Here is a 144,179-nt window from a genome sequence, read left to right on the forward strand (position 1 = left end):
ATCGATGTGTTCAAATTTGATGCAGTGGCTGATCAATGAAAACCAGTAATGATTTATTAGAATACAATGATCATTAACTATAATATAAATATCAATACAAATCGTTGAAGTTATAGTATAAGTAAGCTTGTAAGTATGTAGGCTTACTTAAGTAAGTATGTATCTAACACAACCCACAAATTATACATGGATGACGACTTTAAAATAACAACGGTTAATATACATACATAAGGATATTTATTTACACACACTTTATATAACGATTTTTTTCCGTTCGATCAAACTTCGATTGATCTTTATGGTTTTGTCGGTATATATATAAACAATCAATGCCGATTTACATAACACATACTCGTATTGTATCAATAGTACGCGATTTTAATTCGCTTCGATGAATTTACGGTGGCTAACGTTATTAACACTTAACAGCGTTAACAAATCGATTTCGAAATATTTTTGAAACAAGCGTTCTAAACCTGCGGGTGGGCAGCAATAAAATGGCGACAACTGACAAGTAGCGATTTGCACACAAATTCTTGCCAATAACGCACGCGATACGCTCACCGCAATTATATTATTATACGGTGTGCAAACATCATATTTATAAATTTCGTGCACAGACGTCCGTATATCGGTTTCGAAAAAATATAAAATATTTACTACGTGCAGTGCTGTGGTGTAGAATAGTCTAGAGAATATTAATCGTATTTACACGTATGATATTATTATTATTATATATTATATAATGGTCTACAGCGATGGCTGTTGAAGAGTTTTTTAATCGAACGGTATGGTTGAATTATACTGAACGCACTAGAGTGGCAAGGGCTAGTAGCTCGAACAGGATTTTTTTTTTGTACATTTTTTAGAGGTCGTACCGTACGAGGCGATAAAACGTGCGTGTCAATAATATTTATTAAATTTGTTATTGGACGCGTATAATATAATATTATAACGAGTACACCCATGCAGTGCTATATTCGTACACATATAGAAACAATATGGAACATATCCACTGTAAAAAGATTGTTATCATTACGATAGTATGTATTATTGTCTATAATTTCTCATATTTGGTCATTATTTTATTTTTCCTGATAAATAATTTACATGCGCCGCACCGCAGTCACGGTAGACGATTTGCGTTTTTTTTTTCAAACAAAATTATAAAACTAAGTGGATAAAAATTATCCAAGATTAAAAAAATATAATATATATATATATATTATATTATTATTATATTATAATACGACAAAAAAAACCAATTAAAAAAAAATATAATACTTGAGAAGTATTGTCGAATGTTTACAATATATTTTAATTTTATAGAAAATGAATTGAATAATTTTTATTTTTTATATATACTTTATTATTGGAATTTGATTATCATTTTTTATTTAATGCGTTATAAATATTAATAGTTAATGAATTTATCATAACTGTTTTTAATTTATAAAAATATTGCTACTATATTATAACACTATGATCAATTTCTATCAGCTGGTTTTTTTTATCTGTTTTATATTTTGAAATTAAAATATTATATATTTCGTCAATTGCCATTTATTTTAGTTTGTATGGTTCCACAGAGATTGTTATTATAAAACATTATAATATGCGATACCACCATTTGCCCACACTATAGATACAATTCTGAATAACAATTTAAACATTTTAACAAATCGAAAAAACCTATAGATGCGAAGCTACCCTTGGATAGTAATTTACAATTAGAAATTCTAACTTATTAGTATACTAAACTCGAAACGAAAATCGGGAACAAAGACTCGAAAAAAAATAAAAACATATAGGTACCTATATACCTATATATTATGTGTATATTCAAATTCGTCTACGGCGAGTATAATTCAGAAAGTGACGGCGATCGTTTTTTTATTTTTTATATACAATTTAGTAGATCCCATAAATAACAAACAACGTCGTGCCGGTTTGCGGATTCCACGAAATCACCGTGAACAGCGCTACGTATCCAAATTATGTATGCATGTGAGATATACACCATTGGTGTCGAAAATCTTCGATAACAGAAAATATATTTATATTGACTGAAAGTCTGGCTCCGGAGTTCACCTCGGATCACAATATCTCACATTATAACACTTGTAATAACTTCGTCGAACGTACCTCCCTATATTGTATTCGTGTTTGTACACATTTTTATAATCAACGTTCTTAAACGAATTATTGATAATACCGTATACCGGTTAGTAGCCGATACCAATATACCGAAAATATACCATCCTGCAGCAATATCCATGTTGTAGGTTACGACTGTGTTCAATACGTGTCCCATAAGAGTATCAAATTAATACTTCCTTGTCGAATCAGTTTCTATTTGTTGATTATTCGAGAAGACGATGGACCTCCACTGATTATGCTCATGGTGGAGGCCCATGAGTTCATAATTCGAAATATTGCTGTGTGTAAAATATGCTAAGATATATTAAGTTGTATAATGTAGTATCATTCGAAGTATACACTATAGACAACGATACACATGATACGATGATAACGTTTATCCTAATAATAATAACAATTAATATAAATAGATAAATATTTATTTTTCTTATGTGTGTTTAAAACCGTGCAGTTAAGTAGTACACTATTTAACTGTACAAAACTAGTATAAATGCTAAAACCCAGATCTAATCAATGTTAAAAGTATTGGAATAATTTTAAACGATTGTATACGTTAATATTTTATTCTAGCTCAAATAAAATTATAAGATTTAACTATAATATTTAGCGTAGGTACCTAATATGTATAAAATTTTAGACCAAAGTATGTTCCATGCATTGTCAGCATTTTAGTAGGTATATTTATGTTTCTTTAGTATTATTATAATTGTGTATAATATATTATTTAAACGAGATTTATGCAGTAATCTAACAGTTCTATCATTAATTTATATTGTACAAGGCAATATCGATTTAATGGTACATTATAAATATATATGTATAATATAAAAGGTAATTGACCAAGTATGCTTATCGCCATTTTTTCTCTATGATAATGAATTTATTCAAAGTCTGAGTTTTATAATTCTCAAATGTGCATAAGACCATATTTTAAAATTATTGAAATATTTTGTATTACTTACAAGGGGATGTCCTGTGGAAATACAAACTTCTGTTTTTCAAATGTAAATTCCTCCTGTTTCATCAATAAAATTGAGTTAAAACCAGAGGTGCGGTGATTTCTTTTAACTTTCGTGCGAGTGATATAAAATAGTTAATGATCACGATAACGATGACGTGGAAAATGATATGATACAATACTTTATCAGCTCGACTGCAGTTCGGTATTCCTAATTATTGGTTACTAAATACGTCTACCTATATATATTATACATATACTTACCTCTACGGCGTGGTTACGGACTGATAATTTCGGTATTTTGTGCTGACACAATTTTGCGTGTCGCAACAGTATATAATGTTTAGTTCTGTTTTGTAAACCGTAGGTACTCCGGCCGCCAAGTGCACATTATACATATTATATTAAATAGATACATATCACAAAAAAACTATATAACGCGTATTTGGACCAATCGCATATCACGTTTTTAAAAATGATTTCGTTATGGTTTGTGACTTTGTGGAATAACGCTTGGATATAACTTGTATACAAAACGAACCGTTTGAATTTGTATACAGTATATACACATTTTCTTTGAAAAAATTAATCTGTACTTTAGTGACAAATTTAAAAACGAAGAACGTCTTACAAGGATTTACGTGTTAATAAGTTTGTAATATTAATTATATTTTTAACATAAAATTATATATTTTTTGTTTTAGATATTTAGTGACACTCTACTAATAATTTTTAATTTTACAATCGGATGAATCAGTGGCTTAATGAATACGGGGGGGGGGAGAACGTTCGGAACTTTATTTTATTATTTTATTAATATTGTATAGCAGCAATCCCAAACTTTTTTAGTTTACGCCACCCTAAAAATATAAAAATTAAATTCGCCGAATAAATAAATAACAAATTTATAGTATTTAAATATACAAATATTTTTATTGTTATGACAAAATAACACGGCTCGCGCCTCACAGTTTGGGAACCGTTGTTTTATAGTATTTATAACTTAAGGGTTTTTTGAGGGGAATTGATAAAGTTTAAAAATGTCTATTAAAAAAAGTGTTATTTCTCCTTCACACCAAGAAAAATTCATAATTACGTCACTGTGAAGAAGTGAATGCTTTTTAATAAATGTTGACAATTAAATACATATAACATAGATACATTTTTTTTTCAATACAAGTCTAATCATTTTAATGGATCGATATAATTAAGTTATTTATAAATTGAAGTTCAAAAGTTGTAGTATGATTCCACTGCGTTTAATATAGACAGTCAATGTTTGATGTCCGTGGATTTTTTATTTTTTCAATGTTCTTGATAATAACGTCATATAATACTGTATTGAAAAAATATATTTCGCGCAAGATTAAGGAAACGTCCAAATGTTGTTTTTCGTCGAATTCTTCAATTGCAACCCGATAGTCTTCTATAAATGGATACTTCACTACCTTAGAAATAAGTTTTCCACGATACGCACAATAACGTGACCATTTGTCCAAATAAGTTTTTGATGCTGAGTCTATGTTACGTATCAATTTAAGAACTGTGTTTTGAATGGATACTCCGAAATTGTTGCCGTCTTCAATTTTTGGTATTAATAATGTTATCCACAATCTTAAAATACTGTTATCTTCAATTAATTGTGAGATATTAGATTTAATAATTTTAAATAATTCAGTTGAATTTTTATTGGATGGTATGATCATTTGTCCTGGAACAATATTATGTGGAGTTTCTCCTTCGGCATAATTTTTAACATTATTTTCTAGTTTAGTAATTGTGGTGACATCGAATTTACATTCTTTGTAGTTTATCGGAATACAAAACTCAGGCTTGTTAAGTAACTCATATAAATGTACTAATCGTTCGGGAATTTTTTGAAAAATAATACGTTCTGCGTCAATTTTATTTGCTTCGTAAAATTCTTTAGTCTTCGAAATAGCTTCAGTTTGGTCCATGGTTTTCCTTGAGTGAATTGTGTACAGATGAATATGGGATAGAAACGAGTCGAATATAGTATTCTAAAAAGTAATAAAATACTGTATAGTAGATCAAATAAATAACATTTTATAAAATAAAACCAATCACCATAAGAAACGGGATAGTATTAAATATTATTCAACAAATATTTTTTTTTATATTTAACAATAACAATTTAAACTCTGAATGACAAAATTAATAATGACGAGGAGTAAATAATATCCTAACTCCTCATAAGTGTTGGATCAACTGCTGTATTTATTTAAAGTTATACAGTAAATTTAAATTCCTACGAGAAGTAGGTTGGCACCTATATACTTATTGAAAGTTTTTAATTTGAATGAATATTTTTATAAATTTCACTATAGGTATATAAAAAAAATTAATTCAAATCTAAAATAAATCAGTATGACAACAAATAGTGAAAATCATTATTTTCAATAATAATAATAATATGTTTAATACTATTATCCGTTTATATTCATTATATTATAATGATTTAAAAAATACGAAAACTGACTTAAAAATTTAGCAGAACTAGTTGGAGCACTGGAATAGATTATTTTCTTCGTATAAGTATCTAGTTTAAATATAGAATACTTTATTAGTACACTGCTATACGGTAATTGTATATTCAGATATGTATTCTATACGTACGGATCTCATGTATATAATGTATATTATTTTCATTATATTGTATAGACAGGTGGCTGAGTATTGACATGATGTATGCATACTAATTAAGTTCCATAAATGAACGAGAAAAAAATTATAATATACCTACTAATCGGGACACGGTAAAAACAAAAAACGTATGAATAGGTATAATGATAATTATTGAGCCTATTATAGAAAAATGAAAAATAAGGAGTTTACTAATAATAAATTGCTCTTAAAACATTTGATGTCAAGTGCATTCGGTTATTTTTTAGGTGACTAGACTACCATTAGCTGTTGGAAATTTAAATTTAAATATTATTATGTAAAAATAATAATTATATAATATTTAGTACATATAACGATATAACCCTAGTTATTTTACTTAGATAAAATAAAAACATACAATAATGAACACGTATTATAAAATATAATAAAAATAAATGATAATATTATTGTCAATGTATACATAAGTATAAAGTAATCCATAATAGTATCAAACAGGTCAACGAACCGATAAGGCACAATAAATATATACAACTATAGCTAGCGCCTAGCGATATTGAAAGCTTCATTTCGTCTATAATCCATGATAAAATCAAATTATAAATCAATGATGATAATAGGCTATATTTATATTACTTGTGTGTGCTTCTTATGATAACGTTTCAAAAAAGTCCCGATACTGTTATATCATAGAATAATAGCTAAAAATCTATCCCTTAACATTTTAGATATGAGTATATATATTTTTTTCGAAAACAAAAATATTTATTCAGCATTTCAGCCAATCAGCAATCAGTAGATCAATAAAGAAAAAAAATAATTTTCTATCATTTCAATATACATATTTAAATATTTTATGGCATAAATAATATTATAATATATAATAAATCAATGTTGATAGAATAAAATTGGACAATAACGTATTTTTCATAGTTAAATGTAAAACTAAAAAATAAACGTTACAATATGATATAATATGATCGAATAATATACTAATTGAGCCTGTAACTGAATTAGCAAAATATAAAATTGATTAACCATATACGTTAGATAACTTTACTGCAGTATGATTATCATTATATCATTTGTATGACTTTTATCTGATAAAAATGGAATATAGTGTTATGTTATAATAACTAATAATATTCTTACTCTATAGGATGGGAATTTCGGATTTTATTTTTAATCATACTAGTAGAAGTTTATATTATAGTCGTTTAGATAATTCTAAGTAAAAATGAGAAGAACATGTTTATTTTAAGTTTTGAAGAATTTGTTTACTATTAAAAATAAAAATAATTAGTACTTATTATAATTTAAATTTAAAGTTTTACTTAGACTCAGTTTGTAAGCAGCTGGCGATATGCATATATCAGTCTTAGCTGATTATAAGTATAATTAATGGTAGTAAACGGTCGGAGTTACAAAACTATTTGTTAAATATTTTTACCTTTCAGGGGTTTTTCTTTGCCATGCAACCATCGTACGTCAATGACTGTCACAGCAGATGTATATATAATATAAAAGTAATATCATGCAGAATTGCATGAGGCATTTTTTTTAAATGTTAAAATGATATAAGAATGTTCCACAATACTGTGGTCCGGTGGAAGTAAACAATTTAAATTTAACAACAGTAAGACAACGATAAAAATTATGACTATGAGAACGGATTCAAAAATCTAGTCAGTACCATAAGGTTTTGTATTCAATAAAAAATAAAAGATAAATCCGGACTTGTATTGTAATATATATCGTAGACGGATCCCAAAATCCATAAATCCAAAATCTCGAATCTGCAGTAGGCTCCTTTACACCTTAATCCGGGAACAGACGTACCTTTTTTAGAATATACGGTGCATTCAGTGCATAATATCATTGTATTCTATAATATTATATTTATTACGTACAACGATTAATTTGAGACGTTATAGGTAACATAATAATTTTATGCGTATATCTACTTTATTATTATGACAAGTACAACGCGTAAAAAGTTGAGTAAATAATCAAAACGATGGTATAAAAAACAGAGTCGTTGTGTAAAAACACGATGATTTACGAAAACCAGACTATGTATGTGATAAGAATGTCGGATTAACAAAATATTAATGCGGGCAACCAAATACCTAATTATTTCAAACCGTTTCGAAGGCGGTGAGAGGGGGTGTGGACGGAATAAAAAAAAAATGCATAACTGCATACGTGTTTTATAATATAACACAATATATTATATTATATATATATATATATATACAATAATATAGTGTATAATACGTAGCAGCAGCAGCATCGTCAGCAGCAGTGTAGTACGTGTATGTATGTACACGAAAAGCGCATATATATGTAAAACAAATGCAGACACGTTTAAAAAACAAAATAAATAAAAATAATACCAGTTTGTTTAAATTAAATGAAACCGTGAGCGCGCGCGCGCACGAGAATGCGCGTATCGATCGAATATAAATTATACCCGATACCGACTATAATACTATATATAATATATAATATTATTATCTTAGGCGCGGACGATTTAGGTCGGATGAATCGGTCTTCTCTATAATATAATATAGTATATTAAATTAAACCTGTGTTCAATTATAAATAAATAAAACATATTATTATTATATTATTTAATCTGCACAATTTATTACTTTTAAACGGGAATACGAAAACAGCTGATATTGGCTTTTGGAAATGTGAAACGTCAACGAAGTATCTTTGTCGTCAAACATACGATTATTATGAAGATGTTAAAAAATATGACAACGCACAACAATATCGAAACTGTGCGTTTCTCAAACGAATCAAAACGGAACAAAAAGTGAATACGATTCGAAATAAGTATTGTTCGCCGTTAAAATAACCACGAAAATAAATAAGGCTATGGGTACTGCGTGATCGCGGATCGTTTACATTCCATTTATTTTCGATTTTATTTAACCGGTTGATCCTATAATAGTATACATAATAAGACATATTTTTCTCACAACCTGTGATAATATTAAAGCAGAATTTGCATGTTAAATATATTGAAAATTCCCAGTCATTATTACTGTGTATACATTATATAATATATGTCTAAAAGTTAAAAAACAAAATAATATAATACTTACAACGATTTATAAGTGAATAAATGTCAAAGTTATTTACCGCTGTAAAATCGTACGATTTTAGAAACGGATTAATCGTTGGTATTTATTTGTTTCAAAAAAAAAAAAAAAAAAAATAGCGAGTGACGCGATAAAGCAAAATCGTAATTAATCAATTAAGTCTTAAGATTATTATCTTATTATCGAGATCGTGTGTACTCACGTCAGAGTCGGCCGCACGCATTTAGAAGTCGTCCGCAATAAATATTGATCGCGGAATCCGGCGAGTCTTGAAGTTCCAGATAACTGCGCGACAGATGACGACGGGACTACAACTGACGGTCGTCGGTTTCCGTCTGGTTTTCACGACAATCGTAAAAGATAATAAACCGGACGTGACAATATCAATTACTGTCGTCAGTTGTAGAGCTATGCTACGACCAATAAACAAAAACGTCGCACATTTTTATCAGCGAGCCGATTGGCCGCCGCGAGGAAAAACTGTCACTGATTTTTCTCAATAGTGTTGACCTGACAATCATATTATACATTACGTCATACTATATTTATACTATTTGAATTACGTAAATATGGAATAATTAAAAAATCAGTGTGATCCAATAAATCGAAAGTATATTATATGAGACTACGTCATCGAGCGGGTCTTAAAATAAACTATATTAATTATAAAAGGAGTTTTTTTTTTAAAAACTGAACATAATGTTCTAAGAAATGCGTGTGTATCTAAAAATCGAAATTCGAATTAATAGCTAACAAGTTTTTATAGCTTATTGGTATTAACCGTTAAATATAAAAGAGAACGTAGTGTAACTGATACAGTGATACATATGAGTTGTCGGCAGTTAATACGTAGGTTAATTTAAATCTATAGATGGTCGATAGTTCTCGTTAGCACCTCGTCAGATTCGTAACGGCGATGAGTGGATATCTGAAACCAAAATGTATGATTAACATTTTTAAGAACGGTTTTGAAATTCTGTAAGTCGAATATTCTACGCTGTTAGAAATAAGTTTTTAGCTTTCCGCCTCTCCAGTCCACTACGTATAATGTACATTAGTCTAATGAATAAAACTCGTAAAAACGTACCTCCTCTCGAGCCGAAAGTACAAATATTTACATTAGCATATATTATTGTAATAATTATATGTGACGTGTAAAAAAGTATTAAAGACAATACGTTGTGATCTATATTTAACGTAAAACCTAACCTATTATTTCAGAACACACTTTTTTGAAAAAAATATACTTTTAATATTTTTTATCGTAGTTATTAAAAAATTTATTTTCATTCTTTTGAAAAAGAACATACAATTTTAATTTTTGAAATAGATGTAGTAACTCGATCTATACAAATCAAACTTTGGACTAGTAGACTTTCATATCATTGTTATAAGTATTTAATATGTTTAGATGAGCGTGTAGTACGCCAATATTTTGTGGGATACGGTGTACCACTCCACCCGCTTATGAAAACCTCAAATACTTAATATTATAACACGCGTTATAAATCATATTAACTAGATTTGTGTACATCGAATATGGAATTTAAAACGCATGTTGACATTTTCATTTAAAAGGGTAAAAATGAAAAAAAAATATTATACTTTATGTTTTTTATAAACATTTTTTTTTTTTTTTAACATAAAATTATGTAAAACATGTATTTTCAAAAACGTAAAATTACACGAGTGTCTTACGTAAAATTGGATCACCCGATATATATTATAATGAATACGCATACGAACGTAATGAAACGCGTATAATATGTAATACAATTATGACCCAATCTAATCAAGTCACGCTTATGAACACGGTGTTTTTCGACATCCCTCCTTCTCGACGGCGGCGGCAGAGTCGACGATATTTTATTTCCGCGCGCGATCGAAAGCCGTTTGACCGCAGTCAAGCTGCATCGCGGACAACCACAATAATATAAAATACGATAAATAATAACGCTCTCCGGGTTTATGGGTGTAATCGTACGATGGGCGTACCTAACTTATAATAATATACTATGTTTTACTAAACGATGTTATTATTGTTGTATAAAGTCGCGGGATGCAGGGGGGGAGTAGAGCCGTTAAGTTTTCTACGATTTCGGTGCAATAAATAACATCAGTTTTTGGTATCCTATGGATAGATTTCAGATTTTAATTGTCGTCGATTCTTCTCCTTCACTGTTTGTTTTCGTTAATATTTTACTTGTTTTTATTTAAATCGTCCTCATTTTAGGACATAACAGAGGACACCGACTAATACATTTTTTAACCGTAGGATACCAACATACTAATATTGCAGGAATCGATATATCCGTCAAGTTAAATGTTTACTGACATATTATGGTAGAACACCAACCAACCGGTATCAACAATTAGGTATAGGAATCTGATAGGTTTTGACGGGAAGTTTTGATCAGATTTTGTTAGTATTTTTGGAAAAAGTTCCAAATTCGAGTGCACTGGCACGCGTTATAGAAGAATCTAAAGAATTCATCCGAGTTATTTATCGAAACTATTCGTCATCGTTCTTTTTAGAATCTACTTAAACACAGAATGAGTGTAACTCGATCGAGATTTATCATGCCAGTCCTATAATTCGATTGTTTATGAAAATTCGATGTAAGCTCCGGGGAGCACGACGTTTCAAACAGACGGTGATAACGTTTTTGGAAACACAAATTACAAGGAATATTTTCTGGACGTCCAACAAAAATGGAACTTAATGTATTAGCCATATTACATATACGCACAGAGAAATAACACCCTATCGGCCGCGTACTTGCGCGGTGTGCAGTAAAGTCGTTTCAGACCGATTATACGGTATGAGAAAAAGGAAATCGAACGACGGCTCGGGCTTCCGGAATAATCCTCGTCCGGTCGGTCCGAAAACAGCAACTGGGCAGAGGATCTCGCTCGTAGCAGTATTTTACGTCTTTTTCTTTCCCCGCTTACTTTCCTACACACCATATATATAATATTTGCGATTCGCGTACACACGACTTATTGCCGCCACTTACGCTATGATACATATACACCGCGATCGTATAATAACGTGACGCCCTCGCGCCGAACCCGATCGGCTGGAAAATCGATTTTCCTCCGCCGTCGCCGTTTGGTTTCTTGTATATAAAATAACCCGTATTAGTCACGTCCGGCGTGGTGTCCGGCGTAAGTATCTATGAGCGCTCGTATATACAGGACGAGTCGTGGTACATAGTTTTTTCACACGCATTTTATGTATATACTTCGAGGTTTAACAATTAGTTTCTTGGAGAAAATTTGAAAAGATATCGTCGAAGTCGTATAAAGAAAATTATAAATGTTTTAAAAAATTGCGATTAATATACATTTATTTATTTATGTAAAAAAATTCGAATTTACGGTGTAGGTACTGTATAATTTAATCAATGCAATTCGTATACGGTTTAAATCATTTAAAATTCTTCTAAAAGTTTCTACACACCAAAAAACGCGAACATTTAAAATTCCTGAACCCTGCTGCAGAGATGAATAAGAAAAATATTTTAGGTGATTCGGTTGGGCTTCTCCACGGTTTGTTTATCCTTTAACCTCCCTAGTCAAATGCATATATCCAACCACGATGAGACGAAAACTGTACTCTACAGTCGCTCTGTATAATACAATATATAGGTATACACTTTTCCAGTTCCGGACACTTCTACACAGCGAAGGGCGTTCGAGCGCGTTATATAATGGTATATAATATGTTTAAGTCGTACTCACATACATATATATTGTACGACACGATCGTAAAAACCATCTGAAATAAATCCCGAGTGTTTGATTTTTTTGGTCCGTTCGTCCCTGCGAGATCCGAGACGCTGTATATACATATACACGTACTGCAAGTGGCGGTAGTAAACGCTCTGGTATGCAGTGGACCCTGCGTTTATTATATATATATAAACGACCCAAACGAGTTTTGGCCGAAAAAGTCGTTTTCCGCGGCGATTATTTCCTTTCCGCGTTCTTCTAGAATAGGATGTGACGTTTATATATATTAAACAATAGCAAGTCGCGCGTGAACTCACGGCTCCATCACGGCAGATTATCTCGATAGAACGCATTATTTACTATAAATATTTTGCGTGCAAGACTGCTACCGTGTGTGTTCGAGTACAGCATGAGGGTTTTGCTCGTGTTTTCAATCCTCGTGAGTTATTGTGATTCAAAGGCTAAGATATTTAAATTATCCACACTGTACACTTACACATCGTGTACAACAATTTTATTGTTTTCATAATTCCTACAGTTCTTGCTAACATTTAAGGTGTAATGTGTTATGGTAATATTTTAAAATTGTAATAATGTTTACTTTTAATAATAATTGTCATCAATTATTATTTATTCAATAGTTATATAGAATATTTATAAATGAAATTGACCGAGTCTTTGGGGAGAGGACTAAAAAACGATCGCGATAAAAAAACAAAAACAATTGTTTTTAAAATTATGGCCAATATTGTTTTTTTTTTAAATTTCGATAAGAAAATGTTTGATATATAGCACGGGCAAACGGTCAGACATGTAAAAGTTGGGTACAAAAGGTAGAATGTGATGTGTGTAATGTTAAGAATCTGTAATTAAATTTCTTCTAAAACATAACCAAGTAAAGCTTAATTTAAAACTACCATCGGTTTTTATTCTTATTATATAGTGATTTCTTAAATAGATGTTGCAGCTATTAGTTGTTATTTAGTATTATTCGACGAAATAATATTATTCTCGTTTTGCTTTAATATATTATAATATTACAATAAAAATATATGTTTCTTGTGTTACAATGGTGAATAAAACAACATGTCAATTTTGTAGTTCGTGAAAGTTTTACTTATCGTTTTCACCGTGATAAACATATAAAAACAAAAGTTTGTTTTCATTATTTGTTTTTTCTCCAAGTTTTATTTGAAATTGTTATGGCAAAAAAAAAATTATAAACTTTTAACTGATAAGTTTAAATATAATTAATTCGAGTTACTTTATCTTTGAAAAACTTTAAAACTTGTGCAACAATGTTTCAACTTAATACAAAAAAAAAAAAAGAATAAATAAATAATAAAAAATATAACAATAATAATAACATATACAACTTTTATTTAACGTATTGAAGTTAGCTTGAATTAAAAATAAAATCAAACATAACTCACAAATAGTGTATAGGTTAGGTTAGCTTTAAACATAATTTTTATTAGATCAAAAGTTAAATGCGCTATAAAATCTTTAAAACAAATATTCTCAAAAAATGCAGATTTAAATGTAATAAAAAAGTTATAAATTTAATTAAAAGTAACAATGCAAAACAAATTTCAAAATTGAATTTGTTGATACATATTTTGAACTTTTTGTCGAGAAAGCTATACGTTTTACAATAAGCTAAAAATATAATAATGCACTTTGCTACAAATCTATAGTCCTTATTATTATTAAAAAATGGCGGAGCTATGGCGTGACGTTAATAAATAATATAAGTATTCATTATTGTGACATCATCTATCTCACCGAAAACGAAAAATGATTTCGCGCGAAAAAGAAAAGCGAAAATCGTGTATGCGTGTGTATGTAGCAAAAACGGCGTGTATTGATCATAAAAAAAAAAAAAACGAGGTTGACAATTTACAACTTTTCGCATACGGAAAAAAGGGAAAAATATTGAAGTTTGTAAGTTATTATAATATTATAATATGTACAAATACTTACGTGTATAGTCGCGATACATGCGATATCATATTATGGCGACCGGTTCTCGTGTTATTGGCGTGCGGAAGACGATGGCAACGGAGGAGACGACCGCGACATAACTATAATATTGAGGTATTACATCCGCGTAAAAATAATAATAGTTATTAAATACTAAAACATTAAAATCATATAAATAGATTAATAAATAAAAACATGATTTAATGCTCTAATTTAAGTTATATATATATATATATATATATATATTATTAAATAATAAATACTATACATACTAATAAAGTATATGAAAAATTATTTCAAAATATAGAAAACCAATTTTTTTGTAAAAATCAAAATAATTAAATAAATGTAAAATAAAAGTTTTATTTGGGTTATACTGTTTTATTATCGATTACGATATAATTATTTTGTGCTCGAAAAGTAATATTTTAAGATATTCAGAAGTAATAAGGGCTTAATTCAAATTCAAACTAACGTCATTAAATAATATTGTGGCCCCCATCAATAGGAACTTAGAATATGATGTTGAGGAATTCTCCCTACATGTAAAAGTATAGGTTAAGTTACCCTACAGATGTCTGGAATACAAGAAGTAGAGAAATTCTAAAAGGAGAGAAACAGAAATATCTGGACACCCCACAAAAATCTTTCAACTCGGCCCCGATCGTCATTTATGCAAAACACTGGATTTCGTGATGCCGTATAAGTAATTACAGTTATAAGGTAGCCGCAGTAGGTACATTTCCAACACCTATAATAACAAAGCTAAAGTTAAAGCTTTCTTTTTTAAAACATAATTACCGACTGGCACGTTTCAAACGAAATGAGTACAATAACTTTTCACATTTTATAACGATGTGACATAAATGAGTATTCGAACCATTAAAACCAAAAAGTATAAGTTTTCTTAAAAGCTATAATTTAAAAGTCATCTCTGGTAAATAAGTAAACAGATGATGTTGTATGCAATAAAAGATTAATTTAATATTTGAAGCGTAAAGTCGGTTAAGGTTTTTCATTTGTAATTCTATTAAACAGTAGTTAACGTTAAACAGAACCCATCGTATTAAGAAACCGCCAAGGATAATTAATACGATATTGTGTACTTGTATATTATAGATATGTATACACCTTTATGTCACTTCCATTGGACACTGATATGCTAAAAAAAGAATGATATACATTTTTTTCAGGAATTATTTTCTATTTACGCTGTCTATGTTTGTACTCGCTGTAATGCTAAATAAATATATTAAGTATAAAATTTAAATTGTGGGTATGTGTTGCAAGTCTGTTTAAATTTTCGCGTTTACCTGGCGGCGAAAATAATGAGAACCCTCATGGCCACCAACCTCTCTGCACACGGTGATGTCGTGGGAAATCTATATATAATATTTATTATTATTTTATAATATTATACAATCCCCGCGTGCACAGAGGAAAAATAATAACGACGGTCTCGCGCGCTTGAGAATATTATTATTATTATTATTAAACGATAATAATAATAATAATAATCATCAACGACGTCATAATCGTAATCGTTAAATCGCGTTTTTAAATGTTTTTTTTTTTTTTTTTTTTTTAATAACAGTTATAATAACGGCAGTGCACGTCGATATCGATTTTAAGGAACACATACACTACGGCGTTGTATTATATACATGGGTATATTGGGTACGTATCGGTGCGGGTTATAATTATAATCGGAAAGGACAGGATAATATCGTGTATGGAGGTATATATTATATTATAATATAATATACTATACGTTATAGGTACCTAAACGCACGGCGTTGTAAACGTTTTTAAACGACGGTGCGACAACGGTGTGGGAGGAGGAAAGTGTTTATATGTGTACAACACGACGACCCCTTCCGCGCGCGAACCGTACAGTCTTCGCCCTTTTTCGTCGGAATATATACACACGCGCGCGCGTTTTACATAATAATAATAACAGCTAGTACACCTATACACACATAATTTCGTTATTAGGTATCGTAAATACATACTTTATAATTATTGAGTACGGCGGGTAGGTATTATGTACATATTATACACACACACACAATACGTACCTATTATGCGTTGCTCTCCGCCGCGGCGTGTACAATATAACAACGATAAAATCAGGAGGACTAATTATTATTAATATGTATACATCATACACACACCACAGTATAATTATATTATTATATGATTAATGCTAGGATTTCGACGCATTTTGCATTTTTGTCACGATGACGTACCGTTCTGCAACACATTTATATTTTATTTTTACCTATTTCCACGAATAATATGACAATTAAATATTTTGTTTTTACATTTTTATTTCGAGTCTAATCACTGCACGACTATAATTTACAAAATCATATACATCTAACAATTTTTTTTTTTTTTTTTTTTAATTCGACACGTGTAAACTCGTATTTTAAAGTTCTTATCAACATTTTTTAGAGCGTTAAAATTTGAGTCCTAATAATAATTTATAACAATATTATGTAAGTGTACCTATTTAAAACGCACGACACGATATTACAGGGGGTATGAATTTAACGATTTCACGAGTACCTATTGATAGATTTCCATTTTAAATTCAAAATTATATGAAAAAAAATTATTTTACATATTTTATACGTTATATTAAATAAATAAATGCGTATAACTGTTTTTCTGTTTTTATATTGCATATTTGGCGAAAAATTGTGGATTTAGTGTTTTTTTTTTATCAATATAATAAAATATTTGAATATGAATAGCTTTTAATTTTTAATTTTTTTTTTATAAAGCTTATCTATTTTGTTTTTTTTTTTCAAATATTCTTCTTTATTTTACATATATTATTTGGTGCCTTTTTAGAAGTCATAAACATAATTTTTAATTTATTTTATTAACTTAATTTTGCATATATATTCGTAGTTTTGGGTATATTTAGTGCATATTTTCTGTCATAATATGCATAATATGCATATTTAATTTCAAAATGTTTGAGCGAGGAAGTAAATGTATATATTGCCTAGTTTTCAATGCGTTAATTTCATGACCTTCGATGTTTAATACTATTTGAATTGTCATTTACCATGACTACGTGTATAGATATTTGATTTTTTTCGCTCAAACCAAGCAATAATATTATAATAAATGATTTGACTTTTAAAATATGATTTTTAGCATTACATTCATGCCATTTTATGTGTTATGATTCAAAATATATGAAAACAATCAGAAATTTAAAAAAAATCAAATTAAAACAAAGAAAGTATAGGCAATTGATATTTGATAATTTATAATGCTTCGCGAAAAAAAATCACTTATCACAGAATAATCTGTTTTGTATAATTATTGAGACATGAGCTGCAGATAAGATCATAGAAAATCCGCGCAAGATGAAAAAGAATGTAATTATTATTATTATGACTAAGACTGGGCGTTTATAAGTTAAATAGCAAATTTATAAGTTGAAACGTTTAATTAGCTTTAATTAAGTCACACAATAACTAGATAGTTATTTTGTTTACATACCTATTAGATACCTACTACCTACCTGGCTACCTATAGTATAAATCCCGACATAAGTCGTAAAAAATAAAACTGAGTGGGAATATCATTGCCAGTAGATCAAATTTGAAATACATATTACATGTAATATTACAATATTAATTATTCTATGGGCGTTATTTCAAAATTAAGCATGTAATTCGAAAAAATTGGTCACCAACCATACAGGTATTTTCAGATTCAAAAACTAGTGATTATAAAACAGTTTCTTATTTAAAAATAATGAAAGCTAGTGTAGGTGCAATAGATGCATACACCTATACATAATACAAAATAATTATCAATATTTTTTTTCAATTAAAAACGATATATAAGTATATAATGGTCAAGACATTATTCTTGTTAAAAAAGCGTCGATCAATTTTAATAACGTTCAGCGAAATAGAGCATCCTGCAGGAATGTAAATGCACACCCTTGAATTTCAAAAATGACGTTCCTACAGAATTATTGATTATTTATATTTTTTTTTTCAAGTATGTGGCTGTAACATTAGTATAAGTTTGTATTACGTACAAGAAGAAACCGGATTTTGCGTTGCATCGGCGGTAGACGGTTTTTTTTTTTAGCCGTCGAAATCGATAGGTGTGTTATTCGTTATATATATAAAAATCCTAACCATTTTCATTAGTCGACCAATACGATTTTTAACTGTTAATTAGCGTGTATTATTAATTTTAGGTATACATACAAAATATACACGTATTGCAATAATATCGGTGGTGATGTAACCCAAATCTTGAAATCTCTAATGAAATTGAGATTTCAACTGATAATAATTAAAGACTTAATAAATACATAACCCATTTAGTAACATATCCGTCAAATAATTTTTAACAAAACTATTAGTTACATGTTAGTTACTACTGAAAAATTAAATTGTAATGGATAATAACATTTATCAATAAAACTTTTCACGATAAAGACATAAAACGAAATAAATACATATTATATCTAACGAATGTCACACCATTGAATCATTAAAATAAATTTATTTACGTTCTGGTCTCTCTTAAACATTTTTATTTAAGTGCGTTCCATCACTTGGTTTTGTCAATATGTTAAACTATGGAAAACAATAAGTATGATTGTTATTATATATTTATATTATACATAATACAAACATACTTACCGAACAGAAAGAAAATTTGGAATATTGACAATTTATTATACATAAAATATGTATATTAGGTGTATTTATAAAGAATAAAAATCGCTTAAAATTCACATTAAAATTTGTTCAAAACCTACTTTATTTATTATATTTTATAAGAAACTGTTAAAAGATTATCAGCTGATAGCTAATGTTCCGATTTAAATGTTGACAAAAGATTTGCATTCATTAACTTGTTTACTTCTATTAAGTTATGTGTAAAAATATTTAACTTAAACAATTTTATATATATGCAAAGTCAAAAAAAACATTTTAAATTTTTTGAATAGTTTCTTTTAAATAATTTTAATTTCTTCGACGCAGCCAATTTGGCGCCGTCGTTTCGTCGCGAGTTATGTTGGCACGGCTTATTATTTAATAATCGTATATTATATTTTCTTAACCATAACCATTATCAACGAAATATCAAATATTTTATACTAAGCAATGAAGATAAATTAATAAGAGATAAAACAGCTGGTCGATGTATAATCAGACAAATTGTCACTAGACCACAAGTTGTTATTTCGTTGTAATTACACAGAACTTAATCATCGATTGCATACAATTTTGAGTGCATATAATAAACATAAATTAAATGATTGTTTAAAGGAGATCATACATATTATTTCATTAAAATAAAATTACAATAATTTATTGTATTTTTAATTAATTTTTTTTTGTTTTATACGAATATAATATTATAGTTAAATATTTTTTTTATAGCATAATTGTCATGCCATAATATAACTATTTCAAAATCATTTAACAATCAAACAATAATTATATTATAAGACAATACTAATAAATTATATTAAAATGTACTATTGTTTATTATTATTATTTATTTATAATATATAAATCTTTTCAGATCCGTAGTTTGTATTAAAAACTAAAAAATTCCACAAAATTCCACGCTCAAAGAACCTCGCGCCAAAACGTCCTATTCCTGATTTAACGAAAAATTAAATAAATATACAAGTATTTAAGGTTGAAAAAGGTAATAGACATAATTTTTGGTGAATTATCCTCATCCTGTAGGGATATAATTATTTGTTATGATTGATTGTATTGTACTATCAACTAAAATGTAGTTTAAAATTCCGAAATATATAGCTGAGGATTTCCTCCTTAAGTGTAGTTTTTAAAATTATGATGCACAGAGGTATCCCACAAACTGTTGGCTCATCTAGATTCTAGTCATCTTAGCTTTAAACACCTATAGCACATAAACTACTATTTCGAAATTGTATTTATACATATTGAAACGCTTAGAATAATTTTCTACTTCAGAATATAAAATTTAAAATGTGTTGTATAAAAAATAGTAAAAACATTATTTTTAGGACATTATTGTTTTTTATTACTTACAATTATGCAAAAAAAATATTTTTTAAAAATCACCACGTATAGCTAGAATCATATTATTATACTATGTAGCTCGCATTTAGGTATACACAATAAAATATACATAGAATTTTTATTAGAAAATTGTTGTTGTTCGCGGACACACACACACACACACAAATAGATTAATATTCGAGTGTATTGGACGTGCACGTTCATGTATGCATAAAATAATATTATTAGCATTCAAACAGTGCACAAGCGTTTCCATAAAAATCCAAGAGCAGTGCGCGCGTCATACGACACTACAACGCATATATCATATTAGATGCATAATATATATACGCGCCCTCATATCTGTGTATACTTAGCGTACTTGAGCGCATGCCAATCGCGGCCAGTACGCCGTTAATCGACGTATATACGATTATAGCTATTACAATATATTATCGTAAATAAATATAATATTACGTGCTTGTATGTGTGAGTGTGTGTGTGTGATATAATGATTTACGGGTTGGGTATGACTAATATTATTGCATTATGGTCGTCGTCGCACACGTTTGCGTACACACACGCCTGAGCTGTAGTACCAGTGTAGTACTGCAACACGGGCATACGTAAAGAAGTATAAAGTCATTCTTAAAAAAGTTGACTATATAATAAGTTAAATACTTAAATATAAAGTTATTTCAAAATATAAATGAATTTGAGTAACAGATTTATAGAAAAATAGAAAGTTTAATTAAACATTTGAAGTTACTATTTTTAAACTACACTTAGGTATCCTCATTATATTGTATTAACTATAAAACAGTTTTGATGTACTCACGTTTGCATGAGAACATCAGTCTTTTTGTTTTTCAAAGTTGTAGTCTTTAATTCTCTCGTTTAGTAGCTGATCTCCAGCACAGTTTACGTGTTAAATGCTCTACTTGACGGAACTGTGGTCTGTGGTAATGTATTTTAGAAACGATTTTTCAAGGCAATGATAGTATGGTAGTTGTTTAATAAATAATTTATTAAATGTGTAAATCATTGTATTGAATCAACTAAACAAAATAAATAAGTTAAATTAAAATTAAGCAAAAGTTACTAACTTTTTAACTCGTTACTACCTGAACTCGAATAAATACGATACCGTTTATGTAGAACACAGTGGTATCTTCGGCTTTGGCGATTATTATAAATAATAATTTTTAGTCCATGTGTCATGACACGGTTGCGTCACAAAGTGCAGCAACATACAATAGGTACCAATAATAACAATATACATTATTTTATTATGATACAGTAATAACGATAATATTATAATGCTGGGTATATTGTTTTACTGTCGTTTGTGCGTGCGGCAAAACGAACATATATAATGTTATATTATGTGAGAGGAATGCGTTTCGGACGATGAAAATTCCGACGGAGTGGCGAAAGACGACTGTTAATTAATTAATATAATATAGGTAGACGCCACGAGAATTCGATTTCGAAAAAAAAAACAATAATAATATTAATATTGTCAATGGATTTTAAGCAGTATACCTATGCATACGGATATATATATATATTATATGTACGTCACAGTCAGCCACAAAGGCGTGCACACATATGTTTCGCAGCACGTTTACGCGGCACTTCACACGCACGCACACTTGTAAAATCCGTTCAGGTCCGTCTAAAGCACATATATACTTATATATATTATAGGTAATATACTTCGTACACTTATCGGGCGGATCTCGCGCGCTTCGTCTTCATCTTTGGAGGTCTGCGCCGCCGCCCGTCTGCAGATCGACCGGCCCGATAATAAACGTATATATAGGTATATAGCTTTATTTTGGCACTGTGTCAATGCGACTTCAGCGTTTATATACGGTACGTATATGTGTAGACATAACCTACGAGTTACGCGCTTATTGTTTTTTCTTATTATTTTTTTACTTACCGCCAAAAACCCTATAGTATAAGCGGCGTCGAGGAGCCGAGTACTGCAGCGTTGTATCTGGTTATCGCGGGCCGAAAGACGCGATATACATTTATTTTTAGGACCTTTTTTTTTTCGTCATTTGCGAAACACGCTTTTTTCCACCAAGTATCTATTTGACACAATACGCAAGTACTGTAGTTGTTTGACGGCGAGCGATTTATTCCGGTAGTACGTCATATTACGTATATCCAGGATTCGAAACCTTAAAATATACTATTTTCTATACGTGCTTTTAGAAACACGATTTAGAAATATTAGAAATATGCGCTAAGAAATGCAACAAAATGCAGTATAAGTTATATATGCTTTTAAAATAATTTAAATATTATATTATTAGTATTACATTTTATTTATTTATTTTTTAAATTAGAGATGGTGCACCTTTTTGTATCCTTGTGTCAAATAAAAGTTGTTGGTTGGTTTTTATTTTCCCTACGTGTCAACTAACTTGATAACATTTTTCTTGTCAAATGTAAAATATTTCCTACAGATGACCTTTAATTTGGATGGTAGCACGGGTCACTCCATTTCACAGATCCACCATCTCTGCAATAGATGTATAGTGTATGCATAAATTAATTTAAAGTTAGAAAATAATTTTTACTTTTAAAACGTTTTATTTTTTTATACTAAAATAAATCGATGCAAACGATTATTCTGTAATAATATATTTATCGACTTTCATGTATTTTCATAAATCTATATAGTTACCTGTCATTGTGTCTTATATGAGTAGGTAACTACACTATACATCGTGACGTTGAATTATTTCTATTAATATAACATTTATTTTAAACCAAATTATTGACCAATGATTATCAAACAATTTTAAAAATAAAATTTCATACTTCAAATGTTTATACTATTATAACAAAACATAGCAGAGTATAATATGTTGAAATGCGCATTTGGCATTAATAATATGATTGGTATGTAAATGCTATAAGTCCAAACCATGGAGATAATGGTGTGGGTTAAGATCATGAACTTAAAATTATATGAAGGTTTTCGAATACTTACCATATTAAGTTTACCGTTTAACTTTTATACAAGTATACAACTCGACCAGCCAAACTTCAATGTTTTAGGACTTAGACGGTCTGATCAGTGGATTTATTATGGTGGTGTGGATTTGAGTGTCGCATTTTCCCTTTGATATTTCTTTTTAAAAAAGACTGGTTAACTACATTTATTTATTAATATTATTGTATACCTATTATAGAATATTTTGTAATTATTTGTTTCTGTTGCATGCCTACATACATTTATTGCATTGAAAAAATATGCCTATAATAAATATAATTTTTTTTTGGGGGGGGGGGGTTATAGGTAAATGTAAAAACATTTAATCACCCCCTCCCCTACAAATATGACCAAATTACGCCACTGATTTTGATAAATATATGTTGTGCTACAGTTAGTGTAAATCGTTTTTAAGTAGGTACTATAGTATTTTGTAAAATACGTCAGTATTTTACCACTTTCCAAAGCTTTTAAACTCAAAATGTATACAAATAATAGTGTTGAAAATAATACCCGTAATAATAAAACACCAGATGGTCAGCAAGTTCACGACAACAGTTTACATTAGGTTTTGGTTTTGTCGTCTGGACTCAAATCTGCAAAATATTGTTATATGTATTCAAACGTAGGTACTAGAGCGAATAAGGTATATAGGTGCAGTATTAAGATATAAAATATGACACCACTCGTTTGTCTAAATCGTTTAATGTTTCTAAAATAATAATAATAATAATAATAATAATAATGATAATAATAATAATAATCTAACTATAAATATCGTATATACAAAGCTTTTCTCGGTTTACATCAAACGGTATACACACATTTATATTTATATACATGTATAAATTTATTTACATCGTAATAATCGTTTAATATATGATATATATTCTGTAAATTATAATTTAATAAATTTTACAAACTATAATAAATTATCTCGTAATATATATTATATATACTATATACAAATCTGAGTTCTAAACATCGTTTTCTGTACAAGTTCACGTTTTCGACTAGCTCATAAATAATATTCATCTATTTGTATTATATATATATATTATATGTATATATATTTTTGTTTTTTATTATTATTATTTTTTATTTTTTTTTTCGTATAAAATATGCGTTTTACATTGATGTAGACGTTGTACGCACGTTTCAAAAAAATAAAAACTGGTTGTTTCGAGTAAACACTACATCGCCGTCGTATAATACGTATAAATGGGCATTATAGGCGAAAAGAGAAATGAACGTTTATATTTCACCTTTGTATATATTATAAATTTTTTTGTGGTTTTTTCAAGTTTTAAAATTAGAAGAAAAAAAAAATTAAGAAACAATACATAATAATATTATATTCTTGTACAAAAATCCGCGACGGTCGTTATATTATCGATATGCGAAACAACAAAACAATATAATATAGGTAATGCATATAATTATAATTAATTTAATAACGTTTGAAGACGTATAAGACTATATAATAATATATACTTATACTTACATACATACATACATACATACATACATTATAATATGTATACTGGCCATCTGTGAACGCGAGATTGCGCACACATGTGTGTGTGTGAGAGAGTGTTCGTATTTTTTCAGCTTCTCTTTTAACGGGAATATTAATAGGAACTATGAGTATATATGTATATTATGTAATAATATGTATATTATATGTTGATAATAATATTGATAGTAGTATTATAATAATAATAATAATAATAATAATAATATGTAGTACTAATGTTTGTCATTCGCCGACCCTGCTGTGGTTAGAATGCCCGGGGAACGGCAAATCCAATAATCACGCGTACTCGGATCTCCAACTAGCCTAGATAAACAAATAGAAAAAAAAACGTCAACAAAAGTCACAGGTATTGAACGAGATGAAAGTAAATTAATATGCAACACTATTTTATCTTCTTCATTATTATTGTAATATAATAGAATATAAAAAATATAATATAAACGTGCATATAAATAATACGATATATTATATATTGTATATATTTTTTATTAACTAGATCCTATAATGTATAGAAACTATATTTTAAATGTCAATGAATCACAGTATGCTCATCCAAATGCATTTAATAGAATTCAAAATTTAAAATTTTTAAGTATACACTTTGAAATAGGTTCTTAATCGGTTTATTTAAAAAAACAAGAATTTTAACAACATTTAATGCATTTCTATAAAGAAAAAACGAGAGCTATAAAAGGCGAACGGATAATTACTTTGTATAGTTACCGATGAAGTATAAGAAATAAAGCAGTCTAATGATTCACATTTTAAAATTGATAGTCATCAGTACATTTTTAACCGTGTTCGAGACCTATCTTAACTATACTGTGGGTACTGTTAATAAGTTTGTAATGTAACTGTTATAATACCTAAACAAATAAAAAACCAGAATTGATCAAAGTTTAATAGTTTATCGCTAAATTATTATGATGATTTAATTTTTTTAAATATTATATTTTTAGAGTGTCGTTATTTCAACCTGCCATCGCTCGACTGCGACGCGACTTTCAAATGAACACATCCAACATTTACCGGTAATTCGAATAGTTTCCATAGTAAATAGTTTAATAATTATAATAATTGTACCGCGACGTGCTTACCATTGCGTTTGACGTCGTGGGCAACCCAAGTCCGGTGAGCGACGCCATGTGGTGATGGTGTGGATGAATGGGTGCGGTGGGTGCAGCCGGCTGCGTAGCCTGGTGATGGTGATGGTGGTACATGGCCGCGGCCGCAGCGGCCGCATGGTGATGGTAATGGCTCATTGCAGCGGGGTGCGGGTGCAGGGCTGCGGACGCCGGATGATGGTAACCGGCGCCGGTGCCATCGCCGCGCATCATTCCTGATAGCGACAGGCAAGCGCCGCCACCTCCACCACCGCCACTGCCGATGCCACCACCAATGCCTCCACCCAAGCCACCGACTATCGAACCCTTCTTCTTCTTTGACTTGGACGACAGTTTCCGGTTCCGTGTCTGTATGCCTTCCTTTTTCATCGTCAACGGCCGGTTAACCTGTAACAGAAAAATTACGATCGTTGATTATCGATGAACGATAAAAATCTTAATCTATTTACACAATAACATATGTTGTTTACGGGTAGGGAGAAAGCTGTTCCTCCGAAAATAAGTAATTATAACATATGTTAAATAAGTTTAACAATATTGGTGTTCAACGAGTCTCTTTTCTCAACGATTTCTTTTTAACGTTAATTTGATGAGATTTCCTGGAATAGTCGGCGAAGGACATTAATAATATGAGAGGATTTGAGAGTTTACTGTGATGTTCATGTAGATGTACACTTGCACGGTTAGAGATATATGTAGTAGGTACATTTAGTATAATTAGTCGTAATAACTAACCTACTGAAACGCTCCTAGTAGACAAATGTTGCAGACAGATAAGCTTACGTCCAAATTAGGAAATGCCATACGTCCAACTAGGAATTATTCTACTGCTTTATACATTATGAGCATTTTATTTTTGAAAATAAATTTGGATTTGAATGTGAACATTTTAAAATTATATTTCTAACAGACAATACGTTCTCAACGGTCCGAATGTATACACCGAATAATGTATACACACATCCAACGGATGATACATTTAAATCCCCTACACCGAACGCGTATTATAAATTTTCAATTTTAGGAAGCGATTTAATGTGCTGCAGTGCTTTCGGGCGAACTGTACTCGACGCTGTCTTTCATCATCGGTCCCACAACAGTGCGCTTAAATCCGGTCGTCGCCGGCCTATAATATACGCACCAGAACGTGAAGGTTATTGTAATACAATAATATGATTATTATATACAACGTCGCGCGTCATACATATGATATCTGCCGAGTCCCTGTGAGTGCGGCTAATTCGCCAAATCCAATATAATAACGGATTCGGTACGCGCCGCCGAACGCTTTGCGCGGCCCCTGCACAATAGTAATCGATTTGCGGAAGAAACGCCGGAATAAAGAGCAGGACGGTCGCATTATCGTGTCAAACGAAATACCGTCGACGACACAATACCTGCGTTTATGTGTATAAAAAAAAGAAACAGTACGGCCTATAATATGTGTAAGCATATAAAGTATCAATCTTCATATTATTATTATTTATATAATATATTATTATTATTATTATTATTGTTGCTGCTTGAGCCCCGGTGGTGTATACACATATTATATCGGTCTTTTGTGCACGCGTATACTGTTTCGTAGCCGCCGATAATAGGTTTTTTATTGTTGCGGCAGCAATGCACATCGTCGTTGGATCAGCTGCCGCCTGCCTAGCCGGTATACGCCCATTCCCATTGATACGCACTTAAAAACGTTGTACCATATAATCCGCTGAGATCGCGAGTGTAATGTTTAAATGTATATAATATTTTCTCGGAGGCACCCTCTCGGAAAACGACCCTCGACACACGATGTACGTATACGCGTGTGTGTAGAGAGGGACTTCCGTTAGCAATTTGGCGACATACATGAACACGTATATATATATATACATATTTATATGTGCATTATACCTACTATACGTATATACCGAATAAGTGTTTGTAAAACATCACGGCAATGTGTGCGTACACACGACACGGATTTCGATAAGAGGGATGGGGTTGGGGTTGAGGTTAGGGGTTGTCTCTCACGTAGACCGCGAAATCCTAGCTATATTATACACCGCAGCATCGGCGCCGAGACATGGTTTGCGGAAAACCGTCTCTAAAAACGATCTACACGCCCCCGCGAAAATCGGCAAAATAAACGCACCGCTACGAATAGATTTATACCCCCGTGGCTTTACCTTTCGGCGCACTATCGTATTATGTATGGGCGCGACGGTGACGATGACGATACGCGATTGCGTAAACGATTGTCGTCGATGGAAACGGTTCTATATAATAATATGTTTCTCTTTTCTTTCTCCCGCGGCCCGCCGGGCACAATGGAAAGCTGTCGGGGTCGACGAAAACGGCGGTCATACACCTCTTGTCTTCGCCGCGTACACGAAGAGCGGATAACGATAATAATAATATGATATTATTATCATCATTATTATATTATTATTTTCGACGAGGTACGATATTGTGGACCGCGCGCGCGAGAGGAGAGAAAAATAACTATATACGCGACCCGGCCGACGCGCACAAGGTGTTGACCCACGGTAGGGGTTTTGGGTGCACTACATAATTTGACTTTTCGTTTACGTTGTATAATAATTAGTCATTAGCGGTTTGCGCACCGACGACCGACGTAGGGGCACCCGCGGAGCGCCATCGCGACCCATTGTCTCGGGTGCGGTTTGTATATAATATTATTGTTGTGCGCGCCTCTCCTCTACGACGGCGGTATCGTTCGTTATTGTTATAATGTATAGCTGGATATTATATTATATTATTACAACGATCTCTCGCTGGCCGTCGTCGATTGACGGAATTGATTTTCTCGCTTAGGCTTGCTTGCGCTACGACACTAGTAGATAATATATAGGTAACATAATATAATATTATCTTATATAATAATATTCGAGGACATTATATAAAATGCGATACAACAAAAATGACGTAAGTACACGACGATCTGCCGAATGAAACGAAATCGAATCGGAACAAGGGGGTCATGGTGTGTCCTTTCCAAAGTTTTTGGCACAAGTTAGATGCCAACCGACGTATTTTGTGCAGGTGTAGGTCATTCGCGATATTTTACTACATTCGAATGTACAATCGTCGGTGTTTTTCTTAACAAATACTATGCGCGATAATTGATCTTTTGATAATTATTGTCGATCTATATAGCGTATATATTTACATAACGCGATACCAGCGTACCTAGGGTATTTTTTTTTTTTATGAATATCGTACACAAGTCCGCGGCGGCGCTAAGACGTTGGCAGCTGGGTAGACGAGTCATCCACAGAAAACGTACCCATGACAAACAACAACGCGCCGTGACGTGGAATAATGAGTATCGATGATATCGTATATTATATTATACACATAGGTAGGCTGCACAGTACTGGCCGTGTGTAATATTATATAATATATAAATCTGAGGAATTCGACTCCGAATATCGTAGCTGCGGTGACCCGTGACGACGAGACGGTTTATTTAACATTGTTTTAACATTAAAACGCCTGTAGACGACGATATTAAATTAATATATTCGAGACCACCCCTCGCACAACGTGTTACATACGTGCATACAAAAACGAAAAAAATCACTAACTGACCGTGAATAATGTTTTATCGGAATAATAATTTAATAATCAACGTCGTCGTCGTCGTCGTCGTCGAGGGACGACATTTTATCGGACGATGACAAACAACGGCGTTTCGGCCGTCGTAACAAGATAATCGAGCATCGTGTTGTATAATATAATATAATAAAAACATGTCGACGGGCGGTCCCGGTGCAGTGTATATATAGGAACCACGTCAAAACCGCATCAGGGCGCGCACTCACTTACACACACACTCTATCAAACGCTATTTAGTATTTATATTCATATAATATAATAATAATATAATCGGTCACCGTTTCAATATAATATTGTGCAACGAGCCTGCATCGTTTATTATATTTCCGATTCGTTCGTTTTCCGAATGCGTGCCGTTTATACCGCTGTCATCTGTGGGTAGCATACTATACCTAACATGTATATCGCGAGTATTTTTTTTCATCAAACGTCTTTCTCTCTACGGTGACAGCGGACGTCCGATTCGAAATTCTATATAGCTACATATACATTTATGACGGTATCGTCGCCGTGGGATATCGTCATCGTACACGCGGAAGACAATAATAATAGTATTAATATACCGAGTGAGTATATAATATACTCTGCAGATTTTGGCAGGAAACACTGCCGCAGTTAGTATAATATTAAAATATAATACAAGGTGTACGTGATGGCTGCGGGTCGGAGGATGTCAAGATATATTCGCACGCACTCGTGACGACAAAGAAAACGACGGCGGTGTTTGTAAATATTTTTCTTTTTATTTTGTAGCGTACTCTTCCCCTCGTAGTTTTTATTTTTTTCAATGTCTCTCATCCGATCCGTCATTGTCTTTGCACCGCGCGATGGCGTCTATTATACACACGCACAAGTGCGCGCTCGAGTTCGCGATACAGGCAATTATTATTATTATACTGTGTGTATGCGGCCGTGTAAACGGGACCACACGGCGAGCTGTTTAAAAACTTTATAGATTATTATAATGTTGAATGAACTACACTGTTTGTTACGCGGCTTGACTGGCGATAGCGATCGACGCGGAGAAAAATAGATAGATAGGTAGTGCGGCGAGTTCGAAAAAAATGCATTATAATAATAAACGATGATTTCAGTCGCGGTGCGAGACTTTTGTGAATATTTTCTCCAATTAGTCCGTCGCCGCGATCCTCGAGCTTGGCGGCGGGAGGGTCGCAGCATCCCCGCGCGTTTAATGCACCGCGTCGTGTCTACTAATTGTGCATGTATAAATATAATAGCTCTCCCCCACACCCGCGCATTAAACGTTATATTATTATTACTATTACTATCACCATCATAGCTTCTTCATCATCGTTTGATTACAATCGTCGAGTCGACTCGCGGTATATATTTTTACACCGAGCGATGATGAAACACGTGCGCATGTGCGTAGTCTTAAATGCACACGCGGTCGATTTAAGACCAGTATATATGTAAAGGGTGAAAAAAAACGCAAAACCGAATGGGTCATTAAACGGTTTAGTTTATAAGTCGGCAGTACACTCGTAGTTATATTTATACCTCTTACGAAGTACGAGATCGCATTATGCGTGTACGCTGTACGCCGAAACGGGTGGCACACTGCCGCCTGCAATATAGTCGGTTGGCAAAGAAGTAAAAGGGAGCGAGACCGGCCCCGGGGGTGTGTATATACATATTATACGCACCTAAATGCGTTTCGGAAGTCGTCGGTGTATAGCGCCAAAAACCCTCTCGGCGTGGTTTGCTGCATGATATTATTATTATTATTATCATCATCATCATCATAATGTGCGCTTACAAACGACGGGGTTGGCGCCGGACGAACGGACGCGACGACAACAACGACAATAACGACGGTTTATATTTAGGTATACCTATATAATACGCACCAGAAAGGGTAGGTTTTGTGAAACGCAAATAAAGGACGCAGAAAACTCGCGAGAATACAATACCAATGTCACGTATATATAGAGCGACGCAGCGTGAAGAAAATATGAAATAAAATAATATACTTTCGAGTATATAAGTATATTAAATTAAGTGTTGAATATCTTTGATTTTTGAATACAGCCTGCAGCAGTTATGTTTACTTAACCTAAAAGTTAATTGTCAACATTTTGATTGGTATAAAAAAAATCTATTAAAGTCCAAAAACACAATGAAACATAAAAATATAATAATACGAGTGCGCTAGGCTATCGTTAAATACCTATATAATGGTAAATGTCTATACATTCGTTTCTCGAGAAAGCTGCGATCCGCCGGCTCTGCAGCTGCAGGTCATGTAATAATAATATATAATGTGCGACGCAGTTTGTTATATACTTTATATACGTACACGAACACGGCACGTCGAGTGCGCATTGTATGTGCCGAGGTGCAGGAAAATAAAATACGTTTTCTGTACTTACGTTGTGTAGTTTGTAGTAGAGACCGCAAGCGTTGCAAACGGGTTCGCCGTTTTGATTTCTTCTCCACAGCGTCGTGGTGGACGTTTTGCAATTCGCACAGCTCGTTCCGGCTCTACGGGCAGCCGACTGCAAGGACTGTAAACCAAAACAAAAAAATCGGATTAGTTATCTTTTACATATAATTTAATAAAGTACTATAATATATTATAAATGTGATAACGAACGTCGGATCGAGAAAAAATAAATAATTATACGCTACGAGATTAGGTAAAATTGTGTACCAAAAATATTATTGAATACTACCTATAATATCGTCTCGTGAGATTAACAATTTTGTAATGTCGATTATCGACGACAATTTCGCCTCGTCAAAAACGTTTTGAATACCTGTACATTATTAAACGAGTGTACGATCCGAGCGACTCAGAAACGTGTGTTGTACACAACACAAAATAATGGCATAGTAATATTATATTATTGTTTGTCGTGTTCGTACATATACACGTTATGGCGCGCGTAATACGCGTGCCCTTCATAAATACTTCACGTGCACAATAGTACCTATATACACAGGTACTTGCAGCAGTTAGTTAACGTGTACATATTGTCGTATACTCGTATACTCATATACATATATATAATATATTATAATACACGCGCCGCCTGGTAGTTATGATAATTAACAAAGGTTGTAAGTCGAAAGATTTCTTCTAGTCCGAACTATTGTATCAATTAGGCCTTGCGCGGTATGTTTGTAGGTATTCGAATTAAAAACATTCCATCGCATTAGCATAATAAAATTCTGTACGCGTTGTAAGCTGTCGTCCGTTCAAAATGTATAACGGCTACTGCGGCAGAGGTCTGAGGGTACATATTATACTGCTGTGCGGCGTGCAGTAGGCACCTACATAATATTATTATACATAGAGGCATGGCTAGTTAATTTAGTACGAACATCTTCAAATATTTTTGTAAACAAAAAAAAACAATTGAATGTTTAATAATTTCCATTTTTTTTTAATATTATATATTACGACATTGCCGCCATAGCCGGATATATTTTAACGTCTGCAGCCGAAAAAAAAATGTGTTGTACAACGAATTCGTGCGTGGTGATAACATTTAGACCCGTTTTTCCGAGACAAACGGGAACAATAATCCCCGCCCTTTTCCTGTAATTACCGTTTTATTTAATTAGTCGTTATATTATGTGTTTCCAGGTGTTTTGACCTCACTACGCGCGTAACGATTGTCTGACAGAAAAAAAGAATGACAAGTAATATATATAAGTATATAATAATTTAATATACCTATAATATATTATTATGACGATATGAAAAATTCAAATATTTAATTCCGTCATCTAAAAGGTAAAACGATTAAAGTATTAAAAATACTAGTGCCTCTAAATAGGTACTTGCATGTATATGGTAAATCGATACCACTATACCTGTATAATATATTCGACGTATATATATATATGCATACGGTTAAAACGTGAAATCGCTAAGTGGTATGAGAAAAAAATCACGTTAAATACCCGATAGGTGTCAAATTTCACAACAAATGTCATTCAAAAATAAATTCGTTTATATAATATACGCACTCGACTACACAGTTTATACATACATTATATATATAATATTTCTCGTTGACCCTAAAAGGTTTTAAGCTATTGAAATATTTTTATAGTGGAGACATATTAGAGTATTATAATAGGTAGGTACCTATATATATTATAAAAGCGTCCATTAAATGCGTCGATTTGGCGTGCACGCATCACGAAACGACGCCACCTTTTATATTACCTACATATAGATACGTTTTATAAGATATAGAGTTTTATTTTTCAACCCTCAACAACCTTATTTCGAATGAACGTCGGAAAATGTCGGAAGGATTGAATAGCGTGTTTTCAGATTTAAACTGTACAATAGCGTTGTTAATAGAAAACATAATAAATTCTGTGCAGAATATTGGCAAACGGAGGCAATACGACCACGATCAGGTAGGTGGATATAATATAATAGTACCTATGTATAATGTAAAAATACATATAATGGACACACACAGAATGATTCTATTGTAACGCGCACGAATCGTGAATCTATGACAACATTTACGGCTTACAATCAATAGAATATGGATGATTTGTAATTCTTTTTGGAAGAACTCGAACAGGACTTATTTTTGTCCTACAGTTATAGCACGTATTCTCGATAACCGTCTCCATTTCTAAATAGGTACCCTTCGGAGTTTGGGATACCATATGGCATATAGTTGCCATTTTCATTCGAATGTTTAGATCACTCTGTATATTGTACAGTTCAGTTTACAAACTATTTTTATTGCCGACAAACAAAGTATCAAAATATATTAGTAAAAAATATAAAAATATACATTTTAATATGTAATATACCGTGGTATAGTGACGTAGTTTTTTTTTCCTTCAAAATAATATAATAAAAGTTTGTCCATTGTTCTAAACTGCAGTAGGTCTCTCTGCCAGCGTACGATAGGTATATACATATACAGATATTATTACGAGACATTAGTCGTTTGGAACGCGCAGAAAAAAAATTCTAAACAAGCCTATTGTTTGACGAAAATCGTTCTTATAATAATAATACTATTATACAACACATTTATGGATTAGGCGCGCGCATATTTCCACGAGGTGAACGGGCGCATAATGATAATGATAATAATAATGATACCAGCTATGGGTATTTCAAATAATCAAACGGTCTCTGTCGTATAGTGTTGTGTAACGATTTTATGATCCGTTTTCGGGTCCGATTCTGCTGTCGCGAGATTGATTTCTCCGGTGTAGGAATTCCACAGGCGCCGCCGCACGCTCGACAACACAATAATATTCCAAAGATACCTCCACCTTCGTATACATAATACTCAACGGCGCATATCATATACCCACGTCTAATGCGACGGCAGCTACTTATACCAAGGTTCGAGTATACTGTACACGAACAGCGTTGGTACGTAGGCATGCATAACCGATCGCGCGCCCGAAACGACTTGTCCGATTGTCAATAATATTATAATAATAATAATATATGTACGTGAACCGGACGTCAAGCAAGCGCGAACCAATAATCGGATTGGTCTTGAACGGTGTGCACCGAAAACAGTCGTCCAAAAGTATGTATTATTATATCTATATTTATATATATATGTTTAGGCAGTGACTATAAATATATATAAATTGTCTATCTTCGGGTACGAGACTTGGTCCAACGAGTCCATTAGAGGCTCCTGAGAGACGTAGGCGTGTGCCCGCTATATACGCATCATACTTATATATTATTTAATATCTATATACAACACAACCCCGCCGCACCGAGAAAAATAATAATATTACACGTCGCGTTTGTACCATCCAATTTGTGACTCGTCATTTTTATATTTATTTTTTTTTTCGTTTTCTTTTATTTTCCCTCCTTTCCTATTATGTACCACGCGCGCAAGATATCCGTAAACGGCACGTCAATATCATAATATCATATAAGGTTCTCGGCGCGCGTGTATAATCCGACACGATAATAATATTGTGTTCGCCGATCCAATCATTTGATAAGTGTGCTGGTATTTTGATAAATGGACACACGAGCGTGCGTGCGTGGTTGCAGAGACGCAGTGGCGGCAGTAGAATAATGTTAATATTAATAATAATAATAATAGGTATATAGGTAATAACAAAAGGTGATATTCAATTTTCGGGATTCGATACGTGCACACAATTGTAGGAGACATATAATATCATAATAATATAATGTATTACATATATATACCTCCACCGGTAACAGCGGTACAATACCGGTATATTTACTATGTTATACGCGTGTACAATATTATAACTAGGTCGTTTTACGACTTACATTGTTACAAGTACATTATATTATATTATTATGATCAGACTTCTGCATCGTGTGACTCAAAATGATGATATATAGATTAATATTAATTATTATATATAAACGGACTCGAGTATCTCGTGTACCGGATAACGGAATATTCTTCGGAAATCATTACGTCTCTCGACGTCGACTATATAATATTATGATATATGATGTAATTACTCGAGTCGCGCGCGCTGCACTAATTACCGTGAGATTTTGTCGTTAATCGCAACTGTGGGGTTATTGTTTTTTATGCATCTGGTTAATCGTCAATGACGTCGAGTCAACGGTAAAAGGTACATAATATACACACAGTACTATATAATATTATAGTATATCACAGCGGGATCGAAAAGCGCGACAATTTCTACATCTATATATAGGTATTATATCATTAAATTTAAAATATTATCAGAACATCGCGGAAGAATTTAAAAATTCTGTTGAATTTGCAGTCCAAGTGTATAATATGACGTACATGTATACGCATATTATATAGATAAATATCCGCACGAGTTATGATCGCCCTGACGGACCCCGAGGACCCGATTGAGCGTGAGAAATTGCTAATAACTCTTATCCAGCCGATTCGGCACCCTCTCGACGGCATAAAAATGAACTCTGATCTACCCTATTATGTAATATATAACAACGCGCGCCACGCATAATAATATATCAAATCGCCGGTGAGGAGGAGGCGGCGACCACGTGACGACCGAATAAACCGATACCCGTGTTACCGCGGTAACCGAGGGCGATCTATAACGACATTGTAATCGTTGCACACACTCACTGCACGTGTAACCTACTCGCGTTTATACGCATAAACTATATTATATTATTATTTTTAATATTATTCTATAAAAGCGCATATTGTAGCGTATTGTAGCGGACTTATATACAGGTACATAATACCGCGGTATATGAGAGTTGTACGGTACGCATAAATATAATATTAAAATACATTATACGCGTATTAAATACATTATAATATGCGCTAAACGGTCGTGCGAGAGTATATACAGAGGTATACCAGCTACGTCGCGAGATATCGGGACCGATAACAATGTATAATTGGTGGAAAAAAAATTAAGTACAAAAAACTTAATGGGCAGGTCTCTTCTCTCCAGTCTGCTATAGGTACATATATATAAACTCGTATTACTTATAATATGTGCTCGCGGTCGTGCGCGCGACGGCTAAATCGAATAATGATGACGATAATAATAATATTATAACAACAACAGCGCAACGATAATAATAATAACCACGTAATGTAAGAAAAACGGCCTAGATCGCTTCGTCATGCACAATCAATTACGCTATTAGACGATCGTGACGGGGGGTGCAAACACACATCAAACAATTCATTAGGGAAAATTTTCAAAACTCCGACCGCACCGTCGCCACAGCCGCAGCCGCACGCCCGACTACAATATATAATATATAATAATACGTCGCGACTCGCGAGACGGAATATTATTACTATTGTATAGGTGCATGATAAACTAAGATGACGACTACGACGACGACGACGGATAATCCGTTCGTAAGTCTATACGGGTGAAAAAAAAATCTTACATATTGTGTAATAATTGCGGGGTACCTATGTGTGTATAATGTATATACGTAAGACACGCGTAATATGTCCACCCACCCCTGTCAGTTTTTATTATTCTATAGCTCGTTCATCTCGGCCGCAGTCCATCCGTAGACCAAAAAAACCTTATTAATAACCCACCTTTTTCGATATAGTATAACTGATATGCACGGTAAACACACACTATTTAGCCCTCGAGACTCTCGATATCGTTTCTCTGCAGCACGCGTATATTTAATATTACTACACAACAATAAGTCAATACTATATTATGTTATCGCCAAGGTCAACGATATAATATACTGTGTGAAAACACACCGGCGGCGGCGCCGTTTGGTGCACTTATATATATAATATTATGATCGAAACGTACGGAACTAGTTTTCGTGTGAACCGTAAAATTCGTATCCATACATAATATTTATATATATATATATATATTCACGGGGTGTTAACGTGATGTAATTAATATATGCTAGCGCGTATACACATTGTAATAATAATATTATATATGGGGAAATATTATATTATTATCGTCCGTGCAGTGTAGTCAGAGATTCGGCCGAGGCGGAGGAGTAGGACGACGAAGACGACGACGACGAGGACGAGCTGCAGTGCAGGAGGAGGGCAAAAACAACTATACATGCGTATGGGTTATTAATCGATTTCGATAAAGCTGGGTGTTACGATTAAAAGTAAGAATAATTAATAGGCTAAAGGTTATAATTAGAGGTATATATTCCCTCGGTTAATATTTACTGTAAGATCGTGACCGAGGGGACTTTGTGCAGCACCACCCACAGCACGCACACATTTAGAGGTATGTATATGCGCGTATATTATACCTATAACATTATTATATTCTAGCGGAGTCTATAAATATAAATATATGTATATATTTTTTATAATATATTATTCGAGAAAGGAATAAAAAAAAAAAAGTAATAATAACAATATACATGAATCCGATATGTACCTATAGCTGCAGATATAGGTACGTGCAATAATGCATCTCATCGATACACCGAACAATAATAATAACTTGTGCTCGAGAAGTTTTGATGATTGCGAAAATATCAAACACATTGTATTTCGTGCAATATCGTACAATTTTTTGATATAGCGGTATAAACTATAAGGTATATATTATAACGTGGCAATAGCAAACTCATTAAGATACAGGTAGATTCTCAAAGTATTCTCATCTCCAAAGTATCCTTTAATAAAGAGTTATTCAAATTTAGTCCAAGTTACGTACAGTATTAAAATGACTCTTGGAAGTTTGGCATTCACCAATTCACCATCAACATAATTTAATTCTAAAATACAGTTGTTAACAATTTCTAAGTGTATAAGTGTATTTAGGTATACATTGTAGTAAAAATTGATTACCAAACGATATACAATAGGTATTAAAAAATCTAAGTATATTTAAATTTGGTCATTAAATCATAAAATCATAATTTGAATTGATTCATTATTGAAGGAAAAATTGAGGGCGAGTATGTTTGGTGAATCACTCTGTATATACACATAATGTCGAGAGATTACCATAATTATTTAAGTAGGTACCTTTATACCTATATAATATATTCGGGCCTGTGCTGTACTATAATATACTATAATATTGTTTAGACGTCGTAATGCGACTGAATTAAAATTTTATGTAAGACATTATCGTTGTTATTATTACTAATATCATCGAACCCCCTCGGGAAACGATGCAAAATATGCATAAAGAATTTTTTAAACGTTTCAATAAATTAACACAAGTCGATTATATTACACGGTGATTATAGATTACCGCAGCAGGCTCAGCGCGTAAACATGATTTTCACCTATATAAACGATGATGGTACATAAGTATTTTACATAATATTGGTATTTTATACATAGGTACATCAACCACGCAGTTTCAGCCATACTGCACAAATATGCACTCACGTCTAATTTCTAATTTTATTTTTTCGGGTTGACTGGAAAATGAATATTAAAAACCGTTAATTGAATTAATTTCGAATAGCCAGTATACAATATTATTTATATTTAATATTTATATGAGATACTAACTTTGACGCGTATCGATTTTTTGTACGAACGATTATTTTTTTTTTTTTTTGAACCGGCCGGCGATGTAAAACATAATATACTTACATTATAATTATGTCGATGTATCTATAATGCATAATACGATAATCACATCACGTGATGAATATTCATGAGACAATATCACCACCGATTTAAAAAAAAAAAATTGTTTAGCTATACGTTTATATAATATTATATAAAATGGACAGACATAATATTAATATCGTACAAAACACGTTTCCGTAGCTATACATGTTCATCGTACCTGTATTCAAACGGAAAATATACGCGTTGTTATATGGTCGCGATTAATATGGAATTTATCATCGTATACCTACAATATTATACATACGCCGTGCACATTATAATAAAATATGCACACTGGCAAATTGTAGCAGTGCTATTGTCGAAACACGAAAATGTCGTGTTTGCGCATATTTTCTCGTGTTACGCACAATAATAATAATAATGATAATAATAACGCCAGGGAAATCGTTCGTGCCCGGTTCGTGCGAAACCGATCGGCCGGCCGCGACAACGATGACGGTCTTATACGAAAAAGACAAAAAAAAAATATACATATACATAAAGTAGGAAGAAAAAAGACAAACGGCTTATCGAACGATGATAATAATATTATAATTTATAATACATTATATTATGTTCTATTGTTGAACAATAAATATTCTCTTATGGTCAATGGCGGCGGCGGAGCGAAATATCGCGAGCGACGGCTGCAGTTGTATAGGTTATAGGTATCTATAATATCATGTATCTATAGTGTCGTGTTGTGTTTTTAATACGCTATTTTACAACACACATACATAATCACAACACACGTGGAAATATAGAAACACGCCGAGTTTTACAGTATCTATGTATAGGGTACAATTGCGCGCGAAGGGGAATGTGAAATTTAAAGGGGGCGGCGTTAGGAAGGGAGAGACCGGTACGGAGCCGGGTCGTTAAATTAGCATACCAAAGTAGCGAATACACACACAAGCAAACACACACTTATATATATAAGCACGATATATCTATATACTAATATACTCTTACTCTCTCTCTCTATCTCCGTCTTTTGATCACACGTGTAGGACGAAGAAACTGAATAAATGTATAGTCTGTGTATAAGGCGCGCTCGTATGTATTATACAACGCGTACGTATCAACTATATATTAGGTATAATATATATCAACAAATTGGCTAAGAATCCGCTTTCTCACTTTTTCACTCTAAATTTGTCGATGCTATTTTTTTTATAAAAACGTGACGTATCACTGTTCAACAACAACGAACATTACTGGTGGAGTGTACTATTTATGACCTACTTAGGATGGCGTTATCACTGCTGGGAGAAAGATGCAATCGAGAATATTATACTATTTTTATGTATTATATTATATATCCTCAAAAGTTCCGATTAGGTTTGTTTTTTTTACCTACGTTCGTGACGAGTGTATTTAAATTGAACCGCCAAGCACTGAGTTAACTATTTTTCCATAGTAGTCTTTTCAAAAATATAATTAAGCCGACTACAAACGCGTAGTGCATACTGCTATATTATTAATTTATGATATACGGTGTGTATCTTGAATCTTCTGCAACTAAATCTAGTGATCGGAAGATGCAGCTATATCGTTTATTCGGTAAATATATTATTATACACTTAGCGTTAGTGGCAGAGTTGGACAAAATGTATAAAGATTATTTTGGTAGTTTTAAAAAGTAAACAATATTTTTCGAGGGGAAAATAATTGTGGATTTCGGACTTATAGCCGCAACGTCGTATATATAAAATGTATGGCTAGAAGGGGTCAGCATTAGAGACATTCGTGGAGCGGTGGCAGTGTGGGAAGAAATCGTGTGGAATTAAGTGGTCCGAAGAAAAATAATGGTTTTTAAACTGAAGGGTCTGGCTGCTGGCTGGCGGCGGCGCTCGGCAAGGATTTTTCTCTGAGCGAGTGGTTTTTCCGACGGCGGCGGCGGTGGTGGTAGGAAAAACCGACAAAGCTGTGGCGGGGCTGGTGGGTACCTACGAGTGAGAGCGAGAGAGTACGCGGGCGGCAAGGGATAGTTTCTGCGATAATAAATCACGAGGGATTCGTAACGTTTAGAGAAGATAACGAAACAAGGGAGCTTTGTCATCGGTGTATATATATATACGATCCGACGGGGGTGTGCGGGTGGCGTATATAATATATAAATAAACGTAGGCGGCGGATAGCAGCAGCAGAGTCGAGTGTATACGGGAGAGAGAGAGAGCGGAGGAGAGAGCAGAGATCGTTTATCAACGCGCGCGCGTCGTTGGCTCGCCCGCTCGGCGCGCCGTAGATGACTCGTCGACGGGGGTGGTGAGCTTGGATCGGGTGAATCGTACGCGCGCGCACGTCCTGCCGCAGCGGTATGAACCGGCGTGACAGAGACCGACGCCAACGCCGCCGATGTCGTCGCGGCCGGCAATTGCGCAGTCGATACTATCGGACGCCGCCGCGCTTCGCGTCCCCCTTTTTCGCACGCACGCACAATAGTCGTCGTCGTCGTCGTCGTCGTCGACGGCGGGTGGGGCGAAATACATTTTTACCGACCCCCTCGTTTCATCCCTTATTTACCGCGCGGCGTGCGGGGCGTCGCGCTCGCGATTCTTATCGGACGGCCCCTCTCCGGGTCGGTCGTCGTTCGGAGCGGTAGTGGTGGCGTAGGGGATGACAGAGGGTTGATATACCCCGCTACCACGGTTATATAATAATAATAATAATAATAATAATGTCCTCTGCATACGTGGGCTTTTTTTTTTTTTTTTTTTAATTCCCATTATTTCCGTGTGCGTTTTTTATTTTTCCCATTCAGGTGCAGTATGATATTATATATATATTTTATTGTACAGTTTTTTTTTTTCAATACCGGCCCGGTGAAAATGGCGCGACGGGGGGGTCTTCGGGCCGGTAGTGTTTGCGAAGGGCGGGCATGGCCAGGTCGACCCCCTCACCTATTCGGAAATCGGATGACGTGAAAAAAAAAACAATCGAATTTTCAACGGTCGACCAACCCGCGACTGACGAATGACGATGATACATTGCGGCACGCGTAGGTACGCGTTATTAAAATATTACATTTATACGATTTAAAAATGGATTCTACGGGTTTTTATTTTTCCCCATTGCGTTGTACCTATACAACACGGTTTGACCGTACGACGCACTGTTTTATACACGAAGCGTATCCCTTGGTAACGGATTTGTTGTGACAATCGAAAAACGTAACATTTCGTATACGAGGATTGTAGATTTATATATTATACACATATTATAATATTATAGCTTCGACGATAAAGGCAACACAAAAGCTCAGCACAAGAACGTAACTTTTTTTTTTGACGGAGGGTGCGCGCCGTATATATTTTGTGATAACTATTTTTTACACGAACGGAACACGATTGACGACTAGAAAACAATACCCAATAACATTATATAATGTTAATATAATAAAATAATGTATGTAAAAAACGAACGTTTGCGAGGCGGCGGCGGCGGCGGCGGCGGCAGAGTTCAATTAGAAGACCGCGGCGGCGGGGTTGTCAACGACCGTTATCGCCGTCGTCGCGCGTCCTCTGCCATTCTGTTGTCGTCGGATCAACCGGGCCCGGTCAATCGGGAGGTCTCCCCGACGACGACGACGACGATACGGCGTGTATTTCACAATCACGCCGCCGCCGACGACTGACTCGCGTGCTTTTTTTTTCTCCATCATTACTTTTGTGTTTCTTTAAATAATAATACGACCGACGACGACGACATTTGCATACTCTTTGCACTATGCGCGCTGCACACCACTCGGTCTTAGGTATATAGGTATATTATTTATATACATATACACACGACCGCGGTAATATACGAAAGCGGCGGGGCGGCGGCGGCGGTTTGACCGACAGCCGGTCGCGGGCGGTACGGCCGCCACTGTTCGCCATGTAAGGATTGACGTGCCGCCTGCACCGGGCGCGTTTTAGCATTATATATATTATTATATTTACGCTCGCACACGGGGGCTTTGCCCTAATTAACTCCCGAGGTCTACATATTATATATATTTTATATACTGCCGCGGCACGACGATCCGCCGCGAGATGGGTATACGACGTATACGTAATCTACATAATATCATCGCGTGTGCGATTATACGCAAATATACAATAGGTATAGGTTTAAGTACATTAGGTGTGTGCGTACCTCGCCCGTACTAAATATGTATATGCAAAAACAAATATATCGTGAGTTGTGACTGATACACCTCGATATGTTAAAACTATACAATATATAAGCACGTGTACTTCAGTTGTTCGTATAGTATACAGAGGGGTAGGTATACAATCCTAATAAGTCGATTGGAATATTAACTAACGATTTAAGTTAAAAAGTTTATAAAAATAACTTTTAAATTTAGTTTTAATTTTTTTTTTTTACTTGTTATTGCCCAAATATTGTTTTAAATGATACGCACAGGTATATTGGTAACAATTGTATAATATCCCACACGGGGGCAGTGTATATTCAATTTCTTCGACCGAGAGTAAAATTAGTGTCATGTACAGTTGTGTGCAAGATGCGCTGCAGAGCCGAAAGAAGTAATTATTCGTGAATCAAACCATCACCCAAGGCCTTATTTATATTATACACATATAGGTGTGATTTCTCTCCATTTTTCGATGCTCAATAGCGTATCATAAAATATTATACGTTGCGGTCGTTGCGATATATTATTATAATTGTTATTATTGTTGTTTAAATTATGCCGCGAACGTCAAAAGTAAAAGCGGACAAAAGAACGCGCCGGGCAGAACGGACGGATCATCGAAATGCACTGGAACGTGCCGGACGAAAATTGTCTGCCACGTCGTGTCCAAATGGCTAGTTGGAATATAAAGTATAATATTATATTATTGTAATTTTAAAGATGGTGAAAATCGCGAAGAAGATTTCGTTGCTCGGCAATCGGAACAAATATAACATAATATATATCACGGTGCGTAATTAAATGCCTATTATCGTCGTCGACCGCGGACACGGCCCAATTGCAGTGTCGTAATCGGCGGTAGTGCGTGCAGTTTATTTGCTCTACAAATAAAAACGAAATAAAATAAAACGGTCCAAGAATGTAGAAATTGAATTGTTTGGACCACTGATTCGGGTGAAATCGGATTATCTCCCCTTTTTGCCCGACCGGCTAGTAATTTTTTCTTCGGCATAAACATTTATACGCTTATATTTTTTAGTGTAACGAAACCATATAACATGATTTGTGTGATGTGTGCAGTATCAGCGTGACTATACAGCGTAAAAAGCATAATATTAATGTGTGTATCGACTGCTGTTGAAAAAGTGTGATAACACTCGATTGGCTCGATTCTTGTGCAGTGGCGGAGAGTGTTCTGTGACATATTATGCATTTTTAAACTTTACAATGCATGATTATTTATCGGGTGTGTGATAGCCTCGTTATAAAATTATAATATTAATCATTAATAAAAAGAATAATTTAGCAAGCATATTCACTATCATGTTTTACTTTAATAATGAATTTATTCATATAGATATACTGAACTTTGAAATTTTTTATTATTTTGTTTATTCTAAAGTTATATTAATCAAGAAATTTGAATACTATTATTTAAAAGAAAAATATAGAGGATGAGCACATGCTTTATGAATCATCATGTATAATCGCTACAGCACACACGCGTTATTAAATGTGATAGTTATGTTTTAATTTGTTGTGCTATACCGTCCTCATAAACTTTATAGTGTGCAATATATCTAAAGAGTTTTCAAAGTTGATATGTACAGACAAGCTGCGAGGAGTTTTAAAATAAGTACTTTGGGGTTTCCTCTCGGACGTAAAATTTGGATATATCTAAACTGGACGAACGCTACAACGACGTTATTATTAATATAAAAAATATCGTTTCGATTATAATAATTTAATGGTATAATACGAATTGACGACTTGTAATGATCTATTTTGGGTCTATTGGACCTATATTATTCTTTAGGATTATAATTCGCGAGGGCGGTAATGTAAATTTTTTTTAATGAAAAGAGATGATATTGTTTGGGCGAGTTGCTGAAGAAATATTTCAACACGTTTGTTGCAGTAACACACGTGCTTGACGAGCGAGGGGTGCAAAAAAAAAAAAAATACCACTATGCTGAACGGCGACGATTATAATGTATTATACCTATTATAATATACGCTTATTTCTACATTCTATATATTATAATATCGTCGTCTGTTGGACACGAGTGCGAAAATAAAATAAGAACGAGGTGCGGCAGTTAAGCCGATGGTAATAATTCATATTTTCGGATACTTTATTTCATGCATAGTACACGACGATGTTATATATAATATATAGGTAGGCACCCGAAAGTGTTGTGCACTGAACGCGCTTTGCTGGCACGCGATATATATTATATACTGCTCAGCTCCGAACACGATGTAAGCGCGCCGTCCGACCGTTATGTATATAAGCACACAAACACACAATTCGTGTAAACGTACGCGTCCTCCGTAAGTCCTGCGCGTGTATGTGTGTATGTATAGCGCAGCGGTGCTCCCATTATATGTAAATTCGGTCGACGGCGGCGGCCGGGGGAAGAGAAGGCGGTATATAGTAGGTCGGTCCCAGTCGCCGCCGCCGTCGGTTTAACCGATATCGCGGCGTATTAGAATATCATATATTATTACGCGTATGGAACACAACAAAATGAATAAAAAAAAAAAATTGTATATAATATTATAATATATGTTATTATAACTATACAAATAATATTATGCGTGTGCGTGCAATGGTGAAAAAAGGCCGACCGAATGTGTCACGGCGAGACAAATTTGTACGACTATTATAATGCGATGATATAAATATAATATATTATATATACCTCGTGCTGCGACTGGCGATCGTACGATAATAATAATAATAATAATAAAAACAAATAATAACGCGTTCGACTTATAGTCGCTACAATGTGTATTTTGTATTATTATATAAAATAGGTTAGGTTTGAAAGATGTTTATAATATTATAATGTATAATATGTGTGAGAAAAATTCTTTCTGTGGCTGATATTTTCGAACGGGGAGAAGAAAAATAATCTTCTTATTTACCTATTTGTACTATTGTATAAGTGTTAAAATTTAAAATCAAACGTAAAATACAATATATAATAATTATAGGCGCACCCAAACTTTTACAAAATATGTCACGCAAGTTTTGATGAAAATCTGATATTAAAATTTCTTTTCCGTTCAAAGAAATTCCCACACGCATATTACAACATATTATAGTATACAAGATACAACACTTCATGCTATACGACTCGTCCAACGATTGGTCTGTGTTGACGAATATAATATAATGATGATACGCGCGTCAAATGATGGTCGCCAGGGGTAACCGAGCGTGGTAACCGGTTGTTGCCGGGGACAAAAACAAACGAAGAGAAATAAAAATGAAAACGTAAACGGGGTTTCGAGCAAAGGGGACGAATTTCGAACATGGCTACTCCCCGCGGGCCCAGCAGCTGTCGCCCCTCGTTTTTCGTACAGCTTTCCCACCAGCGCGCGACCGAATAAAATACATATAGGAAACGTAGTGCTATATACATACATATATATGCAAGGGGACTATATAATACACACGCAAACATATATACAAATATATGTATTATATTATATGATCGCGTATAACGTATATACAGCGTATAAACGGAAAAATCAATATATATTATATATGAATATATAGGCGGTCCCGGTACGACAGTAGCGGCGGTGACGGCTGAATTCGTCGATTTCTATGTACAGAATAGTAGCAACGAATATTACGTTTGCTTTTTTAATTTCCGTGGTTTTATAATTACGTATTCGTGTGTGTGTCCACCCTCCTTGCGATCGTATATTCGCATATAGTTTGATCGATACACACCACACACCGCTTTCGCCTTTGCCACCGTCTCCGATACTGTCAGTAGCGTTTCATCCAATAATATAGTATAGGTAGAGTGCGAATATATAAAAATAATAATTATGTATACGAAATACATTGAAAAATTATACACATCGAATCAAACGCAACTCATTACAAAACACAATATTAATATTTTCTACCATCGGTATAATCGTTCTACAAAAGTACAATCTATACCACATGCAGGTGGTCGAGGGATGAATTTTTCTGGTAACGTTTTTCCCGCTTTTTTTTTTTAAATACGTATGACTGTCAGGTCGTTACTCGTGGGTTATCATGCCATAATACAGCATATAACATTATATATATTTTAAATTATACTTAACAGACGGTTTATTTGAAACTCGCGCGCGGACAATTTATTCATAAATTTTACATAATTTATATGTATATAGAATAATATTATATAATAGGAAATAACATATTGCGCGCGTGTGTGCGTGTGTCGCTCGGGGGGATAGTGGGAGATATATTACAAATTAGGACCTTGTTTTTGTCGTCCGGCACGTGGAACATAAAATATTGTTTGAAGAGAACAAATTTACATTTTTTGCGGACGGGAAAACTGACGTACGCCAGTCAGTTATACAAACACATACACTTATATCATACTATTGTTGTTATTATAAGTAGAGAGTATAATATTAAAAAGTATATTATACTGGAAGAAAAAACGTGTAAAATACGACGGCCTTCGCCAGAGGCACACGTGGATCGGCGGCTGACGGATTCTGGTAAAATGTCGTCACTTGTATCAATCATATAGTAATATGTACATATATAGTAGGTACTAACCATAGACCGGCCCGCACCATGATAATTTAATAAAACACATAATATCGTACCGGGTCGATGATATTCGTGTGTCGTCGTCGCATTCGGTTTTATTTTTTTTTTTTAAATTCCAACGCGATTTCTCGGGGTCGGGGTAAATTTAATGTATTTTATTTTATATTTATATTAAACATATGCACACAGCAGAACAATAATTTCATTGTGCATACACATTACAGACACACACACACATACACACAAAAACGCACGCACTCGCGCGCACATGATGATATACACGCGAGCTCGGGTATATAATATAATATATAACGAGCGCCAAAAGCGAACAATGGTGGCGATATTACTCACCAGACGTCTCTTGGGCTTAATCAGCGGCCGGTTTTGCCCGTTCATTTTATAGTAGAGGCCACACGCATTACACAGGTAGTGTCCGGTGCCGTCTCTCCTCCACAATGGAGTCGACGTGGCTCCGCAGTTCACGCACTCTCGTCCTTCTGCAAACAAACACACAACGCGTACACGCGTATAAGTACAAAAAACTCGTGTACACACACAATATACATAATAATATTATATTAGTGCGTTATATATAGCCAAATGTCCAAAATCAGTTTACAGGTACTACACATACACCATCAATCTATATAGTATAGGCACCTAAATGTCAAGTGGTAGTATATGATAATAAAATATGTTCAGTGCGCACCAGGCTAAGGATTGGTCTCTCGTCCGGACAAGCGAGGTTTTATAATTTTGGTTTTTTTTTTCGTTTTGAAAACGATCGATGACAGAGTAGGAGACCTTCCCCTATCCGGTTGTCACGGAGCGCAGCGTAATATATAGATAATATTTCCCACAACAACATGGTATCGAAGTAATATTGTAATATATTAGTCGGTAATAGTATATTCTCCGATGCTTGATACACGATGGTTTACGTTGTTAAAAAGTTATAAGTTATGTTTTATACTTTTCAGTAAACGATTAGACTATTTTTGTCGTTCTTGTATACCAGATATTAGCATCAGAGATTGACTATACTCCTTAGCGACCTTAGCATCATATTTTATTAACATACATTAAGTAGAATGTATTAGGAAGATTTGACAAATGTACACTAAAATCATAGATGATCTTATAAACATGTCATATTTTCCAAATATATTCTGTATATATCGGCACAGCGTACAAGCAATCGCGGGTCTACATTAGCATATTATTACACGTGTGGTTATGTTATATATGATAGTAATAATTATATTAGGTACAGGGTAGGTATGGTAACGATCTTAACAGATTATAATATTATAATAACATTATTACGTTATTGCGAAGATGCGAAGAGAGTGAGTGATCTATGAGAAGGATCAAGCACTAGGCATGTGACCAAAAGTAAAAATAAGAAATCTTTATTTTTGTTTTTGAAGAATATTTATGAATATTTTTATTATTTTTATTTTTAATTACGTTAGGTATACACGCCAAAGGTGTGGCACGTTCCTATATTATACGGAATAGGAAAATAACCGTTTAACCATACGTCGCGTCAATGATGCATTGGTATAGGTAATATAGGTAAGACGCATATTATTAGCGTTTCGCAGTGTGAAAGTCAAAAAAGAAAAGAAAAATAATTTTGGAAAATAATGATAAAATACAAATATTCAACGACCTCGTCTCGAGCGCATATTTTACAGTAGATACCTATATACAATATACCTAGATAAGTATACACTGCACCGCCGTTATCGTTGTGTTTTAGGTTTAGCTGATGGATGATGACGAAAAATCCCTTTCCTTTACATTATACGTAAGTTATAATACCCACACACACGGACATAAGCTCTCGAGTATATATTTATCGCATTCGATTTCACGTTATAAGTAGGCTGTTTCCATATTACATATATAGGTGCACACCACTGTTGCAGCAGCAGCAGCAGCAGCAGCTCCTTTCCAAATTAATAGCTACAATATAACCCGGCACCCGGCCATTATCTCTTCCCAGCATCACGAACTTCTCGCTATACAGATAGATACTTATATACACCTATAATGTACACACATATTGTGGGTAATTACCCGCGAGAGAGCACATACGCGAGTATTATTCTTTTTTTGTTATTTTTTTTTTTTAACCTACTCGTCGTCCCAGAGAAACAACGCTGCAGTTACCTACCTATAGTATATATTATAATATGTACCCACCATGTGTGGATCTCTCCGCGCAGTCTCATTTCGAACTTTTGCAACTATATATACCTACCTACACGGTAGGTATACTATTATTATTGCGACTACCAAAACACTAATAACAAAAATATATATGTACGCGCATATATATAGGTACAACGACAACGGAGCATGTATATACAATATACATATTATAGGTATATTATATTACCTTCTCTTATATATGTAATATTCATATACACACATTTATATATAGGTACAACAATGTAATAACGTCTAATAACGAAAAAAAAAAAAAAGAAAAAAAATGATAATAATAAAATAAATAATAGGTACAACAACGACAACAACCGCGATGTATACAGTTCGTGATGCGTGGGCACTAGAAACGACCGTTGGTATGTAAATTTCACCGCTAATTAGACTGTACGAGTATAGCGTATCATTACCCGGAATGCCCATTGGAATACGCGCGCGCGCGAGCACAAACACACACACATATGCATATTTTATACACACACGTGTATGTGCGAGTTGCTGCTGGCACGAAAATTATATTGTGCGCCCGTAATACCCACATAAATATATGGGTACACCTACTGCAGTGAGCGAGTGTACGTGTATAATATTAAAGGTATATGTTTACTTTTCACTCAAGAGACTTATTTTATTTTATTTTTTGCGAGGGTCGTCGTTGTTATATTATTAGCTGTCAACTGAGTGTACCGTTTGTGTATATACGCCAGGAGGTTCATTGTTGTGTATACACAATATATATACATACACACGCAGAAAAGATTTTATTTCCAATCTTCTTAAAAGATATTTTATACCCAGATCCGAATACCCTCTTTTAGAATTGATATTTCTCTCTCTCTTTTTCTCTTTCTCTGTATATAATATTATATATATATATACAATAAGTATATTTACGGGCAACTGGTCATTTGGAAAATTGAGTTTTTAACCGATTCGACTGTGTACACGCGTACTCGTATAATATATATATATATAGTAAGCATGTATTTAAGGATCAACCGTCCAAACGAAAAGAAAAAAACCGTTATCGCACCCTTCATGCCATTCAATCATATAAATATAAAGATATACACTGCAGTGGGTGTATGAAATTAGTAGAATAATTCGAGAAAAATGACGACTGACCCAGTTTTTGTTTTTAACAACTCGACTGGGTTTAAGGGACGATAAAAAACAAGTCCAACTGTAAAAAAAAAAAAAAAAGGAAAATGTAATCCGGAGGATCGTAAAACGCAGTTGGTCGTAAAATATGACGTCGATCGCTCCTAAACCCGGTGGCTAGAGACTATGTATACACATATGATATATATATATAGACTATCGAGGGAACGCTTATAATTTTTTTCTGGGAAGAGGTCGTGTGTGAGGGCACAGAGTAGCGATAAAATTGAAACAGTAAAATTCACCCTGGCATAGATACAATGATAAGATATTCATGAAAATAAAAAATGCAATCTCGTCTCGTGAAAACGTGTCACTAAATACATTGCAGCACGTGCGGTTAAACCGCATGCAAAGTGTGTTCCATTTTCGTTTCGTCAACTGTGCCGGGGCGTATGATATCGCACACGATCTGCAACAACGGATATATCTGTGCGCTGAGGATCGATTGAATGACGAAGATTTATTAATACGATCGCAGCGTGCATCAACGCTGTTACGGTCTCTTCTCCGCAGGAAACGGATTGAAGCACGCTTGCGCGTTACGTACTTATACATACTATACTATATTATTATATATACGAGCCACGTATACTCAACTCCGGGCCAAGGACTCATTTCAACCAAAACTCGAGTCGAGGTCGTTTTTGTTGTATTTTTTTCTTTATGCTTTCGCGCGCGAACTTAACCCAATTACATACATATTACCTAAATATACTAAAATAGAGAATATTGTTAAAAGATTTAACCATATAATACAAGCTGCAGGGGATGAGCGCGAAAAGAATATTTATAATAAATATAGGTATACAAATGCGACTTATTATTTAATTAAATATCATCAAGCGAAACACCCCTCAACCAAACGCCATGTTAGTGTATAATATGTTGTTAACTTTTGTAAAATATATACCTACTGCGGTGAGTGAAGAAGAAAGTACCTATACAGGTATCAAAGCGGAAGTATAATAATAATAATGATAATAATGTTTTTAAGTCCACGGGGGTGTTGTCATCGTGCGAGGAAAAATAATATGCGAGTATTATATTGTATCTCTAATCACGAGAGCTATAAAATTATGTTATTTACATCGTATGTTTGTATGTGTGTGTGTGTGTAATGTCGGCAAATCGTTATGCTTCAGTCGGTATATAATATATAATATAAGTAGGTACCATTAACGTGCGGCCCGCGCAGCCAATATGGCGGCCGCTCCGGTGTCGCGTGGAGGTAACTATAATAACGCAAGTCGAAATGAAGAATAAAAAAAACTGCGGTCAGCGTGCGGACATAAATTATGTGTATACTAGTACTTATTTTAAGCATAATATAATACATAATATTCTCCCGTACATATTTCTTAATAACGCGGTGGCGACGGTGGGTATTGTTATTTAAAATAAAATATATTATAATATTTTAAATGACACTAATTTATAGACAAATCGTAAAAACGTTAACGTACCTACATTTTATATGATTGTATATTTTAATAAATATTTAATTGAAATATGTAAAACGTTTCAACAGAAAATGAAAAATATAATAGTTTAATAATACTGCCGCGGTGGTTAAATTTTGCTATATCGGGTCTGGATCTACAAAACGAAATAGCTGAAACATGTCAGTTTTCAAAAAACGCGTTTATCGTTCATAACGACCTCCTCCGTAAAAATAAAAATAATATGTGATATTATAATATGACGACGATGATAGGCCGAACACGGTATACACTGCTGCTGTTGCAAGCAACCTTGACAAATCTATCGAGACGGGTTGATGACATTACGCGAGACTACGCGCACACGTTGTTATATTATTATTATTATTATAACAGAAATATACGTTCAAAAGTTGTTCGATTGCGAGACATATGAGAAGAAAACATATATAGTATAATATTATTATATTATATTCTATGCTCACGTCCGAATATACGTATGGCAGGTTTATATATCATAATATTATACCTAAATGCACGATTAACTAATTTAGAGATTTTAATAGGAGTCGACGCGACCAGAAATCTCCGGATTTTATATTGTGTACCTTTCGTGTGTATTTGTGTGTGTGTGTAGTTGTTAATGTTATAATGTTGTTTGAATTTTTTTAAGTTAACTATATAGTATATATAGTAAAGTAATTATTTAATAGTCATCTGGGCGAGTAATAAAGTCAACTGCATAAATTAAACATCATAATAATAAATCGTAATACCACATGTTATTATACTATACAGATATGTAAACGAGTGTTCACCTACAACTACTAAAGTTTAAAATTGTTAAATTTTGTAGATTATTAAACCGAGCTAAAAAAAATGTATGACATATTATTATAAATTATTGAGTTTATCCTAAGAATATCTTCATTTTCGTTAAATGGTAGAAATGAAGGTGAGGATTTTATTTTGAATTCATTGTGCTTATAGCATGTAGACGAGGACACTAGCTTCATATTATGTACATACAAAATCAAATGAAGTAAAACCGGGGGTTCATCTAATCCGGTAAAGGCAAATTCTTATGATCTTCATGTAAATTGCGTACGAAGGTTTAATGTCATTACAAAATAGACATATAGATACAAAGAATTTATGAAATATGTATTGAACGAAAATTGTATAGGTACTTTGTGTCGACGGAAAAGCAATAAAAAACGATAAACCTGTAATTAATCTCGAACGTACCGCCATAATTTGTGTGACTATGCTTAAACGCGGATATCCATGAACCTATATGTATGTATAATATAAAATGATTTATCGTAAAATTTAGTATATTATAAATATTAAATTTATATAATACGACGACGGAATATATAATAATATATTTATTTTGTTTACGAAAACTGTGCAAAGCAATATGCCGTTGCACCCATAAATTTATTCTTATTTGTCATTGCAGCCCGTGTTTAAAAGCAAAAAACACTAGCGCGGGATCGGATCGACTATTATAAATATATAAGACAAATTTGAAATAAGATAGCTCGTTACGATAACATGCGGTATACAATATAATGTCTTAAAATACGCTGTACTTTAAGCTAAGTATGAATAGAGTTTGAGAGAAGAATTTTCATGCATTTCGCATTATTTATCTTATTTATAAAACCAATAAAGGGATATAATATTATGTAGGTCCCAAAATATTGATTTTTATTTTGCATTTTAATGAAAAAACGTATCATAATGAGAATTCTCAGACCTTATGTACGTGTTTTGGTAAATAAGTTGGCAAGTACATGACATTGTATATATCCTAAACCATATGTAAAATTAGATGTTATTATGTAATATATAAGCGTATTAATCATATATGCAGCTGAAATTACTAGATAGAGAAGCGATAACAGTGTTAGAGGAAGTAGTTTTGTTATATATATATTACGCATTTAGTTATAGCGTATAGATCAGTTTGTTAGTGTATATAAAAAATAAAAAATGCTAAAAATCTAGTGTTATATTATATCATTATTGTTATTATTATATTATTCGATCCACCGGACACAATATTATAAAATAATTAAAGTGTGGTATAGATCGTTATAAAGGCGGTTATTAGTATGCGTATACGTGTCTGGGGCAAAATGGTCTTACCGGCGCTGGTCCTAGACTTATTTCTGGAAGACGAGGACGAGGAGTTTTTCATGGCGTTGGTGCCGGGCGAATGGCATGAGGACGAGGGGTGTTTGGCGGGCGAGAAAACGGCGGGAGCGATGGCCGAATGGTGGTGATGGTGATGGTGATAGGGATAATGGGTGTAGGACGACGAGGACGTCGGGGCAGCGGTGCCGGCGGCCGGTTCGTGTTGACCGCCGCCGCCGCCGCCACCGCCGAGGTGGTGATGATGGTGGTTCAGGTGGTACGCGTTAAACGAGGACGAGGCGGACGTCGAGCTGCCGGGCGACGTGGCGCCGCTCGACGACGAGGTACCTTCGCGCTGTTTGGACGACGAGCCACCGGCCACCAGCATGGACGGCTTCACGTCCTGGACTCCAACGCCTCCACCTCCGCCGCCTCCGCATCCCTGATGGTTGTCCGGGTGCAGGAACACTCCCATCGACGCGATCGAGTAGGCGGTGGCCGCAGCGGCCGCCGCGGCCGCCGCGCTGTTCGAAGACGACGACGACGACGACGAGCTCGTGGCCGTCGTCGTGGCGGTGGTCATCGAGTCGGGCGTGCTGTCCTTGGGCGGTGTCGGCGGAAACGTGAACATCGGATGTCCGCCGCCGACGCCGCCGCCGCCGTTGTTGTTGCCGCCGCCGCCGCCGCCGGAATGTTGCATGTCTTTGGACGAAGAGGCGACAGCCGACGGCGAGTCGTCTTGCACTGTTGGCGACGACGAATACCAACCGCCGCCGGGCGACGACGATTGCATTTTGGTGTCCAACTGGTTGTTACCGTTGTTGTTGTTGTTATTGTTGTTGTTGTTTCCGCCGTTCAGCCAGGCGGCGGCCGGATGAGAAAAGTGTGAAGGCCTACACATGTTTCTCGACGATCCTGCAACAATAAAACGTGACAAATGTATTAAACAGATCGACGTTTACGTTCAAAAATCAAAAAAAAAAAGAAGTTACAGTGTCTTTCTATGCTTAGCTTTTAAATTTAATTTATAATGACCGAATACAACAATCGAATAACCGTGCCATCTTTCGAAGCGCACTCGTACAGACACATATGTCTTGGTAAATATCGTTTATGGATTATTTTTAACCGGCGTTGTGCAAAAAACTTCCTAATATTATATTATGCACTCGTATAATACCGATGCATATAAATGCATATTGTAACAAAATCGCGGCGTAGCGTAATTTATGCGTTTCGCTGGCTCCGGCGCGACACTCAATCGGCACATGCATATTAAATGCATAATATACATTATGTATATACTCAATAGTCTGCATTTAAGTATATATGGGTGCGGGCAGCCTCAGGATCACAGTCTCTCTCACCAACCTAACCTTAACCATACTGCCGTACAGCACTATAGTCACGTTATATATATACATACATACGTATTGTATATATATATATGTACACATAAAGTAGCTTGTACCTGTCAATAATACATCAGCCGCGCGCGTGTGTTACGTTATTGGCTATATTTTTTATTTCTTCCGTTGAAATCGATTTATAGCGATGCCATTGCCCCTAGCCGCGCGTAATCACAGCTACACGCGCGCGCCATTCACCGTTTAGGTACGCACCACCGTTTACGTAACGACGACAATAATATATAGGTATTAAACTGCCTAGGTATTATACACTATAGTAAGTGGTGTACGTTATACACGGCCGGTACATATTACTACACTTGTGCGTACACCGGACGACGACGATGACTATGTTGAGAACTGCAAAATTAAAATACATCTCGAGTCATCGTCGTTGGTAACTCGTCTCCATCATCGTCGTATTCAGCCCCGGTGACTAATATAATAATGATAATAATATCGTATAAACATCGTTATACGACTGCGTTATAAGATCACGTTGCAATGATATACATATTATCATATGCGACCCAAAAGGAATCGTTTCGGTCAAACCTGTGCCGCGTACTATACAGGGTGTGCCAGAAACGTGAGTCGATCACAGCCTCTGGCCCTCGTCCAATTACGGAAAATAATAATAATAATAATAACGATATGACATACGCGCGCGCAATATCATTTACTACGTGCGGTTCGAATGTACGCGACTTCTTTGAAGATAGGCGGCCACAGATAGAGGGCTGAGTTTTTATTCGTTCACACGCCCGAGTGTAGTGCACATTTCGAGGAGGAAAAAATGCGGAGAGACTGAAAGAGAGAGAGTAAAGAGGGCCACCAGCGTGTGTGTTATCTACGCCATCGAAACACGCACGTGAAAATACGACCAAAAGTCCGCGAGAGAGGACAAAACACGATTGCGCCCTTCAGACGAGCGCGAAACGTTTATACAGTTGTTTAAACACCATTGCACAGCCTTTGATGTGACCCGTGAGCTCACAAATAACGTATTATTTATGCGTGTTATCGTATTATTATTATCATCTATTTTAATGAAAGGTAGTGTTTGTGTGTGCTTATAAATGACCACAGCAAAGTCACGGTATACGTACCTATAGACTCGTTGTTCTAAAATTTGATGAATAGGTTGCAGGATCAGCTGATTATTTTTAAAATCACTCCATTTGTAATTAAGTAAGTATACTGCACAAAACTTGCTTTTCGGTTTATAATGTGTACCTTTATTATAATTTATAATCCGATGATATCTGATAATGATAAAATGATTATGATATTGTGTTACACGCGAAGAATGTTTGCAGTATAAAGAGGGGGTGATGGTGCACTAGCACTGATCGTGTGAAATCCTCGCAGTTTTCGTAACATCGGATTAATAATAAATAATAATATTCCGAGTTCTGACCGCTCAACATAAGACCGCCGCGGTGGTAATGTAATATTATTTCGGTCGATTAACCAACGACGTTGGACGGATTTAATAAAATAATATGAATATTATTCTTCGAGAACGAACACCGTATGTGATCACGCCACCATAAAATACTATTATATTTTAAACGTACGTCATATCGTGTTAGTAAAAACGACGACTTTGTCGTGTACGTTGATTTCGTGTAAATCGATAAAATGTGTGTTTAGAAATTAATACCCGTGTCGCTTTGTTCAGGCGATCGATCACGTACACAACGGAACAACTATTTATGGACACCTCCCAATAACGTACACTATAATAATATTTTATTATATTAATGCAGGTATAGGTACTATGAGTATTTGAAAAACGAGTTCTCGCCTCAAACAACTGGCGCATTCGTAATGCGAATATTATATTATAACGCGTTATATATTTTTAATTTATTGAATTTTCTAAACCACCTTCGCGTCTAGTATTCGAATCGTGTACCTGTGTGTAATGTATGTGTACATGAGCTTGTGTGCGAGTGTAATGTGTATGTATGAATCGTGAACATTTTCTATAGTATACACTTTTATTACTCTGTTTCGTAATTAACCGTCTCTGCGCGCCGTAGCTGTATTTTTTTTTTATTCAACGTATAGATAGCTATGTTTTTATGACAATAAAAATGCGTTTTATTATTATTATTATTATTTTTTCTTGTGTAATGGACTTTTATCATACTATATACCTATATTTATGTATAGGCGTAACTATAAGTACTCGTAAATGATAGTAAAATCGAGAAAGTCTGGCGGACAGTGTATTTTTTTTTATATATATATATATACTCATCGGGATTCTAATGATCATGTCGGAGTTAAAGACTACACAACCGTATACAAGATTGGTAAATGTATTTTCGTGACATTATCAATCGTTTATATTATAATAACGGTTAACGGTTTTTCGAAATGCGTCGCACATAATATAGGTAGTATACTGGCTGCTGCAGTAGGTAGTTGTATTCATTAGCAGTGGTTATCCGCGGGCGTCAGTTACATATTTAGGTATCATATTATTATAGAAGTGTATTTAGTTAAAACGAACTCAAATAAGTTTTAATACGATGGCACTGTATAATAATATAATATTATTGCAGTACAGTAAGTATGTTTAGTATGCAAACAATTATATACATAAATATAGATAATCCGTTTTTGTAATTTAATTTTGTTATCAACTATTAAGGACGAGAAAAAAATTGAATAACAACACAACGACCGGTGTCGGTCAATAATTTCAAGGGATAAACTGCGGTACAGTGCTTATAAATTTTAATTTGAATTATCTACAGATATATACATATATGTTGTATATATATAACGCACGGTATAAAATGAGGTGAAACAGGTGAATCGCTGCACCGGGCCTGCAATTCGGAGGTATCTAAGTATACGAGACCGCTAAATATATATTACGTGCTTGGAGGTGGACAGGTGAAGTCGGAAAATTGTCACTAATGACGCGTCTTGCACACACGCACAAACACACATCAAAAACCGTACACGCGTACGTCGTATACTAATGAAGAAGAAGAAGTGACGGCGTCGGTCCTACACGTACAACTACAAAATAATAATAATAATACGGCCGTACGCGTATAATATATATCCGTCGTTTGGTCTTCATTACGTGAGAAATTGGCGATTCAAAGCGCGAACCGGCGGCGTAGGATATATCGAGAAAATGTCATGCGCCACATATTAAAAAGCCGTTTATAACTCGCGCGATATGGAGTCTAATAATAAAAAATAATATACTATCATATACCGTCGGTATGTGTACATCGTAATATCGAGAGAAAAATTATTCGAAAATAATAATACATGATATTAATATAATATATACAATAAATAATATTAATAATAATAATAATAAAAAAAAAAAAACCATTCACACCGACGATGTCGGTATTAAAACACGCGCGCACGTCCGTATATTCAATCTCGTGTGTATGTATACTTACGATACTGCATAATAGTATACTATTTATATTATATTATATTCAAACACGTAGAGAGGTGTTGTACGCATGTGAATCGAAAAAGTATCAGCTCGCCTATGCTCGCCACTGCAGGCCGCGCGCTTCGGACACTTATTTTGGCTGTCAATTTACTAATTGAGTCTTTGGACGCGGCGCACAAAGACCGTCTGACCGGACGGGTGCTGTTGGTGCTGCCGTTGAGCCGGACGACGAAGACCCGCAGGAGGTGGAGCTGAGGTGAGAGAGAAAGATAGAGCAAGGGGGAGACATTTTAGGTGGAAAATAATAAAAAAAAAAAAAGGAGCGTACACAGTTTTGACACGCGCGCGTCACTCTCGGGGCCTCGGTCCATTAGTCAAATTAGCTACCGCCCGCCGTCGTGTATATATATATAACATAGCAACGGACACAGACACACACGTACATAAACATAATATATTATTTATATATATATATGCCTGTAACGCCAACACTCGCCTCGGGTGCACGCGGAGAGAAATAATAATAATACCAAACCCGAACCCGTAATATATCACACCCCGTGTGTCTGCAGGTCCCACAACTGCAGCAGCGCCCACGCGAGTTCTTGTACGTAGCTAGTGCTACAATGATATTGTATCCTATATACAGAGAGCTATAATACGCGTATATAGTAAAGGAAAAGACTCGTCTGTGCGTGATGTATGATAATAATGATAACGATAATAATAATATAATAGTAGTAGTACAGTATATATTATGTTTGTGATGAAACGAGTGTGTGCCTCTGCGACGATTTGTAATGTAATCGATTTTTGTTTTTCTCAGAACGGAAATAAAATTTTTTTTTACATAACAATACGACGTTTGTTCTTACACGCGTAGATCAATAAAAACAAAAAAATGAATAATTTCCTTTTTTTCCGGTCGAAACGACTTTGGCGGGTTTCACGTCAAATATACTAACACACAAGCACACGAACGCACAAAACATTTGTTTAGGAATTCGAAGCTGTCAAACGGAGAATGATTCGAACTTCCTGAAGAATAATAATTTGTATTCCAAACGCCTATGCGCTCTTTTAGACGCGCATAAACCGGTTGTCATATACCCCTTACGATCATGATATTATATTATATATAGTATACCTATACATAATGTGTTATTGGTCCGGCGTGGTTATTGTATATAATATATAGGTACTAGTTTTTTTTTTTTAATAATACATATATGTGTAATTTCATTTTTTTCAGCTATGGAATTAATTCAGAACTGAAAAAAAAACTATATACGGTCCAATGCGAATTATATTTTATGCACACACGCGTGTGATACGTCAGACTCGCCATAATTGTGTGTACGATGAGGTACATAAATTGAAAATAATAATTAATTAAATAAATATAACTAATAACAAGCGACTCACCGAGAAAATTTTATTTTTTTCTCGAAACTATACGTAGGTAAGCAATTTTTAGTAGGTACTACAGACGAATGTCTTTCACCAATAGTGGTATTGTATAAAATAATATTATACTATTGGCACCACCGAGTGGGTGAAAAATCCTTGAAAAATATTCGACAACAAGAATAGAAAAAAAATTATAAGCATATAACTATAAGCGACCATTATATTAAGTATGCTTTTTTCAACGCGAGACAATAGGAAAAAAATACGCAATAATACGTTTTGGAAATCAAAATACGAAATACAAATTACATATATATATATATATATATATTTATATCGCCAATGCAAACAGAAAATGTCCTCCGCATAAATATTGTTCGTATAATGTATACTTATAAGTATATAAATATATATATATATATTATGAACCTGCAGTGCTAACGACACAAGGTTTGCAACTATGTATAATATAGCTTGCAACGAAAACAATAATATTTTATTACACACGAAATTTACTCGAATTTTATACCTTTAAATATAAATCAGCGAACCCCACAGTTTTTTATTCAAATCAATATTATAATATGCACACACATTGCACACCGAGGTGATGTTTGATGAGTAAAAAAAATTATACGTTGTCAAAATATGATTTATTGAACAACCAAATAAAAGTAATACAACCAGGAAAATCAATTAATAAATCAATCAATTTTAAATAGTCGAACACAATATGATAATTTATTCCTATAGTAATATAAAACCATGGATGACTTTTCGGAAAGGCTATATATTCAAATTATATGCACCACCAGCTATAATCCAGTCTAATTAAACACAACACACGTTTAAACCGAATATAAACCCGACCAGTACAGCAGTTAAGTCTCCGTAATGATATTATATCGTACCCATATGCAAAAAAACGTTAAACATAAAATATAATATACGAATTTACAATTCTACCAGTTCCGTCGGGTCTTGCGGGCCACCACGTGCACGTGCCATCACGTTCCATCCTTCTATACACACTATTATTATTATAACGACGTCGAAACGAAAGACGGTATCCCCCACCCACCCTTGATATGAATTTCGCGTATATTATACTCGAAACACAACTCGCACACACGCACCTTCGTCGGTAGAACACACAGCATCTCCGGGCGGCCGAGATGGCTATACCTGTTTTACTCAACGACAACTTACAGCAGTGACATAATTTTTAATTCTTCTCTTTTTATTTTTATTATCATTATTATTTTTATTTTCCCGCCGTGTGTGTATACGTTTGTAATAATTATTAATGCGCGCGCCTATATGGTAGTAGTTATGTGTGCAGTGTGTACGCGTTTATATATTGCTATGTGTTCGTCGTGTCGGTCGAGTAACGCGCGCGACGGAGAGAGGAAAGAAACCGCCGCCGCCACCGTCCGATGGAAATAATAATAATATTATAATATTATATATGTACATGCAAAGCCTACGCCCTTCGTGTTGGCGCGATACACACAACGGGCGCGCGGGCCAACCGCGAACCGCACGCGATATATATTATATTATATGTGTATTATGTGTACGTATATACGCCTGCGTGGCCGACAAACGTCGTGGAAATTAATAATAATAATGAAAAAAAAAAATAAATTCGTATTATATACGGGTAAGGAGTAGAGAAAAATTGTAAAAAACACGACGTGTGCGCACAATATTTACGATGTATCGCGCGGACAAAGGTGCCGAAAAAAACGACGCGACGTCGCCCGTTCTTGTGAAAAATAAATAAATAAAATGAAATATTACGACGACGATATACACGACGCTCTTGTGTGTGCGTATACGATATTAATATTATTATTAACTTATTTTTATTATATAGCATAATACCTACTAAATTTACGAATCTACCTCTGCGTATATATATATATGCGCGAAGAAAACGAAAAATAATAATAACAAAGATACATTTTAAACGCACATATATCAAACAACATTATTATATTTTTTTTAAAAATGCATTATATACAATATTGTGAACGTACATCTTAAGTATAATATATACGCACTGTAATAGTTATAGAAGATACCGAATTTATATGTGTGTTTGTGTGTGGAATAGTAGCCGCCGAAAGAAGCGCGGGGCGTTTATTTTTTCGTCGGCGACGGTATTTCCGGCCATGTTCAAATTGATTTATAATTCAAATAACGACCAAAAGGTGCCACAGTCTCACGATCACAACAATGGGCCACGCATTCCACACGAACCGTACGAGCCGCCGTTCGTTGTTACCACCTTCGGCATTGTTTTTATTACATCGCATAATATACATACAAAATATATAAGTATACCTATCAGTATATACCGACTATATATATCGTATATAGGTAGTTACCGAACGTTGGTCCGGCCGAGTTTTAGCGAGCGCAATATCAATCCGATAATTATGATTTAGGACAAGAAGTTTGGTAAGTCAAAAAATCCAATTATTCGGTTAGACACACAAATTAAAATAATTGGGTCAACTGATTTAGAGTACGGAATAACGAAGAGGCATGTATTGTTTATTCGAGAGTTTCTTCACCGACGATGTTTACAATTTATTAGTCGGTCGTTGCCGTCGCATGACTTATTTATACAGAACTATAATAATTTATATGATATTATTTCATATTATAACGTATACAATACAGTCATAATATCTAAATAATATTATCGAGTGTGTTTATTGTATTGCGTTCGAGGACATGTTGCGAATTTTGCCTGAACTTTCCTTGGACATTGCGCACGGTACCCACACGCCGATTTTCGTTAGCAGTTATGACACACGTCGGCCGCGATACACATACGGTACACACAATATACCTATAAGGATAATGATATCATTATGTAGTTGTAAATCGTTAATTAAAACTGGCTGCAGCCCCGCCACCACCGTTTCAGATAATCATAATAAACATAAAAATGCAGATATGTTGTTGTTAATTTTTTTTTCGAATTAACGATCAAACACCCAAGGACCTCCGCGATACTACTGCACATTATAAGAAGGTCGTCTCTCGTCGCTTACAATATAATCTACACAGATATAGTGTAAGTACACACACGCGCATGCACACCAGGATAATATATAAACATGTATTAGCTAGGTATATAGATATAGGTACTCTCGTAATTAAATAGGTACCTACGTTGGTACACGCCGAGTCCGATCGCATATAATTAAATGTATAACATGTATACGTATTTATATACGTACGTGCGCCATGTATATAATAATAGATATTCGAGCGATATTGTTTCATCGATTATAATAGACAATTTTCGTTTTTTCTTTACCATTAGTGATTAGTCAAAAAACTGTACAAATATATTGTACATCTATATTACGTTGAAGCATTGCATTTCACACGTTGTGGTAAAACAACGAAATTAAAATATAAAATTATTGGTATATACCAGCGACGCGAAAATGAAAAGTCCTGCATTGTCTGTATAAATCGTGCGCTGCACAGTGTAGACGACAAGCGAATTGAGTGTGTACAAAAGTAGCCACATTAAAATAACAAACCGCGAATAGAGTGAAAACAAAAAAATAACCTTCGAGTAAAAGTTTTCGCGAAAGTTTTTACACGAAATTAACTTACGGCCAGAGGGATATTGTTATTGCATGATAAAATATATTGTTATTATTATGACGCGTACATAGGAGTTGTTTTGTATACAATACAGGCCGCGGAAAGGGAGGATTTTCCGTCTCGATCCTTTGTAAAATCAGCATAGTGTTGAGTTTCCGTAGGTATAATAAACAATATGTATACAAACCACGGGAAAGTCGGCGCAGTAGATATATTACATTTAGGCACAGTTGCGGTGTGTACAAAAACTTAACACAGTAAATGTTAAACAACGGAAATAGGACATTATTACACGTTTATGTATCGCTCGCTATGTGCCGACGTTCGATACGAAAACCTATTACTGTATGTCGACTATGTCGTAACCATCGCATACATGTATAATGCATAGGTATTATAAAAATCAAAAATGAACACTCTGGCATTATTGAAATAAGATTTTTTTTTCCAAAATTGTCGATGAAGTTGTCTGAACTCGATACAAGTAACTATTGCGATAGGTAACTGAGCTCTAATCACAGCGAACGAAACGTAACTTATACATTCAACGTTTGACACACGACGGGATAAAATATAAGATACATTGACGCATATAAACGCGAGCTTTAAGTTAAGTACATAGATACTGTACACGCGACTGCGGTTGAAACCACTGCAATCGTCGTCGTTATAATATCGCGGTATACGTGGATGAAATAATGATTACCACGATAGTATAATATCTCCAGTGCTCATCATCATAGCAGTACGGTTGGAAAGACCGTACTTTGTCACGGCGCATCCGACCGGGGTACTCTCGACGACGATATTTTAAGCGCGATCTCCCGCTCGGGGCCAAATCGCATGAAAATATCAGAAGAGACGCACATCAAAACGTCACATTATTATTATCGTCGTCGTCGTCGTCAACGTTGTTATTATTATTATATTATTATATTATACGTCAAGTCGTCGCAGTCCCAAAGCCCTCTTCCTCTCCGGACATCGACGACGACTGAACCCCCCCACCGGGGCCGGGACCCGGGCACCGTCGGGGCCGACCAATCGCGTACCGAGCGTGCGTGGCGGGAGGTACGTGCGCGCGGCGCGTAACGACACCGACGGACAGGAATGTGCGCGCCGGACTGTCGCGGTCGCGCTCGACAAATGCGCACCGCCGGTGCCGCACTCGGACGACACGTATTATATTATTATTATTATTTATAATATTATATTGTGGAAAAAAAAAACTCCGAGAGACGTGCGGCGGCCGCGTTCTCGCCGGAGTGAGAGCGAGCCGGTTGTGCCCCTTGGGGACCGGTCGATTAATCAACCGTCGCCGCCGCCGCCACCGCCGCCGCCGTGCGTGGAGCGCGGTTCGCGCGCGCGCGACGACCCCGTTTGTTGTTTTGTCTCCGCGCCCGGTCGACGACGGCCGTTGGCTGATATTTTATTATATTTGTTACGGCACGAACGGCGAATATTATCAAAAAAAAAAAAATAAAACATATTGTAATATAATATCGTCGATTTATTCCCAAATTCAAAATTTGAACGGCGAATATTATCAAAAAAAAAAAAAATAAAACATATTTTAATATAATATCGTCGATTTATTCCCAAATTCAAAATTTCGTTATTATATTCGGTTTTGTAACACGTCTTGGTATATACCTATACGAGCGCTTGGTCTACGCTACACATCAGAAAATAAAATATATAAAACCACACTCGATGACCGTATAATAGTCGTTAAACAAAAAATTCAGCAGTTCTGTAAAAATAAATGTCATTATGTTAGTAGGTACTACCTATTTGTTTAATAATTATTTTCGATTATTTATAGGTGATTTTTTTATTGCTTTTTACTAGATTTTCATGTTTATTTTGTTTGTCTTTTACTTTGAAATGCTATGGGACAAAAATTGACTTTTTTAGTCTAAGAAAAATATAAATTAACATTGTAAGTACAAACTTATTAAAATGTAATATATATATACAATGTACGAGAGAAAGCATGCAAGTTTATTAGAAGGATTAAGACTATTTTTTTTGTTTTTTTGAGTTATGAGGGAAATAAACCATTTTTTTTAAATTGCCTATTTTATTTATTTTAACGTTTTTTTATTACTGAGGATAAAAATGTAACATTATTTTAGTACAAAACGTTTAAAAAATGTTTATTTGGTTTACCGGCTGTACGACGTAAATCGCAGTGATTTTATCGGATTGTCAAATCGGTTTTTGTAAAACTAAATGTAAAATGTACCTATACTGTATAATTATAAATAATATTCATACACCTGTAATATACCTACAGTATATATGTTATTATATATTATATAATAATATATACTCTGTAGCATATCGACTTATGCGTATCTACTCCAAAAGACGCTAAACACAACGATTACAACCGTGTTAATAACATTAATATGTGTAGTTGTTTTTTTCGGCTATAAAAATTGTTCTAGTATAGGTACGAGTTCTAATTCTCATATTCTAGCCTTGGGCACGGCCGCTGGAATAAAAAAAAAACTATGGCGATACGTTCGCTACAGTGATAATATGGCTGGTCGTTTATTGTAAAAATAGCTATATATATATAAGTACGCATTTGTACATATATATTTATGAATTTAAACGCGTCTAAACGCTGAGTGAGCGTTTTATTATTATTATTTTTTTAGAACAATTTTGCAGAGTATAATATTATATATTATACATAAAGACGGGTTAGCCCGTTTTATATATAGTTGTAGGTAGGAACGTAATACCTATATTATACCTATCCATGAAGTCTTATAGCGTATATTATGTATATATTCATCATGCCGCGCATTATTATTATTCAGGACTCGAGCCAAGAACGGCGTGTGTATATTATATAGAATGAAAAAGTGTTGCTTTTTTATAACTATAACGTCTGTGCCAGACCAATCCTGCGCCGAAGCAAACTTCGCGCGATCAATGATGACGTTATATATACGATATAATATTGACAAAATTGTACGTAACATTATGTTCCTAAGCATTAAGTAAGATACTTATGCATGATACTTCATGAAAAGTGTAAATCGACGAAAATAAAATAATTTTAATCAGTCAGGACGATTGTTCAGTTTGATAGATATTATGATATCGTATTGTTTTGTACTTGCAGTGAGTATACCTTGCTGTATATACCTATATACAACAAGTGTACAAGCGTATGTATATTTATTTCATTATTATTTAAATTCGGCGCGACACGGCGAATCGATCACGATGAAATTAGTTCCGCCGTCGGTCGGAAAAAATATATATTATACGCGAGTGTATATTATAGGTGAGTAGTAGGTACTTATTATAAAATAATATACATAATATAATACTTGCATTGCACAAAACGAGCCGTGTATTTATCCATAATTTACAAGTGAAAAAAAAGGATGTAATATAATGTGACAGATTCTTATCGCAAACATACTTTTTCATATTTTCATTATTATCGGGTAAGAGCCAATTTTATAATGAGAACCCCGTGCTGCACGGTATCCGGTGCGCGCATGCAGGCCTGACCGGAAAGAGTGCAAGAACATTGCGTTTCGTCTGCATGTATAGTTAATAAACCAACACGGGAGCCGGGGAAAAAATTAGCCCGTTATTATGATATAAACATTATTTTTTTTTATTCGTGTGTGCTGTGCGTGTGTAGGTGATAGGTACAATAATAGATTCAGGATGTTACGTCGTTAATAATTCTACATGTATAGAAAAATCTGTTCGAATAGAACACTCAATTCTCGCACATCGCCGTTTAATTGTATAATATACCGTATACCCGTTTTGTACAAAAAAAAAAAAAAAAATACAGATCTCGTTCCACGAATTTATAGACTTTCAACAAATCATATATACTAGAATTACAGCCCCTCAATAAAATATTACAGTGCATACAGTAAAAAAAGTAACGTACGAGTAGAATTACATTAATAATTTGTATATTTTTCAAGAATTATCGCGCAAAATTAATTTATCAATGTATAGGAATACTCGTAGATGTTAATAATTTGCATTCTTAATGCGGTGTCCAAGAGGGGTCTACGAGAGGTTAACTTCGGTCCTACCGACCAACTCCACCATTTGTTTAGATCATTATACTTACTGTAGTTTAGTTCAATATGATATTTTAATTCACTGTGTTTAAACACGTTTGTACCGTGTATAATATACGAAATGTGATATTTTTACTTTTCGGTCGACCATATAGGTACCTATAAGTGTTGTACCAGATACAAACATAGTAATAATACAACAACACAACTCGCGGTGTACTGTGTAATGTCCAGGGATAATTCTACGGTCCGAACGCGTTTCTTACCGGATTCTCGGTTTACGCTTACAAATTACCGATTCCGCGGTGGTACAATAACACACCACACGCACTGGGCGCAGCGGCAGCGGAGGAGGCGAAAAAAAACTTTAATACGTGTAATAATAATATCGACGGGATACGAAACGAGAACGACCTCTGAATCTGAAAATTACAAAGCAATCGCGAGCCGTTAATTATGCCTGCGGAGCGGTTTTAATGAAACGCTGCAGCACCGCGGTAGAGAGGGCGCGCGTTATACATAATATTGATATAATAATGCAGCACGGCCACCGTGGAGGAGGGCCAGTTATAGCCATATATAGACACAAAGTATAGAAATAGGTAATGTTCTAAAAACGGTGTTTGTCGAACACAATGAGGGACGGACGGAAAGAAAAAAAAATCACTAAATCATATAGAGAGTTTTGGAAACGAAATTCCAGTGCTTATACATAGGACGTATATACGGTATATCATAATATATACATACAATTTTGTGGAACGTTGATGATCGGGTGTCCTTAGAAACAAAAAAAAAAATAAATAAAAAAACAGCGCTCTGCACATATCATAATCCTTATAATACTTACGCGTCGTGTACATCACACAATGGTGCGGTATAAAACGCGTATAATATTATATTATTATAATAGTATACGTTATATTATATTATACGGCACGCATATATTATTATTATTGTTATTATTATTATTTTCTCTCGGTCGTTTTTTCGTCGTGTTTTTCACTATTATTGCGGGTTAATGATAGCCATATATATAACGACCGACTGTCGGCTTGCGTGTGTGTTTGTGTGGTGGTCAGCCAGGTGTAAAGAGTCAGCGCCATCATCAAGAGTACATACTGTGTGTGCTATCTCGTCCATGACTATGCCACCATAAAATATAAATCCTTGGCGTCGGTGGCAAAGTGTTTTCCACGGACGTGCGTGCGTACGTGGAAAACGACAACGCGGTCGTATATAGTAAAATAAGGCTGTGTACATCGCCGGACTATATAGAGTCTCGGAACTCTATATTTACCTATGTATTTTCGGCGTGTCCATACCATAATAATACTATATATGCGTAGATACGCGTTTGCCAAAGCAAATGTATTACAATGTTTCACTTTCTACACTTGAAAATTACCCAATGTCCGGTTAATAATAATATATATATATATACACATTATATTAATTAATAATGAATGAGATGACCGTTAAATTGTATACCGCAGCGCATAAACAACACGAAACGCGGTATGTACCTACGTATTAGTAAACGTATATGCGCATTATTCCGATATTCATGTTCTAATAACACACATAGACGGCCGATATAATAATATGTATATAATATTAGACGGACTATTCAATGAGGCTTTGTTTTTGCAAAGAAAAATAATGATCGATGTGGCAATAATAATACCAATACGTGTTCAACGGACAATCGTGTCTGTATAGTACCTACTTCTTACCTATATTAATGTTGTATGGAGATAATATTCGATATTCGAAAACAAAGATATTTTAATACTTTATGCCGAAGTGATTGGGAGAAAGAAAGGACTAGAATAAAGCGTTTGCTGCACAAAGCCGCATCGTATATACGTAAACCCTCTGCAAGTTAGTCTGACAAATTCGCGAATCACAATAAAAACAATAAGTGCAATTCCGTTTTACTGTTGCAAGCGAGTACGAGAGACGCAATCAAAACAGACTTAATAGGGGAGAGGTCTGTACTATGAGTATACCTATTAAATAATATTATATTAGCCACAAGGACTGTCTCGCTGCAATTGCGTACTGTGACGTCGATATAAATTTGATACGTTCTCGAAACAACAGCGATCATTAAATAAATATAAACCAAAAAATGATAAAAAGTTTTTCTATAAAAAACGAATAATATTATACCCTCATGGAACTGTTAACGTGGTTTTAGCAATTTTTCGAAAAGCGTATGTGACGAGAAATACCGTACACATGACGACTCCAACGTAAAAGTATTTTTAACTCAAATCGTCAAAGCAAAATCATTCACCGAAATTCGATTGGACCATTATAAAAATATATTGAAATTTTTCCTATTATAGTGCAGTTTAATGACGAGGACTTACCGTGCGACGACGTCGGCGGAGGCGGTGCGAACGGCGAGTGGATCTGCTGGTGATAGTAGCGGGCGGTGACGGTGAGCGAATCGCGGTGATACGGCGCCGCGGCCGCGGCCGTGGCCGCTGCTGCCGCCCGGTGATGATGGTAGTCCCTGGCCGCGGGGTGAGCGTCTAGCGCGCTGACGTGGTGATGAGCGAAGAACGAGTTCATGTGGTCAGACATGTTGTCGGCCACCAGAGGCTCGTCCCGGCACGACGTCGACGACCCGGCCGGCGTCTCGTACCAGCTTCGGTGGTGCGGATGATGGTGGTGGTGATGATGAGCTCCCGCACCGCCGACCACTTCCATGCCGGCAGCCATTTCCATGCCGCTTTAAAGCGTTCGAGCGGCTGTGATATGCTGCAAACCGGGAAAAAACCCAAAATTAATAATTTTTCAAAATATTTGCAATTATTGCAATTTGTACAGTTGTATAAACGACGAAATCCCATAATTTATATTCTTAGAATAACAGTGTACGGTGGGGCGGGGGTGGCCTTATCTCGACTTTAAAACAATATTGTGTATACGGAGAAATCCGTCGAATTGCAATCGAAAATTCTGCAATTGTGTGAACCGATATAGAAATATACTCTCTTCTCGTTAACGATTTTCGAAGTGGCTTTTGGCGAACTATATGGTAATCGTCGATCCCCAGAAGTCTAATTATAGTTTTTATCGATTCCTAGAAACGCGTTTTCGCCGAAATGCGCCGCAGAAATTACTAAACCGAAATGAATAATAATATGTTTTTCGTTAAAACTAAATAGATACGCTTATGACTTTTGGTTATATTACCGTACGTTTAATATTATTTCAAGTCTGTGCGAGTGTAAAACTACGAAACTACTTTACAAGAACTCCAAATTAAATTTCGTAAACATAACTCGAATAGCTGTTTTACAGTAGGTATTTCAATGAAAATATTATGACTCGCAGGAGAGTTTATTTTGAAACAAGTGCAATATTAATATTATATCATGTGTGTGTCATCGGATAGAACTATACTTATATTAGTAATAAAAATAAAAATATCTAAATAATTTATGTTAAAACAAGAATCTAATCAAATATGCATTTATTAATACGTTTTCCCGTAAATTACCGGAAATTCGACGATTTACCGACACAAGAACGGCGAGGGATCGTAACATTTCGAAGTTCGCTTTCCCCGCAAATTTCTACGCACGTCATACGAGTAGTGAAAAAATAATAATAATAATAATAAACACGTGTATTTAATATACCTACTTACACGCGATTTAAAATCTAAAACAGTCGTTCCATATACGCACTCGCGGATATCCATATAGTTTAGATCTTAACGAGATCTGATAACGTAATTATTACAATTAACCGCGGTCAGTCGAGTTCGTCGTAATCATAATTTTCATTTCATATAAGTGATAGTTTATACAGTAAGTTCTCACAGCTGCAGATATTTAACGTCTCGCGCGACTGAAGACTGCACTCGCCAAAGGAAAGTGTTTTAGCAATAAAATAATAATAATAATATAAATCATCTTTAACTTGTGCCCATCAGAAATACATTACATATATTATAAGATACATACGAGGTTATACATTATCTTCACTTAAGACACTCATTATTTAAAATAAGTACTTCACTAAAATATTTTGTTATGAATATTGAATTAAAAATGGTTTTTTTTTTTATTTAAAAACGCAAAATATATCTGTAATTTTTTCCGAAAATGTTGTTTTATAACGGCTGAAATCGTGCAAAGGAAAAATGTTTAAAAACTTTAATAGTATTTGAAATAATATAAATACATGGTATGCTCCCCAAAACTACTAGATCAAAAGGTACTATAGTTGCCATCAACATACACTCGTATTATCTACACGATCACAATAACACAAAAAGCGTAAAATGTGGAAGAAAAATATGTAATTAAATGAAAATAAAAAAAAAATATTTATAATAAGAGAATAAATACAATATTCATAATAATAAGCAGTATAAGTACAATGTAGTTTGTCAAAAAAAAAAAAAAAAAACAAAAAATTCGATAATGTTAAAATGTTTAATTTATAAAGTACCTATAATATATGTTTGTTGTAATAAAGACTTAATATTTTTGACAAATTTCCATGTATACTGCTATTTATTTATTATTATAAATAATGTTTTCATTCTGTAATCGTATTTTAATCGTGTATACCTACTAGAGCGAGGTATAAAATATTATGTTGTGGACAATGTTGGTACATTTGCTTGAGGGAAAATGGTGCATTTTGTAAATGCCGAAAACAATCGTAGAGGTTGCAATACTGGTCAATATTCGATAATATTATTGTAGCCCAGATCAAATCCAGGCTTATTATAATGTATAAGTAGGTATAAGGAGATATTATATTAAATTTCCTGCACCACGTTCGAGGGTCATATTATTATCTATACGTCCCATTTATTTATTAAATGCGACGCATATGTTATACTCCTTGTACTAATAATAGCCACAGTGAAGTAAATTAACTTGTACGCGAAATTACGTAAATCGTATATTTATATATTAAATTATGCACCTGTATATATATACATTATATAAGTGTGTGTACTCGTGTAAGTTTGTGTGTGTGAGTGTGTGTATACCTGTGAACACTAGAACATTAATCATTGCGCGTGTTTGGAATTCAAGGTGCCCATTGTTCGATGGGAATACAGTGGGAAAGACGATAAAACACACGATTTTCAACATAAGAAAAAATAATAATAAAAAAAAAAAAAATTCGCGGCTACGTATTTTAATTGGAAAACAACAGGCGCCCGAACGTTGACAATGATGAGAGCACGTACATAATATAACATATACCTAATAATAATAAATGCATCGCTGCAGTGTATACTTATATTGGTACGATAATGCATGCTGTACGTTTATTATAATTTATAATGGTAATATACAAATAATATAATATGTCGTCTTTTATTTTTACGGGGTTGACATTAGGTATTATTTGAAAAACTGATCTAGTAGGTAAGTCAACGCGTCGCCGAATAAAATTTAAATTTTAGTTTAAGTATATTATATATTTTTGTTATTCTTATTATGATTATGATTGTTATTATGATTTAACGGAATTTGTTTGAGCCCCAATTTTGAATTATGTTCGACAACAATAATATAATATCGTACATTATGTGTTAAACTATACAAGAGCAAATTTTTTATCATCGTTATCGTTATTATATTGTCGTTATTAAAATCAATATCATATACAATATACGGTGCAAATATATACATAAGTACCTATCTACCTAAGTTTATAATATAATAATATACAACTAGGTATACACGACGATACCGCGGTACAATCGCGATTGTTAGCAAATATATCGTAGGTATGGTTCACATTTTTGCATAATATACACACATAGGTACCTACATATACTCTATACATATAGAAGGTGCCTATAGTCAATCGTAATAATATTATAAGAGTATAGTACCTATACCTATACCTTTACCCGTGTGTACCGCGGGCTTCTGTGCGGATATCATATAGGCCGAAATAAAAATAAATAGGCATAGGTACCCAAGGGATAAGATAAACCTGATCGAAACAAAGATATTGCGGATATTTATGGAGGTCTTTTGCAATTTATTCTAATAATGCCGTATACAGCGTGCACGCTAAGTGGGCTAATCTTCTTTCCACATAAGGACAGACACCTGTAGCCACTATTGTTGGGGATACTCGGTATATTATATATTTACTTATATATACATAAGTACTCCTACGATGCATTTATATACACATACGTACATATTATATTATATATATAGGTACGCAAAACGGGATGGTAATTGGCTGCTGGTGCTGCACCCCGAACACATGTATATATCCTATATACGCGCTCCGAGATTTGCCGTAATAAGTGGATGTCACCAATAAACAGCGTTGTTATGACGTAGGGGGCAAGCTATTATACATGAAAAGCGTCGACGCTACATGGGGCAAATACTTATTATACATCGTTATATCGGTATATATATGTGTATAATATGATATTGCATAAAACGTATTGTACAGTTTAATTTTGAGGGACCACCGCTGTGAATTTTGATACGAGTCAATATATATATATAGGTACAATTGGTACATATTATATATATGTATATACAATCTGTATATTATATACTGTACGTGTTATATTATGTATATGTACCTATTATATTAAAGTGTGTAAACGTTTACAACAAAAGCCGTAGTTTGATAGAAAAATATTTTCATTGAATCTATTACCTAATCTATACTATGATAATATTGTACAGTTTGATGTGAAACGTAATTTATTAGAGTAATTAGACGCGTTTGTGTACTGCTACTAGCTCATTCGAATGTTTTTTAAATTCCAAATATAACTAATTAAGGATAATGTATAGAAGTTATATCGTCTTTCGTTTTTCTAAAGATTCACTGCAATAGCGTTTAAATAAGTAAGAAAGTATAAGTAATAAGTATATATATAATCATAAATTGGAATTTAAATTATAACAATTTTTTTGGAAATTATGTAAGATTACATATTATTTACTATTTAGATGATAATAATTTTATTGTATACGTTTAAAAAAGCTTATTGAAACTTAACATCCAAATATTTTATTATTTTATTTTTTAAATATACCTATTATTTGATGAAAAAAATAATTTAAGATTATATATAGGTATACTGCTATTTTCAACTAAAATATTATTAGTAAAATTGTAAGTATATGTAGTGAATACACAATTCAAATTTCGATATTTTATTTAAAACATTCTTATTTAAAATAATAATGTATATATTATTCTTATTTTCAAAATTTACATATTTAGATAGTCATCTGCTGCATTTTTGTTAATGTACCTACTACAGATATTTTGGGTCTTACCTTCACGTATAGTACCTATACTCATGTATTTGAATTTACGATTTATAAGTTAGGCTTATTAAATAATGTAAAATGGTAGACTTGAATGGTATTTATTGATTATTAAGATAAAAAATTCATTTGAAACTGGTATGTGTATTATAAATGAGTATAATTTTAGTAACTAGATACCTATTTATAATAATATTTTAATTAAGTTAAAAATATTTGATTTAACTTATTAGTAAAGGACCAAATTTTATTTATTTTTGTGATTTGTTTTACAATTTATCTACAAATAAAGTTTAAAATTATTTTAGATGCTATAAGAATAATGAAAACATAACATGTATTATCATATTAAATTTTCAAATAAAATATTTTATTAATTTGATGTTTTTATAGGATTAAAAAATGTTTGCTTTATGATAAAAATATTTTTAAATTAAATGAGTTTAAAATATAATGTACAATATTATAGATATAAATTGTTTGATTACACATTAAACTCTTAGGATGTTGTAGGTAATAGGCAGGAATATACTTTATAATATATTATATAATATACTATATAATATAGGCGTATTTGAACTAGTGTAAATAACAATTAAATGAATTAAATTTTGATAATATGTACCTAATAATGTTTTTTTTGTATGAAAGAAGCTTTTTCTAAACAAAAGCAACATAAAATCCATTAACTGTTTTAAAGCATATTTATAAGTTGTATTGTTTATATACAAGTGTGGCACTCATAATGAAATAAAAACAAATTAGCTATAATTTAGGTGTAGGTTAAATTCATTTGTTATAATCATCAAATAAAATTATGACCTTAAAATGCCAGTTAATTAGTTTATTCAAATTAAATAGTATTCATTTATATTATAATTGGATAATCTAATCTGCAGTTTAAATACTATTTTTCAATCTTCAATGCAATAAAACGTAACATAAAAATGAAAATTAGCCGGTTTAAGTGTTATGATATAAAAACTACAAATTCGGATTTATCTATTAATTTTTTGCATATTTATAAAATTAAATAAATATGAGTGTAAGATTGTGTAATCGCATAATTATATTATGATGTATAACTAAACATTTTATTTCATTCAAAATTCTCATTAATTTAATTGTTTTTTACTAAATTTAAATTTGAATTCTGCATGTTACTATAATATAATCACGATTGTAAGTATATGTTAAAGTAAATTATGCACACACCTTTAAAAAATAGTAATAACCTAATAATAATACCTAGTTTTTATATTTACCTAATAGGTATTTCTAAATATCTTTGTTAGATCTGTATTAAAATCGCAATGAATATTATCCTATAAAAATACTGTGTATATAACTATTATATTATTATAATAGATAATAAAGTATACTTAGGTATATTTAATCAACTTTTTTGTGTATAAAATATAAATTATATTTAAATGTTTAGATGAGGTTTTAAAATTTATGTTAGACCAAAATATACTAAAATTGTTTTAAATTATAATCGTATAAAAAAAAAATGTTAGCAATATAATATAGGTTGATATGACTACAACTATAAAATATAGTATAATATTCAGATATTCTAGTTACCTAAATAAAAAAATATATTTTATTATAATTTCATGAACACTTAATAATATTATATACTCTCGCCTAATAGTTTATTAAAATAACTTTATTATTTCCCAATACCTAACGATGTGTGTATAATTATATAAATTTATTTTTTTTTAAAGAAAATATGTTTGACAAAAACTTGTTAAATAATTTTAAAATGTGTTTTTTTAACAACTATGCGTGAAATTGATAAAATAAAAGATTTACTGATACAAAAAAAATATAAATCTATATATTATAATATATACCTACACATATCTATAATTTTCTATATAGATTCTGTATCTACCTAGTTGTGCTTTATTTGTAATGCAAGATGGGTGTATATTGATTATTTTAGGAGTTACAGATAAAAACATTTATATTTTTTGCTACAATAATATGCACGTTTAAAATAATTTTTTTGAGTTAAAAAACATTTCTATATGCGGGGGAACTTGTACATCGTATAGAAGTAATTTATCGAATTTATATGATAACCTTTAATGCGTTACATTATTATCTATATTATATTAGGTATATTGAAGTTGGAATCAGTTATTTACTTACATTTCACGTTTACTGCTGTATGTGTATATCCTAGCAGTGGACGATTTGACGTGTTAACTTCATGACGCGATAACACTGCGAGTTAAGTCTATCGATACGCATGAAAATCAATCACTTATTTCGAGCGGTGAAAAATCCGGAAAAACGAGTTTTAACCGAAAGTCGAACAACTCGCGACGACGCAAAACAAAAAAAAAAAAAAAACCGCACAAGCGTTGAGTTACTATATATTATACTTCAGCGACGGGGCGCGGAATCGATACGCGACGGCGGACCGAGGAACGATCGGAAAATATTTATACTCGGGCGTAGGTACCTAAGTACAATATTCTCTGTTCGGGGAATCCTGAGATCAGGCTGCACGCGGCGATGTGCCGATGATGATAATAATATTAGTATCGTTGTCGCCGTGAGACGGTATAGATAACGATATTATAATTATTATTCGTACGGTTACGGTGTACCGATGTCAAGTGAGCGCGGACGGCGGAACGGGAAAAAAATTTCTCACATACTACACGATCGCAACCGGTGTCGAACATTGAACTGAACGGCGCGGCGTCGTGCTAGCCGTCCGTGCCCACGGCCCGTCGCGGACCCTCCCCCCCACTCTACCGGCGCGATACCGACCGGCGACCGAGCCCCGCCCGCCACGAGCCGCCCACCGGCGTGCCCATTGGTCGAGCCGCAAAAACGGTCCGGTGGAGAGGCAGGCCAGAAAAACGGGGGAAACGAAAAAAAAAAAAAAAGAAAAAAAACGCAAAGAGGAAAACAAAACGAAACGAAACGGAAAAAAAACACACACACATATTTACTCACGCACACTCTCTCGCCCTCTCGCCCCTCGCCGACCGACCCATCCACCCACCACACAAATAACCCCTACGACCCACACCCCCCGTCAATGGTCCACGACGACTGCAGCACTGTAAGTATATATATAGCGCGTTAGGTTATATATTATATAGAAAATATACTATAGCTATAGGCATATATAATCTATACAACTTGGCACGTCGCGAAAGAAACGTTATTGTTATTATACAGAGCATTTTTTCGTACTTATGTTTTTTTCATTTTTATTTCTTCCATCACATCTCACCTCCCCTTAAAAATCAGAAGTACCTATATCGATATTATTATAATATAATATATTATATCAATATAAAATTCAACTGCACCCAACAATACTCAGTGTACACGCACAATTAGGTATATATATAGATATGTATTACTAAAAATTGAAAATATAGGTATATTATAATATTTAACTCCATAGTGTATTCGATAATTAAAATAATAGCATTTTTGAAAATTATACATACTATTCTTAATCCGAGATTAATACAATTGTTACAATTTTATTAACAATATTTTTGATATGGGTGTCTAAATCTAAAAGTTAAGTTAAGGTTAGTTATAAATCCATTATATGGTGGTAGGCACTAGGCACAAATAGTGTCAGGGTAATATAATATGACGAGGTCTATAGAATCGACCGTTAAACCATCAAATAAAAACCTAAACTCAAGTTTTTTTTAAAACGTTTAATAAATGAATGCGTATATAGGGGTGATACAGATGATATTTGTCAATATAATCCACCCCCCAAATTATGTTTGTAATATTAATTGATGTTGTATTAGAATTATACCTACTGGCTATTGCTAGTAGGTAGATACGTATTATTTACAATATAATCTACCTATTATAGATATATGCATTCATTGTATATAACAAATAATTGAATATACACCTATACTAAATAGCGGACTATAAACACAATCATAGCTAATTATACAATATATATATAATATTATAATCATATAATATAATATGACATATGTTAAACACATCATAAAGGTACTTATTTAATTTTAGACTACAATACCTATATAATATATAGGTACCGATGACGCGGAAAATAAATTACACGACGCCTGCAATAATTATATGGTATCTATTTAAATTTCACAATATACCTCCTAATTTATTTCTTAATTGAGATTTAAAGAAATAAATAAATATACAATATAAGTAGGTGTACATTATACATGGGCGTAGACATAGGGGGAATATGGAGGATAGATCCCCCCATGATACCTATAACCAGCTACCTTACCTAACCCCTAAGTGTAAAACCATGTTCTAAGATTCTATGAAAAATACTCATTCTGCACAAAAACTTAATCATATAATTTTTTTTAGCTACCTATATGGGTAAACCGTGTGCGCTTAATCTATATTGTCATTTGTTACTCAAAAATTAATTCGTTTAAGTATAAGACTATAAGATATGGTGCAAACGTATATAATGGTATATATCATACTGTTATGCTTGAGGCAAAGCAGACTTATATCCTAACCTGAACGATGCGCAGTAACCATGCTGCAGGTATATGTATATCGACATATCGTTCATATTGAAACCTATGTATATAATAAATACCATCTATATTATAATAGATTGAAATTTTTTCACGCGTGCTTTTGTCTCTTTGGCTCGGAAGCGCGTGGGAGGGTACCTATATACATATAAGAACAGAACAAAATGGCCGAGACAACTCCTCCTAGTCAACACGCGAGAAAAGCGGTTTTCTAACGCCGCGGCACGACGACGACGACCACTGCTGTTGGCGCGGCACGTATTGTAACGTTGCCGCATATCCGCGATTTGGTTGTAAGATCGCGATGTCGACCGCGTTCGATCGGTCGTCGCGCACGAATTCCTCGCGGGCTATAATATTGTAGATATATACGACTGTATATAGATACGAGTATATATATTATAATATACGCGTGCCCTATGTGAAGGAAAACGCTATCGTCCGAAAAGACCTAAAAAAAAAATTCCCATCATACTCAACGCGCGCGGTACGGTATGTGCATATAATATATAAATATCAGACAACCTGCATAATATAACATGAATCGCATATCTAACCAGCTATAGAGTTCTATTAAGATTATACATTTGCATAATGAACATGTGTTGAAGCTAAATACTTTATGACGAAGTTGAATCCTGCATGCAATATATTAAACTACGTTTTGACAAAACTATATTTTTGATTAACATTTATTAATGAAAGGTAAAAAAAAAAGTAATTATAATTTAAATTATACCGTCAAGTATAAATGTATAAATATATGAATATTTGGATTAGATTTTAGACCCCCTCCCCCAAAATATAACTTTCAAACTTTCAAGTTTTATTAGCTCTATTATAGTATACACGAAACGAGAAGTAATAGCGACTTCATCAATATTCTACAAGTCTATAATCGAGAGAAAGAGGAAATAGCGAAAATTCACCGTTCCTTATGTATACTACTGCAAGGGCTGGTTTAAAAAATTCAAAAATCAGTGTAACCTTCACACCGTCAAGTTTGGCGTATTCTGCAATATCTACAAAAGCAGACTCGCCAACTAAATATATCTATGTCAAGCTTTATACCTTACATTATCCCTATAACCTATACATAATTGATCGCAGCTCCTATATTAGACCTATAGGTATATAAATATAATCAGATTGTGCGGGTAATGAATAATGCGTGTTGGATTAGTCAATTTTAATATTTTTTTGAATAAGTTAAAATTATATTATCAAGCATGATAGTTTTTGTAGAGCAATCACGGTTTTATAGTATATTTAAGTTATTGAGTATTGAAAAAAGTATCTTAATTTAAATTGCATACAAACATGAAATAATCAATAAATAAGTATACTATGTTTAAGAAATAATTACATACGTAATAGTAACATATATATATATACATATATATAATATATAAAGTAAAATCTCCCTTAAGACACTTCTAAATAGCAGACATTTTTTTTGGAACTGGGACATTTTTATCATGAATATAGGTACATAAGTAGCTGTATCCCACTGTGCAATACTTTGTTTATGCGCAACGTAAATAGGATATTCTTTTGGAACATGTAACATCACAGATTGCGTTCCATATAAGTTTGTTTAACATCCCTGTGATCTTATTTCTACCGCAATGATCATGCCTATAATTTTCGTAACTTATTTTGAGATTTTAATTTTTCTATTCCCCCTCCCCCTTGAATAGAGGAGATAATGTCGTTGACCGAAATAAGTGTCCGATATTTAGAAGTTTTACTATATACTACATATACATATATACCTATAGTTATTATACTTATGATTAAAATTTACTTAGGAAATTTTGGTGATTAAAGTTAACTCATAAGCAGTTATTTACACATAGCTATATTAAGAATTATAAATATATGACTTATAATTGTCTTAAAAAGTATATAATATATCATAAAAGACTGTTAAAAGTAATTAACTGCTATTATTACATATTGACTGTGAATATTGTTTAGTGCTGGTAGTAAATGGTAACATGGTAAGCTGGAAAAGATCTTCAAATACTACAGCTGATCATAACTTCAAAAAAACTTAATTATATTACCATTGCATTATATAATTATAGGTATAATAATAATTGGTTTAAAAAAATGTTGCAGGTCATGTTACATTCAGCTGCTATATGCTCAACGGCAACCGTTTTTCAGTCGTTAAAATATAAATGAGGATGATTAATTTCAAAAATGTACTTTCAAATTTCAACTAAACTGAAGTTAAAGTTTCCGTAAACAGTTATAACTCGCGGACATATAATTAGTTCCTTAAATCTCCTTATGTTTTGAAATAACTAACTCTTTTAAACTTTTTACCTTTTTACAACAACTAGACTTGATTACTAGTATTATTTATTTATGATGATAATGTAACTATGTATAAAAATTATGAGTGTTTTCCTAAAACAAAGTAATATTTACAATCTACGTGGTCGGTATACATATTGCAATACATACAAACAGTTGTACGGATATACGATTATACTGTACTATAACTATATATAATACAATATATTGTTGGGTGTATCTCGTTATTTGTTTTAATATTTTGCGTGGTTGCTACAGTCTCCACTGTCACCGTTATGTTCGCAGTCCAAGTCATACAACTGCTGGCATAGGCCATCGAAGTAAAATCGTTGTAAACGTTTTGGCTTGTGCGGCGTGTCAACGGTCGCGGCATGATGGCGGTACCACGCGACGTTTTTAACAGGGCCACACAAAAGCCGTAGGCCCACATGAGTAGGTCCGCATACACCACAGCCTCACTGCTGCCCAAAACCGACAGGCCGTTATTTTTTGCAGGCTACTGTAGGACGTACACTGTAAAACGCCGTGTGCCGCGACGATATTATAATGATATTGCGATAATATAATAAGTTTTATTGGGTAAAAAAAAAAATAGGACTAAAATAATATCTTTACGCATACACCTATAACATTATATATAACCTATAATATTGACAGGGGTCGTTCTGTGGAGCTCAGATTTCGCATTTTTGAGCTCTATGAAGCACAACCTAAAATACTTTAATCTCCAGTATTAATTGTTTTGCTCACAATATAAGTATTGATTGTACAAAAGTAAAGATTTTCTTTACTCTTCGAAGACGATAATGAATTTGACGTTAAATAATATAATATACATTATGGTACCTATAATTTAACAATATTTTATAAAACATTATTAAATAATATTTTTTAATTGTACCGCTATAGTATGTATTAACTAAATAAAAAGTCGGTGTGAATTAATTATATATACCTAATTGATAAATCTAAAAATGGTATTGGGTATACGTCATTGACTTCTTACTATCGTATCATAGAATGCGATTATTATTTAATGACAGATATACCCATGTTACATGTGGTATATATCACAAATTATGCTTTTTAAATAATGAGTTTTACACGATATATTTTATTTAATATCCAGTAGTATACCATATCGAATTGACGACCTTATATTATACTCGTATTATATTCTAGTATAATATAAAATTATACAGTTTGATAGATTTAACAGGTATATAATAGCCGTATAAATATATAATACTGTTTAACAAAATTGAATTGCCCTATAGAAACATATACGCACTTGAACGGCTTTAAAATGTTACATATTTTTGATCTATGGTATTCAAATGTTTATTAGATAAACATCTAATATTTTTTTCCATTTGCATAAAATTGTAACAATAAGTCAGAAGTTATTGCTATGTAAGTGATTTAACTAAAACATACCTTAATTTAGCATATATCTATTGGCTATTAATTATTATGCATATATAATATATACAATAAAAAATACTATTGGTTCATATTTAAAAAAGCTTGTGTACCTCCGATTAAGATCCAAGCAAACGAAGATATACCCAGGACCAATGAAATTTGTCCACATACGTTATTAAATGTTCTTACTGGAAAAACAGAAACCAGCACTATATTTTGAAGAGATTTGTAATACCCTGAAATGTTAAAAAATATCATACAAAACATGTATATTTTTTATATATAATACGTATTGTCAGTTTATAGGCACATGCAAATCGTATTAGGTATATACATATTTTATAGGATAATAGATCATAAATAGAAGTTGAACATAATAATATATATATAATATTTTTTATATACATGGTTTTATATATTATATGCATATTGTATCATAATAATATGTACTTACTTAAATAGAAAATAGTGTTTGCAAAATGAAATATAAATACAATTATGCACAGACAACGAGTATGGTTATCATTAATATATTATAAGTATATATAAGGTAGAGGTAGACTAGGTTTTAAGATAACCAGGAATCGAAAAAAAACCAAATAAACATGACTATATTATAATATTATAAATGTTAAATACGAGATTTTTCGTCATGCTTTATCGTTGTCTAGAGGCGACCGGACGACGACTAAATATTATTATCATATCGGCGGCCAGTCTGTCTGGTGTTTTAACCGCAATCGTCAATCGATAATAAGATAATGATACATTCATTACACATGGTCTATGTGTAATATGAGAGACAGATAATGATTCCGACAATATATACATGAGAGATAATTTATTTTATTTATTAAAACCACGGTTATTTAGTAGAACTAGATAACCGTGAGTTAAACCAAATGATTAGGTTTTTTTATGATTTAATATTTTAACATATTTTAGTATTTTTTTTTTTTTTTCATTAAAATGTTGATAAGTAGATATAAAATAGTTTGATAGAATATTATACGAAATCATAATGCTGTCAGCCTTTATTTAAATTTGTTGGGGAAGAGACGGGGGTCTTATAGATTGTTACAGTTTTAGTCCATATCATATATTATGAGTAGGTAGGTTTATTAATTTATACTAAATAATTGATTACAATTTTTATGAAAAAGAAGATTCGGCTCACATGAAACCTCTCGAATAATAATAATTATTATGATGTTATAAATTACCAAAGAATCCAAATAATCCAAAATATAATAACATTATTGCAAAATTATTGATGGTTACGGCACACGTGATCAACGATAGTCCATTAGCCATTAATGCTAGGCCAACAGAATATAGAGGTACACCTTTAACGACCTTTTGTGCAACAAATGACCCAACCCTCGACCGGTGAATAAACCGCAGCAACCTACGATAAGGGTAATCACTGCTTCTGTTGATGTCTTCTGACCCACTGGACCTACAATAATAATATCATGTTATAAGTATGTTGTATGTTTACAATTATAGATGACTAATTATCGCATTATCAGATTATCTATACGTACAATTTTGGTAAAATGCATATCATTTATATTAAGACGCATATTGTTTTAAATTTCATTAACATTTTAATATTAATTTATATTTAATAAGTATTTCAATTTATAAACAACTTTTATTTTTTGTACATATTTACAGCTTTGTAGGTCATTTATTAATATTTTTTAAATAACTAACTTTCGAGTTCTAGTTAGAAAAGTTGTTTAAATTTAAATTTAAAATAATATAGAACTACTTATGTATAACCAATGGTAATATAGTTATTTTAAATAAAAAAAACTGAATATAATAATATTATTTAGTAAGAAATGATTGGCTTTACTAATATAGATATTATGTGCTATGCAATTTTAATGTACTTTCGCAATCAAGATTATAATTATTATTTATTTAATATTATTTTTACGTTTTATTTTTATACGTTATGTGCGTTTTATTAAAATATTATAATATAGCGAATTTATTTCCAGTTGAGTATATATTTATAATATAAATTATATGCAAAAGTATACCTATCTGTATATTTTAGTTATACATATAAAAGTAAATTTTGCTAAATATATTTTTAATACATTTCGTGCAATATACATATATATTATAATCATAGAAATATTGGGTGATGGTATTCCAAAATTTTACATATAATATTTAAGGTTAGCATTTGAATTTGAAAAATTTTATCCATGAAAACCTTTTATAAAACCATGACACGTATATATTATGTACGATTTTGGAAGACGTATATATATGTATAGCCACTTAGATTAACTATAATGCCATAATATTATATCTGAATAAAATTACAGTTAACTCGAATGTCCTTGTATACAATGTATAAATAGCTAGGCGGTATTATAGTGTTGTTGATATTTCAAGATGATTTGCTGCGGTAGTAATCAAATATTAACATACCTTTAATGGACATGAATAGAACAAAACAAGCAGCGTGAATCAATGCTTCGCTTGTTACCATCAAGATAAATTGTTTGTTTATCCAAATTGGCATGTGGAACATCGCCGTCAAGACTCGACTTGAGGCTATTGGGAATTTACAACTAAGCCATGATGTGCTCTTTTCTTCTTCTATGTCAGCCGTTGCACAAACCCTTGTCATAGCCAACAAGTAGGCACTTGTTGTATTCAATTCGATTTTTCTAAAATATGAATTTAAATACACGCGTATATATAATATAAATCATACGATGTAGGTAAGTTGGCAGGTGTAAGTACAATAATGATTTAAAAACATTTTAATATTTTAGAAAAGGATCAGATGTCGTATTGCAAAAAAATAATATTAGACATATTAAAATATTTTATTGAGTATGTTATAACCTTATTAGCTTGAGTGCAAATAATAAAACGTATTGCCGTCGAAGAGCACGTCGTCTCTCTACATCGGACGACTGCCGATCAGATCGTTTCTAAACACGTTTTTAACATTTCGGATGCCTAATATCCCGCTATTATACGAATCTTCTAAAAAATGTAGGTATATGCTGTTGATGGCGTATTTCGTTGTCTGTAAATAGGAAATTAAGGGAACGTTTGTCAGAAATCATTCCACAAAAATAATCTCAAAAATAATGTTAAAAAATGTTTAAAACATATTATAATAGATAGGTACTACATATATTATTGTATATTATAATATTTAGATGGTGTTTTGATATAGTACCACGCTATATATTATATATTATATCGTATGTGATGACCCGTGTCCGTTTTGTGTATAGACTATAACATATAGATAAATATACAAAAAAAAAATGCTGAACTGTAAAAACATATTTTGCTTTCAGTATTTCTCGGTCGGATATGAATATAAAATATTACCAGTTTCTACGGATATTTTTTTGATAGGATTTTGAATAATCAATACATAGCATCCTATTACATTCTATGTTTTGAATACGTTTGGGTAAATTTAAAATTTTATTATATGTAATGCGTATACTATGCTTCATGGGCGATATTGGACAAAATATGTTGTATTATGCTAATACGGGCTTATATAAAAAAACTGCTAAAAAATGTCTCACTTTCAACTTTCAAGTTCCGATTATGTTCTCAATAGTTGGATGTTGATATTTTTTTCGGAAAATATTTAACGTCCCAGGCCACTGATAAAATGTTTGATAAAGAAGTAATCTTAAATTTTTATTGGTATTGGTGTAGCGACAAACAACCAGAAAACCAGTGTGAAGCACATCAAAACTACATTAACAAGTATTTATTTTATAAACATATAGTACACGTGATATCAAACGGAATGAAACATATAATATTTTGTTTAATTAAACATTAAATAGATATTATATTTTATTATACATATAGTTTATGTGTAGGTACTTACCTAAATAAATATGTAACGCCATTTTCCAGTTAGTATATAATATATAGTAATTGGTATTCGGTTACGGCTGGTATGAGCATCATACCAGTGAAACTTCCCACTTGAAGACATAAGTGCGCCGTGTGAAGATTAACGATAAATAAAGTGGACAACAGAACGAAGAATGACGTTTTGATCATGCCCATTCCAATACCTACGTGTATACAATATTTATTATGTTGCGTGTAATAAAATATTTGTCACGTACAATAGGTACGTTATGTACACACCATTATAATATAATTTATTATACACCCAACATTTTATATTATGCTCTATTTGGTATACCAAAGTAAAATAAAATAATTTTTTTTTTGACTAAACAATAAAAATTTTCTTTTACTCGGTTTATCAAATAATAAAACTAATACATCTTTGATAGACATTTTTAAGTTAAAACATTTACTTACTACTTCTACATTGTAGGAAAACAATTCAAAGAACTTATCAAATTATAAATTATTGTATTTGTATAATTTATTATTCAAGTACCTACGTATAAATTATTATACGTTTATAAACTTGCCGTGTGTTTTCTGCACTTACCTCCAATGATTTCCAAAAATAAATATTCGCGAACAAATAGTTTTTCAGTAAAACATAACAATGTGAGCAAAAATGCTTTTTTATTGCACACTAAATTAGTGGTGCGAATGTACACAGTGTAAATTGTAAGCCTCGATATGTCATTGTTCAGGCTCTACGTTAATCTGCAGTCAGGGAGTTTCTGAGTTATTCAGGTTATATTATAGTCATTCCGCTTGACGTTGCCCGTGAGACTCTCTTATGCGAGCAATATATAATCAAGTAAAACCCCTCAATATGTGTACATAAGTTTATAATTTCTAACCCTTAAGTTTCAAAGTTATATCAATATTTTTTTACTACGGTGGATAAGATACAATAATGTGACATCTCGTGGTTTTTATATGGTCGGTAAAACAATCTTGACTTATTTTATTTATTTATTTTATTTTTATATTATGTTAACTGATTGATACGTGAATATACATATAATATTATTATCGAGTTTGTAGCTTTTGTAAAATTTATTGTGATAAACGACCTTTTTTAATTATTATAGGTATATATTTAAAATATTTTAAGAAGACCTAACCTAACGCTTTTTATATAAACATAGGTAGGTAGTTAGGTACATCGTAGCTTTGGATTTGGTTTACAAGTTATAAAATAATATTATACATATTATAATTTATAATGTACACAGTATTAGGCACGTATACATACTTAATGTTATGTCATAATGTATTATTTAGAAATTTTAGCATATGATTGGCGAGTTTAAACTCAGGGTCTCAATTAACACATCATATGTGAGGTTATCTACATTTTTACATTATGCTTTCACAACATAAAGAACGCAAAAACATATTATCATGCAATTTTCTTTGTTCGAAATTTTACATATTGAACTACAACTACTATTCTATGTAGAATATAATAGAAGTATATAATATACATTATAGTTTTTCACATTTACACTGCCATACATACCTATTAATAATATATAATATATGATTTAAAAAATGTTAGTTTATTATTGCTTGCAGTAATAGATGATAATAATTTAACTGTATAATCGTTTTGCTATATTCAATATTTTTAGTACCTAAACGATTATATTATAATAAGAAATTATTACGGCTAGGCGGTGTTCGAGGGTCCGTTTCCGGGTGGAAAATATGCAGTCATGCCGATGCGGCCGTCGAGAAAAAAGAATGATGAGCAAATGATTAACAAGAATAAAAATCCAAGATGTCAGTGTTGACCAGAAACCCCCTGATGGTGGATACAACACGACGAACGAGAATAATATACTCTTTTGCATTTAAATCATTGTGCAATTGGTGTCATCGTCATTCGTTTGTGGCGTCGGTTCGGCTTCCGAAATCGCAATACTTACTATCGATTTGTTCGTGGAATTATCAAAACTGGTGAATTTCGACTCACAAGGTATATTGTCACATTTCGGTGGGTATGGCTGTTCAGATTCCAGAAATGCCACAAGCTCATCAACAGTGCTTGGACCGGCGAAAAGAGAATCATTTAATGAAGACATGATGGCAGCAATACTATTTAAACTAAAACTGCGTATTACAAATATTGTAGAAAATAACGAAATCTACAAAAAACAAAAATTAAATACAGTAAAAACTTTATGTATTGATTAATGTTTTTTTAATAATGATAAATAAATACCTCTCGAGGCGAAAATAGATAATAGTTTGAAAAAGAGAATGATTATAGTTACCATCACTAAACTTGATTTTTTGTTTTTTCCCTTTTAAATAGGTACAGTAGCCAGATAATTATATAATAATATAATAGTGTTGTTGAAATGGATAATAGCATTTAAAAAAAAAATAATAATAATAAAAGCCCGTGGACACGTCCCCTCGTCTGAATTTTTTATTTCCGGCAATTCACGCGGATGTTTTCGGATAATTATGTTTTAATTTTTTCTTGAAATAAGAAGACGCAAAAATAAAACCACCGCGGGTCATAGGTTCCAGTGTTCCCTTCTTTTATTGTTGTTTTATTATATTGTTATATTATTATTATTTTGTTTTCAACTAAAGCATACTCGGCAAAGTTTAAAAATAATATACAAAATGTCACAATTCACAATGCGATTATGTAAATAACACACAACAATAAAGCATATTAGTATATTTTACACTCTTATACATACAGTGTGAATCATTTAATAGTTATGAACAGTACTTTGTTATCTTTACGAATATAATGTACCTATTTACTTATATATAGGTGCATATTAAACTTTTAAACTACGAAAATAAGTGCACAGAACAAAATACTATTTAAATTTAACGTATAATTTAAATGTTCTAAAAACAAAGTACTCTGCAGGATTATAATAATAACGAGTGTTTATCGTTGAATAAAATATCACTCCGTATGATAATAAATACAGCGACAAATATTGTAAAATCACTAGGTAGGTATATACGGTATGTTGAAATGTGCAACTAAAATATATCTAACACGTCATAATATCATATTTTAATATAAGGTTAGATATAGGTATTATTGGTATTATTGAACTATATTATTCATCTGTGCCTGAAGTTTATACCTTTTAACGCTCTTCCTAAGAACTCACCTGGATATATGACACTTGCAACACAATATAATAATATATGAATAATAACAATCAGCTATATGAGCGGTGCATTGTCTAATCTATATAACATTATACACACGTCGTGTATAATTTATATATCCATCTACATTATGCGTACCAATATTAGGTACATTGTACCTCGAGATTTTAAACAATTTATATATTATTATACGTAAGTATAGTTAGTACAAAATTGTACATCGGTAAAATGTACGACAATATAATATATTATATAGCGTGCGATGTGCGCGTGTGGTTTTCGTCAGGGAAGTGGTATAGAATAGAATTATCATATTATTGTCTTCACTCGTCGTCACTCGTCACCCGTAAATACTTACGGCATCATATCTATATAAAGGTGAAACATAAAACAATGCTTAAAAATATACAATTTAAATAGTAATTATGATAGCGATCGTGAAACGTGTTACCACACTATTATATAAGTATATAATATAAACTATATGTATTTATTGCCGCAGTATAAACTGTATAAGGCTATATTATTATATAGTGTATAATTTATTATTATTATTATAAGTGTATATCTAATAAATAATATTATATGTTATTAAATATTTATAATATATTGGCAGTTAACGATAGACGTGCTAACGATAGTTATTACGTATCAAACTCATCACAGAATTTTTAATTATTAAAATTAAAATAACTTGAATGCGGGTATGATAAATTAATATATATATATATATTTATGCGAACAACGTGAGTATAACGCGCGAAATCGTGTTTAAGCTAAAATGTTAGAAGAAAAAAACGAAACACGCAAAAGAACCATACTATAATAATCATAGCGCATACGACGAGCATGCGTTTTTTAGTTTGTATACGGCGCAACTCTTTAATTTGGTGTAAAGAGCGCGTACTGCAGCAGTATTGAGTATATATATATTATATATATTGCTATCGAAGTCTGAAATCTATGTAGGTATACCCACTACCAGGTATAATATACACACACATATAAAATAATATATATATTATATAATATTTTTTGTTCAAGACTCAGGTGAAGAAATATTTATAAGCACTAGAGTTTAATTAATTTTTTCAGCACACACTTGTAACAGCGATATGCCGTAGTCTGATTAATCTCACACTATACATAATATATATATTATATATATATGCATATAATTATGTTCTTTGGATCTTTCTTACGAGACCGTTGTAAGTATATTATATTATATATATATAGGTATACATGTATTTATACCCTTTGATAGTTTGATATAATCTTTTTGACCATCTTTTTTCACTATACGACACATCCTAAATAGTAAATATCTACTTTTAATACCTATCGTTGCAGCGTTATTATATACCCTACCCTGAGCTTTTTTCCGTCTTGAATATGTATATAACGAGGCGTCTTATCTACAGTTCCCCCTTATTTTATTTACATCTAAAGCCACTCCTATGCGCACGCATAATATGTATACTCCTCACTTGCAAATTAATTTTACATCCTACGACTTTATAATCACATTATAAAAGCGTGTGTCCGCTACAGCGTCTTTCAGATTTCTGAAGCAGACGATGATGTCAGCTGTTCTTTATACATAGTGGCTGTCCCTCGTTTATCACCATCTTCGTCGTTGTCGGTGGTGGCTTTCTGTACATGCAGTGTACAAATATTATATTACACCTATATATATACCTATATATAACGTGGATCCTGGAAAACTTTCTGTTGAATTTTCGAGTCTGAAAGGGTGTTATTACAACCCTTTTAACAGCCGGCCATTTATTGAGCAGTATACGTCTTACACGTGACGGCGGTATACACTATAATACTATGTACTGAAAAGTGATTCAACAAGCATAATCAACCCCTTTTTCTTCAATTATGTAGTTATTTAAAATCTGATATTTTGGATTTTAATATTATACACTTTAAGACCATATTTTAATATTTTTTAGGTTTTTAATACTTCTTAAGAAATCTTGGAGATATACTACAACTTCCACTTATCATATATAAAACTTTTCTTTTATCAAAATTTAAATGAAAAAATTAAGGTGATTATGTTTTTCATAATAATTTTTATTTATAGTTTTTTTTAATATTTTTTTCTACTCCTGTAAAAATCAGTATTTATTTAATTTAATATTAAATTGTTAAGAACTGTAATTGTTTGTAAACGTTTCTTACAGCTAATACAGGCAATATATCTATAATATATAGTATATACGGACTCATTATTAACACATCCATTGACGAACTATAATAATATTAATACATTATATTTTTTTAAGGTTATAGTTACAATAATAGTATGTGCATTGTCATAATATAAGCATGTTCCTTGGCTCTTATACTATTATACCTACTTGCATAGATATAAAAGTATACTTAGGGTCATCAACCCATGTATTATATTATGTTATCTTCTGAACTGGTAGAATATTGCTATTTTTCCGTAGATACAAAATAGGTTAAAATATTTCTTTTAAACCCAACAAACAATATATTATTTTTATGCGTGTATTATTACATTGATTTAATATGTTCGTTATATCTTTTGTAGATCTACTGTTGCTAAGCATCTATAAGATGTATACACTTAAAAGAACGTTAAATAATATTATTATACATAGTAAAGAGGTGACATATAATATTATACATAGGACTTATTATTAAACAAACGATTATGATATTTAACATGTCTATGTTTAAAATGATCTATTTTATATTTCGTAGAATACGAGTACCTATGTATACAAATAATACTGCAGTTTTCTAATATTTGAAGTGAAATCCACATCAATAAAAAGTAGATAAGTTTTTAAGGAATTGACAATATATATCAGGGGGGGCCAAACCGCGCCTCGACATAGTCTGTCGACAATTAATATTGTTATAAGTATTCATAAGTAGATAATTGGTCACAATCGTGAGGGAGGGGGCTTAACGTGTTTGTCTTATCCAAGTAAACACATGTTTTTAGATGCTTCGACCGACTGGTATTTTAAAATACTAAAACCAAAGCAAAATACCTAATAATATATTTAAATACTTTTTATTAATTTAAAAAGAAAAAAATAGTTCTAATACCATTATTATAGAGGATATTATATAAAGTACTTTAATTTGGTGACTAGCTTTCCCGTTTAAATGTTCGTGTTGAATTCAATTAAAAGTAGATTGGATTTTTCGTTTATTTTTTTTCAATACTTACCTATATATGAGTATGTTTCGTTAATTTATTTTACGGTCTCACGTTTGTTGTATGTTATATAGTTAGTGGGTTCTCACATTATTAAAATCCTTTTTTGGCGTTTTTAGCAAATGAATATTAATAAACATATTATACGCCATGATCCAAATACCGGTTCATTAGGATGAAAAATCGTCTATTTATAATAAAACAAACATGTAGGCAATTAGCGAGTGCAATTAATGACGTACTTAATACGCTATAAAAATCTCTTTTTTTTTATATACATACAAATAAACTTTAACGACGGTCGTCGACTCGCGAGTGACTAACAAAAACTGTTACTGTCCGTAGGTATAATATAATATATAATATCATTATATGGAAGCCACTAAGCCAGGTTGTATGCGCTGCTGGTTTTCAGGCGATTAATATAATTGTTGGAACGGATGCCACAAAAAAAGTTAGTCACACACAGGTAGGTAAATACTGCCGTATTGGTTAGGCGGACGGGTAGATTAGATCCCAGCTCAGCGTGCCCCGCGTAGTGCAGTAGCTACCTCTATTATGTATACGTTTTTTTTCGCTCCTATTATCCATTTCGTACACCGAGATCTCATTTAAAAGCAACAAATCAATGCGGGTCAGCAGTGTCCTGTGGCAGTGTTTATAATATACGAAAGGTTGCACAGGTCCTATACGGCGAGCTGAAGGTTGTAGTAGAAGAAACACATAAAAACTGCACTACATACATATATATATATATATATATAATGATGATAATAAACTGCGCCGCCACTGAAGCGGCGTGTGACATATACAGCAGTGGCGGCGGCGGGATCGCATGTCGGTCCGTGTCGGCTACTCGGCCTACGCACCGAACAATGGTTCATCGCTTCGATATTCGACGTGTGTATAACTACGACAATGGGGGCCCCCGCGTCCCGTCCACCGCGCCAGATTCCGTCCGCCGCCGCGTCTATATTATTATTACTATTATTTGGAGTTTTATTTTTTTTTTCTTCTCTTTACCCCTCGGCGACGGCAGTACATTTATTATTATTATTAACCTTTTATATTATATCGACGACGACGACGACGACGAAGACGAAGACGACGACTACGACGGGGGTAAGAGAAAATATGTGACAGTGGTCATTGTTGACGGTGGCGCCTGTGCACCGAACAACCCGACGTGGGCCCGGCCTGACCGAGGGAGGACATATAATATACCTGCGCGCCAGCACTGCACCCGTGTTTCCATCATTCCATTGCCGCCGCCGCCGCAGACGGTATTATATTATATTATTATTATTATTATACATGTACTACGCGCGACTATCGGGTCGTAGTCGTCGAGGGAATATCGTATTATCGTTATATTATTGTTATCCTTTCAGACGTGGGCGAAACCTTCCCCATACACACAATATAACCTTCTCGGAACTAATATATATCGTGTACCCGAATAATGGCGAGCGAGACGCCGGCGCGCGCTAAATATATAAAACGGGTATAGTTTGTGTACACGCACGCGTATACGATTTTCGAGTTTGTTTGTTGTTATTTTTTTTATTATTTTTTTTTTCTTTCGTTTTTTTTTTCAACCCCCGGCCAGCTAATTTGCACGGAGAAAACACAAGACGGCAAACGGCTTGTATACCAATCACGCCGAACCCCATCATTCCCGACTTCGTCATGCCACGCCGACGTTTTATTATAATATGTACATGACTACCGATACCACCTACCTATATACACGTATGTATATACCTACCGCCGACGATTCGGCGAAATGCTGCGTTTTCCAACGGTCGATTTCAAAAACCTGGCACCCGCGGTTGCCAGACGCATAAAACTATATGCGATAAGCGGGGCGGCGTGGTAACGAAAAGGAAAAAAAAAAGTCGCCGGCGACGACGACGACGCCGCCGCCGTTTTTATCGGACGTAATTTACGTGCCGTAAATTTGTCAAACGGCTCTACGGTGGGATTATATACACTCCTTACGTGTACAGCCGTATTATATACATTTTTTTATATCGGTATATACGCGCGCAGGGAAGACAATCGAATTCGCGCACCTGCAGCGTCACACCGAACGGCTTTGCGACTGCACAATAAAACGTTTGTTTTCTATAATGAGATTCGTATAATACATACAGGTATAGCGAAAGGAGAAAAAAAATCAAACGGTAATAAGTATATACACAAAAACGCATTATATATTATACCTATGTATAAATATACATTAGATATCTTGTTGTGTTCGGAGTGTTATATACAATACTTAACAATTCGAAAACTTACTGCGCCACTGCAGTACAATATAATAACACGATAATAGATCGTTTTGATCGGTCTAAAATAATATTATACATATATTACATTTGTATAATATACATAAAATGAGCGTATAAGGATGATAATTGAACATCCAACTCGCTTAAATCCACTACACGGAAATAAAACCGTACGCGTATTGTAGAGACTATAATAGTTAAGTAGTAAAGAGTAAATACGTTGTTTGAAAACTGTGTAATGTGTATATATATAAAAAAAAATAAGCCGTAAAAATAATTACCATTAATATAATATATAATAGCACCTCTAGGTATGTACATAATGTATATTTATATACACAATATATATATATGTGTGTAATATTATTATATGCGTCAATGTTTTTTTTTTTTTAGTTTTTAATGTGTTATAATTATTATGTTTTGTAGGTTTTTTTTGTGTCTAATCAGTGTTTAAATACATACTATTATTTAATTACATTTTAAAAATAATTATCATGTATCATACGTCGGTAAATATTTTCACAAGACAAAAACGTCAACTAAATTATATTATAATATCAACTGTGCACAATAGCTTAATCAAATAATATGATATACACAATGTTGAATGTTAAAATATAACAAACGAACGTCATCGAAACATAATAAATTTAAAAAATAATAATATACTAGACAGTATGTTTACTAATTATTATACGCATTAGGTTTTAGTTTTTTATTCTATAGATGATTTTATAATTAATTCAGATTTCAGAAACGCCGAAAAATGCATTGAACCTATTCATATACTCAACGTGTGGATCATTCAAAATGTCGCCATCTGATTAAAATATTCCAATGAATTCTATCAGAGTACATATACCTAGATTAACCTACGTGAAATATGCACCTATAATGTTTATATTATGACGGAAGAATCAAAGAATGGATGGAGACAGAATAATATTATTAATAAACCATTGTATAATTTAAAATAGCCAATAGGTATTCAATAATATTTCAATCCATATAATTTTCTTGTAATTATACTATTAAGTTACTCCGCAACTGTAGGAAATGTTAATAAATTATTTTCGGTTTTATATGTAATAAAATTTTTTTTTACTTCGATGAATCCAACGATGGGAGGATATGGTAAACACATGAGAGGGATTCATCAGATATCATATTCCGCAAGTGTGTCATATTTTATGTATTGTAAGGGTCTCTTTAAATTGGTTAGCTAAAATGTTTCATATTGTAATTTGGTCTACCTGTCTAAATAAATATGACACCATTTTTTGGAGTACCCATATCAGTATAGTATATATTATAAAATATGCGATAAGGCGGTCTCAGATTGGGGATACCGATATTGACATTTTCAATTCGCATTATCTAACAGTTAAGAAAAAAAAAATAATATATTCAATTTAGTAGAATGTATGTGTGAATTTAACTGCTTTTCGAGAATAATTATTATAATAAGCATAATACATAAATACGCAAATATACACAAATAAATTATTTATATTTACACGTTTTTTGGATTTAAAGCTATTTAATTGACTTCGATTAATAGAACATGAAAACAAGTATATACGACAAAATGTGTAAATTTATTTTATTACTTTTTTTTTTTAAGATTCAGTCGAGTTATAATAAATTTATTTCGAGTTCAACATAATATTTTTTTATCGATTATTTTATTAAACGTTTATATTAATACATAATGTATAGTGTTTTGAATGTTAACATCATTATAATGCTCATGCACCCAGTATTTATTGGAAAAAAATAACAGAAACGTTAATTTACAATTATATTATTATCGGCCTTGTAGGTGCAGTAGAACATGCCCGGGAACCTCTCTCTCTATATTATATATGTGTTTAAGCAGTATATAGGTGTGTACCTATATATATGTATAAACCTATAACAAACGATGACCTAAGGTTTGGAATTTTTTCCCCTATACGATTTCAGATCTACGTCAATATCCAATGGATATGTCCTGTAATTAAAAGTGAATTTTTTAGTTCCGATATCGATTGGCAACATCGTGGCTATAATAATTCTATTCAACATATTTGTATAATACTTAAGTCTACACTACACATAAACATTATATTATATCGTATACATAATATAAAGGTATAATATCGGTGTTCCGAGTTCGTGAGTCAGGGTCGACTTCCCGACAGCCAAAACTTGATGACGGCGTCTGACCAATAATGTGTAGTTGTTTTTTTTTTTTTTACAGGAGTTGTCATGTAATTTACCATACAAATGTCAATATTAGACACCAATATAGTCGAGTCGTAAACGCCTTTACTCGGCATATATTACAGTAGCCACTTCCTATAAGTATATAATATATACCTTACTTACCTAGTACCTATACACATAAATACGAGTAAATAGAATAGAATGAATTGTTTTGATCCGAGATTTTAATCGTAGGCGAAACTATTAAGACAATTTTATTTGGATAAAGTGATAAATATGTTTAAATTTTTCATTTTAAATTCTACTAACTACTAAGGACTAAGTCAGTATGATACTCTACTATGATATCCAGCCGATATTAGGTCAAGCCATGGCCTGACTGGCCTGACTCGTAGTTTTGCTTATGATTTTAATGATATTATATATTATGGATTATTGGTTATTGCATAATATAGGAATATAACCTGAATATAATACGCGCATACAGCACACTTCATATTTACGACTATACAAATTTAATACATAAGTTAAACGGAAGTCCTTATTGGTCCTTTTTAGACCAAATTTTTTAGATAAATCGTTTTTTGTATAATATTAAATATTAATATATAATACATACAAAGTATCATACAAATAGGTATATAAATACTATATTATGAATATTATAGTTGTCAATTAGCATTAATTATCACACATATATAGGTCATAATAATACATAATTATAAATGAATGTATTTGTACATTTATACTACACTTAAGTATCTGGTATACACAGAATTTGTGATTTAGACATATAACTTATAGTTATACCGTTAGTTAAAATACGAGTATTTTATTTAAACTTTTTTTTTTATAGAAAAACAGTTATTCTTCAAAATAACCGACTTATAGGAACATTGTATACGAAACTATATGTATGAGTATGTATAGAAATGTAGACTATTTAAAACAAAAAATCTGATCTCAAAAATTATATTGTACCATATTTAAACTGAAAATTAAAAAGTAATTTTACAACTTATTTTTATACCTTTACTATGTCACTTTAATATATACTATACACTATACAGTATAATATATTATATTACTTATGTATTATGAGTTTATGACACATATTTAGTTAATGATTAACTTAATTAACTTAACCTTATAAAAAAAAGTTTATATATTCAAGTGTTCTAGGAAATAAGTATTAAATTATACAAAAATAAAGTACTCGCTGTAATTTTGAACTTATACATTCTTTATTTACTATTTTACTAATTACCATAAAATGCAATTAACCATTAAAGTAACACTACCTAGGTAGTATTTATTATTATTTATAATTATTTAATATACTTACTATAATGAACTGGAATTAAAAATGATTTATTTATACTGTCAAAATTAAAGTACAGATTAAACAACACAATGTTATACTTAATCAATAATAAGTTATACGCGTTTACCCATAGGAACTATAAAGTATATTATTCTAAATGTATATTGATTACTTAACACGCGGTTTTTCATATAATCTAAAATATAATCATAATAACTGTGAATACTATGCATAAATTTCTAATTATCTTCTATATCTACCGTAGTTTGTGGAAGCGAGATCGAATCGACTGTCAGAAAGCCCAAGTAGCTTTCAATGTCGGTGTCATTGTACTGAAGGTTTCGAAAGTATACATTTTTCAACATGCAGTGATTTAAATTTTTAATACAGATTTCTATTTTTAGATCATAGATCCAGGTACCCATTTATATGATATACCTGTTATAAATAATATATTATGATGTTATTTATATAGTATGGTTATAGGCATATTTGCAATTACCGTGAAATAATGTGATAAAACATAAAACTATGTCACAAAGTCTCCCAAAGTTGGATTTTCTTACTCTTCGTGTGTATAGGACTCGTGGGTCTGTGGTACGGCGGGTGGATCTATGCGAGGGAGTATACAACACAAAACGTCCCTCGTCGGTCGTATATACATGAAGCAGCAGCAGCAGCAGCCCGCCGGCGGGCCCCCCTCGGATCTGATAAGACCTTGTCGTTGGCGGACGGGCGGCAAAGGGTTGGTTTGTTGAATGCAAAGGACACGATGGATCCTTTATGCGTATATCTATATACACATATACATAGGTACCTATATATATAAACAGGAGAGAGTGAGCGGGGAAAAAGGGGAACGAAAAAGATAGAAAAAAAAAGCGGTTAGAGCAGCAGCAGCTGCCGCTGATGCACTTTATAATAAGAAGCGCGCGCGTTATCCGTCCACCATCGGACGCGTATTTTCTGTTTTGACACGCGGATCAAAGAGCACGTTCGTCGTATATACCATACAATATATATATATATATTTTTTTTTATACGGTGAATGGTGATGCTGCAGAGTGCCGCCGTAACGGCAAGTCGTCGTCGGGTCGTGCGGGCTCCGCTATGGCAGAGAGAAAGTCGTCCGCCACTGCTATGATCGTCGTCAGAGTGCGGGGCGGGTCGTATGGTCGAAGGGGGGCAATAGGAGAGGAAAGTGGGGAGAGTGACGGGAGACCACAATGGCTTCGTGTCGATCGACGTACTTGATAGTGCTGCGCGCGCCTCCCGTTAAATTCGTCTTCGCGTCGTGGAAAAAGAATCTGCGTATACATATTATTATAATAATAGTTATAACACTTACATCGAGAATAAACGTATTTTTGTGACTATATCATAAACTCGAATATTTAAGAACACTTTGTCCCGCTCGGTTTTTTAAAATGATTCTGTATACAATATATATTTTATACCTTAATATTAAATATTAAAGGTATACCTTTAATGTTCAAAATATATGTTCCTATTCCATAGTCTGTAAGTGAAGTGGCTTAATCATTTTCTTAGTCAACTTTTGCAATTTAAAAAAAAATAAATTATTATAGGTAGGTATACATACGTATATAACGTAAAATTCGAAGTACACTACTATTTGTTTAGGTATTATATTATTCATTTTTGAAAAAATAATTAATTTTTTTAAATTTATACTATAAAGCAGAATATTTATGAACAAAAATTGAATTTTTTTACGAATAGACAATATAATAATAAACACATAGGATTGTTTTTATTTAATTTCCCTTAAAGTTTGGATGAGCAAGTATGCTTATTATTGCAACTTATAAATAAAAAAAAGCTGTTTATTGTTCACTAATTTTGAAATTAAAAAAAAATAAGATAATTAAAATAATAAGGTTTAAAAAAAATAAATGATAATAAATAATTTAAGCTATGAAAAACTCTAAAATTAAAGAAAAAAGTGTGTTAACTTATAAGAAGACTTTGTATTCGTTGTGTAGTCAATTGTCTCGGTGTTAATAACACAATATTACATATCGATATCTAAACGTATGTTCAGTAGTTTCAATGTTCTGTTGTTAACTTAAACTTACTTTGATCTATTCTTGAATGTTATGGTAAGAACATTATTCATGTTCTCTCATTGATTTTTTATGATGTTCAAATGTTTAAGCAAATTATGAGTATATAAAATATTAATATTTAAAAAAGCTCATCATTTTCTTACAAATTAAAATTTTGTAAATAACCAACTAGAGAACATGAATAGTGTTTTAGTACTTACGTGTTCGATCAATTCACTCGAATATTTAAACTAAAAACACAAAATTAAAACTGCTGAAACAGCATATATTTTTATAAATCAATCAGACGGAGTAATATGCATAGTGAACGGATTACTATAGCATTTATTATTGGTGATTAGATACTACACTTAATAAGTAGAACTGATTTTTTTTTTTTCATAACAGAATAGAAGATATTAAGATTCTTTCAAGAAGGAGAAATATCTACCGTAGGTACATAGCGTGTAATATATACCTATATTAGTTGTATGATTTATGGAATTAAAACACTTTATCCTCATTTTACCACCCAACGTTGCCGACACCTCCTGGTGGGACGAAGACGAGGTATTTCAATCCTCTAAATCATACTACTTTTATTATGTATACAATGTATTTATTAACCGTAGATATTCCATTAATATTACGCTATACCAAATTTTAAATAAGTTAATTTAATTTGATCAATTTTTGGGTGATGTAATAAATTTCTATAGGACTCACACGCATTTTTATAAATTTGGAAAACAATGGCGTGCGAATCATAGTATAATATAATTGCAATGCGTTAACGTGTTTTGTGGAAAGACAGTCCTTCGAAGGAATAACATAGTACGCAAATCGCTGCACGCATGCAACAACGATGTAACGATTATTTTTCATTTTGACAACCAGTATACCACAGCTACTACCTATAATATAGAGTACCTATAAAGTCTACAATATATAGGTAGGTACGCATATATACACATACGGCTTACGGGCGTATGGTACACGTATAGTCGCAATAATAATTATTATCGTCGCACAATTGTTATACCGTCTTCTTTTTTTTTTTTTTTTTATACTGCATATAAACCCGACTGAAACTTTTTTTTTTTTATCAGGAAACAATCGCGTTGTCGTATATCACAATATAGACTGTGGCAGACACCTCGGACGGCGCACAGCATAATGTACACATATAGTATACGCACACAGTGCAATATAATATTATATAATATGTGTATATAAACGCTATCTCGCCGTATCGATCTGGTCGTAGTTACGTGCTGCAGAACGTTGTAGACTTATATTATTATATGTACATATAATGTATAAATTCGTAGGGGGAGTTTTGGGGTTTCGCGTTACCGCAAATCGGCGTGTGCGCTGTGGCATGGACCACAATATATATACCTAGCCATATACCTACTACACATAATATCTATATGGTACTCAATACATACGACAATCGGGAAGAATCGCAACACGTGTGGACTTACTATTATATATTATGATACTATATATACCTATACATTATATACTCTCTTGTATTATATGCGAGTACAACTATATTATATAATAGAAGAAAATTGTACGCCAAAGACTATACAATATTAATATACGACGTATATACATATAAACCATTATATGCTCGGGATCAAAGTGCACACGGTAGGTCGATCGATATCTAACGACGTACACCAACACCACCCGTACTTACGCGTATATAATAATAATATAATATTGAGTTGTTATCAAAGATGGGCAGTCACCGCTGCGCGCAACCACGTGTCAATTGTGCGGGAGAGTGTGCGCGCGGACCACTCCATTGTGACCACTCGCGTACGTCGTCGTTTTTTGGGGGGGAGGGAGCGAGAGAAAATCGTTTACCGATGGTTATCGTCACGCGCGTACGGACCGCGACGGGTCCGTCCTTATATTATATATTTTATTAAAATATTATTATTATACATACCGAACCGCGGACAGCAATAGACACCCGCGATTTTATCTCGAGACCTGGCGTACATATATATACTATAATACTTTATGCATATGTATATAATATTATATATACCTATACGCATTAACGCGGTTTCAAAATTCGCCCATAGACGCGTGTGCGGTGTTATAATATAAGTATACATAATATATATATATATAGAAGCGAGAAAAATAACCGTTTATGTGTGTATTGGTAAGTGCGCAGACGTGCGTGGGGTGCGTCGTGCAGATTCGGCACGGTGACGTGTGTCACACCGCAGGCTGTTGTCTTGGGCTTAAAAAAAGAAGAAAAAAGGAAAGATAAGAACGAAAAAAAGAAAATTGCGCGAAATCTCGAATAAGAAAAAAATAAACCACAAAGAACCGCGTTGATGTACCTATATATATACACATAAACCTTCCAACTAGGACGTCGTATTATTTTGTCATGTAAATCGGCGCCCGTGGCAGATTATAATCAGATTCTATCTACTGATTAGGATGTTTCACATTTTCGCTATAAAAAAAATATATTATTTACGATATATTCACCTATACGCATTTACGATATATTCATATACATGCATTTACGCTATATAATATACGTAATACCATCGTTTAAAATTCTATTTTATAATTTACTATGAAATTAAGGTAGACTTACATATTTTTTTTTACTAGGTATTTTAAACAATATAGTATGACGTAGTTGTAGTAGGCAATAGCTATCGGTTTAGTGACATCATTTGCCATTTAAAATCTTCATGTTACAAATAAGACATTTTTTGAAAAGGCTCGGTGAAATTTAAATTTTATACTAAAAGGGTATATCAACCTTGACTATATATAAATTTGTCTTTTATATATATATTATAAATAATTATTATTATTATTTTATATTTATATATATTATCTTGATATAATATACATATTTATAAATAGTATATACCAATGTATTATAAGTACTTAACAATAGTTAATATATATAAAACACATATAAGTAGTAATTATCACTTGGTTATTTTGTGAAATAAATATTTAAAAAAAATTATCAGGACAAATAACATGATTAATAATTATAATATTTTTGTTTTATTTAGTTTGTTTCTTATTATTACAAGATAATAAAAAAAACGTATCTATGTAGGTACTACCTATGTATAATTTATTTATATTATATTTTACGACTTTTTCCTTTTTGGCGCTAGTGTGATCATTATTTTATACACATCTTAACCGTAAAATTAAGATCACACGGCGTTGAAGATAGGCAGCTACGAATGACGACAATCGTCGGTTTTCTAACATTTCAAACAAAACACCGAAATCCTTTATCGATATTAAAGTTAGGAAAATATAAAACCTGGCTACTTCGGAGGTATACATACTAAAAGTCTATTGCCAACCTTTGTAAACTTTTTGCTTTTCAAACAAATCAGAACTATTCTAACCAAACACAGAAGATTACCTGACTACCTTATTCTCAATTAGGAAACCGATTCAATCATTCTACAATTCATTAAGTTTATCAAATAACTAATACAACACCTACTTTGTTTGAAAAAAGACAATAATGCATTACTAATTATTTCTCGAAGATTACACAAGCGTTTGATTTAGTTTTTCAAACTAAACAAATTGTGATAGCACTACTACCTATATCTGATTTTCAAATCATGTTTAACAAACAAAAAAAACATGGTTAAAAATTATGGAAATGACACTTAGTTCGTATATATTAACTTGAAGTAGGAATACTCCAAATAAGTATAATCGTAAGAATTAACTTGATAGTACCAACGGTTGGCTTCACTTATCACGTTTATTCATGTATTATATTGTATATCCTAATTACTGAATGTGCTACATAAAACACTATGAAAATTGTTATGTATTATTATAAAAGATACTATATGTTAAATAAATTATCGTATCGTATGCACTCGTAGTGTACAAATAATTGTAAATTATTTTTTTTTACGGTTTTTAATAATAATATTCAAATTTATAATAATAATTTTTTTATTATGATATATAATATTATAAACCATTATTACGTCGTGTGGAAAATTGAATGGGATATTGTTGTGCTGTACATGTGCCTTATATAATCGTGATATTCTTCTGAAGCATATTATAATAATATAATATTTATTATATTGTGTTAACATTTATGAGGAACACGACGATCTAGTTGTCCGACTGATTATATATTATACACTATTGTGTAAGCGTGTTGATTTGAACGTCCGAACAGATGTTTATCGACCCAATCTGGGAAAAAGTAAAGAGTGAATACGATGCATGTGCAACGATAAATATACTATAAAAGGGTTAGGTCTATAATATAGAAGTCGTATAGCTGATAAGGGCGTAGGCGGTGTTATTGTGCGCTACCTGACCCAGGCCAACAAAGTACGTGTACCCACCTATCGACAATCAGCATCCATCTCTCGGGTTTTTTTGTTCCGCGTATTGTTATTGTAAGACTATTTTTCATCTCTATCTGTGTATAGGTAGCGTCTCTTTCCTGCGATGAATAAATGTCAATGATGTCGTGTACGGGTCTTGTTATATTTTTTCATTCAATAGTTAGAACTGCTTAAAAGCTCCCAGCACAGCATAATTTAATTTAAGTATGACATTATATTATATACTATGTATAACTAATTTTATTATAGAAACAAATTATAATCAGAATATAAATTTAATTATTCCAAGTAGATCGAAAATGGATTACCATTTATGATTTTAAAACGTATATACTCAATTTATATTATTATTATAATATAGTAATAACTAATAACCAACTATAACTAATAATAATTATGAAGCATTTTGTGTGTAATAGATTCTTAGTGAAGTAATGACTGTATTGATTTTACAACGTGTATTGTTAAAAAAAAAAAAATGTGTATATACTACCTTTTTGAGTAGTAAAATGCTTCAATTTTAAATTTTAATATATTTTTTGGTAGGAAAGTGAATCTTGTTAGTACTTTTAAGTTCAAGAGGGAACGGCATCAAAAGTAAAAATTCCCATTATTTTTCTCAGGAATTGATAAAAAAAAAGAGTAGAGATTCTATTTGTATAGTTAAGGCTTGAAAATTAAATACAAGGTTCTTTATTAATATTTCTTTTGAAGTAGAAATTATGAAGTGTACCTAATTATAGTGTACTAATTTTGTATCGTATATGGAGTGTATACAAACTACATTATTTAAAATGTATATAATCTATAGTATACTTACATATTGATTAAATTTATCATAGGTTTATCAACAAATTTAATATTAATATCATTATGAATAATAATAATTAATCCTTTAACAATTTGTCTTTAAATATTATAAAGATTGATATAAAATAATAATCCAACATACCTATTACGAGTTATAATGTATAATGTAGACACGAATTATAATAATTTATACAAGAAAACATTTCAAAAGAAAAATGCATAGGTATAGTGTACATCTAGTATAGTTAAATAAAGAAATGGAAACACTTATATTATAATAACCTATATTTATACATATTACATAATAATTATAACCATTGTTGTACGTTTTCATTTTTTTTTATTAGCATTTAAATAATTATTTTTTTTGTTTTTGAACTTAAAACAAAATAGTGTTTAACAAAAAAATGATGTTTTTAAAAATACTGTACTCAGTACAAACACAAATATTTAAAATGAATTTTCAATCAACATTTTATTTGTAGGTTCTAGTATGTTCAATGTTGTATATACTTTCATGGAATTTTAAAATACAAAAACGTCTTTGAAAACATTACAAAAACCACCTTAGGACCTTCATATACTATTATCTGTGACATTACAAGAGGGACATTTTTTTCATTGGTCGTTGGATTTAATTTGGTAAAGGGTAAAGTATAACTAAAACTACTCGTATAATATGTTATATGTGTGTGTGTGTGCGTGCTGAGGTAGGTCTAGTATAGTTATATATTCGGTGTATGTGTGTATATATTCATATAACCACGATGTGTTATCGGAGACGCTTCGGCCGGGGGACCACGGTTTACATTTGTAAACACTAAATTTAATAATATAATACATTTTTTTTTCTTCTGTTCGATTATTATAACGCACCCGATTAAAATCAATGACAAACAGCTGATCGGCGCTACGGACCGTGATTAGAATCTACATACACGTCGAGCAGAGCAGCTCCACACTGGTTGTAGGCCATAACCCTTCTTTTCAATTCCTCGTACACATACACATACATACATATGTACGACTTTGTCGTCGACGTCGTTCGTCCTTTTTATCTATCTTGTGTGTTACATTCATCCGTTCCGGCCAAGACCATTCATAAGCCTGACAGCTCAGTATTGTTTGTTTGTCAATTTTTTTTTTTTTTTGCCTCCTTTCCCGCATGACACCCCTCTCATACTCTTCTTGTGCGTGATGCGCTGCCGTTTTAATTATATGTCGCGTGTTTAACGAATGTGTATCTACCTTGTATATGTATTTCCCATGGCCCTATTTATAAATGCACAAAATACAACTATATCGACTGACTACTTCACCAATAGAAAAATAATTGTTGTTCCTGTATAATATTATAATATAGATTGTAGAAACACTAATCGATTTTAAAACCGTCTGTTAATTATATAATTATTGCTATTTTACACGCCGACTACTTGTCGACCTTCATTATCATTATTTCGTATCTAAAAACAACCAAATGAATCCAAATTTAAACTTTATGGTTATTTCACTTTTTTAAGAAACTACTGATAATGTAACTTGTGTTTTGTGCGGTATAAACCTACGCCATATAGAATAGGTATATTAACTAACCATTTTTACTACACGTGTTTAACATACTATATATTTAAATTAGAAAACTAGGATATAAATGTTTAAAGATGTAAAATATTCAAATTAGAAGTTATATTTTAAAGTCATTGAATTATTGACTAATCGCTGTATATGTACAAAATATATTTCTTTTTAATATTTTCCATAATATATTTATTGTTTTGAACGATAAGTGAATTTTATGGTTGTATGAATAACGATAATGATAAGTATATACAAAAAAAATGATTGTTAAAATATGGATTAACTAAAGAGGGGTGACTTTAATCCTACGATGAAACCATATTATATATACCTAATATATACTTATACTCTGGAAAACTATATTGACTAAACCGATAGTAACTTTCAATATGAATGTTAAATAAATAATTATATTAAAATGCATTGTACAGATTTGTTGGTTTATAATTAATTCGAATAATTGTTTCTTTTGATCGTATCCTTTTTAAACGGATAAAATCGTTGGATCACCGTTCAACGCTTTCAAATAATATAATAATGATATGAGAAATTATTAAAGCAACAAAACTTATCTACCGGCAATAATATTATAATAATCACTTACAATCATCGTACGAGCGCCGTATCAAATGTCAGTAGATCGTGCATTAAAACTCTTAAAACAGTCATAAATATATATATATATATATATGTGTGTGTGTGTGTGTGTGTGTGTAAGTAGATATATTCCTAATGTCGATATGTCGATCTTAAATATTTTTAACTAATCGAAATCTGAATTATCTAATCTGAGATAATATCACGACCTCCGATTTCGACACTTAAAATTGTTTTCAATAACGACTACGATGACGAGTAGCAGCTGCTCTAGTGCCCACTACAGTGTATTATATAGTGCATAATTCGTTTTAAAATTTATAAATATATAACACACATCAATTTGGCTTATTTGGAACATAATTATAATATAGGTATCGACTAGCTGATATAAATATATTGTATTTGTATCATATAATATATGTATATAATATGTGCCATTATACAATGACATTATAGTAACACTTATAACTACAGTGGTCCTATGACCTGCAATAAAAGGGTGTTTCTATAAAATATTATTGTTTACAAACAAGCCGGGGACGAGACACTTGAAATAATAATAATATATTATATGGGTAGGTATATACCTATAATACTACCTTACCTATAGTATACCAGCGGCAATGGCGTGTATAATCGTATAACCGCGCGATATGACGTCGCGGGCGGTACAACGCACAATACAATTTATAATAAATTCGAAACGCAACAAAACGTATATATAATAATAACATCGGATAGCGACAATAATAATTCTCGTCGTCGATAATAATAATATATATAAACGTCGAGACGCGCGTCTGCAACGGCATCGCACAGTGTACCCTATACATAAAATATATGTACTTATATTATATAAATATAATATATAGGGTGTCAAGACCGTGGGGTGGGAAGAGTTTGCAGAATGGTTTTTCGGCAAATGATTTAGCGGCTACAGACATCTAAAGGTTAAAAAGAAAGAAAAATGTATAATACAATATAACCACATAATATATATAGTAATAGCGTTGGGAATGATGAAGACCTCGCGTAAATATTCCGCGCGCGCTTAAGTACGAGCGTGTGAGGGACGTAATTTTTATTATTATAATAATATGATGCGTGGCAATAATAATATCATCAGTCATCTTGCAGGACGGACACCCCCGGTGGCCTGCAGCGGGGTGGCGTTTGAATATCCATATCGACACGACCGTCTGAACTGCAGTCCATAGTGTCTCGTATTTATATTCTGATTTCTCGTTGTTTACATAATACAAATCACCCTCGCCCTACACACGCGAACACAACAGTATATAACGCATTTGTGTATAGGTAAAATAAGTGTAGGTACCTACTACGTTTTTATTTTTTTTTATTTTACATATTATTTATATTATATTATACTATTGTTATTATTATTTGTGTTCGAGTCGCCGGCGCATATATAATGTATACCTACGCGTCGGACATAACATAAAATTATCGTATTTTGTCATATCATATTGTCGATTCGTTGTCGACCGTTAATATTTCTATTATAGTATTTTATTGTCCGCAAAAACCAATCTTGCCACCGCTGCATACATAATATTATACAATAACCGCGATTACGATGATTTCGCGTGACAAAAAGCGCATTGAAATTCGAAATGCACAGTTATTACCGTACAGACGTACACTGTACCAAACAATCTTTTGTAGTACTTTAGTACTACAGTAATAAAAATATTTTCTTCGTGACCAGTCTGCAGCAGAATAGCTCGTAATTTTTCTTCAGATTATGTCAAATCATAATATTAGTCTTGTACTACATAATACTGCAGTACCTATAGTCAATAAAAGTGATTGTTAGATTTTAACTACTTAATATGCAAGGATGATTCTTCGCAAGCATACTAGATTTCAAATCGCCGAAAATCCTCGACTAACATCAAGTTAAGATAAATATTTATACATTTATTATTAATACGTACTCATGTACGCATAAAATAATAAAAAATAATAATTATATAAATATGGATGTTAAATGTTCATTAATTATTCAGAAAATTTCAAAATACGTTGCAGGTGCAAGATCAATTTACCTTCGTCCTACATAAAATATTATACGACTTCATAGAATATTTCAGTTAAGCGAAATTTTGTTCGATTTTATTTCACGAGTGTTGAGGTCGTCAGTCTGCTTTTACTATTTCGTGATACCTATACAAAATACACGGATATGAGTACAAATTAATATTATTTTAATGTCAGAACAATAATATGATGAGCGTACCGAAGTCAAGTTAAAATGTTATAAGTTTTAATATTTATTAGTCTATAGATTTTATCGAAAATTTGTAAATATGTATATGTAGCTATTGTGTTTTAATGTATACGTATAATATTACGTCACTATGTATATTATATAGACTTAACTAAATGTAACCTTTCAATCACAATATAAAGTATTAAGTGAATATAATAAATATACTATATAAGCACACTCGTAGGTTTACATAAGCAATTGAGATTTTCGATTTTTTTTTTTTTATGTAAGAAAAATTACGGTTAATTAATATTTTTATTTCAACGATTATGGACTATGGTTAGGTTAGGACATGACGTGTATATTGCTGAAATTCCCAGGTGGTCACCCATCCGGGAACTTGTAACGAAGCCACTCGCTAACATAAGCGCCGTCAATTTTTGATGTTACATAATAATAATTTTAGGACATTTAATATTATTTTTATACTTCATTAGAACATGTTAATTTTAAATTTAATTGTATATTTATTCAAATTACTTTTTACTTCTTTTTTTTTTTTTTAATCTTAACTACCTAGTGTAATTAAGAACGAAATAATTACTATTATTAATCTTATGATAATTTATTAAATCGTATACACTAAAAACATTATACATATTATTATTCGATAAGAAATAAATAAAAAAATATTTAAATTATTGAATAAATATATAAATTATATATTATAATAATTATATAAATATAGGGTATTTCAAGATGAACTGACAACTTTAATAACTTTTTTCCTATTCAATATTTTTGAGCCTTTTTATAATGATTTTTTAGAGCTCTGTACTATAATTTTTATACGTATATGCTATATTTTATTTACTTTTTTGTCAACGGAAAATAAAAAAACTAAATTACATATCGTTTATAATATATACGGTATATTATATTTATATACAATAATAATATACCTACATAAACATAGAGATGATAGATACACAAATACCTATATTATAAATCATAATAAATAATAAAAACAACAACTTATACTTTTAAAGCATAAATACAAACAAGCAATCTATTAACGTACTAAAACTGATGAACAGATGAACTATGAAATAGCTAGCTAGTTCATATAAATAAAATTACCAACACGATACAAACAACATTTGACGTTTGAAACAACTATATTATGATAATCGTTAATCATTAAGTTTTTTTTTTACTTTTGACAACAGTTTAAATTTAAAATGTATGTAGCAAACATAACATGAATATCTTTTAAAAACCATTTTTATACATATTATAATGTATCCTTAATATATACATATTTTTAGTTTTCAAACTACAAAAAAATAAGTACCTACAAATTATATAAATAATCAATGGTTAATACTTAAAATATGGATATATCTTATTGTTTATTAAATAATAAAACATATTTAAAAAATACAAAATAATTTAGACTTAAAATTAAACAATGAAGTTTCAATACAAGTATAAATTATATACGTTAATAAAATAACTTTATAACATAATATTATAAAAAAAAAACGATTTTACCATAAGCCACTAATCATATGATACCTGCAATGTATCATGTATGTATACTAGTATATTATCTACTAAATTAAGAGTGAAAAAAAAATACTAACATAATGAATTGTTATAAGTTATAACTGATATCTACTTAAATATTGAGTATTACCTATAATATTTTATGATAATAAGGATTTGGTATTTAAAAAAATATATATTAATGAAATAATAAAAATTATTGTAGCCATTCAAACATAAAAAAACGATAATTTTCTAGTTTAAATAATATTAATTTATATATTAAGCTTTTCCGAAACAATATTTGGGCATTGAATGATCAATAAAATTATTAACACTAATAAACAGGCTGTATCAAAATAATATATTGGCATTCGAAAAATACGTAAAATTTTGTTTTGTACTGAATAACTACTGAATTTGATTAGAATGCACTATGTAAGTTGTATGCAAAACCATAATATACTATATGTCTATATTATATACTTAAAAATAAATATATATAGGTATAACAAATTGACGATTTGAAAGTTTTTATAAATGGGAGATTTTGAAACTAGCAATAACTTACCCCCATATTTATGTTGCTATTATGGCGTTATCTATATAGTACATCTTGGATCATAATAATAGTATAATATATATTTTTTGTATTAATTCAAAATATATTGTAAAATATCAGTAATAGAAAAAGATTATACTCTTTTTGTTATAACAAAAATATTATAATGTGTTTGTATTTTTAGTATGTCTTAAATTTTTGCGTCATAAATAATCCGATCGAGAATAGCAAGCCACACGTGACACCATTCTTATCTATTCTATTTTGCGAATAAAATCATTTGATATTTTCTGAAATCTTTGATGCCAAACCGAACAATAGTATCTCATCGCGTTTTCGCTACTTTATATATTTTTAACAATCTCCTAGCTGAATAAGAAAGGATGAACTCTCTGCGTATATATTACATACGATCAGATGTTATATTGTACTATAATCGATAACTTGCATGATGTGTATCATTATTGATCATGTGAAATTGTGAAAGCTTTATGCCAAAATTGGGTTGAACGATTTGAATTGAATTGTAAATTCATAGTCTACAATGTACATATTTTAGGCCATTATCTTGAGTTGTTAAAACCGATGAAATACTTGTAATAATTTTATTCTTATAATCTTATTATTATTGTTATTAGTATATTTTTATTTATAAGCTCATAGAAGTTGTATAATATATTGTTAAATATTTAAAACAATCATAATATAAATACGTATTATGGCATATAAATAAATATAAAAAGTATAGTTTGCAAAATAATTTCAATTTGTGTCGTTTATTTTATTTTAAATTAAAAATATTTAAAAGATATAGTAGCTAGTATTGTTAATTATAAACAAATTAATACTATACAAGAATAAACTGTTTTGTTGATTAAATAATAATTACAATTGAAAAACTAATTTATCTAAATATGTTACTGTAATTAGGCGTATTTATATTATTATATTGTAAATACATATAGTAGGTACATAGAGTAATATTACCTATTATTCTGATATGTTTTCTAAAAAAAAAAAAAGAGTTTATGGATTGTAGAACCAACACCGTTTATTTCACTGTCTAGCTCAGTTATTAGAGTTAGAAATAAAAAAGAAAGAATTTCACCGTGGAATTTATTTGAACATACATCGATTAAAAAGTTAATATTAATAAATAAAAAAAAAGTAAAATGTCAAAAGTCAATAATAATAACAGTAAAATCGCTGTTCGTAAAATGTTGTTATATATTATAATAATGATATTACACACGGATTATAGGGAAGGTGTAAACAATCGGCCGGTGTCGCAGCAGCGATCGAGTTACAAACAAAAATTATTAAAAGCCGTCTTCGGTGTGGCGGTGTTTTTTCCCGCGCGAATGACCATACCGCTTAAATTCAAGTATAGTGGTGATAAATATTGTGTGATCGTGCGGAGGTGAATCGTTAGAGGACAAAAAACAAAAACGGAAAACGAAATAAAAATGAGATAATCTATTATGCGTTCCAGCGACGGCGGTCGTACGTTTTTCGTGTGATTTCGAGGTTAAAACAAACTAACGGGGGAAAAAAAAAACAAACAAAAATGGTAAGAATTTTGACTATTTCAGAATAGGGCCCGCTTTCTCGTCGGCGGTGGGTGGCAGGACGGTAGAGGGAGTCTACATACCTATAATATAACGTTATAAAACGCGCGCGCGCTTGCAGCGTGTACACGCGCATTATAATAATACAAAAAAAAAATAAAAATAAAAATAAATTACAGGTGTAAAGCGAAAGACATAAATTCGTGTCGGCGTCGTCGCTCGCTTATAATGAAAATAAATAATATTTTTCTTTTTCTTTCATTCTGTCCCGTTTTACACGACTGGTAAAATATACCTATACGCACACAAACAAATATATATATACGACGATTGCGTCGCCATCGTGTCGTCGTCGGCGCATGTCGTACGGGGCTTTCGTTGCCGCCGACCGTTAAAATTTCTTCGGTCGAAAAGCATTATAAAAATTGAGCCGTAACATACGAGTAATCGGTCGGGAGCGTATATAGAGAAGTCCATCGCGTATGCCGGACACGTACAGAGAATAGTAATAATAATAATAACGTGACCAAAGCTACAAAAAGATACGTCCTCGTTTCGGCCGCGGCGGTCATTGTCAAACGGTTTGACGGCGGCGGCGGCGGCGTTAGTGTTTTCGCATTTAAATTTATCATTATTGTTACTGTTTTAACGTTATGGTTTGATGATATAGTACGGTTTAAAATATTATAATATATCGTGTAGGTACTTATAAAACGTTGCCTTCTGCCCGTTGGACAGACGCCGCAGAAATGCGAATAACCTAAACTGCGGCGGAGGCGGCAAACCATACAGATGATAGACCCGCCACGTACATTATACATTATTATTATTATTATTACTAAAACGTCTATTCTGCAAGTACCGGTTGAATTGGTAGCCACTTGCAGGGGGTGTGGAAGCATCGGGACAGAGGCGTTTACGGAGCATTTGTTTCCCGTCAACTTATCTATGTTCGCACAGTACACGATTACAATGTAAACTAATAATATATAATAATATTGCACACATGAGTAACGTATTATAATTATTAGTACTTATACATGTGCGAGAACATAGAGATACGGATGTCCGGATAAAAAAAATATGTATAAATGTGTCGCATAGATAAAAACGAGAAAAAAATTGTGGGGGCGTAGCGTGTTGTGTTTTTGGTATACATACTACGTGATAATATTGATAACATGATATTTAATAATATGTTTGTAGATTTCCGGATGCGCGACTATGTGATGCATTACACATAATATATGTATATATAATATATTATTATACTATTTTGTACTCGCTATCGATGTTGTTTTTATCTGGACCATATATATATATATAGGAAAACCAGTGCTCCGTAATCGTGTTTCATTTTGGGATGAAAAAATAATAATTATCGCGTTATTTTGACGTGACACTGCACATGTGCGTGGCTGTATCTGGTGAATATCACTGAATATTAATAATGTTTTTAAATATAATAATAACAATGATAAGTCTTAATATAATATACGTTCGTATTGTGTTTACTGATCTATTCCTTTTGAAAAACATTAAATTACATTATTCGATTTATATACGGTAGGCCATATGGAAAATAAGTTTTTTTGCTAAAAGACTAGGCTCTTTATAATTACCCTAATTAGCTTGAAAAACAGCAGGCTGTTTTTAAAAATAATAAGTAGTTCGCAAACGGGCTACTCTATTTGTCTTTTCACAAAAAAGCTAATTTTCTATATAGCCTATACGACGCATGTACATATATGCACACACGTATGGATTAGGTATGTGTAGCTTTTGCTTATTATTTTTACAGATACCTACACATGATGCTCAATCAAATATTAAAATTTAATGCTCTGGATATCCTTCAATAAATGTGTAGAAAATGTTTTTAGTAATAAAAACTAGACAGGATATCTAAAAACACTAAGAGTTTACTTTTCAGTCTCCTCGTTTTGGGATAGGAGAGTGCCATAGTGGTAGTGTACTAGTGTGGATTAATATAATATTAATCTAAAAATGTATATATCACGTAATATAATGATTTTACTAATTAACTAGCGTGTTTGAAATAAGATTTTTTAATTCTTAACTCAGCTCTGGTGAAAACTATTCTTAACTATACTAGATTGTTAGTACCTACTCGTATAATTTTTCTGTATGCATATAATGAAACGATTTATTAGAAAATTAAAATACTAAATGGTTATCATTGTTATCAATATTTACTGACATATTTCTGTTATATATTAAACTAGCTGTTCCTGCATGGTGTTATCCACGATGAATTAAATAATTCCAGTGGATTTTCCCTGTTTTAGGTTGGTGAGGGTTAGATAATATATTAGTATAAATACATATTAATTTTATACATTATCATTGATTATATTATAAACTCTAAAAATAACATATATTTTATACGCTCTGTTTTTATGTACTGGATAAAAAAAATTATCTATATACATAACGAATTGTGTGTTATAACCCTATTACGATTAGATTATACATACTTAAGGGAAGACCGGACGATCTCGGTTGGTGGTCGTCTGGGAACGTGCCGGAGGAGTGTCATTTGCTTTAGCAATATATGATTATAAGTCGAAAAAATATTATTGATCGGAATAAACCATTTAAGAGCTCGTCATTTTTACATTTACATTGTGTATTAAACACATATATACCTAATAATAAAGTTTTTATGCATTACCTATGCATTATTAATTTCCATAACAGATAAATCACCGGAAGCTATATATCTCATTAAAATGAGAAGTAACTGTATTATATAGATAGATATTATTTTCCTAATCCAATAGATATATAGGTATAATGTATTATACAAAACAAACAAAAAATGATTTAAAATACAAGATTAAACTTTTTTTGGTCGTTGAATCGTTGATTTATAAATACTATTTAAAATATAAAATCGTACAAATTTGTTTTATCCTATTTTTTCTTTTAAATAATTCATCATTGTATGTGAAAATACTTTTATTATGCGAGTTCTCAGCTGCAGTTGTTTAATTAATTTAAAGAGATGTATTAAAACATTTAACAAAAGCGATCCGTGCTGTATAATGTCGTAATCCTGGTAGTTGGTACGTTTTGACGAAAATATCGACCGACGTTTTTTTTTTTTTTTGAAAACAAAATTATCAGCAATAATCTTTACAGCGGATGCATTTTGAAGCTCTGACAATGTAAAAAATAATAATAATAAATCAACAACAACAACGCTATAACCCAAATACAAAAAGATTCCGGAGAGCGCGAATGGCCACTCGAGCCTTAATGCTAAAACATGTCGTCGCAATGCCAAAAAAAAAGTCCTAGTAGTCTTTTTTATTTTTTATTATTCGGATGGAAAAATTATAATAGACGTCCACTCGAACGGGGGGTTTTCATTATAGGGGACAAAACATGTGTTCGTTGCATGCTCTCGCGAGTTTCAGTCGTCAGTGGTAGGTGACATTTGCACTGCAACGTTTTACGTGCCACCGATTATTATATTGTCAATGTTTAAACATCCGAAATGTTTGTTGTACACACCGACTATCTAAAATCGTAATATTGTAAAATGGAAACAGAGGGTTAACGGATATCGTGTAGATGCTATATGAAAACCATAGTGATGTTTGAAATATACATGTCTGTAACTGATTGTTATCAACTTTAATTTTAAACATTATACCTATATATAATATATAACGTTTATGTATACACTAAACGTGGTTATATAGGTAGTTTGTACTGTACACAAATGCATATTGCAGCAGGTACATTTATGTATACAAGCGACACTGTATTTTATAAATAATAGACATTTTAATGGTGTATAAAAAATACCTAGAGGTCTGGAAGTAAAAAAAAAAAAAACTTGTTGTATTATTGTTGTTATATTATAGTAGTCGATTTGTTTTCCCGAAATTCGAGCCCATGAATATCGCGTACTGTAACTTGTTCAACAAATCCTATGTACGTATGTACACGTAACACGCATTTTCTATTCTATGTATAACATTCATAACACATTATTATATTAATATGTATTATATGGGTTTGTGTTGGGTTCGAAACGTATTGTTTATCGATGTCAATGTTTATTTGTTTGTGGCAGTTTGTAAATTTAGGCTATTCGATTCTCGTGGGATGCGAACGAAAGAGTTGTTACCTTATTCTTTTAGTAAAATCTTTTAAAATGTATTTTGTATGACTGCTCTGTCATCATCATAAAAAGAGTTTCTCTCATGCAAGTGTGTTGAGACATGGCGTCTTGGGTTACGAGACACAATGATTTAAAAAAATAAATAAATACAAACATGCCTGTGTAGCCAAAGGGTGTGTCACAGAGTTATGACAATTTCAATCAATTGTAAATCGGCAGGGGATTTGTCCCGATGAAGGTTGTTTGTCCTCGAAATTGAGACCAATTTGTCAGTGTCAACCTGTCTTCCTTTTTTGGCCTCAAGGACACGTCTCCCCGTCGTTACAAAATGACTTCTATGAGAGAAAAAATAGTTTATTTAAAAAAAAAATAAACATTCTATTTGACAGACCCGCATTGCAATTAAAAATAATGGTATTTTCCGTCATACAACAGTATATGGGCGTGGATCAAATATCTCAGGTATGCCTTGTTTTATTATTACCTATCCGACACTTATGCTGGTTTGGTCAACAGTTGACCACAACAAGGGGCGTACACGTAAACGGCAATATGTATTATTATTTCAATACAAACAATTGTACGATTCTATGATAACAAGTTGGGCGATTGTACCGAAATTTTTATTGTTGTGTAAAACTGAAAATTGTGAATAAAATATTATGTATAAAATTGCCGAAATAATTAGTATGTGTGTAGTATTATGTAAAATATTAAAATAACGATAAAGTTATCTGCCTGTACCCAATTATAGTTAATAGTATGAAGCTATTTCTTTAGATTTCTATAGTGAAGCTAAAAATGTTTCTCGTTCTTTTTATTTTACGGCCGATTTAACAACGTGCTCCGATAAAAATCTGTATGGATACGCCAATTGACAGTTCAATATTTAATTTTAAAAACATTAATCGGTATATTCGTGCTCGTACTTACTGTTACAATTATTACAATTACACGTACACAATACACATCGCGCGTACATAATAACAATAAAATTGCGTTCTCGTCATGTCCGTTGAAACCGGCGTCGTCGGCAATCCGAGTAGGTACTATAAATGTAATGCGTGATGTAAATTTGTAGTCGCGGGGAGATGTGCACCGCGGATATAACTTATTTTATTGCCGAGTCGGCGGTGGTCGACGGATCCGGTTACACGCGCCAATTACCGGCAACGGCTATATAGGGGGGTAGGTTATTATTGTTACTGTTTTCGTCGGCCGAGTATATCCGAAAAACGCGTTTGCGACAACAATCGCTCCAATATCACACACACACACACACACAGTAACATTCGAATGCGTAATGTGCGTCCAATGTGCGCTATTCGAAAACGACGTTAGTCCGTCCACCAGCAGAGGGTGCCGAAACAATAAGAGACGATAAAATTATGAATGCTTCCTGGCGTTCCCCGGGGATCTGGACATATTTATAGTGGAATAAATCATTAGAAAATATCGTCTTGCCAAAATATTTACGTCTGCTGTAACGAAACCTATTATTGAACGGTTCATTATATATGTTATATTATAATAATAATATATATCTGTACGCTGTTCGGATGATATAATATGATAATAAAAATAATATATTAATATCCAAGAGCGTGGTTAGACTTCGCGGTTATCGCGATTCGCGACTCGTGTCCATTTGTCATGCGTCGGTCACAAATCAAAAATCCACGACTTTCTCACGGAATCTCCGAGGGCCTTAGGTAATTAAATAGAAATAAAAATAAATGAATCGTTTTCCCGACCCCGGTATAGTTACAATAATAATCCTTCATATCATTTTGTGAACGCCGTTTTCGAAAATTATTTCTCCGGTAGTCCCGCTCAGATGGCAGTACTATTATAATACTACTGTAATGTTTTAGTATTATAATTTATCCGAGAATTCACTTATTTTTTTAAATTAGGACAATTAGTTAATGAATATTATAATTACTGTTAAACATATTTTAAGTTTATATGATTAAGTATTAGGTCACAGATTTAGACATATTTCATAAAAATTTGAACTATAAAAGCTTATAAAAAAAAAATTGTGATTAACATAGTCACGATTTTCACATGCCCTTAATTAATTTTATAATATAACCATTGAATTATTATCTAATTTTTAATAATGATTGTTAGGGCTCGGATTTTTAAGTATAATAAGCAACTAAAAAAATCACACGATTGTTTTAAAAAAGCAAAAAAAAAAAAATATTAATTTTTAAAAAAAGAAAAAAACAGCAAAAAATGTAAGACCAAAAATTAACATGAACTAGTTATAAAAATGAGCAAAAAAATATGAAATATTAATTTAATTTAAAAAAAGAATTAACTACTTACCGTGTATAGGTATTTCCCTAGATTTTCAGTAGTGAACTGACTCTATTGTACGACAGAATAACTTTATACGTAGAAAACGAACTCACTACATCCACTAAAGTGATTGGTGTATACTTCATAGAAGAAGTTTCAAATTACAACACTAAATCTTAAATTTTGAAATGGTAGATATCGATATTATAGGCATACTGACCGTATAGGTACTGCATACTTTAATATGTATGTCGTTACGTTTAATACATTTAATAAACAAGCCGATTACAAAAAAAATAATAATCTGATAAAACCATTTAGTTCGCATTCTGGGTTTTTACGATTCTTACTAATTCAATTTGTTATAGTGATATAATAAATATATAAAAATTCTACAGCTGAAATAACTGAAAAAAGCATTTTTGCATAAAATAATCCGAAAAAAAGTAAAAAAAATTGGTTTGTTTGAAATCAGAATGACGTGAAACGAATTTATGTATAAAAATTTGATTTCTATCCCATATATTGAAACATATGCTTTAAAATCCTACCCCTAGTGATCGTTTATAATTATAAGTAAAAAGTACAACATAACTTATATATTTGACGGAATATTCCGAATACTTTTGAACGGTTATTTGTTTAAATTATAGTTAAAACAGTATTTTTTTGTTGTAAATATATATATATAACTTATTATTAGATGTATAATATTAGATAATATTTTCATTACATACACGTGATTACATTCGTATATTATATAGTTATGTATATATATATATACTGTTATTCATACTAAAACGAATAAATTTAAAAGGTCGAAATGGGTTTTTTTAGGGTCAGCCGTTCCTTTTTTTGTCGGAAAGGAAAAATGCAAAAAAAAATCTCGTTGGGAATATACGTTTTCAAAAGGGGAAATGCACAACAAAAAAAACCATGCCGTGAGCGTGGCAACAGTGGTGGTGGAGGGACCGTTGTTTTATTCCCAAAGCCAAACCGTAGGTAACTCAACTATATAGGCCGAAAATGGCCGGGGGACGAGTGGGGTACGGCGGCAGTGGTGCCGGTGAGGAATAATAAATCAAAAAGTTTTTTAGTTGAATTTATTATCGCGCGATAGCGTTTGTGGCAGAGGCAAAAGAGCCGGATGCTGCAGTGCGCGGGTTCGTTGATGGTAGTGGTGGTGGTGAAGGCAGAAGGGGATGGAAGTGGGAAAGAGTTTCCTGCACAACGATGGGCATTTATACATCGCGGATGCCGCAAAAACGTTAAAGGTGTATTATTTGCGGAACGAAAAATAAAGAATGGCTTTTTTTCACCGCCCTTCTACTATACACGTAGGAATACTATTATACATAGGTACTTACCCATACATATATATATATATATATATATATATAATATGTACCTTTATCCTCCTCTTGTCTATATGTTTATGTTATATATATATGCTCACTAAACGACGATACTGTTTCGATTATGTGCGTTGGAGGGTCAAGGGGATTGGTCGTGGAGTGGCGAGGATACGTCGGGTCCCCAAGCACCGGTATTATGTTCCGCAGATAAGGCACATTCGTATTGTCCTCCACGACAGCAGTCGGCTCGAACCTACCTATATGTACCTATACGTAGTACGTACCTATACATAATATATATTATATTATAACCCCTTATGTTCGGTTGTTCTACTATATAATGTACGCATACGTATGTGTTATAATAATGCTATAGTATATGAAGCACCCGGGCCGCAATATTATTATCGTGATTTTCCCCCAATCCTCTCCTCTTCGATGGCCATCGTCGCACTCTTATAATATTTTTTAACAGATATGTTATTATTTCGCAGTAATGCTGCTAATGTTACCCCTTTTTGGACACTCCCTTAATCCATAAATATTAGTGTTATTAGTGTTTATGATAACGTTTTTATATGATATAATTTTATCAAATCTCGTCATCGTGATTCGCCATTCATAGTTTATTTTATAGGTACCTTTAAATCGCTCATCCGATGTAATAGGTATAGTTTATTTTCGTTTTATTGAGTCATTTCGGAAACTGAAATCACACGCCTTACTTAATTTCCCTCGAGCTAAATAAGTATCAATCACATTGTAAATCCCTTTCTTTATCCTAGATGAATCTGGAAAAACGTCTAACAGATTTAGGATCTAGAGGGTCGAAATCTCAGTCTCCGCTCAGTGAACCACATTTCATGTCATTACACATCCCCGAATTGAGAGGAGTCTTTGTCTAAAGCCATTTATTACATTAAATGTATTATACATCGATAATACTATTTTATAAAATGTTCTAGATTATTTCATATAGCCCAACTTAACCTTTAATCTATATACAACTTAAAACAGTTACTGTAGAATTTGTCGTTTTAAATCTCTATCAATAAATAAAATGAATTATAATTAGGTATATTATATACTTATGCCTATGTCGATCGTATCATTGACCACTGTATATTTATTTGGCATTTATGTACAGGACATGACGTAAGTGCGACGGCTTAGTTAAATAATTGTTCTGGTACAACGTCAAATGCATTTTTCGATAACATTATCTACAATTATAACAATAGTGTAACATAATTATATTATATTTTCAGCCGAAAACATACTCATTTGTACCGCTCGTGTTTCGTATGATGAAGTCGGATATCGCGTAAAGTCGTACATTTATTTATACACGTGACATCATAAAGTCCCGTTCTCGATGTATAATGTATAAAATGTCATTGTATCGTTTTAAATTTTATGCGCGCGAGCGGCACGCGTTCCAAGCCCCTCGGCCGCGTGGCTCCGGGCGGAGTGTCGTCGATGTGTCCGGGCACCGGCCGATAAGGGACCCAGAGCCACGGCCGCGGCGACGCACGCGACGCCGCTAAATGCCGCGATTAATCTTATTTCGAACGGTCCGTTTGCGCACCGCAAACTCCCCCCCCCCCCCCACAGGCGCTCGTGTTGTTTTTTCGCGTCCCTCATCTCCGGTTTCCATGGTTTTTTTTTTTTTTTTTTTTAATTCCGTCGGCTCAGTGATCCGGTCAATATGCTACTGTCGCCACCGCCGTCGGGGACAATGGTATCTACTCCGCCCCACCCTTCCAACCACCCCATCCCCCTTGGTCGAGGACTAGGTTTATTTAATATTATTATTATTATTATTATTACTGTGCATGTACACCATGCGTGCATATCGCGGTGTTAGCGACCGTGTTGTATGGATTTAGTGGTGCGTAATGAACGGACGGTCGGCCGCGACGCCGCCGAGAGGGCTAATATATGGTATTAAACGCCCGAGCAGGGTGTATATACAGTCGACTGGTATATTTATGTGCGCCGTGCGCATTATATCATGTTGTTGTGTGCGAGTGTGTGTACGTATATATTATTATAGTAACGCGCTAAGTACATAAGCCCACGCGCGAGTGCCAATTCAACAGTACAAATCCAAAATATTATATATCGTTTATTTTAAATTATAACGAAATACCCGATAATAACGTGTGTATGCTAAAAAAACGCGACGTTTGTTTTTACGCGTATGTATGTGCGTGAGTGATCGCCACAGTCGATTCGTGGTTTTGAATTTTGGTACATATATTATTTAGGTATCATTATGGAATAGTTATATACTCGAGAATGCGTGCTCCTCGAATCCGATTTTTTAATTTTGCATTTTAAAAAGACTCGTTTAGGGATATTATGTTGAATCGTGAAAAATGAATATTTTTTGCCCGCATAGAATATGTCGAAAAATTAAAAACACACATCATTGTAAAATCAATACATTCATCGTTCAGCTCAGAATCTAAAATACGTGTAGTTTACATTTAACGGCGTTTAAGACGGGATAAATCTACTGGTATTATTTAATTTGTCGATAATCTATTAGTTTTATCGGGGATGAATATAAGTAGGCCTAAATGTTTTAGCTTAATTTAACAGATGAATGAATATAATTTAAATTAACATTAATGAATTCAAATATTTAAATATACTACATAGTTTTAAAGCAATTCCATAACATTGTTCATAATCGTTGATTTAATAATAATATAAAATATATACTTGGTAGAGCATATTATAAAATCAATCATACTTTAAACTGATATATAATATATTGTTATTTGTTTTCAATCGACAATACTGAAAAATGAACATGGTCTACAGAAATTTCGAAAACATACAGCTTTGATTTACTAGTGTTAATATTGTTAGAAAATTATACACCTAGGTATACAACGATATTAGTCACTTTAAGTATAGGTAGATCGTAACACTTGTATTAATACGTAAGACAATAAAATTAATTACGAAATTCAACATTAAATCGATACCTTCAATATAGTTCCTAGTAAAAATCTAAAACAAGGGTGTTCTTGTTTAAAGAGATATTCAAAGTTGATGGAGTCCCTTTATACGATCCCCACTTAGGGTATAAATAATCCACTAAATTGGACGTTGCCGGGAAGGGCGATAGCCAAAAGGGTATATGGTACGATACATGTTTTTCGCTAAATTACTTTTTGATCTTATCAGTTTCATACCAACACTATTTCAGTGCAGGGCAAAACCGTATTCATTATTGTATATATCTGAGCCATTAAACACGACCCGTTAGACGGATATAATATACGTATATACATATTTGTATTTATACGAATGTGATGTAAACTTAGTCCGCGAAGTTGTATACTTGTGTGTGAATTAAACTATGTTTTACAATAAATATTAAAATGTAAGTATAATATTATAACGGAGTGACCAGCGTTTTATAAATAACATAAATGAAGTTGTACATAGAATCATAATAATATTATTAAGATACAATAATCACAAATACATGGACATTATTTTGCACTTTGCACATTGTGCACTTTAACAATTTTGTCAAATTATATTAAATGGATGCTATGAATATATAATTTTATGAACGATATTAATTGACTGCTATCAGTACAGTGCTCGGTATTTGTTTGTTATCACCCCGTCACCGGCAGGTTGGTCTTCCATTGTACTATGATATGTTTTTATTCAATAATAATTGATAATAAATAATAATTAAAATTAATTTATACAATAAAATGATTAGTCGAAAATATACCAACACGATTAGTATAACATAATAAAATACAAATTCAAATATTATATGAGGTGTTTACTGTTTACAGTTTTCCTTAAATATATGATAACCCAGATGTAAGATATCATAAAAACTCAGATATAGATTCTAAATAATATTGACATTTTAGATTCAACATTCAAGACTGCTGATGTATGATCATTTGGTGGCGGGGGGGGGGGGGGCAATAACAAATCAGCATACAAATTTCTTCTGAATTTTAAAAAGTTTTTATGTTTGGTGTCCAAGTTAATTTTTATCTGTTTTGGTATTCTTTAAAATTTAAAGACTACAGGTAATTAAATTCTGTTGAACTAAACATTTTTTTATGACTAGGACATTTAGCATAATTTAATTTATAGCATAACATTTAAATTATTATTTTTAAAACAATAGACTAGCTTAAAGATCCTTAAAATTAATGTATTTATTTTAAGTTCAGGTTTAAATAGCAACACATTTTTAGTTTCATTCAACCTGGATAATATATTATATGTATACATCTACATGTAAATTGTATGTATTAACAAAGTATTTCTTTTAAGTATTGAGTTTTTACAGTGTACTATTTATTATTTTTTTATTCGTCATCGTTATTTAAACTAAAACATTTAAATTAATATGATAATAATTGATTGATTTTTATTTAAAATGGGTACTGTTGGATTAATATGAAATAATACATTTTAACGTCACATTATTATATTTCCATGTATTTATGTACATCATACGTAAATATACATTGATTTTTATACATAATGATGCACTGTAATTCATTACAGCTTATATTATTCAATAAATTAGACATTTTTTTACTTCTAATAATTTACGTTTATATGAGCGAATAAGAATACATCTGTAAAATATTAAAATAGTTGTGCATATTTTGTACCATTTTATTTACATAATGACAATTTTAAGACAACCGAATGATAAAAAACCATTGCAAGTATGTATTTGTTTGAATTATCCAAAAAAAAAAAAAAAAATTAATTAATTAATAAATAAATAAAAATCGTAAATTAAACACTTGATTATTTAAGGTTTTGGTTTTCGCATTTGATTTATTCAAGTGATTTAAGACGCGTATGCGTATGCGTTTATACTATTGCACCGTGACGGCTATTTATTTATCGTCTGGTGTTGTGGAGAACAATATTGTTTATATCATATTATCTTCTATGTATATATATTTATAATATGTATTGCACATATGGAACTGTGTACACGGGGTGCCACCGCGACACGACGTTTTCTGATTCGTATTGTATACGGGGTAGACTGCTATTTTATTTTATTGTCGGTCGCGGTGGTGACTTATTGTCAATTATTTATATATACAGAACGATGTGTTCATTATGTGCATAATATATATATACAGACGACAGATTCGATTGCCCCGACTCGCAGTATAGACAATAATTAGGTGCCGCGCGGTCTCGGTGGCGGCTGTTAACTTTTAACTAGTTTTCGACCAATAACGTTTTAACTATCGTCCATTTATTTATAGTGGAAGTACCGCGGTCACGGCGCGGTACCTACCGTGCCGTATAATGTTTTAATGATAACATTACGTCGCGATCGTATATAATATAATAATATATATTATATCAGCTGTAACAGCACCCCCGCGGGGCGCGATGGGTATATAATGTAATATGCGCGTACACGCAGCAGCAGTCATTCGCGCGACTGCACCCTCGTTCGATTCGCGCGCAGTGATTTACAAACCGCATTAAACCTGTCGTCGTATATATGTATAAAAAATGATGATAACAATAAAATAGAAATAGGAAACCCCAGCGAGAGGGTTCGACGAGCACACAATGTACACAGTATATATAAAATAATGCAACATAGAGTAAGAATATAATATTTTATGCAGTCGGAATAGACAGATAGTCGTATAATGTGCACCGACCTCATATGTATAGGCTATATAATAATATTATTGTCGTGCTCTGTACGGTGTGTGCAATAAAATAATATATAACACTATTACAGTATGGTCGTTGTGTGCTTTATAATTTAATTGCGATTCGCGATCGTCACGTTATCGTCGCCGCGGCGTATACGTCCAGTCCTCCGGGACCGCCACGTATTAAACGATCGTCTCGTCACCACAGTCGCAGTCGTCTGTCGATGCCGACGCCGTCATCACTACCCTAACAATTTAGTTCCTCGAATTTGATTTTTTTTCTTTTTCTGTACTTGAACATATTGTCGTCGAGTCCCCGAGTATATGGGGTTAATAACTAACGAGCGTGGTGCGGTAGTGTTTGGAAATCGTGACTTGTGCTCGTCCGTCGATCGGAAAATATACACACGCGCGCACATATGCACAATTTCCCCGCGGGACTTTCATCAGCGCCGTTTGTTTTCGTCCCTCGAATATATTAAGCCCTGTAAATAGGGTTTTCTTTTGTCACACACACACAAAAGTCAAACCGCGTGTCTATATAATATTATATACAAGTCGCCCGTGCGTGACCGCGGTAGAACGCGTGGCGGAGACGGCGGTTCGGCCCTGCGAGGTCCGTTTAATCGCGTTTATTTTAACACGTCTGGTTCACGGAGGGACGAAGAGGGTACACGTGCGATCTTTTTTCTCCTCTCTTCCGGCGATTGCATTTATCGCCTCTACTCGAATTCTGTGTATGAATATGCGCTTACACATATAATATGTATACATACATACATATTATGTATGTATATACAAACGACGTAAAATAATTCCCCGGTTAACGGGTTAGATAAACCATAAACACCTTATATATGCTTTCCAAGAGAAGAGTTTAAAAAAAGATGACCAAATGACCAATTCTGCATGTTCAAAATAAGAAACGTAGTAATGGTCGGCTTACAGATGGTTTACTCGATAGGGATAGACAAACTGCAGGTGTTGCCCTGACCGACACCGACGAAAATTTTTCGCTACCGATTTTACGCTTCTTATTTTGAATAGTCTATAGAACGAGAATTACTATTTTTTTGGTTAATATTGGTTAAACAATTTTAAAATGTATAGGTAGAAATAATAAAAAAAAAAACCATCACCTATTACGATAAGACTTCAGACTAGTACCTCATACTCGAGTCTAAATACCAAGTCCAAAAATTGCATGTTTAATGCTCAATGTAACATGTATATTAGCGTATTACCAATAATTTGTTATAAATTCTTAGAACGGTTTGAGTTGTCTAAGCGGGCGCCTGTGATGATTATACGACGTACTACTCGACAACATTAGATGCCCGACCCATTCATTTTCCAGGCGTTTCACTCTTATGACGCACAATAATTATATTATTTTTATGTTTATGTTAAGAAAAAAAAACACCGAGTCATAATAAGTTAATATTTTTTTTTTAAATTTTTTTGTTTGTAATTCGATACAACGTGCACGAAAATAAATCGTACACTCGTCAATTTTTTTGTTTGTTATCAATTTAGCTGCTTTTGTTTTGAAGTGTATCCATTGTTTGTATATACTAAGCGCACGGCCGCACGGTATACCTCGAATACGTACTATATCAATATACAAGCAATTTATATTCTGGTAACCTTTGTGTCGAAAATGTGATATCAATGTGATTAATGATAATATACTTATGATATTATCTTATAATATTCGTGTAAAATAATACATGTTCACATTTTTTACTGAGCTCGTGATGATTTTTTGGAGAAACAATTAAAAATGAAAACAAACTCTATCGCGATAATATTTTTAATAATTTTTATCTATTTATGTATACCTAATACCTACTTGTATGATCTGATTAGTTATTATACAAAGGTGACACGTATAATTTGTCAAATCATATTATTATATTATCTGATTACTTATAAAATTACAAGTTATCATAAAATATAATATATATAACTGTAATATAATTAACATATAATGATGTTTGTCTTGACTGGAATTTTATTTAGATAATATTGTCTACAACTTCTTTATAAGTGTATGAATCAGATAAAGATTGTACATAAACCTATAATGGTTTACGATTTGGATATAATGTTTATAAAAAAAATCTATTTCATAATACGTAGTTTTTTCTTTTTATACTTATTCGTATTCGGTTTCATGTTATGAAAATACTATTTTTGTGCATATACGATACACAGGTTCGTAATATTAGTGATTTATCCATTTCAGGATTTTTGCAACGTGAAATTATAGTTTTCTACGATATTATGTATAACGAAAAATATTTTAATCCTACTTATTATATAAATGTGGGATAAGTATAATATTGTTACCAAATAAAATATGAAACAGCAGAAATGTTGCTGCAGTATATTTTAATGGATATTAACATATTATAACATTTTTATAAACTATTAATACTAGCTGCAAACAGGACATTTATTTTTAAGTCAATAAAAGTGTACCACAGAATAAAATAGGTCGTATAAATATTTTATCAATAATCTGAATATATTACTAATTTAATTTAGTGTACCTATGAATAATAATAATATACTATACTATAGTGGCAAAAAGGATCAAGCAGCTACCTACAATAATATTTTTGAATTACAATAAAATTATGAAAATAGTGATTTTTGATTAAATATCTTATTTTGCACAAAATTTAAAATATACCTAAAGGTCTATGAATAAAAAAAAAAATGGTTCATATTATGTACTTTTGAAATTCTTATAACTATTGGTAAAAATTCAAAATATCACAAAAAGATTAAAAATATTTTGATATTATTTCTAGAAAATTATATACAAATATTTGGTGAAAAATTCAAATTACAACAAAAAGAATTAGGAAAACATTTTATTTTATTCTTTGATTACTTTGAAAAGTAGTTACTAGGTTTTTTTTATCTCCTTAAGTATCAACTAGATCAGATATCAATAATATGCTTTCAAAATTCACTCTCAAAGTTTAAGATTGATGTAATTTTGTTACTGTAAAAAGACGAGCGCCCACACACACACACACACACATTATTGTAAAACTAACCTTTTCCATCGCTTCGTTGTGAGTCTAAATATATAGTTGATCAAATAAAGATTTTAAATCAATTATTTATATTGTAGTATAGCTAAGGATTAAAATTTTAGTCTGTTTGTAGAATCTATTCTAAGTGGAGCTCTGATAAAACTTAACACTACATTAAAACATTTCTCTATAATCTTTTTAAATTTTGTACCTAAAGAAACTAACGAGTAAACCGTAAAGATTACCTTTTTAAGTGCCCTTTAGATAGATTTCCCCGTTTTCAAGTGCTCGATGCTAGATGGAACTTTTTACTAAAATAGTATAAAGAAAACATAATTTATAACAATATTATGTAATCATAACATAATTTTATAAATTTGCAAGTGATGTACTTCAGTACTTGGATGGTAGATGAATAATATGAAGCTATACCATTTATATCATTAAATCATCAATAATTATATCGCACATTTATTTGCATAATAAAAACATAAACGCTGCAAATAAATAAATAAAAATCCAACCATTAACGGCCGCGGCGGCGGTGCCTACAGCCTCGTACAGGTGATACACAACTTGTGTCAAGTTGTGTTTAAAAAGTAATACCTATTTTATAATTAAGTCTCAAGTCGGGGAAACTTTACTCATACATATAGGATTGTCCTGTGATGGTTGATGAGGTTTCTAAAAGTATATATAATGTATACTCAGTCCTCCGGCAATATTATACTCTTAAGGTATGTCATTATACGACCTTTTAGCGTGTACAGAGAACGAGTTATGGATCAGGTCACTGATAAAGTATATATTATGTATATATATTTTTATTATAGTAACGATATCGGATATAATATAGTAACAATAACGAGATATATTATAATATATATATATAGTAACCTCTTCACGGCTTATATCGTTTTAAGACCACGACGACATAAAGCTCGATGACCGTATGTTTAGTGGTTTTAATGTATATATCAAATTGACGATGACGGTAAAATGATTGCGCTATTATTATTTTTTATTTATACAGTTTTTTTTTTTTTTTTTTACTCGTATAATACTACTTGGGTACCTAGGCACCTATTATTATAATATTACACCGTCATCATTCACATAATCATTCACCGTACAGCTGCATATAGATGCATATACGTGTACGTGGACACGCATTGAAGAATGCAGCAGTTAAGTGTCCCACTCGCGGCTGATCCTTGCAGCGGCAGGATCCGCGCGGTCGAATATTGCGCGCGTGCAGTTCGTTGCATTGTCTGCAGCGAGCTTAAAAAAATCGTCGTTTGTCAAGACACGTCAGATGGCACGCGCTACATTATTATACAGCGAATCGTCGACAAAATTATTATTATTATTATTATTACAACGAAACAATAATGCATCATAACGTGTACGCGAGGTATACGACGTATAATAATAATATAGACGAGAGGTTATATATATATATAGAGGTAGAATATCGTATAAACAATCGTTTTGACGGCACTCGTTAAGTGCTGTATATTCGTGTTGTATCGGTATTATTTGCGGCGCGCCGATGCTGAAGTATCTCGTATTATATACAGTGTATACGCGTGCAGTTATTATTCTATTCCTGATATTATCCTCAGTACCTATATATACATAAACACATGTACATATTGTTTATAGGTGCTTGTAGAGGCGCAGTTCTTTTGTTTTGTCTGTTGCATTTTTTTGCAGTTCACATAAGTGGTATAAGTGGTACATAACGTGACATTATATGTGTATGTATGTGCATACCTATGTTGAAAAAAAAAATTACGACGACTACAAACTGTATCCACGAGACTTGACATAGTCGTATAATACGCTCGCGTGTATGTATAATGTATATGTATATAAGTATAATATTATGAAGAACTGCGATCCCTTCCTATAGGTCGAGTGGTTGTTTCTATTGTATATAACGCGACGGTGCTGTAAAAAAACCAATTCGAAAAAAACACCCTTAGGCATTGTTGTTTGATTTGTGACGGGAACTTGTACACCGCACAGAAACGTCGCCCTCGGCGTGAGTGTGTGCGTGTGGGCGCTTTTGTAGCCAAACGACTATGTGGGGTCACGTGCCGTGCGATGCTGTTTGGGCCTCGTTTTCGGCTACTAACGAGTTACTGATATCGTTTTGATTGTGTACAAGTTGGACTGTCATTTAGAATTTTTTTTTTTTTTATGTATCACTGAAGTAAAAAGTTCATAAAGAACTGTACATCGACCCTTGTGATCGAGTTACGACCGAGTCCGTTTCCTGGTTTCCCACAACGCCCGAATCCTGCAGTACAAACGGCTACATCGTATATTACACAAGGACAATATACAATATATTATACCATATTTTAGTATATTATTACTATATACGTTTATATTTGCGTTATATTATATACATGTATACACGTGGTATAAATAATACAATGGGCCACAAATTAACTACGTAAACTACACGGCAACGCGGTAACCATCTAATTTCCGTAAGATAAAACTCAATACCCGACGTCCGTTGACGTTTCCGGTATACGTAGCAAGTAAAAAATGTGCGATACTGCTGTAGTATTATATGACGAAATGATATTGTAATTTTTTTTTTAGTAAGTATTCGATTGTATTACGCATCAGGTTACAACAAATAATAGTAAAAAAAAAAGTATTATTGCAATGCAAAGATAATCAAAATGAGGCGCTTAAACATATAAATTTCGGGTTAGCCGGCTCAATCCGAAACATAATAATTAAGCATTTAGTGTTCCTAAAATAGCAAGATTTTTAGACCTAATAGACGCATAATATAATATTATTATGGCTTATAATCGTAGATAATATGTTATATACATGGCGTAGGACATTGTTTTCAAGTGTAGCAGTATCAAACAGCATAATATATAGCTACTAAAATGATTACATGCAATTAAGGTATTGTGGTATACTCACCACTGATAATATTAAATAATAAAAAATATCGAATAAAAAATTTAAAGCACAATATGAGTAATCTGAAAAATATTATTATAGTTATAAAAATAAAATGTAATTTAAATTTTATATCTTTTAACATGAAAATAATAAATTTAAAATCAATTAAGTAAAATCATGTTATAGTAATTTGTAAGACATAATTAAAATTTTGTTTCTATGGACTATGGTATTATAATAAACGTATATATTTATATGAAAAATTATTCAAATTATATACCTATAAAATAATAAATATTTCAAATCTGTATTTCAATACAAAACATTGTTTTAAGTTGAATATTTTTTTTCCTGTATAGTTTCTGCATTATTTATAAATTTAAAATTACAGTCTAAAAACATAGATTGTATTATTATTTATTTAGTAAGTATTTTAATTATAAATTAATATGTATATTTATTAAAATTGAATAGAATTGTATTATGCACAGTAAAAATATATTGTTTTTTATAAATGTATATTTAAATCATTTAATGAATGAACGTAAATTTACTTTACTCGTTAATCGTTAATAAGATTTTACAATGTACAATGTATTGGTATTTTATTAAATTAAATGATTAATAAATTGAAGTATTGGTTATTGTATGGCTTACCATTTATTTATGTTTAATAAAGTTAAATTTTAATATACGAGTAGGTACATCGTCATAGTATGTTTCATTATGCAGATACAATTAGATTTCTCTGCCCCCTAAAAGCGGAGAACTTTCTTTCGTTTCAAAGAAGAAAGATTCTAATCGGTTCCACGCTTAGTCAGAAAATTAAAAGTGGTTAATACGAGTATCCATATAGAAAAATGTTTCATGTGGCATCTTCCCGTCGGGACGTCGTGTTTCATTAACGTAGATAGCGTTATTCACTTGGGAAGATGAATAGAAAGAAATCTTCCATCTTAAGTCTTGTCTACTTGACATCTTGGGCATATTACTTTAACACGTCTTCTATGTACACTTGGCCTTAGTAATTGCGATTGTCTAAGACGCCAACGCGTTTTTCCTTTCATATTTTTTATCGTCATTAATTTCTTAGTAATTAAAAAGCATTGAAAATAGTTTAAATAAAACTTACTAAACGTGTATAGTTAATAGTGTTTAAACTTTATATCTCAAATCACAATGGAAATAATAATTAAAAATTATTCTTATCCAACAACACTGTACAGTGATTAATAACTAATATTCTGAAAACGCATTTTTAAAGTACTGATAATTTAAGTAGGTATAACTATTTTATGTTTTAACAATATCAATGTCATAATATTCAATAGAACAGAACGATTAATATTTTTAATTTGTAATAATAGTATAAATAGGTATATAGTTCGCACATGTCATAATATTATAATAATACTAATTAACACTAGCTAAGTATTTATATGCTAATTCCAATAAACAATAATCGATTGAATTATATTAATTTACATAATATATATCGTTCAAACTACAACTATTAGTCGGTACATAGTGTTTACGACAATGAGTTTGTGCCTGCAATATAATTTATTTTTCGAATCTAAATCGATACACGAAAAAAAAAACTTAATCCGCGCACCACGATAAGGTGCAGACAAGTCCACGCGAATAATGTCATCAGATAAAATAATTTTGTTCTTCTTATGTTATCTTAAAAAGAAATGTACACCTATCTCGATCTTATAGGTATGTATGTCGTGGGGCGGACAAGTTTCTGATGGCGTTTTAACGTTTTAATTAATAAACTGCATATTATTATATAAGATCGGTCGCGGACTGCGGTGAGAATTTCAGGGAAAATGTGTTTTTGGTTTCGGGCGACGGTATAGCCGGCGAGGGGGTCGCGTTGATGACACTGGTGCAGTGATAGCGGTGAGCATGTATTGTGGCGGGGTGGCTGGTTTTGCACAAAGACTGTATATGTATAAAATACGTAAATATATATGTATATATACCATAATGAAATAGCAGTGGCAGCAGTGGCGGCAGTCACGGCGTGCCAGCGGTCGATGGGAAAGTTGTTATCTGCTCCTTGAATGGTCGGCAACCCCTTCTGCGCGGCCGATCAATATCTGCAGATACGCGCCGTCGAGGGGCGAGAGGGGAGGGTGCGCATACCGCCGGCAGCCGCCATCTTGATTTCACACCTCTCTTCTACGACGATAAAATTCAAGATGTCGGTGGGAGGGGAAGAGAGATGGAAAAACCGTCTCCTTTCCACCCCTCGTTCGGTTTTCGCCTCAACGTATTTGCTCTTTCTTCTCGATCCTCCATCTCGTGCACGCGTATATATATATATATATTATATATACATTACACACGCACACATATACATATTATATACGAGATATATAAAGGCGTATAATATATATATACCTATATTATTTTGACGTAAACTCGAGCTTTGTGGTATTTTTTTTTTTTTTTGGTACGAGAAGAGAGGGGAGAGGTTTTGTGTGTACGTTTTATGAATATTTAAAATCAAATTTGCCCGTGGAAAGAGAAAATATTCAAAAAAAAAAATATATCACTACAATGTATATATAATATTATATTGAAATGTCCCTTAGCTGTTGCTGAAGTAGACTTGTGTATATAATCATAACTGTTGTATTATGTATGTTTAAAGTATAATAATATACCGTATATACTGCAGTTGGCGACGACAGTGAACCAAGTCGAGTAAATTTGTTTTGAAATTTAGATAAGCCACGAGAAGGCGAAAGTGATCTCAGTACGCGTTCTCAGGGCAAGCAAATGTTTGCATTGTACACACGTATATAGTAATGTATATTATAATATTATATACACGAGGATTGAGAATGTGTCCGAAATCGTTAAACCTGCTGCTATAGTAATACAGTAACATAAAATAGTAATATTGAATAATATAATTTAAACGGTATGCGTATTTTTAAATTCGGATTAAATATGCTATTATGTGTCATTTATAATGAATGACGTGTAATTAAGTGCTTTATTATTTATAAACATTTATCAAATTTATTTATTTATTTTTCCGACTTCTACGTCATCGGATAAACGCGTAATAGAAATAATGATGATAATTAATGTTAATAGTGATGCATTATAGGTATGTCTGTTTTAATATGCTCGTTGCGTATTTTTTGATTAAAACATTGTTTTGTTTAAAATTGAATGAAACGCCGGAAACGGTTAGGTACATTGATAAAGAAAAATATGTTCAGACTTTAAAAAGAGTAATTTCGTGATAAAATTATACTTCACCATACAGTGTTAATATATAGCATTAATCCACTACTTATATAGCTGTCAGCGTAACGTTTTAGCTGCAGTATTATAGGCATAAGTCATAAGTATAAAATAAGAAATAAAAAAAAAACAGAATAAATTCAGTTAAGTATTTAATTAATTTTTTTTATAAAAATAAAAAAAAAACCACTCAACAAAAATGACTAATTATCTTTAATAAAAATGTAATCAGTATCTTTATTTTTCCTATGTATGTTGTATATATTTTATGAAATATTAGATACTTTTATTGCTTTATTGGGTCCATTAAAATGTTCAAACAGTAAACTGTGTATTATGTCATGATGTATTACTGAAATAACTTTCTTAGCTAAAATTTGCAAAAATATGAATTATGTAATTATTTATTATGTATTATATCAACTATCTATATATATTTGTGTAATTAACATTATATAATATAATATACTATTTATCTAAATACTTAATTCACTGTATCACTTGATAATTTGTATTGTTAATTGTTATATTACTTATAGTTATACTATTAGCACTCTAATATGAGTGTATGTATACTACATAGTATAAAGAGGGGCTTAACTTCGGTGTTCCGAATACACTGATGATATTTTTCTATGTCAAAATAATTAATAGTCATTGCACTGTATATATGCCCGAAGTTAATAAATATCGTGTGACACTAATATCGACTTATCATTTTTTTTTTGCGTGATGTTTATTTTTTTTATACCGATTCAAAAGCGGACTTTAATCGAAAAATAGGTCAATAATCCCCTTATAAAAATAAATAGCAGGCGTGTTTTGGTATACATCCAACAACTTTTGAGGGGTCAAAATCCATTCACACGGGTCTTAAATCTGACGCAGCGCTGGCAGTTATGACACTTCGATTATTGATGAGCCTTTGTCGAATTCGATATTTATACCCAATCCCTTATATAACTCTTATTTTTGGATAACTCTTTACGACTGAAAAATTTTATTTTATTTATACAATACAAAATGTTAAATGCATATACATACATCAGCACTATATATTTCGGTTAAATATATGCGATGATCAATCTTATTGTATTCTGCATATTTTTATGTTGACTGTCGCTTATAATAATATATATATCAGCTGTTTAATATTATAATAATTATTTGCAAAAATTATGTATCAGTCATCATATCTTATTCAGTATTTGACTATTTCAATATTCAAAAATTAATTTTATTTAAATACTCTAAGAAGGATATTTTATAGTTAGTATATTATAAAAAAGTAAAAACAAACTACAATGTGTTTAGTGTTAGATATTAATTTTAATACATTTTATTGTACCGACTATAGCATTATAATGTAATGTTGTGTTTTCATTTATTTATAGTGTTTGTCATTAAGTTTTGAAACAGTAAAAATGTTTTCATATTCAACTTCAATTTTGAAGGTGAGAATTTGTTAGAAAATTATATCAAATTGTTACTTATTTATTTTATTTTATTGTTGCAATTTAGAAATGAATACGATATCTATAGGTATTTGACTTTTTCACCAAGTATAATAATATATACTTCTCTAGTTTCTAGAATTATATATATTTTAAATTGTTTAATTTTTTGTAGTTTTAAAATAAAAAAATAAAATGATTGTTTGTAAACCTACAACTTGAAAATGAAATACAAGAGTTCGCGTAAGTTTTTTATATAGTAATTAAAAATATAAAAAAGTATGGTTTAAAAGTTTTTAAATATGTTGAAATTCAAGTTTTGACAAAATTAACTAAAATTAAAATAACAAATTATTCTGTATATTTTAATTTCTGTAACATAGATTTCAAAATTAAGTATAAGTTCCCTAAAAATTAATAATTAGTTTTCACAAGAATAAAAAGTCTTTTTAATTATACAAGTTTTATTTTAAGTTCAAATTTTAATAAAATTTGATACTCAAACGTAAATTGTATGTCTATAAAAATATGGCGAAGAATAATATTTAAAATGCTAATACATTTTTATAATTTTTTATTTAATTTGTATTTTGATTTTATTTTATTGATTTTTGAACCAAACTATTTGACATTTGGTTCGGTTTGAATGTTTCGTAATACCCACTAACAATACAACTAAACAGACTTTATTGCAACTTATTAAGTATAATAATATAATAGTTGTCTATAAATTTTGGCTGGGTTTAAAAAGAACTCAGTATTAGACACTGGGACAAAAGTATTTTGTATTTTATGTTTTCATAAAAAACCCTTATGCGGTCGGAGTTCGTGAATACGGAATCGCGTTTGAATCTCAGTCCACCTTATCGTAAATAAACGACAAGGGTACGTAAACCCGTTGGCGACAACGATAAATTACGGACTTTTTATTTTATACTGAATTTTTATTCTATTCTATTATACACAGCAATGCATCATTCACATAGTTTTGACTTTTGTCAACATTTCATTATCTAACAGCATTCTACATAATATTATTACAACCGAAAGCGAACTGATACTGTGTCCTAGGGTTGTTGATGTCAAACACGAGCTAACTGAAAAACAGAATGATCATGTACCATACACTGAAAAAGATGGGAGTATGCATAGTAGGTAATATAGATACTAGTTACTGGATATGTTGATAGTTATCATTTATTTGTGTTGAACATCATGAATAAATTGATTTAAATAATAGCCATTAAATGATCTTTTCGACACGTAGATTAAAAGGATTTAAATGTTAAAAACAATTATATGGGTAGAAGCTAGTAAATCGGTTGGGAAAAATGGTAAGTATATTTAAATTAAATAAATACAAGAAAATGAGATAAATTGTTATGACTTTAGAAATTTAGAAATTTACTTAATTTAATGTTTAATTAAAAACTAATTTAATATAGTAGAACTTATTTCAATGCCGTTTTAATCAATAATATTCATTATTAAATGATATTAAAATAAATTATGAAATGTACAAAAAATAATGGTTATTATTGCACGCAATTGTTGCTTATAAATTCTTATACAAATTTGAATGCTCAACAGCTAATACATCATTTGTTTTATTTTTATTGGTTTTTTGAAATTCATCCTCCATTATAAAATTGTTATACAATTTATGTAAATTTAAATAAAAATTGAAAAATAGGACGTATATTTTGTATTTGGATTCTAAAAATAACTTCAAAATCAAAATCAAAATAAGCTGCTATTAAAAAAAAAGAAACCTTTCTTAAGCGGATAACGATATATATTAGCAGAATATAATTTCATCTGATGAATAAAATGCTTTAACTTCTCTATAATTGTAGGTATAGAGTTAGTCTCTATTACATTTTTCCCATAAAGTATAAAATTAAGTTTTACAATAGTTGTTGCTTTTTTTTAGATTCATACCTATAATAAACCCAATGAATAAGTTTACGAATGAATAAAAATGTATTAATACTTGTATTATGAGTTATGCCATACGTGTATTTTAGTTTTATAGTAGTATAATAATATATCATGATAAACTAAACAATAATTAATTCAGATAATATTAATTTATTCAGGCTATTAAGATGTAATAATACTGATGTTACAAAATTATTAACTTGGTTAATTCAACGAATCTATTTACATCATATAATATGACATAATCTATAATATCATAATATAAAATATGGGAGATTTATCATTATTTATTTTTTTTTTTTGAAACATTAAGTTCAACAATTTTAACTTACCATATTATATTACTAATGATAATATTAATTAATTACAAAACAACTTTAGAAATATAGTCTGACATACTATATCCACTCGGAATCATTCTTTAGCATATAATAATATAGGATGTTATTGGATTTAAATTTAGCACATCTTTTAAGATAATTTATTTAATGGAGGGACATAGGTACTCGAAAATCGAAATTACTTTTTACTTATTAACTATTGGAGCGTACTTTAATAATAATCATATATTATGGTTTACAATTTCACACTTACTAAAAGTTTATTAAATGTTTTGCTTGTTTTATTAGATAACAAATTTTGATGTAGGTACTTTGAGAGAAAATATATTTTTTTTTTTCAATGCTATAAATATTTTTGAATTATGAAAAATGTTTACAATTGCTAATACGACATTAAAAGTTTAAAAAATATATATACTTTGAGGTAATATAGCATGATTTAAATAGGGCACCTAAGATTTGTTTGGTCGACAATAAATAAAAATTCTTCATATCCGACAAAGCGAACCGTATAATATAATAGTTCGTAGGTACCTACATCTATTCGATTTTAATTGAAAAATCTGTAAAAATTATTGCGAATAAGATAATAATATAATAATATTATTGAAAAGGTGAAAAGCGCGCACAATAAATGGTACCAATATAAACTGTAAGTATATTGAATAAAAAAATGAAAAAATCTTGTGTTGGCCTGCACAAGTTGGTGTGTCTTATATATTATATAATGTATATATAGTGTGGTTTGCGCAGTGTATGCTGATCGATAACATCGACGTATCCGTTCGGGTTTACGACAAAACGGAGAAAAAGAAAATAAATTGAAAGGCTACAAAAGGTCGGAAAAGT

At 32.1% G+C, this 144,179-nt stretch overlaps 2 protein-coding genes and 1 pseudogene across 4 annotated transcripts; all 3 read right to left on the minus strand.

Annotated features, from left to right (window-relative positions):
• Window positions 1-4,022: 4,022 nt before the first annotated feature.
• Window positions 4,023-9,253, minus strand: LOC114129065 (proteasome activator complex subunit 3-like). Of its 2 annotated transcripts, none has more exons than XM_027993693.2 (2): window positions 9,077-9,253; window positions 4,023-5,139 (listed from the first exon to the last, which is right to left on the minus strand). In XM_027993693.2, the coding sequence occupies exons 1-2, from the start codon at window positions 9,095-9,097 to the stop codon at window positions 4,378-4,380; spliced, it is 783 nt and encodes a 260-aa protein (XP_027849494.2). In that variant the 5' UTR covers window positions 9,098-9,253; the 3' UTR covers window positions 4,023-4,377. The 2 variants fall into 2 exon arrangements, with proteins under 2 accessions (XP_027849494.2, XP_050053888.1); XM_050197931.1 differs by lacking the exon at window positions 9,077-9,253 and adding an exon at window positions 8,878-9,023.
• A 15,088-nt stretch (window positions 9,254-24,341) lies between these two features.
• LOC114129066 (GATA-binding factor C) lies at window positions 24,342-79,739 on the minus strand. 2 transcript variants are annotated; one of them, XM_050201958.1, is made up of 7 exons: window positions 79,178-79,739; window positions 72,086-72,479; window positions 56,083-56,649; window positions 49,103-49,248; window positions 32,337-32,471; window positions 26,290-26,703; window positions 24,342-25,495 (listed from the first exon to the last, which is right to left on the minus strand). In XM_050201958.1, exons 2-7 carry the CDS (start codon window positions 72,444-72,446, stop codon window positions 25,469-25,471), a joined length of 1,650 nt encoding a protein of 549 aa, XP_050057915.1. In that variant the 5' UTR covers window positions 72,447-72,479; window positions 79,178-79,739; the 3' UTR covers window positions 24,342-25,468. The 2 variants fall into 2 exon arrangements, with proteins under 2 accessions (XP_050057915.1, XP_050057911.1); XM_050201954.1 differs by having other exon boundaries at window positions 55,747-56,649.
• A 5,653-nt stretch (window positions 79,740-85,392) lies between these two features.
• Window positions 85,393-91,331, minus strand: LOC126551565 (uncharacterized; annotated as a pseudogene).
• Between the last annotated feature and the right edge of the window lie 52,848 nt (window positions 91,332-144,179).

Source organism: Aphis gossypii, chromosome 1 (assembly GCF_020184175.1).
Source record: "Aphis gossypii isolate Hap1 chromosome 1, ASM2018417v2, whole genome shotgun sequence".
Taxonomy (NCBI): domain Eukaryota; kingdom Metazoa; phylum Arthropoda; class Insecta; order Hemiptera; family Aphididae; genus Aphis; species Aphis gossypii.

What these genes read in the sequence shown, in the direction of transcription:
- LOC114129065 (XM_027993693.2), bottom strand. Translation starts at nt 9,097, where the DNA reads ATGCGTGCGGCCGACTCTGAC. An exon ending in TGCGTGCGGCCGACTCTGAC is followed by an intron (nt 5,140 to 9,076) that starts GTGAGTACACAC and finishes ATTACTTTTTAG; the next exon opens with AATACTATATTCGACTCGTT.
- LOC114129066 (XM_050201954.1), bottom strand. Translation starts at nt 72,446, where the DNA reads ATGGAAATGGCTGCCGGCATGGAAGTGGTCGGCGGTGCGGGAGCTCAT. An exon ending in TAAGTCTAGGACCAGCGCCG is followed by an intron (nt 49,249 to 55,746) that starts GTAAGACCATTT and finishes GTTTGTTTGCAG; the next exon opens with AAGGACGAGAGTGCGTGAAC. An exon ending in CCACGACGTCAAACGCAATG is followed by an intron (nt 25,496 to 26,289) that starts GTAAGCACGTCG and finishes TTGTTTATCTAG; the next exon opens with GCTAGTTGGAGATCCGAGTA.